Raw genomic sequence first — 144,179 nt, 5'->3', positions numbered from 1 at the left:
TTTAGTTTCGGCCCATGTATAAAAAACGTCTCACGGTGAGACTATTCACACAAAAATTTGTGTTTAACTTATAGCTAAAAATTAAAAGTTGATATTATGATCAAAATATACAATCAGATAAACGCAACATCTCATTACTTAACTATATTTTTTCTTATTTATTAGCTGTAATATATATAAAACAAAATCAAATAATAATTAGTGGCAAGAAATATATATTCTTATTACATTACTCAATTAAAATAGAATATTTAATTATTTAATTTTTTTTTTTCAGGATGTTTGTGGAGTCATGCAAACGACTTCGTATAATGAAAGGAAAGGAGGCTGCTGGACTTGGTTAGTAATTTATCCCCTTCCTCATTTTTTCCATTTTTATTCTTTAATTTTTTAAATAAATCCTATTCATTCTCGATAACCAACAATTAGTTGCTCAATTAAAAATACTAACTTTGTTATAGCTTTTTCGTGCAAAAACTATTAAAAAACATATATTTGTTATCAAAAAAATATAAAAAACATCAAATACATGAAAAAAAAAACCTTTCATATTGTAGACATTGTGATTACAAACATACTCATATCCAATAAATTAAGTTTCGAAAGGTTCAAAGATCGATAAAGTTAAAATGATTGCATTTTTTACAAATTCTTCAAAAATGTGTGGTGAATATTATTAGTCTAATTAGATCATAAATTAAAAAATGATGTTAATTAACTTAATTACAAAGCTATAGGATGAATCCATATTTTTGTAACATTATGATAAATTTTGATTGCAAAACAACAAGTAGATTCCCAATCATTGGGCTTGATAACATAGAAGGGTAGAATTCAAAAAATTTAATAGATTTTTATCTGTCTCAATAAAATTATAAATTTCTCTAAAAATTGAAGGAAAAAGTAATACTCCACTACATCTTATTGAGATGGATGATCTTAATTTTATTGTTGATCAACACCTCATTATATATTTATATCTATAAATTGATTGCGTTTGCCAAATAGTCTTTTGGTTATGGTTAGTCCGTCAATTTTTAAAATAATCATATTTATTAGAACGAGCCCTAGCTTTTTGATTGGATTTGACTCTTGACTTTTGCATTTTATCGGTCATATAGTTAAAAAAGTGTTTAGTTGACTTTTAAGTCAAAATCAGGATCTTTTATATAATTTTTGGATTTTTGACTATTTTTTTAAATAGCCAATAACCAATAATTAATTTTTATTCTTATAAAAAACCAAATTTTATGTAAAAAACCAGTCAAATTTTGTTGAAAAAAAAACGTCATATTTTTTTTAAGTTTAGGAAAAAAAACATGAAAGCTAATTTTCTACACATTTTTTCATTAGTTATTAATAATCACTTTTAATTTCAGCTCCAAGAGCCATGGAAAAGTGCAAGAACAGGAGCTAAGCTAGAAAAATGGTACAGCAGCCTGCTCCTTTGATCTTAAGGACACCATCAAAATTAAAACAAGTTCAAAGACCCAAAAAAAGAGAGTGCCTAACAGATGAATTGAGCAGGGTGAATTTGTAATTTCCCTGTGTTTAATTATCTCTTCCTTTTTAATCTTTTTGCATTTCTTGTACTATGATTTGATATAGATTTATCATGTTATTACTATTAAAGTCTGTGAGTTGTATGGTTCTGAAATTTATAATTAGACATAGAGAAACAGTAACTAAGTTAAGACTATGTTTGGCTGGCCCCACTATGTTTATGTTATGTTTGCCTTGTGTATTAATTGATAATGGTTTGCCTTTTAGAGAAACTTAATAATATAGTTTAATTCATGCTGCTTTTCAACCACTCTATATTTAAAAGTAAAATATTCAACGTCGGATACGAGGAAGACATGTAATACATCTATATTTTTCTCGTATGAGGGGGCGTGTTAGAGTATATATCACATATCTTGGAGTATCAATCATCAACTTAAGCTGATAGTTAAGACTTCAGGATATGCTATATACTCTGACAATAAAATTTCTAGAGGTAGAATGGAATATATATGATTTCTATCAGTGGTGAGAATTAAACCCTAATCACAAGGATAAAAGAAAATCTTTAACTACTGGACTAACTCAATTATGTTCAAAGAGCATGTACAAACCTCAACAACAATTCTTGAAAATCTAAAAATATATATTTAAATTCTATATCTCAAGATGAATTTAAAAATATCTCATATGAATATATTTTAGTTGATATATCTATGAAATATATCATATTTAAAATTCTGTCTTTCTGAAATGAAATTTTTTTAATAGGAAAATTTACAAATAAATAGAATAAGGAGTAATATTTTATTTATGTATGATTATTTAATTTTGTAAAATATTGGCCTTTCATTGGATTCTGTGAACCAAACAATCCCTTATTATAAGGTGTTTAATAAATTAGTTGTCTGATTCAATAAATAAATGTAGCCTGAAGGGACTGAAATGATGTGTATGTTCCTTGAATTGGGTGAGTAAGGGAGCAAGATCATGTGGATGTTGATGGGGAAGGTTGGCATTTATATATTTCTTTGCCTATCTGTTTAGGCCAGACTATATCCTACAATTATGATGGACATTTGTGCTTTCATTCTTAATCTTCATCATAACCATATTTCTACGATGCATAACATATTCTAGGCCTCAACAATCAGTTTAAGTTTTTGTTTGACTTGATAATTTAATATGATATTAGAAGTCAACGTGATAAAGGATAAGAGTTTTGAATCTCAACTACCCCTCCTTTAAAGTGGATATTCGGCACCGATTATGAGAAGGATATATGTTGCATCCACACTTCTAGTCAAAGGGCTCTCGTGTAAAGGATCGTGCTAAAGTATATAACATGTTATTGATTACAGAATGTTAGTTTATTACACTCGTTTAGGATGTTAGTTTAAAGTGTAAATTAAATGTCTTTGAAGCTGAATTGAATGTTCATGAGTATTTTTAAGTCTCAGTATTTAAAATGATAGATAAAAATTAAGTGGTAGAAGGTTTTCATGAAAAAGTCTATCGATGTTCAAGTCCAATGATTTTTTTGATTTGAAAAAGAGTTTCGATGTGGAAAGTCGTTGAGAGCTGTTTTGAGCAATGAATGAGCTTGCTTGAACTTAATAAGTGCATGTAAGACTGCTTATGTGTAACATCTCGGAATAACTCGGGTCGTACGAAAAGAGAAAATGACCTTTTAAAAAACGAGATAAGTATTATCCGAGTCAAATCGGGATGTTAGAAGGCAGTTTAAAACGGTTTTGAAGTTAAGGAAAGCTTGCGGACCGAGTTCTATTAGTGTTATTATAAACTACTAGATATAAGAAATTCTTAGCAGCGGATAAGAACGAAAGTTAAATCAACTTATTACAACTTGAGAACGAAAATCGCCTCATAAAACCAAATGTTCTTTAAACTTAATTTAGAAGTTCTTATCAAGACTTCTATATCCTAACAGTTTATTTCTTCAAGAGTCAATCCTCACTCCCCAGACCTGCAACTTAACTTACTGCTAGTCATTGCCCAAATAGGAAACAACATCATCGCAGGGTCGTTAAGACCAAAAGTACACGTCAGCAAACGTCGCATACCAAATAAATAATAACACAAGAGAAAGTTTTAATTTATTAGTTGACAATTCACAGAACCGTACGCTTCGAACATGCTTACTAAGAATATTTATTTTCATGTAAAAGTTAGTCAGCCATACTGCTGTACTATCCAGCCATACTGCCGGTACACTTCAAACTCCATAAGTCAGACAATACATTAGGGGGAGCTAACCCCTAAGCAAGTCTCTACCATAGACACTCGCCTTACTTCGGTGTCTATGGTCAAGTATGCATACCCCCGCGGTGGCTCATAATGCCCTCATAAACCGCGAGTAATTCTTTTCCACCAATTGACGTCATACTACGTCCACTTTAAGGTTAGTGAGGTCATACTACATCTGCTTATCAAAACAATGTATAAAATTACTGATTTGAAAGATAACATTATTCGTACTATATATCCCTGCTTTACTTTTGTATATCATTATTATATGATACATCGGTCTAAATGCGAACTTCGCTGCGTGTACATACCTTAAGCAAGATAACCAACTCACAAGCGTCTTAATCAATTCCCGGTCACGAATCGACTTCCTACAAGGTTCAATCGTATTCGGGAAATAAGCACACATACACATTTTCCTGAAATCATCTATAACACACATATACAATCACATCCATACCTAGAATACTACACACAACATGAACATCCATCACATACTATAACATGGTAAATACACAAAACAGGGCAGCCTATACAATCTGTCCAGAAACTCAACTTAAAACTGTCAAATTAAAAATCCGACTTCACCGTTGCGTCCGGAAGGCGTCAAAACCCCCGGGTACCAATTTTCATAATTTATAACATAGTATAAGTATTTTTAACTTAATTTCAAAGCCAAAAATGCTCCAAAAACACATTTTTTTCACCATTTTCAAAACCTACGGGATTTCATTTTTTTTATCACAAAAATATAAATTTCAATGCTTTATTTCCTATTAAATCTAAACAATAAAATTTACATAATTTTCATGATCACATACAAAATAAATTTTAATTAATTATATATTTTTTTCTCAAAAATAATTCTTTTTACACAAATGTACACACACAAACACATCACATATATACATGTATATTTCTCTACCAACATTATAAATTTCTTCTTTTAATCAATAAAAAATAAAAATAAATTTCCATCACCACATACATTTTTTTATATGAGTATCCATTTTTTATGTATATATATATATATATATATATATATATATATATATATATATATATATATATATATATATATATATATATATATATATATATTTTTTTTTTTTTCAATCATTCATCAAACAATTCTTCACACACATGTAAACATATCTAAAACCCTAAAAACCATACATTAATTTAGATAGAAAAACATCATACTTCCACACATGAATTTTAAATCATGAACAAATCATAAACTATAAAATAACACACATAAAAATCATAGAAATTTAAATTAAAACTTAAAAATAAAACTAGGTTAAGAATTACTCACAATTGCACAAGGACAAAACAACAAAATTGATGAACCAAAGGGGTGATTAGGCGTGAGGATTAGAGCATTTGGGAGTGTTTTCTTTACTTGCAAATGATTTTGAAATGAAAGGATGTAAGGTAAGGAATTAATTAAGGAATTATGGGATTTAATTGTGATAATTTCCTTAACCATTCAATTGCCAAAATGGAAGTTACAATCTTCCCCAAATCCTTCATGTGGGCGGCCAAACCCATACACATTCCCACTTTTATTTTTTATTTTTTTGAAATTAAAGATAGATTAGGAAAAAGGTTTGGACTTAAAATGGTTTTAATTGCCTTAAAAGTTGAAGTCTCATGATTTAATCTACTAACAAAATAAATAATAAAAAGAAATATATTTTTCTAAAAAGAATAATAATAATAAAAATAATAATATTACTAGCAAATCATTTAATATATTGGGAAAATATCGGGGTGTTACAGACTACCCCCCTTAAAAAGGTTTTGACCCCAAAACCTCAACGTACAAACACAAACACACAACAATCAAACACAAAACACACAACAATCACACACATAAAAACGACAAAACAAGCACACAACAAAAGAAATAGATCAAAATAAACCTCAAAGCGCGCAAAATTCTACCGCTTCCTACCCCCTTAAAAAGTTACGTCCCCGTAACTTACTAACCTGAGGAAAAAGATGCGGATACTTCTCTCGCATCGAAGCTTCTGTTTCCCAAGTTGCCTCTTGTGACCGATGATTTGACCATAGAACCTTAACCATTGCAACATCTTTTCGCCGAGTACTGCGAACCTTTCTATCTAAAATCTGAACAGGTTGCTCTTCATAGGTGAGGCTTTCATCAAGTTCTAACGGTTCCGGGTCTAAGACATGCGAAGAAGCCGCAACATAACGTTTTACCTGGGAGATATGAAAAACGTCATGAACTTTACCCAGCGCATTAGGTAACGCTAACCGGTAAGCTAACTTCCCAATCCGCTCCACAATATCATAGGGGCCAATGAAACGCGGGCTTAACTTCCCACGAGCACCAAAACGAACCACACCTCTCATCGGAGACACACGGAGTAGGACTTTGTCGCCCACTTCGTACTCATCAGGCCGACGTCGGAGATCGGCGTACGATTTTTGTCTATCCTGGGCTGCCTTCATTTTATCGCGAATTAACTTTACTTTCTCAGTCATTTGCACAAGCATATCAGGTCCTAAGGTGACAGATTCAGTAAAATCATCCCAACATACAGGACTACGGCACTTACGACCATAAAGTGCTTCAAACGGAGCCATTTGAATTGTTGCCTGATAACTGTTATTATAAGAGAATTCCACTAAATCCAAATGTTCATCCCATGAACCTTGCCATTCCATGGCTATTGCTCTCAACATGTCTTCTAGTATCTGATTGACACGTTCAGTCTGACCATCCGTCATAGGATGAAAAGACATACTATGAAGAAGAGTGGTTCCCAAAGCCTGTTGTAATGACTTCCAAAAATGTGACAAGTATCGAGTATCACGATCGGAGACAATAGTACGAGGTATTCCGTGATATCGAACAACGTATCTAATATAGGCACGAGCAAGTTGTTCCATATCCCACTTACAGTTCATCGGAATAAACCTTGCAGACTTAGTAAGCCTATCCACAATCACCCAAAGAGTATCATTACCAGCCTTAGTTCGTGGCAACCCTAACACGAAATCCATAGATATGTCATCCCACTTCCAGACCGGGACTTCCAGAGGTTGTAGTAACCCAGCTGGTCTTCGATGTTCACTCTTAACCTTTTGACACGTTAAACACTTGGAAACAAAATCAGCAATATTCTTTTTCATACCAGACCACCAAAACATGCATTTTAAATCTTGATACATCTTATCCCCACCAGGATGAACCGAGTATCTAGAATAATGAGCTTCGTTCAATAATTTTTCCTTCAAGGAGTCACACCCATCCGGCACACACCACCGTCCTTTAAAACGAAGCCTACCGTCCTCATGAATTGTAAAACCTTCAGCTTTCCCTTCACTGATCTGCTCCCGAAGTTTTATGAACTTTGGGTCTTCCAGTTGCTTAGCCATAATTTCTTCGAAAAAGGTAGGTTGAATAGACAAGGCACTCAACCTGGCTTCCAATTCCCCTTCTTGGATTATCTCCAAGTTCATTCTCCCAAACTCCTTACACAACTCCTCAGAGGTTATTAACGCTGAGACGAATGCCTCGATTTCCTACTCAAAGCATCAGCGACTACATTCGCACGGCCTTCGTGATATGAAATCTCTAAATCATAATCACTGATAAGTTCTAACCAACGTCGTTGGCGCAAATTCAACTCGGATTGAGTGAACAAAAATTGCAAACTTTTATGATCCGTAAAGACCTTGCATTTGACACCATAAAGGTAATGTCGCCAGATTTTCAATGCGAAAACCACAGCAGCTAACTCCAAGTCATGTGTTGGATAATTCACCTCTTGAGTCCTTAGTTGACGTGAAGCATACGCCACCACCTTTCTATCTTGCATTAAAACACAACCTAATCCATGTTTGGAAGCGTCACTGTAGACAGAGTATTCCAAGGATGGATCAGGTAAGGTCAACACAGGGGCGGTAGTTAACTTCTCCTTCAATAACTGAAATGCCTTCTCACACTCCTCAGTCCATTCGAACTTCTTTTCCTTCTTCATCAAGGCTGTCAGTGGACGAGCGATGCGAGAAAAGTCCTTCACAAAACGACGATAGTATCCTGCTAATCCCAAGAAACTCCGGATATCTGTAACATTCCGAGGTGTAGACCAATCTCGAACAGCTGCTACTTTTGTTGGATCAACGGAAATTCCTTCCTTAGAAACAATGTGACCCAGAAAAGCCACTTGCTCTAACCAAAATTCACACTTCGAAAACTTAGCATACAACTGATTCTCTCGTAGAATCTGCAAAACTATCCTTAAATGCTCTTGATGTTCTTCTTGGCTCTTGGAATATACCAAAATATCATCAATGAACACCACCACACACTTATCGAGGTACGCGTTAAAAACCCGATTCATCAACCCCATAAATGTTGCAGGTGCGTTGGTCAACCCAAAAGGCATCACGGTAAATTCGAAGTGTCCGTATCTGGTTCTAAAAGCTGATTTACTAATATCCTCCTCCTTGATACGTAACTGATGATATCCGGACCGCAGATCAATCTTGGAAAAGACTCCTGCCCCTTGCAACTCTACCAGATCCAAATGTTCATCCCATGAACCTTGCCATTCCATGGCTATCGCTCTCAACATGTCCTCCAGTATTTGATTGACGCGTTCCGTCTGACCATCGGTCATTGGGTGGAAGGACGTACTCTGAATAAGAGTGGTTCCCAAAGCCTGCTGTAATGATTTCCAAAAATGTGACAAGTATCGAGTATCACGATCGGAGACAATAGTACGAGGTATTCCATGATAGCGAATCACGTACTTAATATAAGCACAAGCAAGTTGTTCCATATCCCACTTACAATTCATTGGAATAAACCTTGCCGACTTAGTAAGCCTATCCACAATAACCCAAAGAGTATCATTACCAGCCTTATTTCGTGGCAAACCTAACACGAAATCCATAGATATGTCATCCCACTTCCATACCGGGACTTCTAGAGGTTGCAGTAACCCAGCTGGTCTTCGATGTTCACTCTTAACCTTTTGACACGTTAAACACTTGGAAACAAAATCTGCAATATTCTTTTTCATACCTGACCACCAAAACATGCATTTTAAATCTTGATACATCTTATCTCCACCAGGATGAACCGAGTATCTAGAATAATGGGCTTCGTTCAATAATTTTTCCTTCAAAGAGTCACACCCATCCGGTACACACCACCGTCCTTTAAAACGAAGACTATCGTCCTCATGAATTGTAAAACCTTCAGCTCTCCCTTCACTCATCTGCTCCCGAAGTTTAATGAACTTGGGGTCTTCTAGTTGCTTAGACATAATCTCTTCGAAAAATGTAAGTTGAATGGACAATGCACTCAACTTGGCTTCAACTCCCCTTCTTGGATTATCTCTAAGCTCATTCTCTCAAACTCCTTACACAATTCCTCAGAGGTTATTAATGCTGAGACTGAGTGCCTCGATTTTCTGCTCAAAGCATCAGCGACCATATTCGCACGGCCATCATGATAAGCAATCTCCAAGTCATAATCACTGATAAGTTGTAACCAACGTCGTTGGCACAAATTCAACTCGGATTGAGTGAACAAAAATTGCAAACTTTTATGGTCCGTGAAGATCTTGCATTTGACACCATAGAGATAATAACGTCAGATTTTTAATGCAAAAACCACAACCACTAATTCCAAGTCATGTGTTAGATAATTCACCTCATGAGTCTTCAGCTGATGCGATGCGAAGCATACGCCACTACTTTCCTATCTTGCATTAAAACACAACCTAATCCATGTTTGGAAACATCACTGTAAACGGAATATTCCAAAGATGGATCAGGTAAGGTCAACACTGGAGCTGTAGTTAATTTCTCCTTCAACAACTGAAATGCCTTCTCACACTCCTCGGTCCATTCAAACTTCTTCTCCTTCTTCATCAAGGATGTTAGCAGACGAGCGACACGAAAAAAAAAATCCTTCACAAAATGACGATAGTACCTTGTCAAACCCAAGAAACTTCGAATATCCGTAACATTTCGGGGTGTAGACCAGTCCCGAACAGCTGCTACTTTTGCTGGATCAACGGAAATTCCTTCCTTAGAAACAATGTGACCTAGAAAAGCCACTTGCTCTAACCAAAATTCACACTTCGAAAACTTAGCATACAACTGATTCTTTCGCAGAATCTGCAAGACTATCCTTAAATGTTCTCGATGTTCTTCTGGGCTCTTAGAATACACCAAGATATCATCAATGAACACCACCACACATTTATCGAGATACGCGTTGAAAACTAGATTCATCAATCCCATAAACGCCGCCGGTGCGTTGGTCAACCCAAAAGGCATCACGGTGAATTCGAAGTGTCCATATCTGGTTCTAAAAGCTGATTTACTAATATCCTCCTCCTTAATACGTAACTGATGATACCCTGACCGCAGATCAATCTTGGAAAAGGCTCCTGCTCCTTGTAACTGATCAAAAAGATCATCGATCCGTGGTAATGGGTACTTATTCTTAACAGTGACCTTATTAAGTTCTCTGTAATCAATGCAGAGACGCATCGTTCCGTCCTTTTTCCTTACAAACAACACTGGGGCTCCTTAGGCGACACACTGGGTCTTATATAACCCTTCTCCAACAACTCCTCCAATTGGACTTTCAATTCTTCCATCTCCGTTTGGGCCATTCGGTAAAGAGCTTTTGAAATTGGCCCTGTCCCAGGGATTAAGTCAATCGAAAAGTCCACGTCCCTTCTTGGCGGCATACCAGGAAGTTCTTCTGAAAAAACATCCTTAAAATCACAGACCACCGGAATGTTCTCAAGTCGCACCTCCCGCTCCTTCACCTTACTTATACTACACAGAAACCACGGTTGCCCTTGCTTGATTAACTTCTTGACCTTCAATGACGATATGATTTTTACCTTGGGTCCATGGGAAGCTTTCTATATTTAACTTTCTCTCCTCGGGGTCCGCTTAGTGTTACAGATTGCCCCTCACAATATATTAATGCCTTATATCTACCCAACCAATCCATCCCAAGGATTACATCTAGACCTTCCATTTCCAAAGAAACAAATCACTCGAGATTTTGTCTTTCCTATATTGACCGACACCCCACGAAATAATATACTACAATGAAAGGTCTCTCCGGAAGGAATAGCGACTGAGAAAGATGTTTTCTCGGGATTTTCCAATCCTAAGTCTTTAATTCTAGACTTAGAAATAAACGAGTACGATGCACCAGAATCAAAAAGAACTTTATCAGACTTTGAATTGATGCAAAAAGTACCTGTGACCACATCGGACACTTGTGTTGCTTCCCTAGCGTTAACTGCTGATAGTCTGCCATTATTTTGAAAGACTGGGGTGCGCCTTCTTGACTACCTCTTGTCCAGGAAGGTTCTCATTCCTAGCATTCCCTTGAGGTTGCTGAATTCCGAAATGATTTCTTTAAAACCTAAGGTTTGAGACACCCCCAGGGTTTCTACCAAAACAAACACCGTTTTGATTTCCATTTCCCGTGTCATTGCCACTCCGACCATTACCGAAGCGTTGTTGTGGAATACCTCTGGGATTCCCCCTTGAGGTTCTTGTTGTCCCAATCGAGCATAACACTCATACATTCTATGACACGATTTACCACAGTATGAACAGTCCACTAATGCTCCCCGACAATCTCTCCCTGGATGATTTTTCTGGCATCTCTTACAGTTATAAATTCTTTCCTTTCCATTGCGGTCATTAAGTTGTAACATCTCGGAATAACTCGGGTCGTACGAAAAGAGAAAATGACCTTTTAAAAAACGAGATATAAACACATAAATCCGATCATGCACACATCAAAGTTATCCAGGACATCATGCTTAAAGACACCAAGCACAACACATCATATCCCCTTAATGTCTACCCCTTTTACTCTCGTAAATTTTTTTTTTTTTTTTTTCTACGTTAGTCTATAAGTACAGATAAATAACACTAAATAAAACTCCCGCTCTGATACCAGTTGTAACATCTCGGAATAACTCGGGTCGTACGAAAAGAGAAAATGACCTTTTAAAAAACGAGATAAGTATTATCCGAGTCAAACCGGGATGTTAGAAGGCAGTTTAAAACGGTTTTGAAGTTAAGGAAAGCTTGCGGACCGAGTTCTATTAGTGTTATTATAAACTACTAGATATAAGAAATTCTTAGCAGCGGATAAGAACGAAAGTTAAATCAACTTATTACAACTTGAGAACGAAAATCGCCTCATAAAACCAAATGTTCTTTAAACTTAATTTAGAAGTTCTTATCAAGACTTCTATATCATAACAGTTTATTTCTTCAAGAGTCAATCCTCACTCCCCAGACCTGCAACTTAACTTACTGCTAGTCATTGCCCAGATAGGAAACAACATCATCGCAGGGTCGTTAAGACCAAAAGTACACGTCAGCAAACGTCGCATACCAAATAAATAATAACACAAGAGAAAGTTTTAATTTATTAACTGACAATTCACAGAACCGTACGCTTCGAACATGCTTACTAAGAATATTTATTTTCATGTAAAAGTTAGTCAGCCATACTGCTGTACTATCCAGCCATACTGCCGGTACACTTCAAACTCCATAAGTCAGACAATACATTAGGGGGAGCTAACCCCTAAGCAAGTCTCTACCATAGACACTCGCCTTACTTCAGTGTCTATGGTTAAGTATGCATACCCCCGCGGTGGCTCATAATGCCCTCATAAACCGCGAGTAATTCTTTTCCACCAATTGACGTCATACTACGTCCACTTTAAGGTTAGTGAGGTCATACTACATCTGCTTATCAAAACAATGTATAAAATTACTGATTTGAAAGATAACATTATTCGTACTATATATCCCTGCTTTACTTTTGTATATCATTATTATATGATACATCGGTCTAAATGCGAACTTCGCTGCGTGTACATACCTTAAGCAAGATAACCAACTCACAAGCGTCTTAATCAATTCCCGGTCACGAATCGACTTCCTACAAGGTTCAATCGTATTCGGGAAATAAGCACACATACACATTTTCCTGAAATCATCTATAACACACATATACAATCACATCCATACCTAGAATACTACACACAACATGAACATCCATCACATACTATAACATGGTAAATACACAAAACAGGGCAGCCTATACAATCTGTCCAGAAACTCAACTTAAAACTGTCAAATTAAAAATCCGACTTCACCGTTGCGTCCGGAAGGCGTCAAAACCCCCGAGTACCAATTTTCATAATTTATAACATAGTATAAGTATTTTTAACTTAATTTCAAAGCCAAAAATGCTCCAAAAACACATTTTTTTCACCATTTTCAAAACCTACGGGATTTCATTTTTTTTTATCACAAAAATATAAATTTCAATGCTTTATTTCCTATTAAATCTAAACAATAAAATTTACATAATTTTCATGATCACATACAAAATAAATTTTAATTAATTATATATTTTTTTCTCAAAAATAATTCTTTTTACACAAATGTACACACACAAACACATCACATATATACATGTATATTTCTCTACCAACATTATAAATTTCTTCTTTTAATCAATAAAAAATAAAAATAAATTTCCATCACCACATACATTTTTTTATATGAGTATCCATTTTTTATGTATATATATATATATATATATATATATATATATATATATATATATATATATATATATATATATATATATATATATATATATATATATATATATATATATTTTCAATCATTCATCAAACAATTCTTCACACACATGTAAACATATCTAAAACCCTAAAAACCATACATTAATTTAGATAGAAAAACATCATACTTCCACACATGAATTTTAAATCATGAACAAATTATAAACTATAAAATAACACACATAAAAATCATAGAAATTTAAATTAAAACTTAAAAATAAAACTAGGTTAAGAATTACTCACAATTGCACAAGGACAAAACACCAAAATTGATGAACCAAAGGGGTGATTAGGCGTGAGGATTAGAGCATTTGGGAGTGTTTTCTTTACTTGCAAATGATTTTGAAATGAAAGGATGTAAGGTAAGGAATTAATTAAGGAATTATGGGATTTAATTGTGATAATTTCCTTAACCATTCAATTGCCAAAATGGAAGTTACAATCTTCCCCAAATCCTTCATGTGGCCGGCCAAACCCATACACATTCCCACTTTTATTTTTATTTTTTTTTTGAAATTAAAGATAGATTAGGAAAAAGGTTTGGACTTAAAATGATTTTAATTGCCTTAAAAGTTGAAGTCTCATGATTTAATCTACTAACAAAATAAATAATAAAAAGAAATATATTTTTCTAAAAAGAATAATAATAATAAAAATAATAATATTACTAGTAAATCATTTAATATATCGGGAAAATATCGGGGTGTTACATTATGATTATTTATCGCCTTGATTAATATCAAATTATTTATTAATATATATTAAAATATTATAAATAAAATTTATACAAGACTTCTACATAAATTGATAAAGGTTATGGGACAAGGCTCAAGATTAATGGTATGCATAATCACCATTAAAAGGGAGCAAATTAGTGATAAAGTGTATGTAGGGTTGATTTAAAGCTTTTGTCTCGGTTCAGGGGACTGTGTTCAGTGAATCACTCGAGAAGTTGTGTTGACCATCTACCTTGGATCACTCATACTACAGCTCACGTTTCCACATTATTATTTATGGAAACAATAAATTGCAAACATGTTTGTTATATAAAAATTAAGGAAAATATTTTTAAAATAATCTAATCTTTCACTTATTCGTTGTGTATAATCTTTCTTATTGATTATTTTTAATAATCTTATCTTTAATATGAATTTGCTCCCAGCATACACTTTTGGCTAGGAAAGGGTGGGATTGTGGTGGTTCAGAAGGTAGAGTCATAATGATTTAGATCACTGGATATGCTCGGAGAAAAAACATAACAAAGATTAAATTATTAGAAAATAATCTAAAACTGAGATTATTCGCAATGGGTGAGTAGAAAATTGATTTATTTTCTATAATTTTCCTAAAATTAAATGGAAATATTCCCCACAAAGATGATATAATGAAGGTTCTTGGAGAGACCCAAGGAATTAAGAGCGAAAACTAAAATTATTAGGACGAACTGAAATTATAAGATTATCCAAAAATCCAATATTTTATTTATTATCCTATTCGACTTTTAAGATATCTGATTTGAAAAATCTAATTCAGATATTAGATAAATTTCAAATATCCGAATTTGCTCAGCCCGAAAGCCATGGATAAAGTTCAAAGAAAATAAATCAAGGAGCTTATTTCAGCATCACTTCCCAGTATTTTCTCTCATCTTTCTATTTATTTTATTAGTATGAAGTCAATGGGATTTATGAGATTTCAATCGACTTGATGATCAAATCTGCATTCTTCTTTGAGTTCATAATCATTTCTGCGTTGGGTCGATCGTTGTACTCGATCTGCAGCACAAATATTGGGTTGAATACAGTAATCAGGGATTAAATGTCAAAAGCAGAAGAATATGTGTAAATAAGTTAACTTCGGTTGATTTTAGGGTATACTCGAGATACATATATAAATGCGTAAACGCAAGGTAATTAGAGAACATGATCATTATTATAGGATGAAGTTTTTGGTTGATTTGTAGGATCACATACTCGGCGAGACATAATAGTGCTCTACTGAGGTGAATCCCGTACAGACAAAAGAGAGAGGGGATCTTTGTGTAGATGGTAAGAACCGAGCTCTTATAACAAGAGGGGAAGAGAAGCTTTCAGCCACTAGGTCAACACATGATTCTCAATAGCGTTCTATATTAGGTCACTATTCTCAATCTCCGAGATGAATATAACACTAATAAGCAAAGAGGTAAAAAAGCAACATGACGATTCATAGGACTTACCCGCCATTTCGCTACATCTGGTGGCTTCCTTGCTGCGGAATACCATAGACCAATTAACAAAATCAGTGTTGATGAACTTCTAATCTAACCTTTAGAGCATTTGTAAAGAAGAATACATACTTGAGATATGCCGCTTCAGAACCCGTTGCATAGATGTATCGAGATCAACATCAATGAACCTTCACATTAATAAAGGTTTCTATCACTTGAAATCGTCAAACTCGGGTAAGATGCGGTTTAGCAAAGAATTTTATACCAAAAAACATCAACCAACATGATTTTCTTCTTATATCATTATATTCTTTAAACAGATGAATGGAACCATGCAAATATGTAACATATCACTTTACTCGACCCTTTTTTTTCATATGGATCCTTTGTGGGTCTAACAAGAACAACACCCTTCAGAAAACGTCCTGATTTTTTAATACGATAGTGTGTACTTATATGATAGTATGTTTCTTGTAGCTCGATAAAGGCAATTGTGGTTTGTGACCTTTCATTATTGCATATATTTTCAGTATATTTAGAATGATCTAATGGGAAATCGGGAACTATGACTAGAAGAAGATGCTATTTTCATCGATTTTTTTCAGTTAAGATAACAACTAAAAGCAAAGCATCATAAAACAAACAGATTTACCATTTTTCGTCAAACATGTTAGATATATCGCTCCAAACCCCTTCATCAAGGAGCAAGTAATTTCCTTCTACAATCACAATTTTGTGCCTGCAGACAAGAAATTTACACAAATCTTATCAACTGCTATACACTTATACCCATCAGCCATCAGAACAAAAACTGAACTCTAACCAAACAAAATTATAGAAGTCGAGATGAAAATGACAAATATTCCTATCAGGTGTAACTAAACAACTGCTCAAAGGCCGATTAGGCAGGATGCGAAGAACAGATGCCAAAAGGCCATCTAAACTTGTAGCCCACATTTTGGTGGCCGAACGGAAAAGGAAATAATGGAAGCCATCCCCTATTTTAATTAGCAAAGCTAGTAAAGTGGGAATGAATATCTAAGATTCCCCCCGGGCGATGGTTCTGAACAGGTACCACCAGTAATAGACAGAAGAATGTCGAGAAACAATATAAAAAAGCGCACACTCACTGAACGGAGACAAATATGTCATCTTCGATAGGATCCCCTACACCATGGTCAAAGGATGGTGCACAAACCGATCCCTGTTACATTGACTGTGAATCAGAAACAGTGCCGACACAATAAAAATGTAATTCAAACAGATTAATGTCCAATAATCTATAATATACATTATTGTCAAATTCCACACATATGAAGAAGTTCATTTGTATTATGACGTTTTTTAAAATCTTAAATCACATACATGTATATTTTGAGTAATATTGTATTGACATCAAAAAATACAATAGTACATTGAGATTACAAGAATATACCCGAGTCCTCAAAGTTTGGAGACAATTAAGTAATCTTTCCGGGTCAAATGTCCATGGAGCTGAGGTGGGAAAGAGGAGAGCCCATCAATATGTCAACATTACAAATACAAAAATTAGCCATATCCGATTAAAGAAACCAACCTCCCCTTCTTGCATGAGCCTCTTCTGGGTCCTAAGGCGGATGATAAAAAATACAATAAACAAATATTTAGAAATTTGAGAAATGAAACAAAAGGTTCGGCAAAACAAAATTAAGAGCTCGGAAAAGACAAACCTCCATTGCATCTAGCTGATTACGATAAAGATGGAATCCATCCATGGGAAGAACAATAGCAACATCGGGTGATCCTACTAGTTCGTCCATACTGGGTGCTTTTTGGGGCCACTTCTTGTTTATGCGTTTGACCACTTCGCTGGCCACTGTACTTTTCCCGGCACCAGGTGGACCAGCCAAGCCAACAATATATCTGCATTGTACATCACCTTTTAGTCATCTTTTTTAGTTTTGAGAAAGTCGCAGCCTGTGTAAAGCTTGGGAAAGCAAACTATCTTTATTTTCTGTGATTCCAGTTCATAATGCAATTTTAGTCATCGTTTTTTTCCTAGATTTTCATCTCACCAAGTCAATTTATAGCAATAACTCAAACTAATAGGACATCTGCCAACACTCTGCCAATGGCACCCGAAGACTTGCACAATGACTAGAATGATAACAAAGTTATACTTCAACTAAAAAAACCATGAGAATGAAGCTTACTTTAAGTTAGGATTTGATGTCACAGCAGCAGTAGGAAGAAGACGGTGCGCCAGAGATTCATAAATCTCATCCATAGACCTTAAAATTTAACATGTCCAACAAGTCAAAAAAAAAAAAAAAGGATCAAAACTTTTATAGCCTTAGCAGGTATTTGGTCATGGCTTTTTGCTTAGCTTTTTTGCTTAGCTTTTTTGTTGGCTTTTTGCTTTTGGTTGTTTGGCTTGTTGGTTGGTCAAACAGCCAAAAAAAATGTTTGGTAAATGGGTTTTAAGCCAAAATAAAAAAGCTACTCCAGTTAGCCTTTTGGTTTGCTTTTAAGTTATTGACCCATTTTTTCTCTAATGTATAGCCATCAGCCAATACCTAAATATACCAAACATCTATATAAACAGCTGGCTTTTTCAGCTAGTTTTAAAGCCAAAAAAACATCTACCATTTTCAACCGGTCAAACAAGCCATCTCAAAAAGCCAACAAGCCAACAATCAATTGTCAAACACCCCCTTAGTAAATGTAGTAAATATGCATCTAAAGAAATTAAACATCGTAGATCCATATCTAGTATTAAATCCAAAGACCCAAAAATTGCTTGAAAGGGCGAGAATAATAAGTTACCATTCATGTTTGGAAACATATTTAAGCGACCAATATAAAGATGCAAATGTTTAACAGCAGTTCAAGTTATTTCACACATTTTTATTTCTTAGATATCAAGAGTTCTTTAGCTAAAAGTCTCACTCTGATTACACTACCTATTGAAGACATACTATTATACACATTGGCTATACCTCACTTCCAATATAGCAGCTTCATCCTTGCGGTTACATGATACCTGAAACAGGTGAGAAGCAGCCTTGAATTAAAAAATTCCCTACTCCATCATTTGTCCTCCTACATATTACTAAAAAGAAGAAAAATGTGACCAATTTAAGGATTGCACCTTTAAAGTCCCTTTATTTTGTAAGTTAGACTTGACAACATGAAGCAAGGAAAGCGTTCTTTTACCCGTCAATGCTTCATACACGGAAGCTTGATGCCATGAATAAATCCCTACTCCCTTATAAATATCTGAAAGGGAAATCAAACATTAAACACAATTTGAAAATACCAACAAAATTAATGTCAATTGAAAATATTAGCAGTAGATTGTCACCAGCTATAGTAAACCACAAGCAAAACCTAACCCCCAAAATACATAAGAGGTATTTAGCTACACATAGATTGGAGAGAGTGGAAGCTTTAAGGACGAATAAGACATTTGACCGATCAGCTCATTAAATTTGTATGTTGAAGAAACATAATTTACCCAACATCGTGTCGATGAGGAGTTTTACCCTTTTAGTCTAGTCAAGATGCCGTAGATAAAAGTTTCAAAAAAAAGATGCCTTGAATGACAGATATTCACCTAGAAACCAGAATGCTATTTGCAACGTATCATGAGAAGCCTTTTGGACGAGTGTTCGAGCAAAATTATCACTTCAAAGTAAACATATCATTTTTGGGAGCTAATAAGTAATTACAAAAATCAAACCACTTAATTTTCGACCTATTAGGCAATTATTAAAATTTAAAAGTGCTAGCTGACTTTTTTTGTAGTTAAAGAACAAAGAACTCCCTATAAGTCACTTAATATAACTTAAGCAACCAAGTTATCAAACTAGTGAAAGCCATGTCCTTGTATGTCAATTACTTGTAAACAATGGAGCACTTGAGCCAAAATAACAAGCTTCAAGTCTTCAACTCTCTCGGTCACATGTCCAGACACACCACTGAATCACGTAACTACCTTTATATGGCATTCTATAAAAGTTGTTTGGATTATACTGCAATGACAGCTTGGTCTTATGATCAATGATAAACAATTTAAAGCTGCCTATAATACTGATGAATAATAAGCATTTAGCCATCCGTCTTAGTTCTCTCACACTAATCTGAGTGGCTAGATAAAGAAATGAGTCATGTATCACCACCTTATTAAGGCAACGAGCATCATTCATTCAGTATCAGCAACACATGAGCTTATTAAGGCAACTCCAAATTCTAACATCGCCAATAACCTCACTATACCTCCCGCACCACCTTTCACATGAAAAAACATTATTTATCTTTCAAGATCATTAAGATAAGCCAACTCATAATCCAGCCTTCAATTACCAGTCTTTGGCGAAAACACCATCAGAAGATCTCAAAAACTCCTACACCATTGACAAAACTACCCTAGTTAAAACTATTCTGATGTCTCAAATAACATCCCCCAAATTAACCCCCCGCGCCAAAAAGGATTAGATTAGAAGCAAAAATCTCACCTTCACCCTGCTTAATCAAACCAACTTTAGACCTAAGCTTTATGTACCAATTACAAATGTTTTATCAATGCAAACTGCCAAGTGTCAAGAAAACCGTTCAAAAAATGACTACTCCAGTATCAAACCATCAGCAAACAGTAACCCACATAAGTATAACATAACTCGCCCGCTAATTCCCTTTTTGAAATCATTGATTCGCTCGAAAAAGGCCCCAGAAGTATCCCAAAACCAACCATGCATAGCTTCTTTTGATTTGTAATTCGTGATTTGCGGGAAATTAGGGAATTATGTTACGGTGACCCACCCTATAAGCCCTAATGTAGACTGATCACAATTCACATCCTAAAACTACAACAACGACAACAATGCTGTACAACTCCAATAAATAAAAGCCCATCAAAATTTACCAAAGTATTCATCTTTTCATTCAATTAACTCCAAATTAAAATACGGAGAAGCTCCAAAATCTTAACAAAATCAAATTTCAAAATCCACCGCCAGTTTTGATCGCAATATAACAAACAACCAAACATACTTGAAAAACCAGAAACTAATGTGGAAGAACGATATATACAATTTACAAGCAGATAAAATTATAAATTAATCGTAAAAAGATTACACAAATAGCGAAAAAATTGAAGCACAAACAAAAATAAAAATCGAAGGAGAGATAGAAACAGAAGATGAAGAAGAAATAGGGAAACCTGGCGAAGAAGGAAAGAGGGTGTGAGTTCTTAAGGTGGTCGGAAAAGATGAGACTGCCATTGATGAATCCCAAGTTAATTGTTGGAGATGTTACCCTTATGCATCAATAGCATCGCAACAGAAATTGTTGGAGATCAGTAACAAATTACAAGTAGTCAAATATATATATCTTCACAAATCCTCCATTTACAAATATTTAGATGCAACTAAATAATCGAATTAAATTAACTAAAATAATCATTTTCGTATTTTGGTAAGTCTTATTTTTTATTATTTAATTTGTAACATAATATTTAGTACGCAAAACCGACACTTTAAATGTTAAAATAGTTATATTTTGAAGTTTTCTGGAAAAATTACTTAGAATCATTTAATTTTTTTGTGATATTTCTATAATAATTTCGCCTATTAATTAATCATGTATAATCGCAACTTTAAAGAGTATTTTTCTAGATTAAACCCGCTAACCAGATGACTTGTTATAACAACTTTTATTTTTTTAAAAAAAGAGAAATTTAAATAAAATGTCGAAGAAAATGTTAAAAAAATGTATGCTTATTTTTATTAATCTGAATTTTTTATGTAAATTTTCAAAATTTGTCTCTAATTTTAAATTAATTTTCAATTTACTATAGCATGTCATCGGGTTACTACTCTAGGCAAATACCCTCTAAAGTTAAGATTATTCATGGTTAATGAATAGGTGGAAATATGGTAGGAAAATCATGAAATGTTATTATTCTAGGTAATGTTTCCTATATTATTCTCTGATTTCGGGCTTGTATTAGTCCATCAGTTATTATTTTCTTTTATCTTTTTTAAATGTGTTAAAAAAATTTGTTATAATTATGCTATATGCATCGTACGAGTATTATTTTAGATTTTATCAAATATTTCCTTAATCAACAACTGACTTAATAATTCATAAAAAATTAATACTAATTGTTAGTCAAATGAGTCAATTAAATTAACTAACAACCAATTATCAACGCCCAAAATTTGTTGTCATTTTACTTGGTAATTGATTGATAGTAGTATATTATGAATTGAACCTACCCGTCTCTTTAAACTTGCAACAATGGAATATAATTGCTATTTTATCTTTGTATAGAAAGTGGTCATCCGATAACAGAAATGCAAGTTTTTCCATGATTTAATGTAAACAAAGACATGCTTTGTAGCAGGGCAAAAACGACCTGTGTCAATGGCTCATGAAGAAATAAGACGAAATTTCAATTTAAGAGTTTGAATTAGAGACTTTATGTAATTAAGTTATGCATCTAACCACTAAATCAAAGTGCTTTTAATAATAACTTTTACCTTATTTAGTAATTATAGAATTATAAATGTATGTAGTATGCTTATCAATCAAAAAGAGGATAACGTAGAGCCTAATTATTAAAATTGATTAGTAAATAGTACTTCTATTTGTTTTGGCATTTACTTTTTCTATGACTAGTTCTTTATTCATTTAAATTTATTTATTTATATTTTATAAGAAAAATTGTCCAGAATAATCCAACGTTTGTGTGATTTCTCTATAATAATCCCAAATATTAATTAACCATGAATAATTTCAATTTTAAGGGGCGTTTGCTAGGAGTGCACCAAAGTGACCAGTTACCCATTAAACAGGTCATTTTTCCTCAACTAAAAAAAGGAGAATTAAAATATTTTTAAAAAGTATTAAAAAATAAAGATAAATTAATAATTTTAAGAAAAATAAAAATAGATCATCATCCCCTTCCACAGCCAATATTCATCAGAACTGATATTAAAACAAAAATCTAATCTTAATCATCAAAAACAAAGGAAAAATTACAACCTCATTGAAATAAACGCCAAAAGTCCAAAAAGTCCAAATTACATTTTGAGGTTCTCAAATAAATTAAAAATTAATGTCTCTTAAAGTGATATTTTGAAGCTTCAAGGTATCGTTTATTTTGTTGATTTTAACAATTTGAAAGATTTTAACGATTTTGAGGTTCCCAAAAGATAAATTAATACTTCAACCAAGCCGCAAACATTTTAACGATTTATATGTAAAACAAACAACACTAGTGATTTTAATGGAGGGTGGCAGGGGTGAAGGATATGGATGTTAATTTTGTTTTTTCTTTTTTCATTTTTATTTTTTGATTTGTTTTTTTAATACTATATTCTTTTTTTATATTGGAGTGGAATAAGAATGGTTTTAATGTAGAAGAAGAAGAAGAGGAAGGAAAGAAAGAATGCGGATTTTTCTGATTTTAATTACTAGTGGAAAAAACGAGGGAAAAAAATTACATTATATGATGGGATTCCTTGAAAACCACAGTATATAACGTAATTTTTGTTTGAAAAAAATAAAAAATACCTTATATGCTGCGGTTTTTTGAGATTTGCAACATATAAGGTGTGTTTTTTTTTTAAAAAAAAACGCGTCTCTATAGTCTTCGTGAATACGCATTAGCTTAGGTGTTGTATTCTCCTAAACCCACGAAAAACCCTATGCTTCTTGTTCTTCTTTATCGTTCTTCATCATTCTTCATCATCTTCTTCGTTCTTCTTTGTTCTTGTTCAACCCACGAAAAATCTCCCATTGTTGTCTTCAAGTTCTCAAACCCACGAAATTTGGGCTTAGTTCTTGTTCTTCTTCAATGCGTAATTTTTTAAAGCTTATTTTTAGTTGTTCAAGCTTCATTGTATTTTAGAGTTAGGTTTTTTATACTAATTTTGATTTTTTTTTCATTGTATAGATTACACAACTAAAAACCCACGAAAATTCAAGGTACAATTTTCATTTTAATTTTGTTTGATATTTTTATGTGTTTATATATTTGATATTATAATTAGCTTGTTAATTATTTTGATATATGTATATTTCGTTTACTTAATATATATGTTAGTTTGTTAATTAATTATGTACCTAGTTTACTTATGTATATGTATGTAGTTTAATTATTTATGTAGTATACTAATGTATGAATAATCACACTAATTTACTTATGTATGTAGTTTAAATAACATAAACATTAAATAGGGTAAATTTGGCCGGATTAATTAGGGTTAAGTGTGTGTGTGCATATATATATATATTATATATATATATATATATATATATGTATATATATATATATATATATATATATATATATATATATATGTATATATATATATATATGTATATATATATATATATATATGTATATATATATATATATGTATATATATATATATGTATATATATATATATATATATATATATATATATATATATATATATATATATATATATATATATATATATATATATATGTATATATATATATATATATGTATATATATATATATATGTATATATATATATATATATGTATATATATATATATATATGTATATATATATATGTATATATATGTATATATATGTATATATATATATATATGTATATATATATATATATATGTATATATATATATATATATGTATGTATATATATATATATATATATATATATATATATATATATATATATATATATATATATATATATATATATATATATATATATATATATATATATATATATATATATATATTATATATATATATATTGATTTATACGTATTTATTTTGTTTTGCATGAAACTTGGCACACAGCACTATTTGGTATATATTATTGTGTTGAAATGGTTAGAATCGAAAACAATAGTCATATACTTGAAATTACGTGCTAAGTTGCTTTTTAAAGGTTTTTTAAGTGTTTTTGGCACTTTCTCGCATAAAATAGTTTAAACTTGGTTTGTTTGGCACGAAACTTGGCACACAACACTATTTGGTGCATATTATTGTGTTGAAATAGTTAGAATCGAAAAAAATAGCCATATGTTTGAAATTACGTGCTAAGTTGCTTTTTTAAGGTTTTTTTAAGCGTTTTTGGCACTTTCTTGCATAAAGTGGTTCAAAGTTGGTTTATTTGGCTTGAAATTTGACACACAACACTATTTTGTATATATTGCTGTATTTAAATGGTTAGAATCGAAAACAATATTCATATGCTTGAAATTACGTGTTAAGTTGCTTTTTAAAGGTTTTTTTAAGCGTTTTTGGCACTTTCTTGCATAAAGTGGTTCAAACTTGGTTTATTTGGCTTGAAATTTGACACACAACACTATTTTGTATATATTTCTGTGTTTAAATGGTTAGAATCGAAAACAATATTCATATGCTTGAAATTACGTGCTAAGTTGCTTTTTTAAGGTTTTTAAGCGTTTTTGGCACTTTCTTGCATAAAATGGTTCAAACTTGGTTTGTTTGGCACAAAATTTGGCATACAACACTATTTGGTATATATTATTGTGGTTGAAATGGTTAGAATCAAAAACAATAGTCATATGCTTGAAATTACATGCTAAGTTGCTTTTTTAAGGTTTTTTAAGCGTTTTTGGCACTTTCTCGCATAAAGTGGTTCAAACTTGGTTTGTTTGGCACAAAACTTGACACACAACAATATTTGGTATATATTGTTGTGTTGAAATGGTTAGAATCGAAAACAACAGTCATATGCTTGAAATTACGTGCTAAGTTGCTTTTTAAAGCGTTTTTGGCACTTTTTCGCATAAAGTGGTTCAAACTTAGTTTGTTTTGCACGAAATTTGGCATACAACATTATTTGGTATATATATTATTGTGTTGAAATGGTTAAAATCGAAAAAAATAATCATATGCTTGATGTTACGCGCTAAGTTGCTTTTTAAAGGTTTTTTAAGCTTTTTTAGCACTTTCTCGCATAAAGTGGTTCAAACTTGGTTTGTTTGGCACGAAACTTGGCACAATACTATTTGGTACATATTATTGTATTGAAATGGTTAGAATTGAAAACAACAGTCATATGGTTGAAATTACGTGTTAAGTTGCTTTTTAAAGATTTTTTAAGTGTTTTTGGCACTTTCTCGCATAAAGTGGTTTAAACTTGGTTTGCTTGGCACGAAACTTGGCACACAACACTATTTGATACATATTAGTCATATGTTTGAAATTACGTACTTAGTTGCTTTTTGAAGGTTTTTTAGGCGTTTTTGGCACTTTCTCGCATAAAGTGGTTCAAACTTGGTTTATTTGGCTTGAAACTTGGCACACAACACTGTTTGGTATATATTATTGTGTTTAAATGGTTAGAATCGAAAAAAATAGTCATATGCTTGAAATTACGTGCTAAGTTGCTTTTTTAAGGTTTTTAAGCGTTTTTGGCACTTTCTCGCATAAAATGGTTCAAACTTAGTTTGTTTGGCACAAAATTTGGCATACAACATTATTTGATATATATTATTGTGTTGAAATGGTTAGAATCGAAAACAATAGTCATATGCTTGATATTACGTGCTATGTTGCTATTTTAAGGTTTTTTAAGCTTTTTTGTCACTTTCTTGCATAAAGTGGTTCAAACTTGGTTGGTTTGGCACGAAACTTGGCACACAACATTATTTGGTACATATTATTGTGTTGAAATGGTTAGTATCGAAAACAATAGTCATATGCTTGAAATTATGTGCTAAGTTACGTTTTTATGGTTCTTAAAGCTTTTTTGGCACTAACATCTATTTTCTCTTAGTGCTTTCGACAAGATAATGGAGTTGATTTTGGCTACTTTACTCTCAAATATATGGACGATCTCTTACAAGCCGTGAAAAACGTTGGAGTCGAAAATATTGATGCAGTATGTATATGTTACGTTCTTAAATTATAATATCATATATTTGATATTGGTAAAATCTAATGTATATGTATTATATAAACTTTTTTAATTATTTCATATAATATTTAGGTTTTATACGACACTCCAAGGGAAACATGTACTTTGACAGAGGGGAAAATGTGGGAATTGAAAGAAACGGTGGCCGTGTATCTTTCTAATTTATGTGTTTGGTAGTGTAATTAGTTTAGATTTTGGACTTTTGTATATGTATATTTATAATTAAATGATTGTTAGATTTTAATATACATATACTTTTGCCATTGTGTATATATATATATATATATATATATATATATATATATATATATATATATATATATATATATATATATATATATATATATATATATATATATATATATATATATATATATATATATATATATATATATATATATATATATATATATATATATATATATATATATATATATATATATATATATATATATATATATATATATATATATATTATTTGTTTATTACAAGGATCGAGTGTATATTAGTGACGAATTTATGGTGATTATTTACTGATTGCAATTGTGTACATTAAAAATGAATATGCATTGGATTATTAATAAAACGAAAAAAAACCAAAAAAAAAAATAATCATTATATGTTGCGGTTCTAGGGGAACCGCAGCATATAATGTATTTTTGTGCTGCGATTTTAAACCGCAGTATTTAAAATAAGACATCTGCTGCTATCACTAATGCTTGGGATCAAAACCGCAGTATATGGTGGCCAAAAAACCGCAGCATTTGAGGTTTTTTCCACTAGTGAATGGAGTAAATATGACGTGAAGAAGAAGATTTAAAAGGGAAGAAGAATGCAACGTAACGTCAACAAATGACCTGATGTACCCGGTTCTTTAACCTGCATGGATGCCACTAGAAACAAGTACAATAGATGGATTATTCATTGTTAATCAATATTTGAGATTATTGTAGGGAAATCAGACAAAGGTTGGATTATTCTCGACAATTTTTCCTATTTTTTAAATTGTTATTTTTTTTGTAATGTAGTACTTTTGTTTTTATTTGATCGATTTTGTATTTGTTGGTTTTGAACATATTAAATTTATAGGTGTTAAATAGTTTTTCTTCATTTTTTTAATGGTAAATATAGTTCTTTTTACAGATTTTTATGTGATTCTTTTTGATTGATTGTCTACGTTTCATCTTTTTTTAAGTGAGACTTAAAAATATCATTGTTTGATAAAATAGCAGTTTAAATAGTGTTTAATTGAACATGTAGCTGGTTTCAAAACGTTTCAACTTGTAGCATGTCAAAATTAAAAGTTGCGATTTAACATTTTAATTTCTATATTTTTCTCAACAAATTATACTTTAACAGTTATCATAATAACTATTTTTACCAAATACTTTTAATTTATACACTTAATTAGACACTTAAACATCTAACAACTATAACTTTTGGCCATACAAACAACCAGTTGCATCGAACAAGCTCAAAGAGGCTTAATTTTTGTGTAGGGGGCGAAAGTCAAAATCTAATTTTAAACTAGAAAAGCTTTTTACCACTAAATCAACTCGTAATTGATACAATATTTAGGCCCTGATAGGTAGTAGACAGTTATCCCTCCAAACTACCCTTGTTCCCTTAAATTACACCCTAATTGTACTATTTTAATTTCTCCACTCTATTAAAAAATTGAAAACAAAATATTATATTTGAGATTTTTTTTTTCATAATATATTCCCAAAATCTCTATTATAATATTGTAGGATCAAGGAAAGAGAGACTAAATAAATGATGGTGGTTTGTCATCTAGCTAGCCAAGTATCCAATCCAACTCATGCAAAATATTTATAATTACAACGTGGCTTGCCTAAAATATTAATCCCTCTTTCCCACAAAGCTACGAACACCAACACCAACACAACATAACAAAACAATAATAGTTGAAACAAATCAACTTAAAAAATTTTTTCTTATTCTTTATTCAATTTAAATTTGAAAGTTATTCTACAATTACTAAAATCTATTCCAGTGATTCTCAACATGTATTCTATTCCTTTAATTCATCTGTACTTTTATTTAGGAATACAAATTGTTGTAAGAGACGATCTCTTCGAGAAATAAATTAGATGGATGAGCTAAATAGTCCAATCAACACAAATTAAAAAGAAAATAAAAATATAAGCTTCTTATTTTGAGGTTGTATTTGAGAGACAGTCTCTCACAAGAGCAACTCATTTAGGAACCCTTCACCTTTCTTATGCAGATAATTTTCAATGTCCGTCCCTTTTATTAACTCTTTAAAGTTTAATACTTATTTATAATTTTATACTATTATATGTTTTTCATCTTTTTTGTATATATTCAAACCAACAAAAATGTTTTTGTCACATTTAATTTTCAAATTATGAATTTATAATAAATTTATCCAAAATATCATTATTATTATTATTATTATTATTATTATTATTATTATTATTATTATTATTATTATTTAATCATTTCAAATTGTAATACATACTTCAATTACAAATCAATAAAAACTTTGTATTGTTTTGTGTGAGGTCCCACATGCATGAATCATGTGCACATCTTTGGTTCTTACGCATTATTATTGTATACACTGTCCATATCAATTATGATCAAAACAAATCGGATTATGCAAATAAAGAAAATATAACTCTAGAAAGTCTATCCCCATACTTCTAATTATTTATTTTTGCAATTCAAACCAAATGAACTTTCTATCATCATCAACCTAATATCTCGCTTAAATTAAAGTCCAAAAAATAAAGATAGAAGACAAATCATACAAGTACTTCCTTCAAAACAAGGTAAAGAGATGTGAGCACTCAGATGATCTCCAAAAAATTAATCCTGTACAAAAATAAATAGTAGCATCTCGTCTGAAAAAACACCTACAACAAAAATGGACCATCACTCACTTAGTTTTTTTTTTATATTTTAAATCTCTTATGTTTTTTTATTGTACTCCCTACATATAATAAGACCACTAATAATATCATCTTACTTGCTCCATACCATACCATTCCTTAGAGATCTCTAAAATGGCTTTTTCTCTCTCAAAAGTTCAACTTCTTCCCTTCACTAAAAATCATAAAAATTCATTTTTGTCTCAAAATTCTTTTCTTAAGGATATTTCTATGCAAAAATATCTGACAGAAAGGTCACAAGTTCGAATTCTAAAAAATAAGCCAACTTCAATACAAGTTTTATCAAGAGAAAATGATGCATTGACTTCTAATACTATTGAGCCTTGGAGAGAAAATGGAATCGAGAAGGAAGGTATTGAGAAAGAGTTAGTGGATCATTGGAGGGAGATTCTTGGAGAGAATGATTGGGTTGGGCTACTTGACCCGATGGATAAACTTCTTCGGGCCGAGTTGATCCGATATGGGGAAATGGCCCAAGCTTGTTATGATGGGTTTGACTTTGATCCTTTTTCAAAGTATTGTGGGAGTTGTAAATACCCCAGGGAAATGTTCTTTAAGGGCTTAGAAATGGAGGGTCATGGCTATGAAGTGACTCGTTATTTGTATGCCACGTCCAATATTAACTTGCCCAACTTTTTTAGGAACTCCAGGTGGCCTAAGGTTTGGTCAAAAAATGCTAATTGGATTGGTTATGTGGCTATATCTAATGATGAGACGTCCAAAAAATTGGGCCGTAGGGACATCATTATTTCATGGAGGGGAACCGTGACCCGACTTGAATGGATCCATGATCTAATGGACTTCCTAAGGTCCGTCTCGGACGAGCAGATCCCATGTCCGGACCGAAATGTTAAAGCTGAAGCCGGGTTTTTAGATCTTTATACCGATAAGGATAAGAATTGTCGGTATTGCAAGTTCTCAGCTCGAGAGCAAATTCTATCAGAGGTCAAACGTCTTTGTGAATTGTACCACAATGAGGAAATTAGTGTAACTGTAACGGGCCATAGCTTGGGTAGTGCCCTAGCAATATTAAGTGCTTACGATATAGCTGAGACAGGCCTTAACATAGGCCCGAACAACCAAGCCAGACCTATATGTGTGTTCTCATTCTCAGGCCCACGAGTTGGGAATGAAAGGTTTAAGGAGAGGTTAGACGAGTTAGGGGTGAAAGTTCTGCGATTAGTAAATGTGCACGATATGGTGCCTAAGGCACCAGGGTTAGTGTTTAATGAACACTCCCCAATGGAGTGGATGAAAATAGCCAAAGGATTACCTTGGAGTTATTATCATGTAGGGGTGGAGCTTGCTTTGGATCACAAAAATTCCCCATTTCTTAAAGACACCAATGACCCAACTTGTTCACACAATTTGGAGGCTCTTTTGCATCTTCTTGATGGGTTAGTACACTTTATTATTTCAAATTTCTTTTCTTTTTCTAATCCCATATACTAATTCATATATCAAACACGTCTCTTAATAAAACCGTCTCATATAAAAATTTGTGATTTTAAAACTACTTACTAATTTGACCATTCTTCTGAGTTATATTCTTTATTATAGCTATAAGAATTAATATGTAAATCGATATAGACTTTTTAATTTTTTATACATAAGTTGATAATTTATAATTAATTGTTCAATATAAAGTATGAAAACGTCGATTTCATCATCTCAATTAGTTTGTCATACATGAATAGACGGTAAGGTGATAAAGTGAATAAAAAAATTTGACATATAAGACATTGGTATAGTCTTCTTACATTAATAAAATTTTATTAGGTGTATATGTATAATCAATAAAATAATTGTGTGATTAGTACATTCATTAGTTGTCAAAAATCATCTTGAATTAATCTTGCTTGATCACTCAACTAGTTAGACATACGACACTAATTCCTTGTTGGTCTAAACCTAAATAAAGAAAAAAAGCACGGTTTTGTTTAATTAAAGTCTAATAAACAAATTAGAATGGTGATATTAGTCTGATCAAATAGTCAAAGATCAAACAACTTCTGAATAGAGATTTGATGTTCACCACATTTAGAGATATCTCGTCTATCTTGTTAAGCAAGTGAATGATGGTTTTTTTCATCGTATCATTGTAATAGAGATTTAATTTTCAGGACCCAAAATATAATAAATGTTTAATTACTACTAATTTTTAAGGCTCTTTTATGATCGATTTTAATTCTAGTTCTTAGTTTTTTTATGAAAACTACAAACCAATAATAGAAAAAAGAAAAAAAAAAAAAAAAAGCTTTCACCTTTTAATTAGTTTTCAAAATTATCAAGTTCTCATAATATTTTTTATTTAATATAGGATATATATCCTATCCTATATGACTTTAAAAATTCAAAAACCAAGAAACATAAAAAATGCACTAATATCAAACAGATCCTTATCTTAAAGTTGTTGAATTTGCTTTTATTTCATAGTATTTTTTGCAAACCTTTATATAAAAACTAAAAATGTTAATTTAATCACACAATTGTGTTTGTATTTATTCTCAGGAGGTGTTTGGTATGTGGTATTATGGGATGGAAATAAAAATTTAATTCCTAAATTTATAAAATTTTATGTTTAATAAATGGGATTGGGATCAAAGTTAGAGATTGGGAATGAGATTTTCTGCCATGTACTCCTAAAGTTTTAATACTTAGGGGAGAGTATTAGAGGATGGGAATCAAATTTTGGTTGGAAAAGACTGTAATATCCTTATTTATAAAAATTTACAAGTTTTTCTATTTCTTATGGAGGCAAAATTGTAAATTTTTATTTCTAATGAGGATTAAAGTTAGAGATTGAGAATGAGAGATTGTAACGCAGACTCAAATCTATTAATTTTTATTTATTGAATTTTACTCAATATATATAATTCAATTTATTGTAAATTTGTAATGTAGGTATCATGGAAAAGGGAAAAGGTTTCACTTAACAATTGGAAGAGACATAGCATTAGTGAATAAAGCATGTGATTTCTTGAAGGATCATTATCAAATCCCTCCTTTTTGGAGACAAGATGCTAATAGAGGAATGGTGAGGAGTAAGGATGGCCGTTGGATCCAAGCGGAGCGAGCAATTCTTGATGATCATCCTGATTGTATTAATCATCATCTTACACAATTGGGACTTAACCATAATCACTAAATTCTCCCTTCTAAATATCATGTACAAAATATTTATAAGCTAATTTGATTGAACGGTCATGGATTTTGAACTCCTTGGTCGAGTATAAGGAGGGATTTAGTACACTGGTGAAAGTTTGGTTTTGGTTTGAATTCCATACAAATTCAAATCAAATTGAATAAAATTTGGTTTTGATGTTTTCAGTCTAAATCCAAATTGAACCGAATTGAAATTTAAAATACCAATCCAAATTGAACCGAATAGATCGAATCGCACCAATTTATATATTTTGCATGTATTGTTTCAAACTTATTCTTTCTAAAGCTTCTAAATAGATATTAATAACTTTAGGGTTTTTAATTTGAATAAGTAAAAAACTTTTAACAAATATCTAAAAATAAGGGACAAAAATTCAAACAAATCAAATTGAAGATATAACATGCCTTTAACATTTCAGTTTTTTCGATTTTTCGGTTTTGTTGGACCCTAAACCGAGTCCAAATCGAACACCGAATTATAATTAAAATTCAATCCAAACCAAACCAAATTTAAAATATAGTCAAACCAAATTACTTATTCGATTTGGTTTGGTTCGGTATTCAATTTTTCACCAAATTACTCACACCCCTAATACTAGCACAGAATGAATCAAAGACCTATCTTTACATGCGTGTTAAATCAACTTGATTATCATTTTTCTATGTTATGCCAAATTTATTTTTTGTCGGCTATAATTGTATCTGCAACATGTCAATTTTATCGGCTATGATTGTATTGAATTTTTTGTCGTGTAGATGTGTAAATAATATTGACAATAAAACTCAAATTTGAAAAAAAAAAACTTTGATCTATGATGTGAACTTTAGTACGTACATAGTTATCTGCTTGTATAGGTATTTTTTGTTATATAAATATATATGCTATTATGAATATTTAGGATTTTCCATTTTACAAAAAAGTTCTCACAAAATTACTATAAATTTTTTCCTAATATTTTCTTTCTATATTGGTATTATTAGTGATTACAAACCTATATCCGCCACTAATGACAACGGAGAGTTAGGTATGAGTTTAGGTCCATACCATAGACGGAGCAAGGGGTGTTGGGCCGGTATGTCACAACTCCGTTTAATTTTTGAAATTTTCTTCTATGATAATAGCTATAAGGAATTTATACGAGCTGTAACTTAGCCCCTCAAACAACTTAATCAGATCTTCTAAGTTTCAACTCCTCTCACTTAAAATTATGACTTCCTACATTTTGTAATTATAAAGTATAAAATTCAGCTACAAGTTTACTAGCAATGACCATCAAATATTACTAACATGGTCATAATTATAGTCATTAATCTAGTATCCCTTCAAGTCGAGATGCAGCGAAGGATAAAAATAGCGAACAGATCATACCCCAACAAATAAATACTCTCCAAAAGAGATGGGCCCGGCTGAGAAGAAAGGTAGTACATACTAACATAATACAACTTATATTAACAAACCAAAAGGTAGTATTTTAACCAAATATGATGGATGACATTCACATCAAATACAATTGATTGAATGAAGATCAAGAGACAGTGATTAATTGGACTTAGAGTGACAATCCAGACTCTTCATCCTCCTCAAGACCGGAAACATAGACAAAGTAAAGAGCCCAAATAAGACCAAAAACACCCAAAAGGATCCAACCAAGAAGATTGTTGCTCAATCCAAAGGGAAGACCAGTTCCTTCTGTGCTCATTCTCTCATCAACAAGAGCCATTGCTGGGCTAGACATGGTGGCGGCCGCTGCGGCAGCTACCAATGAGCCACCCATTATTCCTTTCTTTGTGGTGATCTCTTGCTTTGATGCTTTGCTCTCCATTGAACATCTTACCTTACCCTTTTTTGATATGGATGGCAACCCTGAAATGCTCATGTCCATTTTCCGATAAGCTAAAGATTTATAGTTTATTCATTTTAAATCGTAAAGTAGGTTAAAATAAACCATCCTTCATAGGCATTATTTATTTGTTTACTTATGTAAAGTAGCACACATCTATTAAATTTCAATCGAAAACAACTTATTTGTTATTATAAGTAGGGAAAATCTAGTCTTGATTGGAGCATACTATATTAATATTACTTGCGTAACATATCATACCAAAAACTGGTAACCAAGTTAGTTCAATACATATATAAATAAATGTTCGATCCACCTTATATTGATTAGAAATATAACTATGAGCTACTTAATAGAAATGGAATGATAAAAATGTTTGCTTCAAATGGTTCTCAAAACTACGAATTATTATGATCCGTTTGTGGCATCTACCTGTATTTTCTGTTAGTTGTTTTATCTAGAACACTTAAAAGCCAAGAACGATATTAATTTGTTAGCCCAACAACATTAAATAAATAATAATACATAGTATGTAGTCTAAATAATCATGCACACTACCTTAAATAACTATAGATCTTAGCCCCATATTAATACTATTCGTAAATCGAATTATTAAAATCTAGTAAAACATATTCAAAAGGAATGATAGAATAATATAAATAAATAAATACGATAGAAATTGAGTAAATTACCAATAATAGGTGAAGATGAAAGTGAAACCTTTGGGTTGTGAACAAGACTAGCACGAACAACCAATGAGGCTGAAGAGTTGGCAGTAATGGAAGCCATTTTTTTGTGGATTGTTTAGATCACAAAATGTATGTGAAAAGTTGGAGTAAACAGCTGATTTTAGTAAGTGGAGTTGTATGTAGAGATTAATATTTGATGGACAAAATATGTGGTACATGAACCACTTAACATTCATTGATCAACAGCCTTCAATTGATATCATTATCAAAAATCAACCAATTAGTTAGCTCCACGTGGCTTATCATCCAGTTCTGTGAGTCCTATGTGGCATTATAAGTTTGTATGTTTGTTTAGAGAACTAAATTATGGTGGGTCCCTATGATTGTCTTATTTTTTGGGAGGGGGGTGAAAAGATCAAAGGAAACTTAAGTAGTTGTGTTTAAAGATGTTCTAGAAAAATTTTAAAAATTACTTGTTTTACGATTATAATTTGTAGTTTCGTTATTGATATAAAATAATGAAAAATAATATTCAATTTTTATTTATTAAAAGTTGAATAAGTAGAATTAATCTGTTTGATGGTAATGAAAAATTACAGAGAACACAGGTCTAAAGGTAAGAAAGAACTCCACTACCATAAAAATAGCATAATACTTCACATTTTATAACACGAAAAAAATAACCAAACACCCCACAAATGCAATTTGATTTGATATAACAAATATTACTCATATCTAGTCTTACTAAAAGCTATCATCATTTCATGCATGATCTCCAGCTGAATTTCAGATTACATGAACATCAGACTTGGTTTTATTGAATATATCTGATCTCAGATACACAAATGCTATAAGAGATCCTGAATGAGTTTATATACAAATAAAACAATTGTCGCTACAAAAACTCTGTTGAGAATCGATTCTCGTTATGTCCTCACTTTTTTCTACAATATCAGTCAATTTACATAAATTAATCAGTAGAATGAATGAACTATTCTTGTATCTGTTCATCAGCTAACGACGTGCCAAATTTGGCATAACAATATATAGTGTTCACTGCTGCTGTGTGTAACCGAAATCCCGGTTGCTTGACGTATTTGCAAGGTTTTAAATACCTTGTATTGTATACATGAAATCAAGAGCTTCCTTTATGTGTTCCGAAAAATGTGTGATCCAATTTTCAGTCCGACTAAGACTTATTACCCATGAAGATTACATTGTTGAACGTACGGATGATCATAGTTGACGTATTTGTTCCAATATCCTTTGTACTTTTTCATCCCGATATCTAACCAAGGTTTCATGATTCCGTCATAGTGTATAACTGCTGCCTGTTCAATGTCTTCTGACTTCAACAGTGAATCAAACCCTAGCCCTAAAAGATGCCATTGCTTATCCAAAGGTATTGTTCGATTATAAAAGGTGATCCAACCTAAAGGCAAACTCCCGGCTTTCCAAACATGCCTTCCCCTTCCCTGCAACCAGTTTCAAAGAGATTAAGTCATCAATCAAAGATGACAGTAATTTATTCTCCTTTTACATATACAACTTCGAGATTAACAAAAACGGCTGTCCCTTTCCTAAAAATAGATTGCAATTAAATTTCCTAGTGTACTATGCTTAAAAGCGGCGGAGAGGAGATGTGAAGCAGAAAACTAGTAGAAAAGGTATCTTAGCCAAATCATTAGAATCCTCGCTTAAAGGGTTGGCTCGATGGGACTGTAAATCTGGGAAGAGGGAGATTCTCTAATTACCTCCCAAAACGAACCTAATCTAATTCAGTTGAAGATCATATGAGTGTGACAAACTGACCCAGTATAGGAAAATCTAGGGGAAACAAGGAAAGGGCAAGAATTGAGACAGACACAAAGACCAATAATAAGAAAGCTGAGGAAAACAAAATTGGTCGGATGCACTTTTAGGAAGAAGGTTCCATAAAAGATGAACACAGACGCAAAAATGCGACTTAATGAAGTACATCAAAAAGAAAATGATTTTAGTATTACCTTTAAAAGGAATCTACGGTAGCTTGAGGTCAAATCGTGGAGCCTCCACTGTCTAAGGTCAAACAAATTCATCCCAAATGCCCAAGTACAAGCATTGGCATCAAACTTCCTGCGAACCAGTGGATCTGAAAAATTGATGAACATATCCATTCGTCGAAATGAAGAATCACCTTCTTGGCATGTCTCTACTGCTCCATTAACTTTTCCCTTCATATCCATGTTCCAGAGATCACTTAGATCCTTTTGAACCACTACATCATGATCAAGAAATATAATCTTATCCAACTTTGGGAAAATTTCTGGAAGGTAAAACCGTAGATGATTTAGTAGAGATGAATATCTAGGATCACCGGAAATTTGATTCATCCGTGATGATTCATACACATTCCACCACTGAAAAACTTGCGCATTTATGACTTGGACAGTGGCTTTTCCAGGAGGGTTTAACAAAAACCACATGGAAAATGCAGGAAAGTTTAAAGAATCTGTCACCACATGGAAGGCTATTCTCTCTGGTTTCTGCAAGCAATGAGAAAATGATTTCACATTCAAGCGATCATTTTGGGAACACGTATATACATCCATCTAAAAAGCTAATTGGCACATATTAACCAAGGGAAAATTGACAGACTCAACACAAAGATAGATCACATTTCTTCAATTTCTCTAATAGGTATATCAAGCTCAAACCTACTTATGTGGTGTGTGAGGTTTGAATGGTGTTTGGTTTGGCGGGAAACATTTTCTTAGAAAAAATTTTTTTATTGAAAATTTATTTTCAATGGAAAATGCAAATGAGAATAATTTAGTTTTGGTTGATTTGAATGAAAAATCGTAGGGGAAATGGAGGCGTTAAGGATGAAAGAGTGAAGGAAAATTAGATTTGTTTTTCTTTTATATAGAAAAATGTTTGCGAAATAATTGAAAAGTCTTTTTCACCCAAGTAGTCCATTTTTATTCTATTGTCAAACAAACAAAAGAAAAAGGGGAAGCATTTTTTTTAGGATTTCTCTCCCAACAGACATGGCATAATGCATACTTGCTTAATATCCCCAACCTGCAGATCAACTAGTTTCACCAGCTTAGCCAGTAGCCTTTGATACCAAGAGTGTTGCAACTAGTGACATAAGAAAAAAATTTAAACATATTTTAAGTAGTATAATTAATTGTTATTCTTTCCTTGTACATCTGAGTTCTCTAAAGGCATCCTCGACTTGTGACTACTATTGACCAGAATATGAACATAACTACATAAATTTAAGCCCAGAATTACCTATTTGTTTCTTCTAATAAAAGAACTTGTATTGTTCAATGAAAGAGAAAAAAGAGAAGAAACCTTCTAAAAAGTTGGATCGGGGAGCAATAGTCAAACATTTTCCAGGTGACTACGCACCAGAAACCAAGATACATGCACACAGTTTTTTTTTGCATAATACAGATAAATGACGATCATTATGATATCCTCTTGCAGTAAGAGTTTACTAATAAAAGTAATTAGCCACATTTTGGAAGAACCATCTCCTTCTAACCTAACTACCGCTGGCATTTACATGTAATCTTAACAGAAAAACTATCAAAAGTCTGAATATTACAATTGTCACCAAAAAGAAAAATATTCACCCCCACTAATTTAATCAACTTTACAAAGCCTCTCCAGGATCCATTCGAGAAGTAATCATGCAGCATGCAAGGTCGATAAAAGAAGAAAATAAAAAGATTTAATTGACAATAGAAGTACACTGACATCAAGTTCAAGCAATTTTCCATTGGGGAGAAGTGGAATACACAATTGCATATACATTCTACCCAGAATATAAGGATAAAAGAAAAATACACAGACGATCTGTGAACAATGTGTTTGAAAAGGTGAACAAAAGACACGCAGTGTGTCATACACAATCAACAGGAGTGTTTACACACACAAAAGTGGACAAACGACTAGGGAAATATTAAGTGAGCTGTTCCCACACAGATTTCTCTGAGACCCCCCTTACCCAAAGTGTTTGTTGATTGTGATAATAATTAAATTGGGATATCAGAGCTCAAATTCAATCAAGAATCCGGGTACCCAAAATTCAAAAAATCTGAATGCATTCATCAAAACCAAAGCCTCGAATAAAGTTACATTAAAAACCTTGTGAAGTTACAACGTTCTTAAATTGGATACCCAGTGAAAACAAGAGCTAGTATAGTATATAGAGGGCACAAGTACAGAATGACTAATATAGAAATAGTAAAGATTATCAGCTGCACAAACCAGCTGAGATATAGGGCCCCATCAGCATCAGTTTTCACTGAAGAATTTATATTTACTCTAGAAAATAGCAGTATGCCAAAAAAAAAAAGAAAGAAAAAACATGGAGCAGAGAGAAGCGGTGAAGCAAATGGCTAAAAAAAGGTGCTTATGGTGCTTTATTTTTGGTGCAGAAAGTTAACATTTTCAAACGAACTGAACTGATAAAACACGGAAGCAAAGAATTAGTAAGTTACCATGGCATTGGACACTGTGGAATTTATAAGTACTGCAGCAGCCAAGACATTGTCGGAGAAGGTAACATAATGAAGAAGGCCTGGATTGTAAACATTCTGCTGACTGGGAAGCGTTTGTTGCTCAGACTGCAACATAAAGTACTCTGTAGTGAGCCTCATAGAAAGACAATGGAGGCCTTTAGGAGTTGTTCTTCCAGCAAGCTCAGTAAGAAATGATGTATGTTTCCTCTGAGATAGGACTTGTTCTTCAGCACTGTGTGTCATAGCCCGGAGCTTATTAGCCATGTTTGAGCAATCGGGGTATGCACGACTTGCTTTTGACAAGGTGTTCTCCATATATTTCATTTTCTGCAAAGCACTGCATAACAAAAAAAAGTACTTCAGAATTCAGAATATATTTAAATAACTGTAAGTTGTAAACATGTAATGACCTACATGAGTAAATAAAGCACCATTTCTCTCCAAAAACACAAAAAGATGCTACTACTTGAAGGAATTATAGCACATAAAATTATTAACATTAAAAACTTGCCAACATTTTTCTCTACCTTCATCCCAAATAGACAGGTGACAGAAATGTAGCCCAGCTCATAATAGATGATAAGAACCAAGATATTTCTCAAGGAACATGTCATATCACACAAGGCTTTCACATTCTGATATATTACCTTCTCGACAATTCTGAATCTTTTCTAGCTTCCCCCATTGCTCGTTCAATTTCTTTTATACGTAGCCTCAACTCTTTCACTAGATGGGTGTTGCTATTCATAGCAAAACTCAGGTATGCCTTGGCCCTAATCACCTGATCTTTCATTTGCTTCACCTTCTCATCAGTAGTCTTTCGTGTCTCACTACGTGAATCCTTTACATACGCAGCTTTCGTCACACGTGGGGTTCGAACTCCATGATCATGTGAATCAGCTTTTTTATCAGAGTTGTCCTGTCATAGAAGGATTGGTTCGTGAACATATAAAGTAATATGGCTGCTGTGCATACTTACAGCTATTCAAAAGGAAAGTAGACACTTGAAAACACATGCTGAATGACATGCTAGACCACACTGGACATTTAAATGTACAAAATATCAGTGGAGAAAATGCCCCCTCTCATTCTAAGCTATCTCTCCACAATATAACATGTGACAATGTAAATACTCATTTGTCATACCTGAAGGGGTAATAAGCACCAAAATTACAACAATGGCATCAGACACCAGCTAAAGAAATATTACAAGGCAACCTTGCATCAGGGATGCCACGATCTACTTATTACTACTTGCTCAAACTGTTTTGAAGAACAAAAGTCACGATGAGTCACCAGTAGGTGCTAACCAACAGATATCAAAACAACAATTTTAAAAACGTAGTTTCATCCACATCCCCATCGGATATTGAAAAAACAATTTTTAAAAATCAGTTCCATCCACCTCCATATCTAAATTTATTATTGATAAGAGATAATTACCATTTTTTCAACATAACAAGGCCAGAGAAAAGCAAATCACTGTAGTGTCCTATGATTTTATCATTGAAAACATGTTATAAACCACTATTAAACATTATAAGTTAATGGTGAAAATGTCATATTAACATTTCCAGTCTGGGTTCTAATTATAGGCAAATATATGATGGGAGAAAAAGAGCCTATCTCAAAAGTTGGATCATGAAATTTATTTTATATTCAAAGTAATGGCTCAAATACTTCAACTAGGTACAATACAACATATGAGCCCAGCTTACTAAAAATATTGGTAAAATGGTTCTATGAAAGACAGTTGTAAAGTACTCATCTTTGACTAGCATAAAGAACATAGCTTGTTTGTTCTCTCACAACCAATAACTCCATTTGGCAATCATACAACAAAAATGTTCCATATATGCAAATCTTGTGAACATATATAACAAGTACCTTAATACTTCTTGTTAAAACTTCTGCCTTTGTCTGAATTTGCTTCACTTCTCCAACAAATGTCTCAGTTGCTACAAATGAGCAAAAATGAATAAACGTCCCATCATCATCATATCATATAATTATTAAATCAAATGCAAAATACAATCAAGTATACTGACCCTTTCTATTTGATCTAAACGACGACGACGAAGAATTTTCTCCTTGTTTCTGATTCAAACTATTAACTATGGTGTAATTCTGATCTCTATAAACTTCTGGATTAGGCTCTTTTAGACCTTCCCTTGCTTCCTAATTTAGTAACAGTGTAACACCAACAATTAAATATCACTCAACAGGCTTAACTCCAACTAATTCATAATTACCAAATTCACTTACATTAAATACCTGTCTAACTGCATTTAGTGGTAACACATGCTGCATCTTCACCAAAACAAAAAACAAATCATTAACTATTTTACATAAATAAAAATCAATAAACAAGATAAGAGAGAGATTCGTACGATGTTTGGTAAATCTTCAGCGAACTCATTTCTTCCTGGACATTAATCAATCAAATCAAAGCAATCAGAAACATTAAATCAAAAATTAAATGAGATGATTGAATAATCAATATGAAAATGATTACCATCAGAAGTAAGAGTTTTGAGCCTAATTGACACTAAAACAAGAGGAGCAAATACAGAAACCGAAAGAAAGAAGAGGATAAAGATCCTCTGCCATCTTCGAAATTGCTTCATTAATCAATCGAGATCAAATCAAAATCAATCAAATCAAATCAAATAAGTAATAATCACATTTAACTAACTCGAATCGGATCAAGAAATTTAGGAGCTTAAATAGAAAAGTAAATAGAGATCGAATTTCTAGGTTTTCCAAAAATTTAGGGATTTGAGAAAAAAAATTGAAGTAAATTATAACGTTGATCGGGGCTAGAGAGAGAAAATGAAAGCTTCCATGTTAGCGCTGTAAGGTAAGGAACCTTATAATTAAAGGGATGCATTTAATTTTAAAGTTAATTATTCGAGGTTAATTAATGTGAAAGTAAGCCATCTCAAAAAAGAAAAATGAAGGTGTAAGTCTTTTTATTTATGTGGGACTGACATGTGATGAGCCCGTGATTTTGATTATTATACATGTAATATATATATATATATACTAGTTCTATTTCCTTATGCTTGTTATGATAGTTACATTGTTTCGGTGCAAGTATTTTAAAACACATGATTTTTTATGTGATTGTTTTTTTAAAGAATTATGTACCCACTCAATTAAGGATGGTCACTCAAAATATCGTCTTTTATACGAATTTGTGATTTTGAAATAAATAAAGTTTATTTTCAAAACATAAATTCTCCCCGTGAAATTTGGTTGATTTAACGTACACGACTTACAGCTTAAAGTATTCATAATTTTAAATTGATCATGATCAGTTTTAAAGTAATTCAATATAATCTTAAAATGATTATTTACGGTTTCAACATTTAATGATCATTCTATAGTTTTAAAGTGATCGCTTATGGTTTTAGTGAGCACATATTCCACTTTTATTTTTTTAACATTTGTAATTTATGCCATCTCAATATAGTTCAACTCATCAGACAAGATCTTAACAAAAGATAAATGTACACAAATTCTAATTTGAGAATTTGTGAATGAGAATACATAAAGCCTATCTTTTATCTCAAAAAACAAAATACTAATTTTATGTATAGCAAAGCCTATTTTAATCTTTATTGAGTCTTTGATATGACGAAAAACATAAAAAATTTATATTAACTGGGATACAAACTCGTGCAATGCACGAAATTTATTGGTCTGAAAATATATATTAATATAAATTTAAAAAAAGAGACAATTGCATATTATAATTATCAAATTATGATATTCATAAATAATAACATATATAAGTTTTTATAACAACATAATTATTGCTTGATTCAATAAATAATTATTGCTTAAAATTAACTATTCTCGTGAAATTGATGATTTCGTAAAAATATTTGTACCGAAATTGCATGCTTGCAAAATTATTTTCCACATAATTCAATAATTACTAATATGTATAATGTTGAAAGTATTTAAATTAGATAAAATTGTTTATATTATGAAAGGTATGCATTGCTATATAAAATAGTTAATATAGTTGTCACCAAAATATTACTTGTAAAATAGTTTTTTCCTAAAATCATGCATCACTATGTAAAGTTTTGAAAAATATTTTAATAAGTTATACATATTTGATATTATAAAATATATGCTAAAACTTACTTTTGATACTTAAAATCATAATTAATGTAATAAAATATTTTTGGAAGCCATACAATCACATTTTAACTTATAATAATACTCCATTTGGCAAGACTTTATAAAATTGTCATTTTGAATCTTACAGGTTCTTTATAATATTATATGATTGGCGAAGGAACCATTAGCTTTTAGTGAACCCATACTCGAACCTGGATCTTTAGAATCTGGAAATTTTTAGACCCGGACTCAGACTCAGACCAATCAGGTTTGATGGTCTAGAGTTCTAAATGAATCTTAAAATGGGTTTTGATTTAATTATTCATACTTAAACTTTTCTGGAAAATTCCATGTAATAACTCTAAAATTTTGTTATTTCCATGTGGTAAACAAAAATTTTTTAAAATCCGCATAGTAAATTAGTAATCCTGAGTTTTACCTGTTAAAACGCGTGACCTTCTTAATTAGATCAACCCAAAATATTTTTAACAAATTACTTCTTGTACAAGCGTGAATTCAAATTTGTTTGAATTTTTATCAACCAATCTATTGAGATATGTCTTTCAGACCCAATTTATTAAAATTTATTGCCTACTCTATGTTTTTTTTTTATATTCTTTTATCTAATACACTTATTGTGTGAGACAGATGAGAGGTTTCACTCTCATACAAGACTTGTCGATTACTACTTATTAAAAACGTTTGGGATCCGTTAAAATCCAAATTTCAATTCCTTCTCTCTCAATTGCAGACAGAAAGTACCCCAATTCCCAAAATTCCTTCTAAGCTCTGAGTTTGATGAAATTCTAATCCCCAATTCTCATCCCCAAATCATCAAACATAAGTTTTCAATTGTTTTGCTGCTCAGAATTTTGATTACAAGCAACTCGTAAGTTACAATTTCGAATATAAGGTGAGTAATCTTTCGTTCTTGTTTTTTGTTGGGTTATTCCCTCCCACTTGGAGGAAGGCCCAATTAATATTTTAATTATGGGCTTAATAATAATAGGCTAATAATTATAATATTATTTATTAATTTGAAAAAAAAAAAAAAAAAAAAAAGAGGGCAAAGCTATATAAGGAAAATAGGGCAGCAGTTTTTATAAGTTGAATGGTAATCAAAGACACATTTTCACGCACAAAAACAAAACAGAAACAGGAGAAGAAAAAAAAGGTGCGACACGTGATTTTTCGGCGATCCGATCGAAGGCCATTCGTGCTCCGTTTTTTGTCAAATTTTGAAGCAGTGTTTCTGTCTACCCAACCTACATATTCAACGGTTGGATTGTCGTTTTGTGCATTGTAAGTGGATAATTTGTTTTGCCCTAATTTTACCCTAATTGTTATTTTACCACTTTTGAGTGATGTTTTAGGGTTGTCTGGTGTTTGTGTTACCTCTAGTATTGTCTAGAGAGGATTTTGGTTGTACCCATTAATTTTATTGGTGATTAGTGGAAGAGTGTGGTACCACTTACGGTCCCGTGGTTTTTTCCCGCATTGGGTTTTCCACGTAAATATCGTGTGTGCTTTGCTTTCCGCATTTTTACTTTATTGCGCTTGATTGTGGGATTATTATTATTTGTTTGATTGGATTGGTTATTTTTGCTCATCTAACAACACAAAGGGAGAAAGTGTGTGTATTATATCGCCTCTTTTCTCAACATTTTTGAGTATTACAAAGTTTTCCAATTTGATTATTTGTTGTTTAATTGGTCATAATTGTATTTGAATGTGGCCAGAAATTGATTTAGGGAATCAACTTTGCACTTAGGGTTACTTAGTATTTAGGTTTTTTTTTACAATGTGTGATAGATTTCTGCTAATAAGGTTTCAACATAGAGGGCTACTATATGGAATTTTCCAACTTTTTTTACATTTTTAAACTCTCATTAGTGCTAATGTGTATGGTTTTTATTTAATTCTAAATTAAGTCCACAAAAATATAAAATTAGGTTTAGAACCAACTTAAAATTGATTTTGAATTAGCAGGACTGGGATAGATCTGGCAAGTCTGTGATAGCTAATGTGGGTCAATTGATCACTCTTAAATTGATATCACTTGAGATTTTGTTGTATTTTGTATGAAAATTCACTACTTAGCTACGCAAAAAAGTACCACCCAGTGTTTTGAGAGACGTTACAAGACGTATTTTAAGCCCAGTCCATTAAAAAACAATGCTTGCTTACCGTATTCTCAATGCCTATTTACTTTATAATTAATGCTTATTTACCGTAATTTGTGAAAAATGATCTCTCTTTGAGACCATTTCTCGCAAGAATTTGTGAAAAAGTACAATTACAGTTTGGCCCTGCTATAAAATTTTTCCAAAATTCGCCTTTGTATCTACAAAATTTGTTTTCAAGTCAGTCTCACTTGACACGCTTATCTCTTCGCGAATCTCTTCAATGAATTATGATTTGTTTTAGGCTCTTCTTGGACAAATCGGACAAATTTGAACTAATCGCGAATTCAAAAAGCGAATTAACTAACGAATTATGTTACACTATTCAAGTAATCGACATTAAATTTTACTCTATACCCAACAAATGGGACGAATAGACGATCTTATGTGGTGGGCCGGGAAAGTCTCATATGTAATAAGTTGAAATTGAATGAGTTCTTGAATACAAAAAACCAAAATAATCCATCATGGAACAATATCAGATATCCCAACTACCAGAAGTTTTGAAGCAACAAATGTTATCGTACCTTCCATTAAGAGAAGCCGCAAGAACAAGTGTTTTGTCGAGTTCATGGAAAGACTTATGGCTTACAACTCCATCCTTTCGTTTAAACCAACACTTCTTCAATCAGATTCGACCATACAGCAGTAATATTTCTATCCATAACCCATCAACATTACATCTTCCAAACCTTCAAACGAATTTTTATAAGGCGTTTGATAAAAGATAGAAATCTTTTATTTGAACAACTCCAAATTCATAATGAAGTTTCTTTCCTGATCCCCACTTTTATTCCTACCATACTGAATATATTTCAGGTCAAGAAATTCAATATTTCTTATGGGGATTATAGGGAATTTTACGTTATGGGTTTATATGCATACGATTTTGTTACACAAGAAATCAACATCAATTTTCCTTTTTTATTGATCTGTTTGGATTCTTGGAAATACATTGCTGATTTGGTATTTGAGTGTTGTACGATTAAATGTCGCATCCAAACAAGGTGGTATGCATTGAATAGTTTAGTTTTATCTTATGTTAACTTACATGATCAACAATCACTTGATAGTCTTACTTGTAATTGTACTCAACTACAAATCTTGAAGATATGTCATTGTTTCGGTCAGTTACATATTCTGAACGCGTTACATCTCGAAAGACTTGTCGTGTTATACATCTTTCACGACAATTCATTCAAAAGATCGAGTTGAATTCAGTTTTTCTCCAAGAATTGCGTTATGAAAATATATTGGAATCTCCAAATGAAGCTTATGGTTGTGTTATCCATGGTATATCCATTAGCAAGAGCTTGACTAGTCTAGTAATCCACAATAATAGAGCTATTACATTTGAATGGTTTGATCAAATCAAAATTGCTCTTTCCCATACAACCCATCTTTGTTTAGATGGTTGTCATCCTACTTTGAAGTGTGTTAGGGTTTCAAGCGGATCTTTACGTCGTATTGATATAGGTATTCAAGGATTCGAAGAACTCATTATTGTTGATGCTTCAAAGTTGCAAAAACTTAAATTAACATGTTAATGTTATGATTCTTTCCCTAAAACGCCATCTCTCAAGCTTAATAATGTTATTAACCAAGATTTGATAGTTGTTAAAGTGATCTTTTCTGCTCCGATAACGGGGTATGATGAAGTAATTAGTTATTTGGGCATGTTTCGTTTTACAAGAACATTGGAAATTCAATTCGATCAGGTTCGTTCATTCTTTATCATTATTTTAATTATAAGTGTCTAATCATTCTGGCATAGTTAATCAGAAAAGTCTCGTTTTCTTATTTACATTTAACGAAATTTTACGTGGTAACCTTGTGATTTTGGGTTTTTTCTGTGGTAATCAGGACTTTTAAAAAATTAATGTGATAACATTGGTTTTACCAAATTGTTTTACCATGACCTTTTTTTGCATATAAAACGTTATCAAACGTTAATTTTGAAGCTTTAAGGCTGTTTTACGCCTATTTATGCAATTTCAACTTTTTCCCCCAAAATATAAACCCCAAATTTACAATCTTTCATTCAAATCATACTTTTTCCCTCAAATCCAAAGATAGTAGAGTTAGGGTTTTTGTTTTGGAGGAAAAGGCTAAAACTGATGGCATTTGAAATGATGAGTCGACTAAATAGGCGTACATACAGTAGCATTAAAGCTTCGAAATTAAAATTTGCTAACGTTTTATGTGCAAAAAGGTCCCGGTGGAACAATTTAGTAAACTTTAGAATTACCGTGTGAATTTTTTAAAAGTTTTAATTACCACGTAGAAAACCCAAAATCTCAGGATTACCACGTAGAATTTTCCTTACATTTATTTCAGCATTATAAGATTTTTGTATTAGAATTTTAAAAAAAAAATACTTAGATGGATTAGAGGGAGTAATTATTAATTATTAAATAATGTATATAACACAATTAATATTATTGTATTTTTATATGTAGGGCATGTTTATTCCTACGCATATAAGAAAAGGGCTAATTCCTCCTCACCAAGGTGTGAAGGATCTCATATTTACCGATAATAGTACATATATAATCAGTTCGCTACCAAGCTTACATGACATTTTTGATAATATACTCTGGTTCACTTGGCGTCCACAAACATTCATTATACATTTGAATACATTGATGATGATAATAAAGCTTGAAGTATTTAATTAATCTTTTTTTAATATTCTCTTTAGATATTTCTATTCTGTGGCTAAGTCAGGAGTTAAAATTTATAAAAATACCTTAATAGTTAATATCCAAAAAGGGAAATTTCAAAAGTTAAGGGGGTTGTGACCGATCCTGGTCGGTTGTGGTCAACCTTAGCTCCGCCTATGCTTCTATTATCAGTTATCACACCCTTACCCTTAAGTAGTTCGCGTTTAATTTCGATTAAAGCGCGATGACTAATATTATACACATGATTTAACAAGTAATGTTGCTAATGCACAAGCAATAGTTATAAACATTTGACTTCATCTAATAAAAGAAAAAATTAAATATCTTTATATAGTTCTAGTATGTTGCAAATTGTAACTAATAGTGAAATTTTATTTGAATCATAGATAAAAAAGACGTGGTCTCTAAAAAGTAATACTTAATTATAACGAGTAAATATAAAATGTTATTGACTTATTGTTGCAAAACAATGAGAATTAGCACTCGTTAATTAATTCTAATTTGCTAATGACAATCTTAATGTGATAAAATTGTCAATAACTAATCATACTTTTGCTCGATTCATCGTGAATATTCACATATTGTTTTTTTTAAATAAACCTACTTATTGGGTATAATCAATTAAAGTAAACTAACATATTATTTATTTTAAATTATGTATTTTAACTAACCTTCTTCTAACCTGTTTTGTATTTCAAACAATAAAATAAATAATATTTGAATTAATTTTCAACAATTATATTCAAAATAAAGATCGATTTTTTTAAAAAAAAACAGATGAATTTATTTCTAAACAGACAAGCAAAAGTTTTACAATTTTGCCTATAACTAATACTACATGAGATATTTAATAATAAAATAAATTTATTGTTCAAAATTGATTTTTTTTTGTTATTGAAAACACTCCTACCTTCCCCTTGCTTTTGTTTTCTTATATATATATAAAGATTTAATAAGAAGAATGTTCAAAATAAGAAGGATAAGAAGTATTTTAACATCTTTGATTTCAATAACATAAAAAAAAATATATGGTCACGATTGAGTTAAAAGCACTGAATTGTAAAAATCACTATATATGAAAAAGATATCATGTATAAATCTATATATGAAAAAGACTCGAGAAAGATCAGAATGGGCTTTGCTAAACATAAAACTAATATTGAAAATTTGAAAAATATAAGAGAAAAAAAAAATAACAAAATAAATTAAGTTTTAAATTTATTCTAAAAGTAAGCGTGAAATTCCCAAATCTGAGGTTTGGGGCTGTTCGCAGTTACTAACTGAAAATAGCTGTTCGTACTTACTAACTGTGAACAGCTGATTGACCTGTTTTGACCTGTTCTGCAGCACAAAAACAGGTCAAAAATAGTTGTTCGCAGTTAGTAAGTGCGAACAACTATTTTGTCTTTTTTGACCTGTTCGCAATTAGTAACTGCGAACAGCCCCAAACCTCAAGTTTGAGAATTTCACGCTTACTTTTGGAATAAGTTTAAAACTTAGTTTATTTTGTTAATTGTTTTTATTTTTTCTCTTATGTTTTTCAGATCTTCACTAATATTTGTTTATGGGTTTGGATACGAATTTGATTGGACCCAACCCATGACCATTCATGCCAATATATCTGATATGTTATGATTAATGACATATGTCATAATTATATTATAATTGCAATTTATGTATTTCAATTATTATATTGCAATATATTTATTTCAATTATTACAACTGCAATTTATTTCAATTATTATATTTATAATTTGAATCTTGAGTTTAAATTTGCTAAATTTTCTTTGTCCTTTCATTGATTGCGTGGTAAATCAATTATTTGCTTCATCTTCCCGCTTTCAATTAGTGTTCTTTCATTTTTAAGCTATTGTGTCAAATTACAATGCAAAAGTACACTAACAGTTGAATTGCCTAACGGTCACACTAATGGGGTTTGGAGTGAAACTTATTGTTGATTACTTGAAAATTTAAGGTAGCATACCATATGAAACAAAAGAAAAAGAAAATAAATTTTTTATTGTATACAAAAGGCAGATTTAGAAATATTTTATAACAGGATCAAACTATAATTTTTTTTATTTTTCTTTTCATTGTTAAATAATCAATTTTCATATAAAATATCGTAAAATCTCAAGTAATTAATATCAACTTTAAGTGTGGTCAATTGACACCACATTAGCTTTGTAGCTAATGGATTATATGCCATGTTTAATGTATTGATCACATTTGAGGCCCGATTTATTTTTTTATAAAATTATATATTTAAGGTCCGTTAAAATTGAAAAGAGAGATTTTTTTAACTAAAAAATGTTATCTACTAACAACATACATATTAAATCAAATACAATAGTGATTAGTGATATCATTCATTTACGAATTTCACCAACCAAAAGTGTTTGTAACAGTTCAACATTTTCCTTTGAAATTCAAGCCCAATGCTCTATTTTTTTTAATTAAGGTAGAGGCGAATCTAAAATACTCATATAAAAAGAGGATTGAACACTAACCTTTGCATGTGTACTTAACTAAACCAATTCAAAATCATTATGCGTTACATGTTACATGATTTAATAATAAAAAAAAATTAATTAGTTAATTTGGACCATGACCTGAATAAGTTCGAACCTAAACTCTTTGATGTGATCATTTATACATTTTAATACTCCAATATGTGTTTATATTAAAATGAGTAAATAACATTGATTTTGTGTTGCTTCATGTATTATTACAACTTAACGTCTATTGAAGTTGAGAAATTTTAAAAATAAAGATTTTGCATCCTTAAGTCTTATAGGTTAAAATTTTCAACACTATCAGTTTTAATTTTAGGACTCCAATGTCAAATAATAATGGGATCGAAAATGGGGTGTGTTCTTAATGATATTGGTAAAAAATGTGTTTGTAACACACCCTATCCACCGAGACTACTTTTTATACCATCAGACTACATAAAGCATTTTCATCTTGGAACCAACATCAAGCTGATTTAATGAACAATCAAAGCCATATAACCATCGTGTGAGGAAGCGTGTTAAAATATATAATATATTTTAGAGCCTCAACCATTAGCTAGTGCTTACGAAAAGCGATTTGGCGGGATCCTGTGGTGTGCGTTGTACACCTAGCTACACCTTTTTAGGGGGTTTGGCGGGAAAACAACGGCTACTTTTGGCCGAAAAATGTGACTAGTGAAAACCCACCTAAACTAGAAAGTTTTTAGAGTAGTATTCTACAAGCAAATGGAGTACTAATTAATTCAGGTGATGGAGGACAAAATGGATATCTAAAATATCAGCTGACTTTTTTATGCACAAGCTAACAACCTCTCCTTAAATAACACCACAATTTAACAGACACCACAATTTAACATACATAAGAAGTTTTGATATCATAGATTTGTTTCACAAATAGTTGTTCGTTGAAATAAGCAGCAAGTTTAACCAACTAAAAGTATTAGTCGATTCACTAGCTATTAAGTCGTTTGTTTAAAACAACTATGAAAATATTTAGTAAAGATTATTTATTATTTAATAGTTATTCATTAAAAAAAGAGTAGATTAAAAAGCCAAAATCTTTGAAAAAGCTACTGTGTTTAGTAAAATTTAGTTGTAGAAAGAAAAAATACATCAAAAAGCTAAGAGTCAATAAAAAAAACTTAAAAACCCTATTTGAAGTCATTTCGACGAGCTTAACCAACTTTGAATTTTTGACTTAAAAACTAACATTTAAAACAACTTTTTTTAACTATTTAACCAGCGAAAAACTAATAAACATATCATTTTCAAAACATACGACAAAGAAAAACCATTTAAAACAACCAAACATTATCCTTTCTAAAATCTTCATTTCTTTTTTTTTTTATAAGAAAAATACATTACAAATTACAAAACACGTATGTACTCATCCATATCAAGGTCCCACCATCCACTAACAAAGAGGAAAAAAATTTGACAACCTTCCACTGAACACAACAGGAGTATTACATAAAGTGCTTTAGTCATCCACCACTACTCCCTAGTCCCCACCATATCATTTAAAATTCAGAGTAAAGAAATTTTTTTATAAAAAGAAAAAAAAGGAGACAAAGAGAGTATCAAGTAAAGCTTTGACAAATTCCCTCTTAATTTTGTCTTTACTTGAACTCAACCACCCCTATAGGATTAGATGAGCCGATTGATCTGAATTGAATTGAACTGAACTTCTTTGTAGGATTGCATTTCGACCAAGCAATATAGAGTGAGACCCACTTATCGGATTAGCAAGTTAAGATTACGGAGTGATTATCACGTTCTGATCGAAACACGAGTTTTACGAAGGTGGGTTCGACTCAGGCTTCACGAGTGAGGGAGCGTCTGGCGGTTGTGTGTGGTAGATTGCGGATGCAAGTGAGATCGGCATGATGCAAAGTGCCTTGGACTGTAGGAATTGCATGGCGGCCCCAACATTCTCTTCCATGAGTTTCGCAACTTGTCTTTCAGTTCCATCATTAGACCATTTTTCCCACACAGGTTGACCTCTACCACCTTCCCCACCTTCTTCCTGTTGGGAAAAGAAAGCATAAACGAAAACAACATCAATGGAATTTTCAATTGTATATCGACAAATCCAAGATCAAAAATGTCATTCTGATTAGCTTTTCTTTTTGTTTGTTTTGTTTGTATGATACAGCAAATAATTCGCTAGTCAGTTTACTTTTTGAATCCGCAATTCGCTTAGAATGGGTCAAAAATAGCCTAAAACCAACCATAATTCGCGTTTTTCGATCCACAAGACGATCAACAAATCATGCGACACTAGCTACGATAAGCAATATTACGATATACTATACCAAACTATTTTGTACCTCGACAGATGATATAGGCATGTCCGTAACCAGTGGCACAACAGCACCAGCTCCACCGAGTCTACTCATGCTCAAAACCTATCAATTAATGGTCAATTATCAATTATCAGAAGCCACACCAGCTTTTCGTTAAAGCTACAATGTGAATATAATTAAATGCAAGCTTCTTTATGATGCAACAAGTGAAATGGTCTTAAAATATAAGATCCGTACAGCCTGAATTATGATTACAATTACATTTAAATATGATAGTTTATCATTGTGTTTGGATTATAGGCACTCATTTTGAATTGAGAGCCTAAAAATATGGAGTTATGATGATTGAAGTTCTAATGTAAGATTTAGAAATCTATATCATGAAGTTATGATAGAGCATGATGAAAGATCAAACTAGGGTCATAACCATTATTTGCTTAACAATTAGGGTAATTAGTGTGGGCCCGTGTGTCGGGGGTTTGAGAAAAATCAATGGAGCAACTCATTGGATGCTTCTAATGGAGGAAAAAGAGACCTAATTATAAACTTGATAGTGTCGGAAAAATAACCCATATGTGATCCTACATATTCTATTACCAGTGAGGTACTCTTGTGAAAGACCGTCTCTTAGTGAGACGATCTCAACATAAGAAGCTCATATGCAAATAATTGTATTAGTTGGGCTATTCAACCCATGTATGAAAAACATCTCACGACGAGATTGTCTACACAAGAATTTGTGATTATCAATTTGTTTTAGGATGGAACCTTATCAGGTCTATATGCAATCAACTCTCCTCTCGTGTGGATCTTGTATTTTACTAAAACGGAAAATGGTAACAATTGAGTTAGTTACCACTAGGACATGGTTGCTTCAACTCGAGATAAAGCAATAAGTAAAATAAAGTCTAGCCGAAACATAAGATTACCTTGACTTGCAACCTCAAAAACTTCACATAATCCACGATTTCATCAAGCATTGCAGCTCTATCCGTCTGCAAATGACAAAAAAAACAACTTGTTAAGAGTTAAAGACACAACACGGAAGAACTCTTGTGTATAGTGTAAGTGCAACTTCATATGCAATTGAACACTCTTTCCTCTGATCACTCGCTTGCCACTTGAAATGAATGATGGTGGAACTCCAAGCAACAGAACTATTAGCTAAACACCCTTAACAAGACCAGTGTTCGTCAACCAATTCGCTTTTTGAATTTGTTTTTTGAATTTGCGAGCCAAAAATAGAACAAACCCGACCGATATTTTTTTTTCGATTCGCGAGGAGATTAGCAAATCATAAGTCATTGAATTAGACGCATCATGACTCAGCCAACTGACCGGAAACAAAGGATTTTTTTTTTAAACAATCTTTTTGAGCTGCTAATTAAAAAGAAAGCAAATTGACCTTATTAACACTAGGAACAAGTTCTTGCAATGCCCTGATTCTTTCAGCAATTCGCTCTCTACGCAACTGTTAAAAAACAGAACGAGATGATGTTATACACAAGATAAAATAAAATCCACACGGATAAAAAATATATCTAAAACGAATTTAATCCAGCAGCAAGACGGGTATAAAATTCACAAAGCTCGCTGCATACGAATGATGGGAAATTTTTTTCGAGCAAGAGAACGAAATCTATATGAAACCATATTATTCAGAAACTTTTCCACTGTATAACCCAAATATGAAATTTCGAGAAGCCGCTAGTCTCCTATTGTAATAACCCGACTTACTTATTTGGGTTGTTCAACCTATTTATGATGAACAGAAGAGTTGCATTTAGATTATTCGTCACACGTTACACCAGAACTACTTCTATGTCACCAGGATTCATTAGAAACAAAAATAATAAATCTTGATCATACCCTATTTTCCCTTCAACATCTAATACCAAAAAGGAATCAACTCAAACCAAAAGCTTAACCTGATAGTTGAGTCCCTAGAATATGTTATGTACTTTAACACGCCCTTTCACACGAGAGCCTTTTGGGCATCCCCTCCTCATACCTGACTCTAAATATTGCACGCACTTTAAATGAGAGGTGGTTGAGATTTGAACCCATAACCTCTTATTACGTTGGCTCAACCAAAAGCTTAAGCTGATGGTTGAAGGCCCAAGATATGTTATATACTCTAACAAAAAGTTCTTACCCTCTCAGCAATACTGTGTGGATCGGTAGCCTGACCTCGCCTAGCTCGAACTCTTGGACGAACAGCAGGTTGTTGCGGCGCAACCGGAACCGGATTCGACATTGGATGACCATGGAAAACCTAAAATCAGCGCCACACACAAACAAATTCTCATAATGATAGCAATTTTGAATTAAAAATTGGAAAAGCTTCTTTCCTCACACCCTCATGCTGAACAAACAACAATGATGTATTACACCTTTACCCACATATCAAATTAATTATAATTTTTATCTGCTAATTAATCCCATAATCATATAATTCATTCTTTTCTCTACCAATAATCGGGCTCCAATTTACCTAATCAAAACATTATGATCTAATAAAGGAACATTTGCAAAACTACTTGGTGTATTATGAAGTTCTTAATCAATCCATTTTAATTTTTAAACAAACATTTTGAAATTGCAACAAATAATATATGAAAAATAAAAGTGAGAAATCTACTTTTTCATCTCAAATGAAAGAAATTTTATCCCTAACAACCAAAAAAACATCCTTAAAATCCACAAAAAAAAAAAACAAAACTTTCAATAACATGCAACAATTTAACTACCCCAAATAGATAAACCTTTAATCTAAAAAACTAAAAAATGGATATTTATACTTAAATTTTTAGGTTTAATACTTTCATCACACATTCAAATAATACTTCAAAACATTTCACACATGAGTACATGACACAACCCACCCCCCCAAGTTTCAATCATTTATGACCAATTTTCACACTCAAAAATAATAAACATAAATAATAACACAAAAACATTAAAAAGATGGATAATACTATATTTTACATTTTAATCATTCTTTGTACTAAAAAAAATACCTTAAGACATTTCACACTCTTAACAATTTCCCCCTAAAGTTCCAATCTTAATGACCATTTTTCACACCCAAAAATAACAAAGATTAAGATTAATTAAAAAAACAATTGAAAATGGATTTGTATACTATAATTTTTATTTTAATCATACTTTCTCCACACACTCAAAAAAACTTCAAAACATTTCACACTCTAAAAATTCTACCCCCCCTAAAAGTTCCAATCTTTTATGACCATTTATCACACCAAAATACAACATAATTAAGTTTAAAATTAAAAAAAAATTAACTTTCCCAAATTACTAATTATAACATACATTTTTAGGAGCTGAATTAGCAGAAGCATCAACAAGATGATGTTGAGGATCATCACGAAAACGCTTATTAATACTACTAGAACCTTCATCATGTTTAATAAACCCAGAAGTGGGTTTTCCAGCTCGGTCCAAACTTAACCCCAATGGAAACACAGGCGGCCCATGAAACCCACTTGGACCCGAGTTCAATTGAAGCATCATCGGAGCACCATGACCCAAACCCATATCATTTCCCGCCAAATTCGGTTCACCACCAACCGCCGCCGCAAAATTTTGCATCTCTAAAAGCTGTTCAAGAAAATCTTGATTTGGGTTTTCTGGGTTATTCGCCATTTTAGCAGAAAACAAACAAACAAAGCTAGAGTAAAGAAGAAGAAGAGGGTTTTTTGGGTTGTTTTTGTTAAGTTGTAAAACGCGTAGAAAGAACAGAAATGATGGAAATTTGGGAAGTTTGGTGAATTTTTTTGAAAAGAAAAAATGGGCAGCTGTAAAGAAATGAAATTAGAGAAGAAAAAAATGAAATGATGATTATGATAAAAGGGAGGATTTAAATAACGTGTTGTTTTTGATTTGTTTGGTAAATGGCTAATAGCTGATTATAGTGACTAATTTGATCAGTTAATTTTATTAACTGGTTTGACCTGTTGATTTTAAACCCGCTGCTATTAGTAGCTTATTTAAAAATATCTTATTCGTATCAATTAGTTGTTTCAACCAGCTAATTTACCAAACACTAGCATTGGCTGGTTTGACCACCCAACCCTTAATTTAAAATAAAGGTTTGTTTTTTAGATCAAACAAACCATAGAGGGCTAAAAGTTTTTTTCAATTTTTTTAAGTATAATTATGATAATAATAGAATATTTGTATTATAAGTTAGTTGATGATCTATGAGAATAAATGGAGTATTATTTTGTGGGAGGTGTTAAAAAGTTTCATAGTTTGGTGTGCTTGTTCAATGAACCAAAATTTAAGGATAGGCTTTTTAAAGATGTTAATAATGATCATGTAAAAAGATGGAAAATATTGTTATTTTGAAGACAAATTGTGAATTTTGACATATAAAAGTGGAAACATAAAATGATATGTGAAGTTTAAATAAAAACAATAAGGTTTTAAAACAACATTATGGAAAATCAAAGAGTACAAGCTGAGATAGGAGTAAGATGTTAATGCCATGTTTACACTACAAATAACATGTTTAAATTATGAGAATGTGTTTTTCTTCATTAATTTTATATTACTCTGTTAAAATAGTAACAAATGTAAATAAATTTGACAAAGAAAATAAAATATTTAAACAAGCATGAATTTGATTGAATTTTGTGAATTTCAATAAAAACTAAATTACTAACATATTTTTACTACTTCATATCATTGTCTCGTTAGATATTTATTGTGAAAATCAGACCAATTTTAAGAAAAAGTATGTTATATACAATAATTGTTTATCAAGTATTGGCTAAAACATTAGCTAACGAAAACAATAAGTTTTTTTAATATGTTTACAGTGACTAAATTATAAAGACACAATTTGTTTTAATAATTCTATATGGGTCAATATACATATACGACGTTGCAAAAACAAAGAATAATATATATATATATATATATATATATATATATATATATATATATATATATATATATATATATATATATATGGAACTAAGCTTCCGGGGTATTATACTTGTAGTTTCTTGCATTAGATAATGTAATTGAGAAAAAAAACCTCTTAAAAAATTTGATGACAAAAAACAAAATTCTCAATTTAACTAATTGAAACAATTTGTGATCAAAAACTTGAAATTTATTACTTTTATATGCCTACAACTCTCGAAATATATAAAGACAACTTAATACATAAAGTGTATTTAATCTCCTCGAAGCAAGGGTTAAAGGAAAAAGTCTTATCATAAACCCTCCGTTTGGTTTGTAGTATTAAATGGTGGTAATGAGAATGATTTATAATGTAAAAGTTTATCAAAAGTTTAATATTATTTCCATTATAATAAAACTTTGATCACAAAAAAGTTTTTTTATTTATAAATTTTTATTACCACCTAATACCACATCTCCCAATGGTAATGCATTAGAATCAATTTTATGAAGAAAATGAGATAATTGAAGTTGGATAAGTTATGACCATTAAGGTAATTAAGAGATTTTTTAACCAAAATTACACTAATTTTTCTTTTTTATTACCACCTATCAAACCGACTGAAAGTGTAATAAAGGAAAAAAATTTTGCTTTACATCTACGTTTAGGACTTAAAATCGATTACTTCTATAAAAATACAAGAGTGCCCTTGGTAATAGGTGGGTTATACTGTGGTGCTCTTTGCTTGATGGTTTATCAAGCTTTGTGTATGATGTGAATTAACAGAATTTGCTGGGGGTCTTTGATTTTTTCCTTTTGCAGGGTTTTATGTTGGATGTTTCTTTGGGCTTTCTCTTAATTTTATTAATAAATATCTCTAATTATCTAAAAAAAAAATTCAAAGTCTCGAAACATAGGATTAGTAAAATCATAACATCTAAGCAAGGAAATTAATCTACCTTAATAATACAAATAGGATAAGTAAAACCATAACATCTAAGCAAGGAAATTAACCTACCTTAATAATACAAATAAATTAAGTAATCATTACATCAGGGGAGGTTTTGAGCATGTTCAGCATGTTTGACTACACAGGACCTTAAAAAATTAGGAGCGACAATATTAAATTACATAGTGTATATTTAGTTTAAAAATACAAAGTTGTTAGAAAATATTATAATTTTTAAAATTGTATAGAACCTTTAAAATTTTTTTCAATTTTTACTCCGTCCTTGATAATTTAAATTGACCATAAATGGTAATGAGATTCTTTATGCAATAGAGATAAAATGGTTTTCAAATTCAGCATGATCCAATGAAAATTTCATATATTCAAATTTTAATTTCACAATCAAATGTAGCGTAGTAGTTTAATACAATACATAAACTAACTAATGAGAGTTAGGTTTTAATTTTCAAATAATGAATTAATCCAATTGCTAATATCATATAAAATGAATATAATAAAACCTAACCTACTTTTTTGTCTTATTATAAAATACTAGTAATTAATGGAGAATGGGAAAGTCATAAAACCTTGAGAATGGATTAGTTTATTATGCAACTTATTCCCTCTCACTTTATAATAATTGATTTTAAAGTTTTCGCATATTTAAATTAAATTTTGCAAAATTTAAAGGTAGGAGAAAGAATTACTTTATATGTCTCTCTCAATTTGTTATATTGTCTATTTTATTATCGTACTAAGTTTATTTTTATTAATTCATATTTTTTGTTTAAATCTCATCTAATAAACTGATTTCTCATTTCTTCTCATCTATAAAATTAATTTTTCTTTTAATCTCTCATCCACAAATTTATTTTTTCTATGGAAAAAACAATATAAAATTAAAAAAAAACAGAAAAAAGGGTATTGTTTAAATTTCAATACAACTAGTGGAATGCTCAATACTCAATAGTCATAGCAAAACTACTCATGAAGCAAATGGGGAAAAAAATATTAGTAGCAAGTTGCAAATGCAAAGCAAATACTCATCTATTCTTCTCTATTTGTCTATATTTTTTTAATTTATTTTATTTTATTTTAATAAATTGCTTAAATAAAAAAATAGTATATCATCCAAAGTGGCCTACAAATTTGTTGATTTCGGTTTGCAATTCAATTACTCGAACTACACCATTCCCCCACAAAAATCACGAGAGAAAAAATTATGTACAAATTTCGCTAGCTTCTATTTTCTAGCGTGCTTCATGCCAAATGTGAAACTCATTTATAATAACTTTTACAGTGTTTTTAGTTTGATTGTGATGTTAGATTTTTTCATCTTATTAGAATTAAAATATTTAATATATTTTATCCTGTTTATTTTAAATATACTTTTTATTAGATCTCACACTTAAATCTCATTTTTTCAGTAATAAACTATTAAATTAATGATAAAATAATTCAGATGGGATATATCATGTAGGTCTCCAAATTTATAATATTACACAAGTTTTGAAAAATTCCTTGACTCCTAATTTTCTCATAGAGCAACTCTAAACAAAGTTAACTACTCATTTATTTAAATTTTAAGACATCAAAGTGGACTCATGAAGCTACATGGCACTAAAGGGAACCATACTGACTTAAGACACCAAAGTGGAAATTTTGCAATTTATTTTTGTAATGTTATTGCAATATACTAACTAGCTAATAACTATATTCTCCCAATCTCATTGACATTATATTTGGCATGAATAAGATGATTTAATTAATAATAAGTTGGATAAAAAAAAAAAAGATTAAGTATGGTTTAATTTAATTTTTTCTTGTTTAAACATTTAAAAATAATTTTTTGGTAAATGGCTTAAATAAGCTGACATATAAGCTAAAATAAAAAGACTTATATAGGTAGCTTTTTAAAAAAAAATTTGGCTTTTTACTCACCTTTTTTCCAAATACAACAAATAACCAAAAATTAATCTTTATTGAATAGTACCCTTAAAAAAATCATACGTTACGCATTGGTCAATTGAACAAAACAAAAATACATTTAACATTTAATAATATATCCTTATGATATTACCAATAATTCAGCTATTTAATTAACACTATTTTCTCCTAATTAACAAAAATACACAAATATTTAACGAGCTGTGACCTAAAGCTCTTTTTGACCGCAATCTCCTTATGATATACCAATTTTTATCCCACGTCAAACCCTAATCATAACTTATATGATTCAATACGATGATGACGAAACATACACTCAACATTTAATAATATTTCCAATATTCAATGTACACAAGTTAATCAATTATTAATGATACATACATATAATATACCCTAATTACTTCAATATTACTCATATAGACAATCAATTTTCAAAATATAATAAAACCCTTGTCAAAATTGAATCACTAACTTATTTTATTTTCTTTGACTAGCTGTTTCTTTAGGACCAAAGAACAACACTTAAACCAAACTTATTTTTAGTATTTAAGTCTTGATCCAAATACCAAATATAAAGGAGTAGAATTGAAAAAAAACCTTAGTAAGACTAGGTGGGCTAATTCTATTATCTTCCAATATTTTTCCAATTAGATCAAAATCTCCCATTGAGATGGCTATACCCTTCAATTCTACTTCTTTTCTGCAACAAAAACAATTGAAAACTCAATCATTTCTGGGTTTTAATCCTTCATATTCCTCATTCAAAGTATTGAATAATTCTCTAAAAAAACCCTCTAAATTAATGGCCGCCCTTAAAACTGCCCAACCACTTGCTGGATTGTCTGAGACATTCAATAAATTGAAGGAGCAAAACAAAGTAAGCATCTTTTTCTCTTTTTATTTGTGTTTTTTCATAGAAAGTTGGTAAGTTTGTCTCATTGAATTTTTAATTTTGAATGAGTATTTGAAAGATTGGGTTTTTTTTTGCTATATTTTTGAGAATTTTTTTTTGTTTTTTTTGCTATTTGTGTAAAAATTTGACAATTGGTGAATGTGTGATGGTGAAAGATTTTGATGGGTGATTTCATGTGAGTACAAGTTTGAAAATTATGATTTTGATGGGTCGTAATTGGCTTGCTATGCACTTCAATTTTCTTATAACCCAATTATTTTTCAGTGGAGTTAAGTCAATTTGAAGAAAAGTAAGCATCTTTTATCTCTTTTTCTTTGTGTTGTTTTATAGAAGATGGGTATTATATGTCCTTGAATCTGTAATTGATCAATGTTTTTTGCCCATGTTTTGACCAATTTTGCATTTGACTAATTCTTTTGAAGATTGAAATTTTTTTTTGTAAAATTTGTGAAAAAGGTTAAAACTTGATGAAATGTATGATGGGGAAGATGTTGATGGTTGATAATGGATTTCATGCCATTACGAGTTTAGTATATTTGATGGGTCATAAATAACTCATAATTGGCTTGCTTTGTCTTTTAATTTTCCATAATTATAAGTCCATGCTCAGGTATACATTGTTTTCAGGTTAAATGTATAGAAAGAAAATTATTCCTATATGAGCTTGAATGGTTTATGTATTGTATTCATCTTCTTCTTTGTGGTTGAATCTTGGTGAAAATCTTATGTCATTCGCTAACTTATGTGGACATTCATGCATAAATTATTGTCAAATTTTAAAAAAATTTGTGGACTTGTTGGTATAAATGGCATGACTAATGATGCTTAGATTAATGATTTCTAGGCCTTAGGCTATAAGTAGATGTTGTCGACCTCATGAATCTAAATGGAAATGAACAAACATAAACTTCATTCCGAAGGTTTTATCGTGGCATATCTAGCCACAACTCCTCGTCATCATCATCGTACCCGGTGTATCCCGCCCATCGAAAACTATGACAATAAATAATGGATTTTATATTTATATGAAGTTGTATATGATGTCTGCTAAAAAGGGTCAATCGAAAACGTCTTTGTTATCACTAACTAGGCTACCTACATCTTACCCCCAACCCACCGAGACGAGAGTTATTAATGGCAATCCCTCCCTTTTCCTCCCCTTTCTTTCGCTCTTACGTCCAAACATGGCTTGAGTATTCTTTCAGCTCTCTAATACCTATGAATATGCATGAATTACAAAGGTGGCCCTTATCCCGTACATCACAGCTGGTGATCCTGATTTGTCTACTACAGCGAAAGCATTGAAGGTGCTCGACTCTTGTGGTGCAGATTTAATTGAAGTGGGTGTGCCATACTCTGATCCTTTGGCAGATGGTCCTGTTATTCAGGTAGCTTTAGAGTCTACGGACATTAATTATATTGCCAATCATTTTAAGCCTTTTCGTTGATCAGGCATTTTAAACCTTTACTTATATCTTCACAGGCTGCAGCTACGCGTGCCTTGTTACATGGAGCCAACTATGATGCTATCATCTCCATGCTTAGAAATGTAAGATCCTTATATCTTATTTAGTCGAGTATAATATTTGCTGTAGTGTTTCATTTTGCAAATTCTATAGTTTCCAATATCATGCTTTCCTAAACAGGTTGTTCCAGAACTTTCTTGTCCAATTGCATTGTTTACGTATTACAACCCTATACTGAAGCGTGGTGTGGGGAACTTTATGTCCACCATCAAAGATGTTGGCGTTCGTGGTAAGTGTAAAAACTTTGATGTTCGAACTTCAATTCCCTTAAATTTTTACAAAGGTAAGGTTGCACATCGAATCTGACATTGGAAGACATAAATTTCTATAGCACTAAGATAAATGATGGGGAAAGTATTAGACGGGATTAATAAATGATGAACGTACAACTAGATAAAAGTTGAGAATATAATTCGAATGCCAATCTAAAATTGCACAACTAAATCGTAAAATCATATTTGATCGTATTTCGCTTGTGCGTAAATTTGTATGATATCTGATGTACGTAAATGTTCATATCTATACTTTCAGGTTTAGTAGTCCCCGACGTTCCCTTAGAGGAGACAGAAGTTCTTAGACAGGAAGCTCTTAAGTACGGAATAGAACTGGTAGGCTTTTCCATTTGAGCACTTCATTTTCTTTTCAATCAGTTCGTAGTCTTATATAAACTCCAAGCTAATGAAAAGATTCTCAATTTGATTACTCTTAAAAGAAGTAGAAAGCACTCATCGGCATCATAGTATGACAGGAGTGGTTATAGTTAGTCCATCATCCTTTTCCGCATTATTTTCTTATCTCCGTTTAGTTCATCACAAGAACCACTACTCCGTAGCTTTTCTTTTGATTTAGCTAGTAAGAAGAAAGATAATTGAAGTTACTACGAGAATTTTAACCTTCTGGCGTGACTTATTGTATTATGTGGTGAAGGTATTGTTGACTACACCGACAACCCCCAAGAATAGAATGAAGGCGATTGTTGAAGCTTCTGAAGGATTTACTTACCTTGTAAGTTGTCCTTTTAATTATATAATCATTTGTTTATGTTGTAATTATGTCGATATTTAAGTACCCGGATGCACAACTTGTTGGTTTCCGATGCTCTGAGGATTATATTATGTGCCTCGGTACTCCATTACAGCTGTGCAAGTGATGTAGAATTACTTCTGTATGTTGTGTTATTTTTGGTTTTTGAAAGCGATTGTTACCTCCACAACGCAAAAACAAGGACGCATCGTTAAGGGTTTTCAAATTTGCACGGTATTACCCACATCAAGCTATGAAAAATCGCATTGTAGGTTGCTTCAAGAGATATTTCATCGTTTAGGACGATATTTGGAAAAACGAAACTGCATCACCCTGTTACTGCATCACCGTGTCCGTTGCGACAATCGCAATCATTACCGCTTTTTTGCACTGTGGTTGCCTCACTCTATTTTGTAATGATGTACATTTCAATAATGATGTTCAATTTTGTCACCGAGCCTATTTAAGTGAACCAAAATTTGAACCCAAAAAAACTCTAGGAATAAAATACCGAGTTACGGGTTGAAAGGGGAGCGTAATATAGATACCCCCAATACCAAAATAGTGCGATAAACAATGTGCTCACCGAGGCTGTCCTTGAATCATTTTCTTTCCAGTTCGATATGGGTGGGCTTGTGGTAGAAAATGTGACGCAAGCGTTTTTGGGGATATACCCGACTCAAAAGCATTTTAGACAATTCAAAGTTTAGGCTTCTACCAGATTGACTCGATCGTTTCAAATGGGGTTGACAGAGTTGGCGAAACGGGTTGAATTTTAATAGTCCATGACCAGCTCTAATTCTTTTTTATATTATTTATTGCAATTGGAGTTAGAAGCCAAGAATCGGTTATAAGATTCTCTAGTGCTTGTTTATGTTTTTTACCGAATCATTCTTCGTGAGCAGGTGAGTTCAGTTGGAGTTACTGGTGCTCGATCAGATGTTAGTTCACGAGTCCAACAATTGCTTACTGACATTAAAGAGGTGAGGCTTTTGCTGTCGATGTCAGTTTGATCAGATATCAGTTCGATCAGATGTATAACCGATTTCCCTTTTGCATACAGACTACTAGCAAGCCTGTGGCTGTCGGCTTTGGCATCTCGAAACCTGAGCATGTAAAACAGGTGAAGTACTCATAACATGATTTGTTTTTTCCTATTAAAATCCACTTGGGTTCTAACGCAATTTCGTTGGGATTGTAGATAGCTGGATGGGGGGCTGATGGTGTGATTGTCGGGAGTGCATACGTGCGACTGTTGGGTGAAGCCAGTTCATCTGAAGAAGGATTGAAAAAGGTCGAAGAATTTACGAAATCCTTGAAGGCTGCTCTCCTTTGAGAGAAAATACGATGAAAAGGAATAAATGAGAATTTCTCGATTGAAAAAAAATACATTTTTAGCTTTCTTTTTAATCATATAATAAAAGATCAAATAATTTATGAACCATTATTTTGTGTATTACGGCGTGTTTGGTTAAGAGTAATGAATAAAAATGGAGGATGATAAAGGGGTGAAATTGGCCGACTTCCCTACAGTGAAAGGTTTTCGTTTATACTAAGTTTGAACTTTTGATTTCTCTCCTTTTAACTCGCTTTTGATTAGTTACAGACCTTACGGTAAGATGTCTTTTCGAAAAACAAAAAAAAAAAAATTTGTATTTCTTATTTCTGTTTTTCGGTTGAACAAGAGATTTGAAAGAGAGGTTTAATTCAAAAAAGTTTTCAATTCTTTTGCACAAGTTCGATGAGATTTGGTTTTCCTCGTCTTTTCAATTTTGCACTTCTTCGTTCTCCCTTTCTTAGCTCAATAATTTTTTCCAATGTTTTCACAAGCAAGCATATATTTATTTTGACGCAAAATAAGGATGCCAAAAGTCCATGTTATTAGACAAGGAAGTGGTCTTTTACACAATGAAAAGTTTATAAAAGAAATGACGAACTTATTTATATTTATCAAAAGGGAAAATAATACACTTAAAAACAAGAAAAAACTAATTCTAACATATAAGTATTTTCCAAAAAGATTTTCCGTCAAACCAAACACCCCGAATTCATATTACTCCCTTTTTCCTCATAATACTTATCCAAACATAATCTTATTGTTTGGTGAGAGAATACATTTAACCTCTTTTGTTGAAGATTAAGGACACTTGATTGAATCTTCACTTGATTACACAAAACAAACGACGATTAAATAAATGGTTTATCCCGACTAAAATTTAATTAAGGGACTGCTGATCTCGCATTTTGTACAGAAACAAAATCATACAAAGTTGACAAAGAAATGTGAAATTATTTCACTCCTTATTTTGGAGAATAAACATTGGAATATCAACTCCAAATGCAAACAGTTTTCCGGTTTTATACTCAAAATATCGAATGCTCGGACGGAGATATGCCTAGTATCTGCTTGATGCCACTGATTCAGCAGAGAAAAGGTATTTCACCCGTGAAAGGACAGAGTCGTGAGCAGGATCGTAAGGATGGTCCTTTGACGGAATCTCCAAAATAGCCGGAATGGGTTTGTTGTAGCTATCAACCAGAAATCTTATCATATTTGCAATCTGTAAAAAGGTGATTGAGCTTGTGATGGGCAAACATGCTTGAGAGGGGCGGGGTGTGGGGATTGAAGCAAAAATACTAGAAGGCACCGACTATGTAAACTGCTACTCCCTCGGTCATAACCCTATAAAAAACCCGAAAAAATCATTTGTATATAAATTAAAAAACTGGATATGAACTTACATATTGGCTGATCAATACAATTGCGATGTCCTCCCTTGCTGTGAACTCCTTGAAAGCTTCCTCAATTTGTTTCACCGTTGTTTCTAAGCAAGATAAACAAGGTCAGTGAGACCAGAACAACAAACTTAAAGTTGAGGAAGTAAAGTTTTAAGAAAGGCTAATTCTTGTATTCATATTCATACTCTAATTTTGGTTATCAATAAATTCTGATTGCTAAAAACAAAAAAGAAAAAGAGAACAATGAAATGAGGAAATAAATGCAGAAGATAATCCTAAACGAATTAAGTATAGCATGAAAAAGTATTAAACAACTGAACAATTCTTTCAATTCATATCAATGACTCGTCAATAAGTTGACAGTGGAATTCAATGATTTCCAATTGAGACGTGGAGAAGGTGAATTGGCGCAATCAGGATATGTGATGGGGTGACTGGTGAATGCGTATGACTCACCAATCAGATCAAAATTTTACATGATGAAGTATTGCATTAAAAAACATTACAAGATCAAATTAATCTTCAACCACAGATTATTGCAGCGTTGAGGAGAAGGGGTTAAAATGGGTCCAAGAGTAGGCAACCAGACTGCAAACTGTAAAATTATACTCTTTAAATGATTCAAACACTTACTGTTGTCCACAATAAGGTAGTTTGTTTTCCTTCGGATATCAACATTACCAACTCCAGCAAGCAAAAAGCCAGTAACAGTGTCCTACGTGAAAAGAATTCATAAGATAAGCTTGTGAATAATGAGAAGTAACAGCAATCAGCCGGAATCACAAACCGCTTTAACATAATTAGCAGACACAACAAAAGACCTTTTGGAAATTGGCGACAATCCCAACTATATCCACCTTTAAAACAGTCCCAACTTTCATTTAATTAGAAACATTACTAACTTTAGGTTCACTTGTAGGTTATAAACGCTAGTCATTGTTAATTGACTATTGATATTCTTTTATATGTGAAAAAGTATCATCTGCCTCTCATTCCTCGATCCTCACTCAACCCATTCACATCTCCATTTTTTCCAAGTAAAATGCCTTCCCTCCCCAGGTAACCATCATGACTGGAGTGGTGGAGGAACTAGGCGTGGGGGAGGAAAGAAATAAACTTAAGGAAAATAAAAATTATTATTTCTCCTACTCAACAAGTTCCAAGTGAAAAAAAAAAAACCATGTTAGGACCTTTCTTAGTGAATAAAAAGTTTGGATATTCACAAGGGTGGATATAGTTGGGACCGGCTACTGTTCCCTAGATCCTAAACTCCCATTTCCCACCTCACTAATTCCATCTCCAAGAACATGATAGAGCACAACTTCAAAATAAGTTCATAAAGAGTGCAAAGGAATAGGGATCAGAAGTTCAAAAGTGGAACCAAACTCCCCATTTGCCTCACACAAAGGTAAATTATGGCAAAAAAGTCGGGAATGGAAATATTTAGCAATTCTTGCATGTGAGAATTCTAAAAGTCAATTAGCCAGAGTAATAAGCAACAATGAATCTAAATGATGTTAATTAGCCAAACCAAAATATGGGAATGTCATTCAGAGAATTATCCATATCTTTCACTACTCATTCCCTAGAGCATCGCATCAAAAAAATTCTTAATCTCTATCCCTTTTTGCTTCAAAATCATTCAATTTTCCTCTCCAGAATTCGTTTTTTGCTCTTAATCACCCTAATTACTGACCAGTATCAGCTGTAGGCCTTTTTCTCTAGCAAAGCATTCCTTATTTAGTAATCCCTACCTTTCAACAAAACCGTCTCATTTGCTTTTTGAACACTATTTATCGATCAATCTTAATTTTATATTGTATCTTAACCAATAAGTTAAAACATAGTCAAATTGAATAAATGTAGATCACCAAATTGTATTGATTCAACTTGAAGTAATAAGGATTGAGTTAGTGTATTGGACGATTTTATTGAGAGGGAGAGAGTAATTTGGAAGCAGGATGCAGCTCGATTTAAAGTGATCGAAGAATGAATGTCATCCCATCTATCATCACATCTACAATACATGGATTCAATTGAACTCCCAATTACAAATTTTAACCATCTTCTAAAAACCATAATACTTGACATCTTTCTAAAACCCTAAAGCTCATTCCAATACCTTGTATCACCCAATCAGCAGTGAAATAGTATTATAAAGTATTGGAAATCCTTGTGATTTTCCCTACAACTTGTAATTACATGATCATATATCATTAAAATTGAAGCTAAACAAACAGCATTGAAATGAAATATGACAACATTTGCAAAAAAAAAAAAAATTAACCCTAATTGAAATAAAACATAAAACTTCTACTCAATTAAACCAAATTTCAACATTCTAATATCTCCAACAAAAAATTAAACCTTCAAGAATATTAGAAATAAAAAGAAAAAAAAAAAGCTAAACTCAATACCTCATCAGCAATAACAGCAATGAGTGCAGAATTCTTAGTTGGGATTTGAGGTTTGTTCGCCATACTCAAACAGATATAACAAGAAGATTTCTGAACAAAAATTTCAGAAAATCAATAAGAAACTACAAATATAATCATCAATTACCGAATTAATGATCGCGAATCAAGAATATAACATCGAAGAAAAAAGAGATTATTACATAGATCCATATTCCATGTCAAAACGTGATATTATTGATTAATTAAAAATATAATCCAATTGAGTTGATGAAATTGCAGATACAAACCTGGGACAATAAGGAAAAATTCTGAGCGTTTGAAAAATGAGTAATATAGTCAGATACTCAGAGCACCACAATACAATACCCAGATAGATCTCCAATTATGTACGTAACTGTTTTTCGACTATGGGGTCTTTCAACGAACCCCAATTGAGTTGGGTCGTTTTTTTTTAAAAAAAATGTATAAAAGAATATTACATGTTGGTGTTGCCCAACTACTATGTAAAATAACTAAAATAATAGAATGGAGTATTATTTAATTATTTGTATATTTATTTTATCTTTTTATATTATCTATCTATTGAGATGGTCAAGACTCATAAGCCAGCTTCACAAAGCTATTTATTTTTGTGGATTTGGCCCAAATCTAGTCTCAAATTTATAAGACTTGAAAGTTTTGGAATAAAACCTAGACTCAAAATCAAATTTAGACCGACTTGTTGAGATTGGTTTAGGTCTTTAATAGGTCTTAATCTAATTATTTACTCTATTTTTTTGTTTCTAAGGTTAAATTAGTTTAAAATGAGGCTATATGTTGAACCTAGGTCTAGAATGGGTAAAGATGAATATAGATCTAGAGTGAGTTCATGTCGGTATTAAATTTATAGAAAATCTAGATGACTGAATTCCTTCATCATGACGCTTATCCTTTTCTTGAAGAAAATATTTGATTGTGTTGGCTGAAATCAATGTGAGTGAAGGAAAACATAAACTAAGAGCTATAAATGCATTCACATTGGTTATGGGTTGATCGGTTGAGTATTAAGGACATTGAGTATCTATCTTTGCTCTTATTTTAAAAATTATATCTATAAAATTATAGTTTTGACACGAAATTCTAATGAGGAGGTGGAGCCTCCAAGAGCTTTGGAAGTTCTTAGGGTTAAGGATGATGTATATGAACCGTTAGAATTAACTTCTTCAAGTATACAAATGAGTCAAGGAGGCAAGGGATGCTTACAAAGAAACACATTGAAGAGTGTGGTTGCGTTACTTAGGCTCTCACGATTCCAAGTGGGGTAGATGATGTTGATGATCATGATTCATATAAGGAAGTTATGCCTTCGATGGATACAAGCAAGTGGCATAGAGCCATAAAGCAAGAGATGCAGTCTCTTGATCCAAATAAAATTTGATTCAATGTGAAAGTATTCAAAACAAATGGACTATGGGGGTACAAATTGGTCTTCAAAATAGAAAAAGGATCATCAAATGAAGGTAGCCCAATTTATCTATAAAAAAATAGTAAGAAAAGGTTATTCTTAAATTTAAGGCATTGATTTGCCCATCAATCAAGGGTTTTACCATTGATCTTGGGCTTTCAAGATGAATTGTTGGATTTGAATCTTATCATTCACAATAGAGGATGAGAGCACCTTTTATCAAAATTAACATAAATACATTTTAAATACCACTATTTAATACCATTAAACAAATAGTGACAGATATCTAAGACAACTTGGATAAATGATCAACTTACACCAATAAAATTGTCAATTTATTTATTTCGAGAGAGATATAATTCCATATATTTTATAATTATAGGTTACTCTATTGGTTGAGATGAGAGTATTATTGCTTTCACCCTTGCGAACCAAGATTTAATTACAAAAATAATTGCTTTCATTTTCCTTTGCATTTAGGATTCCTTAATTTATATACCCCGTATTTTTTATAGAATATTTTTCAAAAACATAAAACATGCAGTAATCAATTAGTGAGGAAAAATATCTAAAAATATTAATTCATTATAATTTTTTAGAGATAAAATTAAACGTACATTTAGATTAAGGGCGCTAATAATAAAGTACAATTTTAGATGGATGCAACAATGTTAAGCTCCATTTGCACATTAGCACATTGGCACATTGCACACTATATTTTTTTCAACAAAGTTAGTATGTACACCGACTTTGTAATATTTTTAATCAAGTTTTTTTAGAGGATATTTTTAATCAAGTTACAAAGTTCTTTTTGTAATATTTTTTTTGGTTATAATAATTGTTTCGAAAAATCACCATATAAGTTTTATTTTCAAAAACACCTTATATTTACATTTTTATTTATAATACTAAAATTCTTATGTGAGATGATCTCACCTTGAGACATTTAACATATATGGATTAAATAGTACAACTTGTACAATTGATTTTATTTGGTAATCGGTAATAATAATAAATGATGGAAATGAGAATAATTTTTAGTGTAAATTTTCATGATATATATCATGTCATTCTCATAGTAATAAAAGTTTGCTCACAACAAATTTTTTTGTTCACAAATTTTTATTACCATTTAAAAATCAAGTTTTCTAATGATAATACGTTAGAATAAATTTTGTAAAGAAAATAAAATTGTTGAATAAGAATAAAGCATGATAAAAAAAAACTTGTGAAGTGATATTCCAACCAAAATTATACTAACTTTTTATTATCATTTCCGCCCTTTAATACTAATTACCAATCACTTTTTTGTGTATGTCTCTTTTACTTTACTACAATTTTTTTACTTATTAGTTTATATTATTTTTTATTTATCCTATTATTTCTCGATCTTTAAGCAAAATCTCATTATTGCATTTTATTTAGAACAGAGAGAGTAAAGTATTAAATAATTATAATCATAGAAAACAATTTCGTAAAATAACTTATTTATACTTTTATTTAACATCATTAACCAAAATCAAAAAGAGAAAGTGTTAATAAATAACGGTTAGTAGAATGTGATAAGGTGAGAGTTTTGATATTTTAATTTAACTTTTTGAATTTTATTTATTTTATTATTATTTTTTTTATTTTTTTACGATGATTTACAAATTATGGTGATTGATTATAAATTTTTCAATCAAAAAAAATAATAAAAAAATCAGATTCGTTTTTCAGCAAAATGATTCTGTTATTCCCTAATCCCTCCCTCCACAATTCTGTTATTATCTCTCTCTACAATTCTGTTACACTTCACGCGCTCAGTTACAATATCTTACAACACACGTGCCATTCTGTTAAAACCCTTCTTAAACCCCACGTGCGTATCCCCACGCGCCTTCTTCTTCTTCTTTCTTCCATTTTTCTCACTCTCACTTACACTCTCTTTTTCCTTAGCTTTGTCCAAAAACTTCCCCCCAGTATTCTGAAACTCTCCTTTTTTCTCTCTCTTCTTTCTCTCTCTACATTGTAATGATTTTTTTTCAGCAAACCTACAATCGTGCATTGCGACACTTTCATTAGTTTCCACCATTTTTTTCTTCACTGGAATTTTAGCAGAAAAATGTCATATTTTAGGTAAGATAAATAAGATAATGAGTATCAATTTGTAAGAATTTTTTTTTTTTGATTTTTTTTTTGGAATTGTTTAATTTTTCCTGTAACAGAATTGATTTGGGTTTTTGTTATATAAGCTGTCTTTTTGGTTCTAACTATACAAAACATAGTTTTTCCCTCTTCTTTTTCTCTCTCTTTTCTGGTAAAATTTTCTTTACGTTTTCTTCTTTGAAATTTCTTCCATTTAAGCTGCTTCATCAAGTTCTTAATTCACTTGATAAAAAGAATTTGATTTCTAGTTAAAGATGGTGATTGAAATGGGTTCAATTTACAGAGTTAACCACTCAAATATACCAAAATCTTCTACATTTCCAGCTTCATTCAGCTCAATCAAAGTTGTTCTTGTAATGAAAATATAAGCTTATGAATAACTCTGTTTCTTTATGATCAAATATCAAGAAATTATAAACTGTGTTTTTTGTTTTCTTTGACTTATTAAATGAGTATTGTGTTTATTTTTCAGGTGAATCTCAAAACTGATGAAGAAATAAAAGTTGTTTACCCTAGCAATCAGTCTTTAACAGATTTTTTTGGTAATAAAATGGTGGAAACAAGGTTAATAAGGCAACCAAATTTAGATAAGCATTTGGCAATGACTTTAAATCTGGGTAAAAAATTGTTTACCCAGAAAGTTTCATCGGAGGAATTTACTGCTCAAAGAGGAAATAAAGATTTCTGGGTTTTTGATGATGAGGAAGATGAAGATCATGGGGATATTGATAATGATGAAGATGACGATGATTTTTCAGATGGTGGATTAACGATGGAATGGGGAACGCGAAGAAGAACAGCAGCTTATGGTAAAAAAAGAGTTTATCAGAAAAATACAAGCATTTTTCCTTGTATGGTGAAAGGAGAAGAAGATGCAAAAATGGAAATTCCAGAAAAAACACGAGTTCTTAGGAAGAGAAAATGCCAATTTAATAGCGTTAAATATCAAGAAAAAAAGAAGCAGAGAATTAAAGAAGTTCCAGAAAAGAAGTTTAAAGATTCTCAACATAGATGGACTCTTGAAAGGTACAAATATAATCAAATTATATTACTCCATAAGATACTGTAAAAATTTTTCTGTACTTTAATGTATACCTTATGCTATTGTAGTTGTACTTGAATATTAAATCTGGTTGTAGTTTATGGAAGTTTATTGGTATTCAGATATCAGTTGGCAGAACAGAACATGCTGAAGATTTTGAAGGAAAAAGGAGCAGGACCCGGGAATACCATTTTACGACCCGATTTGAGGGCAGAGGCTCGGAAACTGATTGGTGATACGGGTCTTTTAGACCATTTGCTTAAGCATATGGCAGGGAAGTTGGCTCCTGGAGGGAAGGAGAGGTTTCGACGTCGACATAACCCGGAAGGTGCAATGGAGTATTGGTTGGAGAGTGCTGATTTGATGGAGATCCGGAAGCAAGCGGGTGTTAATGACCCGTATTGGGTTCCGCCCTCTGGATGGAAACCTGGGGATTGCCCAAATCATGACCCGGTATGTGATATGCTTATGAAGGAAGTTAGGGAGGAAGTTGCTGATATGAAGAGGTAAAAATCATAATTTCATGCTATATGATACACTATTTTGTTTTAAATGCATTAAGAAAATATGGATTGAGGAATAAATGGTGTTGTTTTGATGCAGAGAGATTGAAAAACTGAAAGAAAACAAGGAAGCATTAGAACAAAAGGTACTCCTAATGATCAGTAAATAAGAGATTAATCAGTAAGGGTTATTGTGATTAATCAAAATTTACTGATAAACATGCCGTTTTATGAAGGCATTACATGCAGAGGTAATGAAGAGGAGAGCTCAAATTGATAGACAACTGTTGAATCTCTATTCAGAAATTGAGGTAACAAGCTGATAATTCAATTACTTGAGTAGAAATTAGAATCATCACTTTGTGTTTTGCTATATATTGGGATTAGGTCTATATATTGTGGTAGTCTTTCTCGTGTTGAGGGTCTTTTGGCCACAACCTCTGTATCTTCTTTGAGAAAGTGCATGGTCTGCCGTCTTTCTTTCTTGTCCAAATCCTAAAATAGCTTCTATAAGCGAGTTATAATGGGTATGATGATGATATTTATAGTCAACCCCAATTTTTTGATATTGAGATTTTTGCATTGTGTGATGTGATGATGATATGAAGAGCGTGTAACTTGTAACATAGTGTGTTGGTGTGTATACTCTATAAATGATAGAGTATACAATATACTCCTTGTATCCCTCTAAGATAGCACCATTTGATCCAAATATGTCATAGTTTTTTTAAGTTAAATGGTGTTAATTCAGAAGGACAGAGGGAGTATTCTGGACCTTACTCATCATTTTAGACTTTTGGGTAAGCTTTCACAATATACAAACTCTAGGCCAAAATGTTGCTAATACTGTTAATTTGGTCCAACAGTATTCATTTGTATTACATAAACATATTCAAACCCTTAACTTCAACGATATGGGATCAACTACATGAAACAAATGAATTAATATGTGAGATGATCAACTACATAAATCACACTTATTCGACCATCTCTAATACTAATCTTCAACTACAATATTCTATTTTAGTATCATCCATGTTTAGTTTAATAGATTCAATTATGGAGCTGGAAAGTAGTATGTACTCCATTGTCAAACTAAGGCAGAACATTATGTGATAATCAGTGTTTACAGGAGGAGATAGAGAGGCTAAAACAGCCAGTGTCTGGAGAAAAGAAGGGTCAAGATCAGTTATTGGCAAAAGGATCAGTAGCTGCAACAACAAAACCCAAAACAATTTCAATACACAAAGAAAACAGGAAACAAAGTGGATTCAGAATCTGCAAACCTCGGGGCAGTTTTCTTTGGCCTTCTCAAATAGCTTCCTCTTCTCCAATGGTGTTCCGTCTCGAAGATCTTATAGGGTACCCTACACCGCTCTCTGTCTCTTCCTCCTCCTCTTCAAATAGGCTGCCCTCCCCTCCTCTTGTAGGGTGCCCTACACCTCCCTCTGTCTCTTCCTCCTCTGTGATAAGGCCGGTTGCAATGAAGGCTGCTGTGACTCTGAATTTCTCATTTTCAACCATTAGAGGTTCAACAACTGTTGAGAGTATTTGTAGCCCTACGGTTACTGCTGCTATTAAAACTGGGTGCATCAGTAGTGTTAATGCTTATGTTCCTGACCTCAACGAAATCCCCATGTCTTCTTTCACTTGATCATAAGGTAAAGATAGTCTTTATAGATTGGGTTGATACATATATAGAATGATACAGTAGAGGAAAAAAAATACCTTCTGTGAAGAAATCATTGTTAGCACATAAAAAGAGTGGATTTTATTTCTTTGATGTATTTGCTTAATATTAGAAATGAAATGGGTTTTATACTTTTATACAACAATTATTGTGTTGATTGGATCAATTCATGATGCATTCTTTATATACTAGTTTTTTTATGTCAAAAACTGCCTTGAAAAAAACATGTTATATGAATTTTTATTAAAAGTTCATCTTAACTGAATCGACCTACTTGATCAAGATATATTCTATATTCCCTCGTCAATCTCATTATTTTATATTTATTTTCTAAATTGAAACTATAATTCAATCCCTCTCTTCATTTATTAGCATATTTCTACCCTCTCTCAAAAAAGCATCCAGTTTGCAACATGTTGCAGAGTACAGATCGCAGGACTTGAACACATCCCCCTAACTATACTTTTTAAGTCTTTGCTAAGCATGTTCAGGAACATTACAGAACTGCATAGATTTCATTAGGTTTAAATCAACTACTAATCTGCTTACAATGAGTACCAAATTTGCAACAGCTAAATTTTGCAACTACCCAAGATTTTAGATTTCTTCTATTATACTGCTTCACAGTAAAGTTTAAAATGAGAGAATTTAGGAAATTTGTTTAATCAACCCTGAGTTCACTAATGAACTAACAATACACAATGATTATAAGTGGAACTAACAGAAAAATTTAAAAACAGAGTGAAGTTTTTTTATTTATGGGTGTATTATCAGCACTATTGCTGAATTTACAAAAAATATGAACAACCAATTTTTAATAGATGAAAATTGCTTGTTATTGTAAGAAATACCATCGGTGCATTTATCAGTAAAAACTAAAGCACCAACAAGCCAACAATACAATAAACAAGAACCCATTGAAAAATCCCAAATGTAGGAAACAAAATACTCAAACTAGAAGTATGAACTACTGAATCTAAACTCAGTTGGAACTCAAATTATAACTATCATATATATTAACCAATAATTCAACAATTACAATATAGAGATTAAAATCTCCTTTTGAAAACACCAAATAGAACTAAAGCAAGCGGACCCTAAGCTTACAAACTGAAAAACAAATCTAACCACCGAAACCATAAAGAGTTCGACCTTGCCTCTTAAGTGCGTAAACAACATCCATGGCAGTAACAGTCTTTCTTCTAGCATGTTCAGTGTAAGTAACAGCATCACGAATCACATTCTCCAAGAAAATCTTCAAAACACCACGAGTTTCTTCGTAGATCAAACCACTGATTCTCTTAACTCCTCCTCTACGAGCCAAACGACGAATTGCAGGCTTTGTGATTCCTTGAATGTTATCCCTTAACACTTTTCTATGCCTCTTTGCTCCTCCCTTTCCCAATCCCTTTCCTCCCTTTCCTCTTCCCGACATTTTCTAGATCTGGATTTCGGAAATTGATTTTGAGTTGAATTTTTAGGGTTTCTGATTTTGGTTGGATTGAGATTCGGGGGAAAATGAGTTTATATAGGAAGGAGTAAAGCTTTTGAAATTTTGGTTTAGGAGGGATTTGTTTTCGCGTTATGTTGTTAAGCCGTTCGATGTGTTTTAATCGAACGGTACATGAAGTCGATCCGTGCCAAATTCTAGATTTCTTTGAACCCGTCGATGATGTTAATCTGACTGCTGTTATAGGTACATGAATATGTTATGGATTACCTCTCAATTTTGTCTCCTAGTTCTGACATAGTGACATGGCAATTTTTTTGCTGCCGTAAGCAATCTTTTTAAAATTCTACGATTTTTTTTTAAGTTAGCCTCAAATACCTCAATCAAAATAATTTCAACCTAATACCAAAATAAAAATAATTTTCAGCCCATTGTCCATGTTAAAAAAAAATAGAAAATATACTCGATCATAATAAAATATTACTACTTTAAATAACATTACATTTTAAATTTGAAACTATTCAACATGTAAATCCGTTACATAAATCCTGTAATTTTACCCTTACATAAACCAACTAGAAATTTGTATTAAACGAATAGGGCGACAAGTCGCTATCAACTAGATATCCGATTGCTGGATGAAGCACTTGGCACACTACGTGAACATGGACCCAATTGTCTAATTCCATTTATTTATAAGTATAAGTAGGGGTGGGCATATGGGGTCTCGCGTCTTGACGTCGGCTGAGTTATATTTTGGGTTTTGTACTTAAATAGCTCAGTTGATGCTCATTTGATTTATTTTTATAAAAAGGTTACTTTCAAGTAAAGTTACGAAAAAATCAAAGTAGAAATTGGACAATTGTCCCACCTCAACTTGTAATATTATTCATCGTACATTTGATTATTAGTTACAAATAGGGAATACATATTACAGTTGAACATAAGAATATCGAAGCAAAGATCATCGTAACTACGATCCTTGAACCTGTTTTGTAGACTATGGTAATTTATAGGGACGATGAAGCACCCGAAAAATCCATCAATGAGAGAGCTATATGTAGAAGAAACTCGAAAACTCAACTCGACTCAAATCAACAAATCAATAGAATCATAACAACGGTTCATGGTATATACAACATGAGGGTATAGTTAATTTGTACTCGAACGACTTGAACTACTTCTATCGCTATTGTACATAGGTAACAACCATCTATAGCCGTGCTTCTTCCTCTCGTAAAACCGCAAGTAGAGTATGAATAGTCCCTAGATTACACAAAGGGAAATTGCCCATCTGATTCATTGCAATGTAACAAATTAGCACATCAAATCTTACCAACCAAGATGATAAAGTAAATAACAAATAGTGATACAACCTAAACTCGGACTCCTCATTTTACCTCGAGCATCGACGTAGAGTTGTTAATACTCTAACATGGGTATGAAAATTCATTTCATTTTAGGGCCGAAGTCGAGGAAAATTTTTAATATATTAGAGTTGGACACTTGGAAATGTAATCAAGCCTAGGAAATTAGATCCATTCCACCGGTGTTGATGGGCCATTCACAAACATAGTACTATAATGGGTATGGATCAGGTTCTTGGGCCATCCACGAACTTTATTACATCATCTGATCATCATAGATCAACTGAGTCAAATTTCTCACCTGTTGATTCTTTTTTTCTTGTACAACAATTTCATAAATTACAATTTCATAAATCACAATTTCATAATTACTATATAGTACTCACTAAATTGTTAGAACATATCAATTGTAACGAGTTTGCCACATTTTTTAAATGACTTTACCCCACAAGTTTTGTACATTTTTATATTTGTACATTATAAATTTGTATTATTTCTCCTTGTATCATTCAAAAATCCAAAAATTATTTTCAACACGCATGATATAGAAAGAACGAATATATTAATAATTTAAATTGAGTTTATAGTATTCTCAATGCATGAAGGATCCCTATTTACCAAAATTCTCATAACAAACTTATTAGGACAAAAGTGTAGTAATAGTTAAAATTTGATCAAATATTCATAATATCGTCGAATTGTATAGGTTTAATTTTCACCTAATTCTAACTACTTGTCCTTCAGCCTATCCAATTATAAAAAAAAAGAAATTTAAATTTTTAAATGTAGCATAGAATAAATATGGTGATGAAATATAAAAGGTGGTCCAAAAATGCATGCAATGGAAAGTTTAGACTTCAAAATAAAGAATATTAATGTGCATGAACGTTCAAGTGAGTTATGCACAAGGAGCCAAGAAAGGATGATGATATTCTCGTGTTTAGCAGGTTTTTAATTTTCAAAAAGGGATTGTGAAGAATGAATGAAATATCTTCAAATTCATAAACTCACAAGTCATTAAAATGTATAATATAACTCATGTGTTCCTTTTTAGTCGTGTTATAACTTAGGTAATTTGATTAAAAACTTTTAATACTGAATATTTAAAATATAATATGACAATTGAGTTGCTATAATACACATACATAATGAGCATTCGGTCCATAATATACAACTCCAATTCATAGTCCATCTATTTCGAATTGCTGATTACATTTAGAATATTCAATATAAAAGATAGAAAAATCTAAAATAATTTTTTTAATCAGAGAATAAGCTAAGAGGAGCTAGATGAAAATACTTACCACATAGAACTTTAGAAATTTAAAATTCCTAGCACACTTCATTGAAATTTAATTACGCTACCCCTTGATGATGTGAAATTCTCATGATGTTTTTTTAGAGTAATTTACAATTTAGCCACCAATTGTTAAAATGGTTAAAAAAATTATATTAAACAAACGACATTTAAGTTATAATCGAACTTATATTATTGGGATTATTAGACTTTAACATTATTATTATTATTAATTTGAATTGAAAATAAACATAAAAATAAATATACATCAGAAATCACCTTCTAACATGCAACAAGCAATTTAATAAATTTCTTCACAGGGGTGAAGATTTTTTTTTTGATAAATTACCCAATCTGAGAAATAGATGTCAGAAGGTTAGGTCACACATTGCTTTTTTCACATAAAACTGATTTTAAAGCATCTAGCCTCATAGTCATAACCATGAGACTCCTGACTAATGAATACCACTCTAATATTTAATTTTTTAATGAAATTAATATGTTAAAAAACAAGTGAATTCAGTGTATTAGTATAACGTGACTGAATACATAACTAAATCTGTATGTGTGCTATAAAAAATTATAGAAAAAATTACCAAAAATAATCTAATATTTTCATTATTTTTCTACAATAATCTCAGAGGTTGATTAATCATGAATAATTCCAACTTTAGAGGGTATTTGTCTAGTTTAAACTTAGGTAATCCAGTAACCTGTTATAATAGGTAATTCACCAAAAAAGTAAATTGAAAATTAATGAAAAATTTAATGAAAAATTTTGAAAATTTACAAAAAAAAAAATTAAATTATAAAAATATCAGAAATTTTTTAAATATTTTTTAATATTTTTTTTGACATTTTATTTTAAATTATTTTTTTTTAAAAAATAAAACTTGCTATAGCAGGTCAACAGGTTATCTAAGTTTACTCTAACCAAATACCCCTAAAGTTGAGATTATTCATGATTAATCAATAGATGAAATTATTGTAAGAAAATCATAAAAAGCTAAATTATTCTAGATAATTTTTCCAAAATCTTAACTATTATTATACTGTGTTAAACTTCATGTTGTATGATTTGATATTAATATAATTCAAACTATGACTTAAATTAACCCGAACCTTAATTCTCATTTGTGAAAAACTACTTCACTAATTAAGTGTCAATGTTAACACACAACGACACGTAATTTGATAATTATTTAATTCAATTGACAAACGACCATGTTGTTGAACCTAATGCACATGAATCTTTTATTAGTTTTATGTAAAATCAAAATCACAGTTACACTTCCAACGTACAATTATTGCAAATAGCAGTTATATATTCTAGAAATCCCATTAAATTTTTAGTTTATCAAATTTTAAGTATGAATGACTAAACGTGAATTCTGAAACTTGTGTTTAAAATCAACATCAATCAACCCACAATATATTATTTAAATTCAAATTACACTATCACCGTGTATATTAATTTTGTATGATGCGGATATATTTTCTAGAACTTTTATTTTTGTACACTTATATTTCATTTAAATGACGTACGTATTAGCAACACCCGTTGATAATTGATTAATAGTTTCAAGCCATAAACTAAATATGGGTCACAATTTCTGTACATGTCTTAATCTAAAACGTCACAAATTTTATCAATTTACTCGGCAATAGCAAAAGGACAAGCAAATAGCTTTCGAAATTTGGTGAGAAAATTAGTGTTATATACTTACTCCGTTTTGAAGTACTCATATTCGACTGTGACATGTTTTGTGGGAAAATATCGTCATTTATAAAAAATTTTATATTACAATGGAATAAAGATATTATTTATTGATGAATATCGCTCAATGTTTGTTTAAAATTTTTTCTAATGATGATATGTTGTGATGAATAATATCACTATTAGTACAGAGTAGTGGAGTAATATTTTTATATCAAATTTTAAACCAAACTGCAATGATTGTTTAATTGTTTCATTATAAATATACAAATTGTTGTAAAAGACGGTCTTTTTTGAGAGATGCATTAGATATATGGGCTAAATAGCTCAATTAAAGCAAATTTAAGAAAAAAAATGTGAGTTTCTTGTTCTAAGGTCTTCTCTTTAAGAGACGGTCTCTCACAAGAGGAGTTGCTATTATAAATATACCCATCAAGGCTCTTCCATAAGCTTCAATTTCCAAGATATTGGAACTACAAGGTCTTAAAATACATTTCCTCAATAATTCATTTAAAAATTTAGGCTGATAGTTAAGGTTTTAAAAATATGTTATAGTATTATACTATATCATGCCATTTTAAGCTTTTTCACAATAACTCTTTAGACCAGATATATAGATGTAACATAAGTTTCCCTTATATTTAACAATTATCGCTTATAATTTCACTTGAAAGAAGGAGCAAAGTGAATTTGTGATTTGAATTTTAGATACCATATTAATGAGTTGTTTATGCTGTCGATATATGAAACAGTGTCCTTCAAATGCTATAACATTGGATAACTATGTAATTATGTAGCAATACCTTTTCCCATGTGTTGTTTCATTTTCACCAATTTGTTAAGGTTGGTTTCAATTTTAACGAAATTGCTATATTTTCTCTAAAAACATTTTAATATTATAACAAATATGATTAGATTGAAGAGTAAAGAAAAATGATAACTAATAATATATTATATTTTTTTATTTTTATCCACATATTTAATGTAATTTTTCATCTCATCCACATATCTTTTTCACTGATCCCATACATATCACTTTTATCCACTATTTTCTTAATTTGTTCACCAATTTGTGATAAAGCAAATTTAATGAGCGAAAAATTACATACTCTATATTTTTATTTAAAGTTTATAAACATTAGCTTAATAAGTGTGCTAAATGTAATTAATTGTCTTTCATCTAACATTTCTCTTTTTTTCCACTTTTTAACACAAATGGGATGAGATGCTTAATTTGGTGAAATTTCTATTTTGCGTCACTTTATAATTATGATAGAGTGGCAAAGTAAAGATAAAGGACACTCTCAATATCCCGCATAAGACAGGATCGGGATTGAAGATTTTCTTTTTCCTGAAAGATGCAGACAGTGGCAAAGTCCTAAAACTAAATATATAAATAAGACTAGAAAATGAAGTAGCTCATAAACTAGTAGAATGAGCTACAACCAACATATGCGATAAGGTATAGTGGAAAAACGGTCGGAATGTATAGTAATTAGTAATAGCGTGTGTCGTGAATCGTGATGTGCTTGTCACTCTCAAATCGCGCTATTCGTGTCACATGCTGCAATATAGATTTCTTTATATTTTTAAAAAAATTACTCAAAATCAATATAGAATGGCACGCTTGGTGGGACGTGTCAGTGAGTCGTACTTGCAGTTGCAAGCCAAATCTCACATAGTACCAAATGTCAATCTCACAGAATGAAAAATGTGGACGTCCATAATCTGTAAAAATAATTAACATGCAATGTCGTGTCAGATCTTAAATAGATCATACTCGTTAATAAAGCTGTAGAAAATTTTACACATCCTTATAATTATTATAAGCATGACATATAAAGAATATGGATTCTTACCTAATTAACTAAAGTTGAGATCTTTTGGCTCAATAGATAAATTTCCAATCCAATTTTTTCTTACCAAAGATAAAAAGTAAGAAGGAAAACAAGGGAATGTTGCCGTTAAGAAGTAAACACATATAGCATAACTTTAAGTGCTACAACTCGCTATGATAGGTTCACACAAAAGACCAAACCAAAGCTAAAGGTTAAATAAAGTGTGTTGAAAGTGATGCACATGAATTATTATGTGTACATTTTCAAAGAGGATTATTCTTTCACATAAACCAATAGCATAAAACTAAAAATGAACATAGTCAAGTAGAAGTATAACAGAATGTAGAATTATAAGATCTTGACTATTTGAACAAAACTTATTCATTTTCGTTCCTTAAAGTAGTTTTCATTTGCTATTTTAAATCATTTTATCTGTTATTTCATTAAAGAATCTATTTATTATTTTACAAATTTTGGACATAATTAACCTTGTTCATTCATTTTAGAAGTATTTTACTAATGCTTAATTGCTTATGGTTCTTAGATATTTTCTACTAACTTTATTTTAGGCAAAATTATAAGAAACTACCTAATCTATATACCCCTTTTTGTAAAAAACTACCTTATGTAAATTTTTTTGCAAAAAACTACCTTATATAATACATTTCTTTTCAAAACACTACCTTATAACGGTTTTTAGCGTTTGACCGTTTAATTTAACCTTTGACCGTCACGTGACATTCATGTGATTCTTTAAACCCATCTTCTTCTTCTTCATTTCAGTGTGTTTCGATTCATTTCTTGCTGCTTGTTCCATCGATGATTTCAAGTCCAGTAGCAATAGTAAACTCAAGTTGATGAACATTCAATGACACTCTATGCAAATCCCTTTTCTTTGTTTGTTTGAAATTGAATATACTTCATGAAAATTATAGAGAACCCATAAATATAAGTAATTGCAGTGAAACAAAATGAAGTGAATTGACCAGCAGAGAATCCATAAATTTAAGGGAAGAGAGAAGGTGAAAGGTTAGATTTTGGAAGAAGACAACAACATTAAAATGAGTTTGTTTCTGTTTCCCAAATTCCATTAAAGAATCGAAAAACACCGAAATGAAGAAGAAGATGGGTTTAAAGAATCACGTGACTGTCACGTGACGGTCAAGGTTAAATTAAACGGTCAAACATGTAGTTTTTTGTAAAAAATTTTACATAAGGTAGTTTTTTATAAAAATGGGTATAAATTAGGTAATTTCTTATAATTTTGCCTTTATTTTAATATTTTTATATTTCTTATGGTCCTAACATATATATACTAACATTATTGAAGTAATTTTTTTTACTAAGTGTGATCCCTATATTTTTCCACTAACTTTATTTAATATTTTTAAAGGCTTATAATCTTTACTTTTTCTTCATTAGATTTATTATTCAAAAAAATCATCTAAAAGATTCTATTTTTCTTAATTTTCGTGAACATTCCTTCTACAAACAATTCTAAGGAACAGAAAAAACTTGTTTTATCAAAATTTATTTTTGATTTAGTTGGAAAAAAATATCATTATCAATATCAAAAGTAATAAGGAGTACGATTGAGTTGGGATGATTAAGGCCAAGGAAGTAAAAATAGTGATGGTTCAAAATTCAAAGACAACAATGTTTATAGATGAGAAAATTTCGAATGTTAAAAGTAAAAAAGCAAAAAAAAAAAAAAAAAAAAAAAGGAAATGGAACCTACCGACCATTTATTGATCCCTTTGCGTGCACAATGGGTCACATACACAAAGGTGGGTCCTTCTGCTTGTTCCTCCTGAATGATCAAATATACTCCCTTTATCAGCCTAAAGAGTCCTTTAACTTGTAGGACTACTCCCAAAAGATGGATAGTATAACATTTTACCAGGTATCACCCATCACCAAGAGAACACTATTAAGGAAAAGGATGGCCTAACTTAAAGCATGGTCCATGCATTCATAATTCAACATCACCTTAACATAATACTTCAAAAGTAAATAAGATTAAAATATAGGGTAAACATGTCTTTTTTTTCAATTATTTCGGTAGATAAGATCCTTATCATAAGGATGAAAAGGAAAATCGAAATGTTCAGTTATCATTAGGTCAACACGCACTTCTCAAGATAAGTGGGTTTTAGTTTTAAGTTAAAAGACTTTTATCGACAAAAAACGAGACGATAATGATTTTGTGATTTGTTGAATTTGCAAGATTTTCAACACGTTAGAATAGCAGATAATCTCTTAAGTCTCAATGCATGTTATCATACGAAATTAGTCCTTTAGACCAACTATGATTGTGTTGAAATAATGGTGTATTGTGATGTTAGACATGTAATTTATATAAGTAATTAGCTAATTGACTTTCAATTATTATGTTTAGAAAATTCAAGATGAAAATGATGTAGGGATTTCATTGAACTTTTATATTTTCAACATATTAACATATCAGATGCTCATTCAGATGCATGAAATAATACGTAGTTAGTAATTTTGGAATATATTATCTTGGAATGTTGTGAATTAAGGATCATTAATCATGTGAACACAATTAGAAAAAACATCAATTCCCTAGATGTAGAAGAGATCAAGGGATCCTTAAAGAGAGAAGAATTGTCCTGTATATCATCTTTGATTTATCTTTCTTTTTCTCCTTTTAGAAAGTAAAGCGTAGTAACAAGTAAATACCTCTTCAAAACACAAAACTTAACTATTTCCACAAAAAATTATCTCGCTTGTCCTTCTAAATTTGCTACAATAACTATTTAAAGCTCTCATTTCAAATTCTAAATTGTAATAACTGTATAGGTACAAACGAAATACTTCATATTACTCAGATAAAAATGAGAAAAGAAAGTATAGTTAATTTTTTTCTAGGGGTGATTAAATTATACTAAAAAAATAATTTATTACTCCATATTCATTTTTAAAATTTGATAACAAATGTACTTCACAACAAAACCATGGGTCTTATCCAAAAGAAAGATAAAATAATAGTAGAATTAAAATAGAGAAAAATTATTAGTAATTTAAGTTTAATATAATGACAACTTGACTGGTGAGTATGATTTTAGAGATTTTGCTTCACAGACATTTTATTTATAGTGAATATATAAATATAGTCTAGTTGGATAATGGCCATGTATGTGAATGTAATGTCATACCAAATCATACACATTAAAGTGCATTATAGAAGTAAGTAGCTAGGAACTTATTCGTCCCACATTTACCTACTACTCATCTTAATCCATCTATATAATCGACAATCAACATTGCATAGTTAGTATTTTCTATTTTAAAATAATTTTTTTAATATTAAAAATATTTTATATGGTTTGCAAATTTCGATAGTTTGGTTTGAAATACTCTTGGTTCTCTTTTTAATGTTTTTTGTTTTTATACTTTTTATTGATGATGAACATGCAAATATAACATGGATAAGAGACATATACTCTTTTTTGTCTATGAATTTGTTATTAAAAATGATTTTTTTTCTCATTAGATATAACTATCAATCGAATGTTTACAGATACTAAAAGAGTACGTATTATCATGGAAAGTATATACACATTACAATAAATAGAAAAATAATTTTTAATACATCTATATGGTTATTTCATTGAATTTGCTACAAATCTCCGATAAACAAACAAATTCTTATTATTTGACATGGTGGGTAAGTGTTTGGCATGAAAGTTTAGACAAAAATGAGTATTGGAAAAGAAAGTCACACACCCTCTCAATCCAATTGTCATCCTTAAACGAAGTCACCACATTAATCGATATAGCACGAGACCAGGGATCATTCCAGTTTCCTCCTTAGATTCTCCACTTCCCAACTTACCAAGAAAGGAATTATTTAATTTATTAAATAAATTAAAATCACTACCTAAAAATTGACTATAATAGAAAAATTTTAATTACAATTTTACAAGGCGTGTTCTACATCTTATGTGATAACATTGCTTGACAAAGGTATTCTGGCTCTTTGAAGCATTGAGCCCTAGCAAATGTCCACCTTGCCTAGAGTCAAAAACAACACTTTTCGTGTAAAAACCAACTTAGCTTAAAATTTTCATTAGTGCAAATCAAATATTTCAAGCTTCGCATAATTGAAGGATATGAATCTTGAGTTTAGATAGCGATATCAAACCCGCAATGGTAAGGTCTTGGTAAGCTGAAAGACCGTGACAATACAATCATGATATAGTAATGCATCTGAGATCTAATTTACAGATGAAAAAAGATAATTTACATGAATTTTACGTTTGAACAATGAATATGAACAAGTTTCACAGTAATATGTAACAATATTTGTGCTTGCGTATTATTGATATGATTCATATCTCAGTAGGTAATATACCCTTACAACAAAAAACTAGAAGGGGCTAAACTCTAAAGGGAGAGGGAGATTGTGATGTAGTACTAGTAATAGTCATTGAAGTAGTAGTGAACAAAATACCCTCTATAAACTTTTACTTCTTTTGATCTTTTTTAGTAGTAGTTAACCAAAAAGACAAAACTAACTCCCTCAAAGTAAAGAAAAACGGGCCCAAAAAAGTTGATAAAAAAAGGATCAAAATTTCTTCCTCTATGGTTTCTCTTTCTCCTCCATGATTGAAGTTAAGCTAGTAATGAGTTTATCCTCAACTTGGGAGCCTTTCTTAGTTTTATTCTCATTCTCCTTGACCTCCTCCTCACCTGAACTCTCGGACATGTCAAAAATAGACTCTGATGAGGGTGAGGGTGAGCTTGAGCTGAACTTCGACTCGTGAGCTTGGTTGTTCTCAAGGCCTATAGCTTTACCAAGGCTCGACGCATCAGACTTGATGACAGGGCTAGCCGGGGAGAGGGGGCTTGGAGGAGGAGTAGCTGTGGTTGAGGCGAAGGTGATTCGGGTTGGAGGAGAGAGCCATTTAGCTTGAACATAGTCAGCTTTCCTCCAAGGAGGAATGTGCATACCCTTCTTCTTAAGACTTTGTTTGGCTGCCTCAGATAGAATACATATAATCTTGGAAAGGCGGTCGGATTTTCCTACAAAGATGTTAGGAAGTGTTTGAAGGATTGATTTGTATGTCTTGGTTGATCTTGCTACCTCAAATTCGGACCTGAAGTCTATGTCGATTATCAGTCTATCTCCTCCCAATATCACATCTACATACTCATACTCCCCTGTTCCACAAAATCCCAAAACCTCAATCAATCACCAATAATTTTAATACAAATAGTAAAGATCTTAACTTCCATCCCTAAATTTCAGGCAGGATTTGAACAATAGACAAAAAGAGTATTTTTTTACATCACAAATCAATGAAATTCACTTTTTTCTGCAACAAATTCAGAAACCCAGAATCTAAATCATCCAAAATCACAACAATACTCAAAGAATTAATTAAATTTTCAACAATAAAACTTAATAGTGTTCCCTGTTTCGCTAATCTTATAATCTTAGTACTCCGTCAATTTGAATTTTCTACACAACATCTAAAATTTGTCATGTCAATTTATGTAGTAAATTCAAAGGAACGGCAGCATATTAAACACTAATCCCTACAAATTGCCAATCGAAACAAGTAAAAGCTAAGATAGATTTGTTAACGGGCTTGTACACAATAAGACCCGCATCAGAGAAGAGTTGGCTGCACATAAAACTAATGAGGTTCCATCCTAAAACCAATTAATTATAGGAGGAGTAGCCCCATCAAGCTTATGGGCTCGCTTAGATTGAGTATAAATACTTAAGGAGTAAATAAAAGTCAAAGTAGTAAAACAAAGTTAATTAGATAGAAAATAAAGGAATTTGATTGTTAGAGAATTGGTTAGAAGTTAATAAAAAGGATAAAACAACAATTATTTCCCTCATATTGGGGTATAAATTTACCCCCTCCAAATGAGGGAAATAATTATCCTTTTTTATTATCTTTTTTAGTTTACTCTTATTCTACATCTTTCACGAGTATTTCCATTACTCTATTTGCACTTTTGCTTAACTTTATTTCACTAGTTTGGCTAAATATTTATGGTGAATCTAAGTGACCCCTATATATTAGTCAACCTACCTCAAATTGTTCAATATGAGATCAAATAAGGGATTTTTTTTTTCATTTATTGAATGCAAATTAATAGGAGTAACACTGAGCTCTAAAGTAGAAAGAAATTTAGAGTCCCCAAACCCAATAATATAGCAGTAAAAATAGAATTATATGCATTCCCCACAAATCTAGCAATTAAATTCCATAAAAATTTGCATTCAAACAATAAATTTGGTATGTAAGACTAGCAAATTACTCTACTTTCAGCTAAAAAATCCCAGATTTATCTTCTAAGATAGGATTAACAATCAAGAAACTGCTAGAAATTGACAAGAAATATCAAAATTAAAAAATTTACCAGCAGGAAAAGAAGGAGATTTTTCCCATTTTGATTTGCAAATTGCAGAATCATAACCTAAACCCAATAAACCTTCAACAACAATCTTCCGTAATTCATCTTTTCTTTTGCATGTCTTCTTCTCTGCAATAATTTTTGATGTATCTGCTAATACGTTCCTTTCATTCATACTTGCACATACCATCAAACTCTGTTCCCAAATTTAATTCAAAAATTCTTGATCGATAAGGGAGATTATTAATGTTAATTTTTCTATTAATTAATTGTTTAAGTACTTAATTATGATGATTAACAAACCTTAAGAAAATCACAGACGTCGGCAGAAGAAACAGTGGTATCAGAGTCACCATCAGAACCATCACTTCCATTTCCATTAAAGCAGTTACACCGATGTCTCGTACACCTTACCGCAGAGGATTGTGGAGCTTTCTCGTTGTTTTCTTCAATGAAATTCTGCACCATTTTAGCTAAACAAACTGAGCTCGGCTCAAACACGTCGGCTGAGGCACGTACTGGAGGATGAACCGGCTCAGAAACGGAAATCCTGAAAAGCCGTTTAAGCCGTGATTTTACTACCATCGGCTTAACCGGCTCATTCACCAGAATTTCATCGTCTCCGGCTCCATCAATCGGCTGAATCTTCATCGATAACGGCATGATCAAAAACCCCCAAATACCCAAACCCTAATTTCACTAACTCTTACAAATTATTATTCTTCTCAATTCCTCGGAACTCCATTTTTATCGAATTTCAATTTTTCAGCTCAATAATTACGAATTAACACGGAACCCAAGAAGGATTAAGCTTAAATTAGTACCTAAAATGGTTGATTCTTTGTGATTAGCGAGTCAAAGCATGGAATAACTTGTAAACTATGCTAAGTAAACTCTAAATTTAGTATCATTAATTTGGGGAAAAAATCAGTAATCAAATCTGAGAGTGAAATTCACACGATTCTTCTGCCATTATTATATCTAGAAGAAAGGTGAAGCGGTTGGACTGAATTTTCATGGAGGAGAGAAATGGAAATGGCGGATTTTTTTCTTTAATTATTTTTTTATTTATGGGTGATAAAAATGGGAGTTTGGTGGTTTTAGTTCATCTGTTAAAGGAAAGGGGGGGGGGGAGTGATACTATGTGTGAAGAAGGATAAATAAGTGACATTGGACTACTTGTTATTTTTATAGAGTTACCCTGACTGGGATTGGATATTTGCCACGTGTGTGTCCTATGTGGCTTATATTTTTGGTTTGGATCACCCTAAGCTAGTGATTTAGACTAAAATATCGAACTCGAGCCGAATGATTTCAGTTCGTCTTATATGAAATCGTTTTAGCTTGAGACAAGATTATATAATTAGTCTATTTATCTAATTGATCACTTTAAACTTATAAAAACAATTATTTAAACCTAATAAATGTATATAGTTCAGTTCAATAAAGATGATTTTATCGCGAGACTAAGAATTTGTAAGTGATTTATATGACTTTGATTTTGCTACATTTTGGGTTGTATATTAAATTTTATCTCCTCAACACATTTAATTGTTAGTTATTTTGCTGAATTTTTATCATTTAAACATAGACTTACCATTTTTTTAATCGTATAACTAATTTATAATTTTATTCATACAATTTAATCTTTTATTATATTTAATTATACTAATTCAAGGAGTAAAAGTCAAAAATTCACTGCAATTCACTAGTAATGTCCTATTTGCTTTTTGGATACTATTCATCTTTTACTCTTAATTTGTATTTAATTATTAACCTATAAGTTAAAACATAGTCAAGTAGGATCTTGTTTAATTCGACTCAATGCAAGAATTATTTAAAGGAAAGTTCCACATGGTAATATGGAACTTTCATGAAACGTCAGTGGTAGCACTTTTATAAAATTTTTCCACATGGTAACATCCAGTTTATGTCTTATCTAACTGCCATAGCATTTTTCATTAAACTCTTGTCAATTTCCGTTTAATTTACCATTTTGACATTTATACTTTTATTAAGTCTTGGTTTTTGTCTTTATAATTTGTCCTAATTATTTGAGAGTGTTAATGAATTAAAAAGGGAATCAAACGCCAAAACAGTAAATTAAATATTTGAGAGCATAAAATTGGTTTAGGGCAAATTATAAAGACAACAATGACCAACACTTAATAAGGGTATAAACGTTAAACGGTGAATTAAACGGAAATTAACAAAAGTTTAACGAAAAATGCTACGGCAGTTGGATAAGGCATAAACTGCATGCTACCATGTGGTATATCATTTGTTTATATCGACTTTCCATAATTTTTAATTATACACAATTAGAGATATTAAAGATTGAATAAGTGCATTTGATATAGTGCATAAAGCAAATAAAACATTAATGAGTTAGAGGGAGTATGAACTTAGTTCGCATTATTTTATTGTTATTTTTTTTTCTTCACAAACTCATACTTCTATTTAGTGTACAACTAGATAGTGCCTGTGCGATGTACGGTTTTTTAAAATTTTTTGACATATTTGTATAAACTACAAATTAAAGTTGTAAAAAAATAAATTTTACATTATAGTTATATTTCATTTTATTCTGAACAGTTATATACATTACATACATTGTATAAAATTTTGCATTGTGTACCCAGGTGATTGTGAAAATTTAGATTATGAAAAATAAATCACAACAAACAAAAAGTTTATTATGTTTTAATCATCTCAAAATATCCAATACAATATATAATACTCATTTAATAAATAAAATTGAAAAGATTTTATAAATAATTGAAAAATTAAAACAAAATATATGATTCTCTAATACATTAAAAAATATGACCTAGTAAGTAAAAAATAATAATTAGATTGTAGTAAAGTCAAAAGAAATAAAAATAAGTCTTAGTAACAATGACATTATTATTGAATTTTAAAGAGAAAATTTTTATTAGGAAAGTAACACGTAAACAATTTCTTAAAATAATAATGTCAGTATTATTTTGTTTTAGTAATACTTAATAGATTATAGATGGATAGATGTTATCCTATAATTCCTATCCTATTGATTACTCACACAAGAAGGAAATTGATAGTGTAAGGTCAAGAGCCCTCGAAATGCGGGGATTTTCCAAAGTGTCTTTTACACCTGGCGAGTGTAATAGTAAATTTATATGAGGCCTCTTTTTTAACCTTCCCTAAAAATAATTCGTTTTATATCAGATCGTCTCACCAAAAAATAGATCTATACAAAAACCTATTACTATTAGTAAAAAAACAAAAAAAAAAAAAAAACCTGAATTTCCACTTGTATAGGAAGTGGTTATTTTTTAAAATAATTTGAACTGATCCAATTAAAGTCGTCTCACGATGAGACGACCTCCATAAAAAAAGAATTAGTATTTCCAAAAACAATTCTTAAAAAATAAACTTACGCTCATTTCCCACCAAATTTGTCTCCTAGCTAATTGGTAGAAAATTTAAGAATAGTTAGTAAATTGTGTAGGTAAGAATTGATATGAAAACGTGAGCTAAAATCATAATCATAATTCATGGTATCAATCTAGTTTTTCTGCACAAAGTAAGTGAAGAAAACAATCAAAAGATTAAGACAGAAATTCAATATTTTCAACTATTTTTATCCCTCGGTGCATCTAATACAAGTCTATCTTATTTGCTCCTTTGACGTTGTTTTGGGCTTACTTTGACTTCTCTTGTCCTCTAGTATAGGACTTTCCACCATCCTCACGAAATTCTTCGCCCATGGGCGGTTCTTGGGGTATTCCATGTAGCCGATTGCCTAGGGCCCCTTGACATAAGGGGCCTTAAATATTAAATGGTACTATTTAAGCTCGATTTGGAACAATACTTTTTAAGTGATTTGTTTGTAAACCTTTTTTATATTTAAAATAATCTAATGTTACAATACATCTTGTCTTGAATTATTTTTCTTGAAGTAGAAAACATTTATCTTTTTTAACATAATAAAGGGCCCATTTAAAAAAATCACAAAATAAATAGGACCTCTAAAATCTTTGCTCCATCCCTGTCTTCGACAATATCTCTCTTTACGTATTTTTTTATTTTCTCAACTTTTAATTTTTTCTACACAACTTACTTATCCCCACTATTTTTTAATAATAATATGCGTGTAAAGGTGGGTTATTGCATTCTCCAAGGATAAAGAAAAATCTTTTTGCACATTATTGTATGAAATGGTATCATTGTGAGACACAACTCAAATACAAGTTAATTATCACGTTTAGTACATTTAATACATAGGTTAAATAGGACAAATAATACAAAGTATGAGTGTGTGGACTCTATTTTGCCATTTCACCAAGATACATCATTAGCCGCTTATTTAAACTTTTTACTATTTCTTCATTTAGGTCATCTTATAATGAGACGACTTTAATAGTCCAAACTATTTATAAAAACACTGCTTTATATACAAGTTCAAATTCAAATTTTTATTATATTTTTTATTAATAAGTCTTTTATGTAGATCCAACTCACAGTAAAACGGTCTTGTAGAAAACTCGTTATACTATTTTGTCATGATAACTGATAAGGAAAAATCTCGGGCCCATAGACTCATTGATATGTCTCTCATGATGGACTATATATTATAATTTATAAGATGTGAAAATTTATGGGCCCGTTATAATTACCTCTCTTTATTCTTAATCCTGTCACAAGTCACCACCTTATTGGATAAACCATAATTCAATAATTTGTGGTTGAGGGTCCATAACACTATCTGGTTCTAATGTTAACCTAAGATTATCCATCCATCCATGTATTGTGTGAAATTATTATGATATAAAAATCTTCAAAAAAATTGTTACTCTATTATACAAACACAGATAGTATATAGGCATATAGTCAGTGCTATCCGTCTTAAGTATTTTATTTATTTACTAACATTAGTATGTAGAATAATACGGAAAAATGTAATTATAAATAGATATTTCATTAAATTGGATTAATTTGTAATCCTTTAGGTAGTCCAACACAAATAAAGTTTTGCATGTAGATTATATATATGCCTATTGTTAATTAAAATATATTTTGACAAAGGTTGAATTAGGTTGATCTATTATGGATAAAAGTTTAAATTTTCTCCGTAAAAAATATTTTTCATTATCAAAATATATCAATTTAAAAAACCAAGATATAGATATATAATATAATATTATAAAATGGGTGATCAAGATATATCTAATTTTACATTATTTTTTTATCAAGATATTAAATTATATATAAAATACTTTATATGTTTTTCTAAAAAAATTATAAGGTTAGTGGTGGATGAAATGTCTAATTATTGTGGGACCTAAACATCATTGGCAACTCCATCAATGGGTGATCAACTACCCTATTATTTCACTATGTGCCCAATGATTTGTTACTATCCTTACCAATATCTATCTTTCTTAGTTGAAGATTATTGCCCTTAGGCCTCAAGTCATTAGCAAGGAGAAATTTAAATTTTATTTATAAAGTATATATTGAAGATACTTCTAATATATTTAAAATCTTGTTAGATTTGTTTTGATGTTTAGTTTTTTAATATAAAATTTTTATAATTTTTTTATAATGCATATTTAGAAATATTAAGACTCAAAAATTTACTTTAAAAAGTGTACAAAAAATATAATGGACGAACAATTAGAAAAAGAGGAAGTACTTTATATTTTTTTTTCTAATAATTACACTCAAATAGCAATCACTATTCATCAATTAATTCTATTTTATTATATTTTTCTAATATGTAAAGAAAAATACAATCAAGCATAATTTTATTTGATACATTTCAATGTATATTTTGTCACTATAACGATTTTTTATAATTTTTATCATGCATGTTTCAATATATTTAATTTTAAAATAATGCATTGGATCATTGAATGTAATAATGCAATGTTGCCCTCATAGTATTTATACAAACTACACCCCATGATATAACTCGTGTTTTTTTTTTATCTAAAAAGGTTTTGTAACTATAACATATAAAATATGCGTACGCGAAATAATTATTTTTCAAACATTAGCAAATTCACTCAATAAAATTAGATAAGACTGTATAAATAAAATCTCATTTACGATGTATATGATTCTCTTGCATCAAAATAAAAATTCAAATATACTCACCCTATAAAAAACATATTCCTATCTAATTAAAATAATAGACTTATTCATTCTTCATAACATTGTAATTGGATTCAAACAAAATAATTTGAATTGGTATTGTTTCGTTTTGCAAGTTGTGAAGTACTAGTAATAATGTAAATGATGTATTGCAAATCACTATGCTACCTTATGATCAATGAGCTAATGATATTTGTCTACTTTTTCCCAACAATTCACTCAAAAGTAGGAAGCAAGAACATGGAAAAAGATTTTATTGCATAAAAGAGAGAAAAAGGAGATACTTCCAAAATAAGGAAAAGTTTTAAAAGAAATTTTTTTTTTATAAGATTTCACATTTCATATATGGATTAAATAATACAATCAATACAAATCATTAGAATATTAGAAATCGGTCTCTCATGCTGCATTAACACAAAATCTAGTGTGAGACGGTCTTTTCATAAGATGCTCTTCATATATGGGCTAAATAGCCAATTAATACAACTATCAATGTATAAATTCCTTATTTTAAGCTCGTCTCACCGAGAAACGGTGTTTCACTAAGAGTTGTTCTCTTATTAAAGTAGCCGAAAAAAGAAAACTGGTGCCATTATAGTTTATGGGCCTACTTTGACCCTCTATTGGCCCATTCAGTCATTATATTTCCTTGTTGCTTAGGCCCACTTGTGATTTTTTTCTCTTTTTTAACATTTTATGAATTTTTGTAAAGCAAATTTTCTTTTTTTTGTTTGATTGGACAAGCAACATCAACAAGAATTTTCGTGACAATATTACTTTTTCTTTCTCGTTTAATTTGAAATAATCGAAACTTACAGGTTAGCTTTATAATTTGAACTTTTTTGCGATTAATTCGTATTGATGTCTTTTCTTTTTACCTTGTATGAATTCTTTTATTCACCCTCAAATTTTAATAAATAATTATTCTCCCATACTTAATAATAATAATAATAGGTTGACATTGTGGTCCAAAAAATGTTCTTTCTACTCTTATGATAAGTATTACTAATTTTTAATTCTCAAAATTCAATGACGATCAATTTTTCCTCCTTTTGTATATAAAATATAAAATTTAAGAAATGAGAAAAAAAGCAACACACCTTTAAAAAACTTACAAGAGGTTCATTATAGAAACCAATTTGTTTAATAAAGTTATTGCTCAAGTTTATAAAGTACTCACATAATATATGCTTGAATATGTTGAACATGATTGGGGCAACAATTGACATTTAAACTTTGTGCCTATAAACACTTAACATAAACTATGTAATTTAATAATGATACCCCTAATTAATTAGGATTATGTACGATCAAACATGTTAAACGAACATGTTAAATATGCTCATAATCTCTCACGATATTAAAACTTTAAATATGTGAGAGATTATTGAATCCTTTAATACAAACTCAAAAAAGACAGAGAAAATATAATCAAAAGTAAAAGCGGTAAAAAACCTAGCACATCAATGGTAAAAAGTAAAACAATCGATAGTTTGTAGGACTTCAGTCTTATGATGAGTGCAAAATAAAACAAGTTGACAAAGAAAAATTATAAGATAATGACTAATGTATGAAAATGATATATGTGGACCCCTCTTAGTTAATTAGCTTCTCAATCAAGATTGCTAAAATGCTCGGAATAAATATTTTTTTATTATTATATAGACTCGAAAAAATAAGAGAATTAACTAAAAATTTAACGTATAATCTTATTGAAGAATGTTATTTGTTACACAAGTTAGATGCAAATATATATTGCATATAAAATATAACTGAGAAGTTTACGTTTGAGTATGGTTAGGACTTTATATGGCTCTATTTATTTGTCAAAATTACGCTTTGTATTTAAGTTGGGAATCATTTTTATTATATAATTATATTCCTTTTCTTTCGTTTTCATGGAAATATTCCTTATGGACCATTTTAATCCCCAAAGTCTAAATCTAGCTTTCTTAATAAGTAATATTTTTGATTTAAAATAATATCCCTTTGTCCGATTTTCATTTCAAAAAAAATATATGTATTCTTAATGTAATACATTGCATGTATTTTTATTGAAGTATATAGAATTTTTCAGCAAGGGATTTTATTATAATATGATTTTTTTTATTGAAGTTATTTCGAAGGAAGTAAATAAATTGTAAAAATATTTATGGGTTGTACTTGTAAACTTGTACGTACGTAGTCTTAAATGATAAGTGTAAAGATGTAAGTATTAATTGCATCATCAAAAATATTACCAAGTTATAAAATTATCATCAAATCACTCATGAACAATATATTTAGTAATCATCATATTATTATATAATATAATAAAAGAGTTACAAAATAACAAATGATAATATATTGAATATTTATGACTTTTTATATTAGAGTTTAAGGTCATAATTTTAATTTTATGTTAAAAAGTTGATATAATAGGTTGATGATGATTTTTGTTGTGTTAAGAAAAAATTCATTCTCGCATAAATCGCATATATATACACACATTCAACTAGAGGGAGCTTCGAGAATACATACATGTCTTTCAGCCTATTGTATAATAAAAAGTAAAATACAACAAAAATTAAATTGAGCTTGTTTTAAAATACTATCCCTAAAACAATGAAACATTAAAATTGTAAACATTTACATGCTGTTTTTAAATACATGGCTTGTTAAAGGAGAAATTCTAAATACTCAATCATTAAATTAGTTATTAACAAAAGTAATGATCGATCAGAATTGAATCTTGTCTCCCTTAAAAACAAATATAAAATTTCAGAAAAGTTGTTAGATTTAATTTTCGCCTTATTCTTTCTTTCTATTGTTCAACCATGATGCTTGATGCGTTCAATGTAAACTTTAGACTTTTCATTATAGAGTAAAAAGTTAGTAACTTAATATTTGCTTTACGATATTATAAAATACGAATACATCTAAGTAAAAATGATTTTGAGAAATGGTTAGAAGTGTGACAAATAAAAGTTCATGACAAAGACGGGTAACAAAAAGTGTGAAAAATGTTTAGCCTTGAAAACGATCGCCAAATACTTACGATGTTAAGAACAAACAACAATGAGCAAAATTAAGTTCGACAAAGTAACAAACAAGGACACAAAGATTTAAGGAGGTTCACCCAATGATGGCTACGTCCTCCGTAGTGTGTAGTTTATGTTTATATTATATCAAATGAATACAAACAACACTTCAATATGAAGAATTACAATTGAGATAGAGATAACAACAATAGGCTATGTGTTTGGCTTAAGGGTTGTGTTTGATGTGTTTTGCATACTTGAAGTGTGGGTATGAGAGCCCTATTTATAGTGCTAGGTACTTGAAGATGAATGGCTCACATAAATATATAGTTAATTTAGGGTAATGAATACTATGAAATAACTCTAAGAACTTGAAAAAGCATTATCTCAAGAGTCACACACATGAGACTCTTCACCTTAATCTTCATTAACACCAATAATTCCCATGAATACTCTTCACCTTATTACACCCTTTTGGATTCCACAACTCAAGAGTCACACACATGAATTCAACCCTTTAATGTGCACTCAAGTCACACATTAGTATAGTATCATTTATAATCACATTAGTATACTACCATTCATAACAAGCCTATTAAAAGACAAATTGTCAAATAAGAAGGTCATGCATTTTTTTTATTTTTAATATGTGTCGAAATTGAAGATAATATATTCATTTTTTTTTCTAAGTCATGATTGAAGAAAGACAATGTATCCATGTCTGGGCTGGGCTTGCGTATGGAGCAAAGCGATAAGTGGTTTGGGCCCTTTTCTACTGCTGATGTAGGATAGCCCGTAACTTTGCATTAGTTTCTTCAGCCCGTCTTATATGAGACTGTCTCACTATGAAATGAGCGCATACAAGTAAGCCCATTTTTCTAAGTGATCACTTTAAAATTATAAGTGATCACTTTAAGATTATACATGATACTTTAAGACTATACAAAGTCATCACTTTAAAAATAAATGTACAATGGGCCAACCCAATTGAAATGGTCTTAGCGTGAGACCGTTAAATATGAAAATTTTAGTAGTTTCTTTATTTAAACTACAAATATACTAAATACGTTCTCAACAGAACACATGTCACTCTCACGTTCATTATTTTCCCTCTAAAATAACAAACGGGTATTTTTAGAAAATTTCTTCATTTGGCTAAATTGGTAATTAGAAATTCTTTATTCTTTATGTGTTATAAAAACAATATAACCACATTGACGATGTGAATGGAATGAAGAATTAGAACCTCCGTATTGGTATGTCTTTTTCCCACCCTGTCCAGACTTCGGTGGGACTCATTATAATGATATTTATTTTGACGCTGATATTATATTTCTTTAATTTTCATTCACTCACTTTATTATTCTTTCACTTCATCAACTCACTATATTAATTCACCCACTTTTTTAGTTTTCCTCATCAAATACATATGGGGCAAATTTTATTTCACTTATTTTATATCATTTGTTATTTTGGTTCGTCTCTCTTAATTTGCGTCATTCTATTTTTAGACAATGGTCTACCAATTTTAATAATCTTATTTTTACATTATAACTCTTTTTTAATTTTATCCATACAATTTATTCATTTTCTTTATTTTCTCAAAAATAATCTCATTTTCTCTTTGATTCAATTTTAATAAAAACAGAGGGAGTAAATTCCAATGTTACAAGTGATTATTTTGGACTAATAGAAAGTTAACTTAAAAGTCACTATACCCAACCCACCACTTATGGATATGTTTTTTTTTTATTTTGTGTAGGTTAGAGAAATCCCTACAATAAGGGAAAAACGGATTTATTTTTTTACGTGATAAAATCAAATCTATTTATGTCAAAAAGGATAAAACTAAATTTCAATGTTACAACAAATTTCAAATAATTATGGATGAAATAATATATATACGATCAAATTTTACCCGCTAACAATGGAAGTCAAAATTATTTCTACATTTTTATATCCTATTGTGATAATTTATAAATTTAATTTACGTTTTATTATTTTTTTATATGTTATAATACAAGAAATAAATTCAATTTATATACAAATTTATTATTTTTTTATGTTTTTAATTACTGTGCTTGACACGGGTTTCAAACTAGAGTTTCAGATAAATGCTTTATTAAGACTTTTTAATCGTGACATGACTTAATATGAATTGACCAATAATCAATTTTTTAAAAAATAAAAGAAACAATTATCAAGTATGTCATGTACTCATATTCAGTTACAATTCAATTTACTTGATTAATGTATTTTTGTAAAATTATTAAATGGGCTGCTCTTATGGGCCGGTCTCACGGTGATATGACCTCATACAAGACTTGCTGTTTACATATTCTTAAATGGGATGGTTTCATAATGACACTATCTCTATCGGGTTGGCTCGAGTACATTTAGTATATAAAAGTAATCTTTTATAATTTTTGAGTGATCAATTGGAAAAACATTTAACTATATAGATTTATTTTATACTAAAACGGTCTCGTATAAGATGAGCTGATAGTTCCTAAGGCAAGTGGAATTTCCATTATGTTGGGCTTGACTTTGAGCTAGATCTAATGGGCTTGTTCAACAATAAACATTTTATAAAGTCCAAAATTAAAGGAAAGTTACTTCTTCAACGGCTAGCCTCTTGAAAGACTATTTTTTTTAGATTTATCTTAAGTTCAATCCATTAAAAATTAATGCTTATTTATGGTATTTTTAATGTCTATTTACATTATCCTTAATGCCTACTTTCAATATTTTAAATGTATACTTACATAATTTTTAATGTCTACTTATAATATTTTAAAAAATATATAATAGATCGACTCAATTAGAAATAATCTCTCAAAAAACTGTCTTTTATAAGAATTTGTGTTTTTTCAATATATAAGAAGAACCGCCAAAAAAAGCTTGATTAAATCCCAATTCCCAAACTACACCAAAATTTTAGGGATTTTGGCGCTTTTCAACTCCAATTCAGTGTTCAAATTAATTCGCAATCAATTTCAAACCCCTAAATTTGTTTGAATTCCCTCCTAAATTCCATCGACTTATCTACCAGTATTTATTTCTTTCATTTATCCTTCTAATACTCAATCTCACTCTTACCCAGATACTTTCCAGATCTCAAAGGTTTACCTTCCATTTTATCTCATTTTCTGTTTTATTAGAATCTTAATTTAACATCTCTTGTTTTTCTTGAAAGTAAATCGTTTTTCTTGTTGAATCTTGACATATGGGTATTAAAATTCTTTGTACTTCAAATTTTTGAAAAAAAAAAAAAAAAAAGAATTGGGATAAAATTTTGAATAAGGGTTATCAATATAGCACAATTTAGGGTTTATTTTTCTGGGGTTTGACTTGAAAACATCCTCTAATTATATGTGTATTTACGCAGTTTAATTGAGACTTGAAAGAGTTGAAGACATTGAAATGGCAGGGAAAGGAGGAAAGGGGCTTTTAGCAGGAAAAACAACAGCTGCTAGCAAGGAAAAGGAGAAGAAGAAGCCTGTTTCTCGCTCTTCCAAAGCTGGTCTTCAGGTACTATTTCATCCATTTCATGCTTTGTAGATCTCTATTCATGTTTATTACTTTCAGTTCCATTTAAAAACTCTTTTTCTTAAAAATAAGAATAGGTTTAATTTTATAATTAAAGGAAGTGCGCATCATCATTCATAGTCAGAGGAGGCATCTTGAAATTTATTGGGATAATTTGGTTTGTAATATTTGTTCATTGAAATTTATTCTGTGTTTGTAAAATTGATATACTTTATTTTAAGATGCTCTTTCAACTTTGTATTATTTCTATTTTAGATAGTACTTCAGTATTTATTGGTCTATATTAATTTATTTTAAAACAGATTCAACATTTACCCGATCTTATAACTGAACATGAATTTAAAATCATATATAAATCAAAGTATACACATAATTCAATTTTGAACAGACTTAAAATAATATATAACACAGCTAGAGCTGATGATATTTCTAGGTTTGTCCTGATACTTGCCCAACTTTTGGTTGATGTTCATTAACTCTAATGCATTTCTGTTATTAATATTTTGTTTTTGGATGTGTTGTTATTGTTAGAGTATAAAACATATGTTGACAATCAACTATTAGCTTAAGCTTTTGATATTATGTTAAAAAATAAACTAAATTAAAAGCTTAAGCTAATTGTTGAGGCTCAAAATATGTTATATGCTTTAACAATAACAACCCATCCAAAAACAAAGCATTATTAACGGAAATGCATCTAGAGTTGTTTTTGGATTTGAACCTGTGATTTCTTGTGATGTTGGCTTCTGATAACATATTAAGTAATCAGCTTAACCAAAAGCGTAAATTAATAGTTGAGGCTTAGAATATATTGTATACTCTAATAGTTATAAGCCATTATTTACATGAAATTTCCTGCCATAAAAGGCTTAATTGTTACTCTTTTGGGGGATGTTTGTGAGGTACCTTCAGTTCCCAGTAGGAAGAATCCACAGGCATCTAAAATCTCGAGTCTCAGCGAACGGACGAGTGGGTGCAAATGCAGCAGTCTACTCAGCTGCAATACTGGAATACTTAACAGCAGAAGTTCTTGAATTAGCAGGCAATGCAAGCAAAGATCTGAAAGTGAAGAGAATCACACCCAGGCATCTGCAGCTCGCTATTCGAGGAGATGAGGAACTCGATACACTCATTAAGGGAACCATTGCTGGTGGTGGTGTCATTCCTCATATCCACAAGTCACTCATCAACAAATCAGCCAAAGATTAAGCATTCTCTCCCATCAATTAGTAAGTAGAACTAAGTACATGGGAATTGGGATGTTCTTTAATCATTCTGTAAAAGGAGTAGTATTTTCATCTGGATTTAAGTAAGAATTTAGTAGTTATTTAGGTGTCAATTTAGTTTGTTTCAGCTTCTCTGTGCAGTTTTAACTGGATTTGTCCCTGTAATATGCTATGCTATGCACATGTGGTAATATGACTTTTTTTAAGTTTCAGTTTGTTTTTAATTTACAAGGCAATATATAATTTTCAGCTGAAGTTAAGGTTCATATGGTTAATGCTTAGACTTGTCAAAATGGTTGGTGAGTGAAAATATTCGTGTCAATTTAATATTCTTTTTTATTTATTATTATTGTTCCATTTGGTTTTAGTACAATTGTCAATGTACTATTTTAATCTTAAATATCGTTAATTGTAAAAATATAAAAAAGTTGATATTAATAAAATTTATACTAAGACGAATCAAATAAAATTCTATTCTACTACTATGTTTGAATTTATAAATTAAAAATTTAAAACATATTAAAAATGATTGATAAGTAATGTTTAAAAACCAAATAGCAACAACAAGAGTTATATATAGGCATATAGTTAGTGTCAACTTTTATAATCTTTAGAAGTTTGATACCAGAATTGACACAGATATAACTCATAAGTAGCATATTGATGCCCATTTTTAACATTTAGAAAATAAAACAAAAGACGTATGGAAGAAAATTACTAAAAATTACGTGTATCTTTGTGAAATTGCATAATGTTATGCTACATTGCAACTTAATAATATTGGAATTTATCTCATTTTACTAAGATAATGTTGCTTACATTTAAGCTTTTTATATCACATAGGTTAGAGTTTGGAGGTTATATGAAATTTCTACACTTTTTATTTTAAGTAGCGGTATTCAAATTATAAACCTTTTTAAATGTATGTTATTCTCTCTTTTCAATATGAAATTATTATATTTTTAATTTTAGTCTATTCATTTATTATTACAATATTTTTATTTTGAGTAGCTGACTAATATTCCAACCATTTTTTAAAAATATTATCCATACATTTTCATTTCTCTTTGATCGCATCCTCTTTAATGGGTGAGATGGTCTCTTTGAGAGACTATCTTTAATTGAGTAGGTCATAAGAAAAATATAAAGTAAGAATGAGTATTAAGCTTTAATGAATAGACCTTGAGAGACGGATTTTTCAAGAGACTGATTGATTTCATAATCTTGTCCCAATTATTAGAGGGAATACTATGTTAGTCCTATAGTTACATGTATAAAGTATACTACAGTCTAAAAAGTTATTTCTAGCTCTATATATCCTTCGATATACCCAAAACCGAACATTGATGAAAGCTAACATACTAAACATGAAGATTTCATGTTTAAACTTCCCTCAGTCTCACTACAAACAAATGCACAAATTCTGGTCATTTTCTCCATTTATGTCTCATAAAGTTGTTAATGTAGCAAATATATCACCAAACACAACTACCTACTACGATGGATGGTTCGATCGTATCGCAATAAATCATCTTTCTCACAATCTACAAGCTGTCGCAGGTTTTTAATTACATAACTAAATATATTAATTTTTCATGTATATAATTATATTGTTTTATTTTTAATTTTAAGATGTTAGTATACAACAAACCAAATTAAACATATTAAGGAATTTCACTTCTAACGAAAAGCTTAAGCTAATTGTTGAGCCTCTAGCCTATGTTATATATTCTAACAAGCCCCCACTCGCGAGAGTCCTTTGAGTTAAAATTGTTGGTGCTGAATATTCTACTTTGAATGATAGGTGATTGAAATTCGAGTCCGTGAGTTCTTGTCACGCTGACTTCTGATACCATGTTAAGAAACTAATTCAACTAAAAGCTTAAGCTATGATTGAGGCTGCAGAATATGCTATATACTCTACTAGAATATTCATCTTCATATGTATGCTAAATCGACTTGTTTGTCAATCACTTGTGTTATATATTATACAATTAAATATTTAAAGGGTTTTTGATTTTTGTGATCCGAACCATAACCTAAGCAGGCTCGGTTTGCCAAATTAATAATATTGATCAAAAATGAATTTGATACAGGTGTTAAAATAGAGAAGGAAGGTTATGATGGTTTGTTGAAGACCTGCAAAGTAGTGAGCTTGAAGTTTAATACAGTGCAACAATGTCAACTCTGCATACAAGCTCTTGAAAGATCCATTCCTGCACAATTTTTTCTTTTGGTAAGTCATCTTTGCCTATTCTATCCTACTATAACTTGAAAGAATCAATTCAACAAAAAATTTAAACTGATGGTTGGAGCTCTAAAATATTTTATATTTTAATGTCCGCTCATACGAGTGCCCTTTAGGTTAGAAGTGTGAATGCAACTCATGCTCTTTTCAAACATAGTATCAAATATTCCACTTAAAAATAAGGGGTGAATGAGATTGAAACTCGTGACATCTATTTACTATGGCTCTGATATCATGTCAAAAAACAATTTAACGCCCATGATATATTTTATATTCTATCAACCTCTACTCATTAAAACCAAAGAAAATATATATCAATGAACATTTAACATTCTAATACTCCAATACCATTAAATATCTTTAATTTAAGATGGAGTATGAAAAGATGATACGATGTACACACCTTATTCTTAATGATAAAAGAAATAAAAAGGTTGTTTTTAATTAACCATTCTAGCAAAATGTATATTGATGTACAAATTATCCAATAGAAAATTGGTCCCTCAATCTAAGTTTAAAAGAGAATTTCTCTATTTCAATTGACTATTTAATTTTGTTGTGCATTTTCATGGACAGTTAAAGACATTGGTACCTCAATCTAAGTTTACAAGAGAATTTCTAGCCCTATTCACTGGTTTGTTTTTTGCTTGGTTAGTAGGCCCTTCTCAGGTAAATATTCCAATTTATATTGACATTGGTAATAACTATTAAGATTATAGGGTGCTGAGGAAACGGTCGCAAAGAGTTATGTGAGATTAAATTTAAAATTTTTTTAAAAAAGTGATTTTTGCTCTGTAATTGAGATAAGATTCAATTTTTCAGTACTTGTTAATAACTTGGCTAGTGAATATAATATCGTTCTTCGGTCATATAAAAATTTCTTTGCATGTTACGTGATCAATAAACATTTAGACATATTTAGGACTTACTTAATAGCTTATTAACAAGTTTATTATGTGTGTATGATGAAGTTAAAGGAATCAGAATTCAATGGAAGGCAGGAGAAGAATGTGGTGCACATACAGAAATGCAGGTGCATAAGATCATACATCTATATATACTACACTAATTATTATAAATGCAATATCAATTGGTGAAACTATTGAGTCAAGTAAGAAGGAAACAATTGAATCAAAAACTTAAGTTAATGGTCGTACTTTATATTATAAATTTATAATATACTTTTATATTTTATCCAGTCTTTTCATAAGAGAGCTTTTTAGGCGAAAAATGTGATTGCAACAAAAGTCCTCATAATACCCGACGCTAAATATTCTTTTCAAAATGAAGGGTGTTAAAATTCAAGGTCTTTGAAGATCAGCTTAAACGTTTGGTTGATTTAATTCCTTGACAAGTAGAGAATCAAAGAGTATAAAATATATTTTGGAGTTAACAATAAGTTTTCGATTAAGTTGATTTCTTAACATGATATCATTGTAACTAATATGACAAAAGGTCACGTGTTCGTCAAATTTCATGTCCCATGCAATATTTAGTATCAGTGTGAACAGAAAATGTGCTGAATCCATAATTTTAAATCAACTGATGTGTGATGATGAATTCTTAAGCAGGTTTTTAGAAAGCTCAAATTGTGTGGGAATGTGCACTAATCTCTGCAAATTTCCAACTCAAAAATTCATCAAGAATTATCTGGGAATGCCAGTGACTATGGTCCCTAGTACGTTATTTCAAACCTATATAATATTTTTGCACTAAAAACATTGTGGGTCCATAATATTACCATTAAGGGTGCATGGAAGCATTATAATTTTCATGCTCTCAAATCAAATTTTTGATTTTTCATTAAATTATAATTCCTCCTATTCACCATAAGTGTTCCATTTGTCTTTTGAACACTATTTATCTCTTGCTTTTAATTTGTATTTTATTGTTAATTTATAAGTTAAAACATAGTCAAGTGAAATTTTATTTAATTCGTCTCAATGCAAGATTTATTCATATCAACTTTTCATAATTTTTTATTATGCATAATTAGAAATATTTAGGATTAAATAAGTGTATTGAATAAAGTGTATAAAGTAAACGAGACACTGGTGATGAATAGGAGGGAGTAATTTATATATTTACTGCTCACTAATCATTATTATGTAGGCAAATTAAGAGCATAAGTTTGCTCAATATATAATTTTTCATTTTACGCTGTCACAAATTAATTAGTTAAACAACCTATTTTAATTTGTGCAGACTTTGAAGATATGAGTTGTGATATGGTGTTTGGTGTGGAACCACCTCCTCCGGACGAAGATCCAGCTACTCTTCAACCTTGCTTTAAACTTTGTAATTCTACCATTTAATTTCCATTTATTTTTTTAAAGATATATTAAGGTGTTAGATTATATAACTCTAACAACGTCGAATTTATTAGGTCGTGACAATTCGTCACATAATTTTATTGTGGCCCACTCGCGGGATACGGGATATCCGTAGGCTCGGGCCCACAAATCTACGAGTCAAGAGCATTGACTTGCACATACACTTGGTGAGGTTTATTGTTTCCCAAATCAAATGGAAGTAAAAGGATTAGCTCACCTAATATATATGCAAGTTTACAACCTACTATATTATCGATGTGAAATTTTATCTCACATCACATATAAAGTATTTCTAATAAAATTATTACAATAGTATGTCTTAGAATCACAATAAAAAATTTAAACTGATAATTATTACAATAACATATTTTAGAGTCTCATGACTTTAGCGGTGGACCGTCCATCGCAAGTAAAGGGTATGTATATCAACCTCGTTGAAATTTTGGATTATAATATATAAAACAAAAATATTGTCTAATATGTACATTAAAAAGAAGTAATTTTGTAAAAAGTTTCTACTTGACCTCCAAAATCTAGCTATTTATTTGGATAATAAACTTAAGACTATTTTAAAGAGCATATGAAAAACTTTATGTTCTCTCCATTTTTAAAAATTTTGTCTATAATTTAGACAGTATTCAAAGTGCATTTTAATCCCATACAATTCTTGTATGAGATCGTCTCATGGAGAGATGAAAGACGAGCCCATACAAGCAACCCATTAGTCTAAAAAATATAAAAAAAAATAAAATTTGAATTTTACAGAGAAATAATTTTTTTTAAAGAGTTTGAGCTGACACAATTAAAGTCGTCTCACCATAAAACTGTCTCAATAAAGATTTAGTGTCCAATAAAATCTCATGCTCCATGAATATATTTTTAACTCGTATATAACTAAGAAAATTATGTTAAAATTTCTCTTTCTTAAATGTAATATTTCGAATTTACATATGGACAAATCACGAAGAGTATATCATTAGATATAAAGAAAAAACTTTCAAAATAAAATTAAAAGCCATTTTTTCAAAGTTTACTGATTAAAATGTTTTTTAACTCAGGCAAAAATGGTAAAAGACACAGCCTTCGGAAGTGCTCTTGATCCATCCATGACTTCATGCCAATTATGCGACACGCAAGAAGGCGCACGCAAATTGCAAAGGGCGTATTCGAGAATGTAAACTAAAAATATCTCCAACCAAAAAACGTGCATTTGTACATTAGACAACATAGATCATATATTCATATTTAGATTTTTCCCAAAAAAAATACTAAAAATTAAATGATGTATTCTAATTTTATACAGACATGAAAAATAACTCTTTACATACTCTTCATGTAGAAAAGTAAAAAAAAACCCTTAAAAAATATATTATTATGTCAAATAGCAATATAGTAAAAATTACCTCTATTTGTGATATAATGACATGTCAAAAGAGGCAATTGTCAAGTCATACAGATAAACTTGTCTTACGTAGATAATATAAGACAATTATTTTTCCTGTCAGCGTTAAATTGATTTTATTTTATTTTTTACAATTTTATGCGAACATGTTCCTTAAAATAATCTTATACAATGTGTGATATGAAATTCGAAATATCTTATATAGTTATTAAATATTCTTTCTTGAAACATAAAGTATTAAGACAAAGTTAAATGAGATTTAAATTCATGAGCCATGATTTTTTGTAATTAAACTAAAAATTTAAATAAAGGTTCAAGTCATAACATACATTGTATAATTACTTAATAGAAGATATTCTCCCAATCGTCTAAGCACTATTGTCGTCTTCATTTTTTATGTATTTATTTTTTTTTTGCAAATAACTTTCCAAATTACTTCCTCAATTGTTTTGTTCCTTCCAAGTACAATTGAACACAATTTTAAATTTTTAAAATTTTAGAAATATTTAATTAGTTTGTTCATTTTACAAATTAAATTTTTGATACAATTGATCTCAAGATATTTTATCTTGCTATCATGCACTTATTGAATTACTAGCAAAATGAAGTTTTTATTCCACATAGTACAAGATTATTGCTAGCTATTACAAAGGTTAGAAGACAATAATAGGATTAATGATGATATTATTGGAAATGAATAACTACTTAGTGGTGACATTATGATTCACATTAGTGGGTTCTTATAGTTGTGATGGATGAATATATTGCCAATTAGTGTAAGTAATTACCATCTTAAACCACATTGATTCTGTGGGCAATTTTAGTTTTAAGTTCAAATTCAACATTAAAAAGTGATTTCATACACATGTTAATAAGAGACTATACTCAACATAAGAGATTTTAAATTAATAAATAAATAATCATGTTTTTTTAATATCAACATTAAAAAATCAATTAAATTAAATTTACATATTGAGATAGCAGATAATCGAAATAAATAGAGTGACTATCATGACTGATTTATGATTTTTGTGGCTAATTTGAAATTTTTAGGACTAAGTCTTTAGTATTATTAGTGCTTGAGGAATTTAAGCTCATACCTACTTAGATCATAACCGAAGTCATTTGATTAAAAATTTAGCATATAACATGTAAATTTTAAGACTTTTACTTTTAACTTTTAATGACTAGACTTCAATTCTCACCGGCTACCTACAAAAATAATTGATTTTCCCTTCTTTGCTTGTTAGAGTTTCTCCAATGGCAGATCTATGGCCGTAAGTTAGAGAGGTCCAATATTGCCATCCTAAAGAAAACTTGACGGGGTCAAGATTCAATTTCCAACCTCTTATATTGTTTAAAATTTAAGTCTTCACTGCTAAACCATATATTTTTATTGTATAATTTAGATAATTTTTATTTTATATATGACTCTAAATTTTTATGGGGATTGAGATTCTTTACATCTAACAAACATCTGTCTTTAAGATTTTCTAATCTTACCCCTAAAATAAATTAATACTATATAAAACTGGAATTTAACAACCAAATAAATTCTATCTGTATTTATATAGAAATGAGTGTTCGACCAACCATATAATTCTGCTCTAGTTGGTGTTGTTATATTACTAGCAAAAGTGGACCAAATATGCTTGCCACCTAAGACACAAATGAAATAAACAGACAAAACCAAGGTTTGGGTGGGTGTCATTTCTGTTATTAAAAGAGCAAGACCCAAAAAGGTGCTAAATAGTCGTCTCTTTGACCCATTAAGGGAAGTTTCATGAACTGTAAGTGGAAATCACCATTATGGTATTTTGAAGCTCTTTTAGCTGTTCTTATATTATGGGTTTGCACTTTGCACTTTGTTGGGTAAGTGGAGGAACAATTTAGGGGTTTGAGGGGCCACATTAGTAACATACAAATATACAATTAATCACATTAGTAACATTACTAACAACAAACAAACTTGTTTTACTTTTTTTTTTCCTCTTACAACGCTATAACATTATATTTCTTTTGTTCATTGTTATTAACAAAGAATTTTGACTTTTTTGACCGATTTCTTTGTTCGCTGCGAACATAGCTGACTTCAGGCTCGGACACAAAGACATTAATTTTGAGAATTAAAAATTTTCTAAACCTTATTTTGGGATTTATTTTGATAATTAGCTTATTTTTTTTTCAATCTTTCGTATAACCCTTATATAGGAGGGGTAATTGGACGATTGGACCAAGCTGAGGCCCTAGAGAAACTACGTAGAATGAAGTGTTATGATATTGGGATATTGGACCAGGTCTAGGCCCAAGAGGTGTAACTGGTAACTAGGGGTGTTTAATGGGTTGGGCCTCCATTTTGAGCCCTTATCCGGTCCGTTTTAAGAAGGGCTGGTCAAAAATAGGCCGGGCCAAAAACGGGCTATACTATAATTAAAATGAACCGGACTATAAAAGGGCTCAATAAGAGCCGAAAACGAGTCTTTGTAAATAGTATAATTAATGCATAATTTAAATATTATAAATGACAATGTCAATGAAATTATTAATATTTTTCAATCTACTTATTATAAATGATAATTTAATTGTTATAAATTGATAAATGGGGATTACTATAATTTTTAGTAATAAAAATAGGTCAGGTTGGGCCAGACGGGGCTTTGAAAGCCCGGCCTTTTTAAAACCCATATTATTTTTAAAGGGCCCTTTTCCAGCCCGACCAATATTTACTTAAGCCCGGCCCGACCCTTATCCGGCCCATTGAACACCCTTACTGGTAACTAATGAGCTAAATGTGATACAAATTCAAGTCTACCACAGTGAATAAAATGGTATGTTTCATAAATATTTAACACTATAATCATTTACATTACTACAATTTAGTATCAACAACCGAACGGATCGAATGTAATTGGCTATGAAAAAATTATTTATTTTGTTTAAATTTTCACTTGGGATTGTATCTAATTCAAATGCGTTGCACCTTTTTAGATTTTTTTAAATTGTTAATTCTCAAATGATTTCAACTAATTAATAAGGTGAAACATTCGGATTATGAGTGAAATAAGACAAAAAAAGCTAAATTATAAGTTAATTCATTTGATTCTGAATTCGTTGCATATAATGATATTTATTCTTATAATATGTCGGTATGGATAGCAAATTCATAATGTTTTTATGATTTCCTCATCCCATCAATGGGTAAATTTAACATATTTGGGTGGATCATGTGCTATTTTTCTCAAATGCCCATATGAACATTCCTAATTTAGTTTTAGGCTAACTTTTCTTCTAACAACTTTCCCACTTATGCAATTAAGATTGTACTAAGTTTAGCACAAACTAGATTAGAAATCCATGATTAATGATCACTTTATTCTACATTAAGAAATGGACCATCCAAGCATTCAATTGAGTCAACATTGTGAGCCCATAGACTACTCCTATAAGTTGGGTTAGCATAAAAAAGTGAGAAAAAAGGACATAAAACTTTGAGAAAGTGCCAAGAAAGAGTATGACAACTAGCTATGATAAAGATAAGACATGTATTTAATCAATGAAAATGGTCCTTTTAAGACAAACATGGTCACTATATAATGAAACTTTTAAAGAACATTGTTTGTACACCTCTTGATTTAAAGGACCATAATGGATGGACAAGGTTTAGATTGTATTTCAAATTTCACAAAATTTTTTTACAATTATTTACTCATTTTATGAGAGTGAAAATTATATTTTATATAATCGTGTGAATATAGAAGGTATGGTCATAGACTCATGGTGTGTAGCAATTTGAAGTTGAGATTTCTTGTAAAATAAAAATCGCTGAAATTATTTATTTATTTAGTTAATTAGCTAAAGAAATTGATAGTGCTAAAGATCAATTCTGCATATGGATAAAAATTGATTTTTCGTAATTAATCTTTTATCAATAACAAGTTTTATTTTTAAAATAAAGTATCATGTATTCATTAAAATACCCAAAATAAAATAGCAAATTCACGAAATAATCATAATATTTTTTTTTGGAATACTTGTGGCATCATCTTCATCCAACATCCCAAAATGCTAGCTTTTTAGATAAGGCTTTTTTGGGATGACCCAATAATTTTATTTTTAAAGCTATTATATTTATGTTCAACATTTATTTGTATGCTCATGTATATAAAAGTATTATGGAAGGGAGCAATGATATTTAATAAAATTGTACGAGTTAGACATGAAAGCATATGGTGGGGTACCTATAATTGTCAACATTGAACAATATTGCATAGAATTGAGACATAGTGAAGTTGTCGAAAATGGGCCATTTAGCCAATTAAAGAACTTGCAAGTTTCTTATAGAAGCCCATGTTCTTGGATGCGAATTTTGAATTTTTATATAGGGAATTAATAATTTTCTATTAAGGAAAAAAAGATTGGATTAGAAATAATTGGGAGGTTTTATGCTCTCTGTCCCATAACTTTTGCTTTAAATATAATTTATGGCAAAATGAGAGAAATCATTAACGTGAGGATCACAAGATATGCAAAAAAAAAAAAAGAAGCTAAATGTGTAGATAAGAATTAAAGAAAGATTGTTGGTCATTGCCAGAAAAAGGAAATGTAGCAAAATTCTAAAACGGTCTAAAAAAATGTAATAAAACCCGTGAGACAAATTAAGTCTATTTCACATCTTAACCATTCATTTTTATCATCCACTACTTTTTCAATTTTATTCTCCGATTTAATTTTAATTTCCAGTTAATTTTACCAAAAATGCGATCGGTGCATGTTGATATAGGAATAGAGTGAGTAATGGGCTTGTATTGTTTCATTTATTTGAATGCAATAAACATAAAAATGCTGTTTACCCAACATGTAAGAAGAGTAACAATTACTAGTACTCTACAAAAAGATTGAATTGTGTGTGTTAGATACTTGATAGTGCAATGTGCATGAACAGTAAAGTTTTGCACTTAGCAAGATGGCAAATTGGCAATTTTATGTAAAATGTCAAGCCAATGATGGCAAAGAAACAGTACATTTTTGTAAGTTCAGAATTTTCAGAGTGAAAAAAATGGGGATGGAGCCAGTTTTGTTAAGAAAATCCAATCAAATTACTGTTTTGAGTGTAGTAGTGCAACATAGAATAGTTACTAGGTAGGAGTACCTATGTGGCTATGTGTGGCATTATACAAAGGTGTAAGTTCTGACCTTTTTGGGTAAGAACAATTATTCAGAACAGATTGTATGTGAGACTTGCAACTCATTGTAGAATATGTGTAATAAAGAAAATAAAATACTTTTATATTCTACATACTTCCTCCGTTCCATAATACTTGCTACATATTCCATTTTTGGAAATTTCATAATACTTGCTACATTTCCATTTTTGGTAATAAAACAATCATTTAAAATTCTACCTACCCCTACTTTTATCCTACTCTATACCTCTCTAACTTTTTTACCTACAATTATTTAATCTTTATTTATTTCCAATTAAAATTAATTTTCCCTCCATATTTATTATTCTCATTAAAAACTCAACTAATCTCCCATAACCCACCATCCCAATTAATTATTTCCTCTATTTAAATACACTATCTCAATTAATTATTTCTCCCATTTAAACAAACCTTTCCAACTACTTATATTAATGGTGGGATGAATGTGAACCGTTGGATTTGGTTTGCCCAGATCTGACCGTTGATTGCTCTTTATATAAGTAACCCGGTTCCTTTCCTAACCCTAATCCCATTTCTCTTCCTTTGCCATTTTCCCCTCTCCATCTCTCTCATTCTCTCTGGAAAGTTCTAACCCTAAAGATCTTTGGTTTTCTTTCATTTCTTTGCCGTCTCTGATTTCATTATTTGGGTTTTCTTTCACTATTGACTACGAAAGGATGGATTATATCTGGTTTTATTTCTGATCTTTGGTTTTGTATTTGATTAAAGGTTTACATTTGGGTTTTCCGAAATTTCTCTATTTCTTCTGGTATATTCTTTATACACTTTGCTTTAATCGTCATCTGGTATGCTTTGATCCTAAAATCTTGATTCTTATTGCATATTCTTCGTATTTTGATTTTTTTAAAACTTTGATCTGCTTTTTTTTTTTTTTTAATTTCATGTGTATGTTTATACGTTTATGATTTTGTTTTTGTTATTCTCTTGATTATTTCTTTCAGCTGTATTTAATCCCAAATTCATGATCTTGTTTTAGTCCTTCATCAGATCTGGTTTCTTTAATGATTCTCTTGCATGTTCTGTCTATTTTGATATTTTTAAACTAAGATCTGCTCTGTTTTTTTTTATTTCATGTTTATTTTTATACGTTTATGATTTTGTTTTTGTTATTCTCTTGATTATTTCTTTCAGCTGTATTTAATCCCAAATTCATGATCTTGTTTTAGTCCTTCATCAGATCTGGTTTCTTTAATGATTCTCTTGCATGTTCTGTCTATTTTGATATTTTTAAACTAAGATCTGCTCTGTTTTTTTTTATTTCATGTTTATTTTTATACGTTTATGATTTTGTTTTTGTTATTCTCTTGATTATTTCTTTAAGCTGTATTTAATCCCAGATTCATGATCTTATTTTAGTCCTTCATCAGATCTGGTTTCTTTAATGATTCTCTTGCATGTTCTTTTTACTCTTTGCTTTCATCTGGTATGATTTGATCCGAAAATCATGATCTAGTTTTAGTACTTTATCAGATCTGGTTTGATTTATGATATTGTTGCATGTTGTTCTTATTTCGATTTATTTAATGTTGGATCTGATCTCTTTTTTTGTTTTCTCATGTTTATTTTAATTTGATTATGATTTTGATTCTGTTTTTTTTTTTTGATTATGGTTTTGGTTTGTTTTAAATTACGAAAACGATGATGTGGTTGTAGCAGTCGATGAGATCTGTTTTGATTAATGATTCTCTTGCATGTTCATTTTTTGATATTTTTAAACTTTGATCTGCTCTTATTTTTTTTATTTAATGTTTATTTGTAATACGTTTATGATATTGATTTTGTTATTTTTTTGATTATGTTTTTGAGCTGTTTTTAATCCCAAAATCAAGATCTGGTTTTAGTCCTTCACCAGATCTGGTTTGAAATATGATGTTGTATGATCTTGTTTTTTTAAACTTTGATTTAAACTTTGATCTATTACTAATGATAAGATTTTTATTATGTGTACTTCCTCTGTTATGTTTTTGTTGCTACTTAAGATTATTAAGAAGATGGACACAAAGGAAAAAGCGTGCGACTCATTAGAATCCCAAAGAGAATGTAAAAAATACGATAATATCTTTGGTTCGTGGTACGATCATTATTATTTGAAATGTTGGGAATTAAATTGTGTTGAAGATCCTGATCAAGAACCCCCACCTTGGTACTACGGTTTACCAGATGAGGAGGATTATGCATTAATCGATAAGGTGCAACCTAAGCAAAAGAGGCCACGCAAGACGACAATTTGTGGTCTTAACTCATGAGCATTCTAACTTATTTTTGATATTATTCATGATGTTTATATTTATTGAAAATGTTTTTTTTGTTAATGTCTCAATGATGATTGTTATTTGCTTGATGAAATGTGTAGATAGTAGTGTGTTTCATTGCCACCTTAGAGTTAAATCATGAGCAGTAGATATTAACACATGGTTAATGTGTTTTGTCTTATTGCCGGTTCAAGCACTAAGATGAGGCTGAGATACCTACATTTGCACAATTTCAAATGATGATTAATCGTTAAATCTGAGAGTTAAATAAACGTACACAAGTGAAAATTGGAATGATGAATGATGTTTAACTTGCTTAGTTTTTTTTTGTGACATAACTACCTCAATGACTAAATGGAGAGGTATGCATAATTGTATACTTACAAAATGTTGTCATACATACTGTTTTCTTTACAAAATGTCTACATATTGATAATTAATTTCAATCATCTTGCGGAAGATCATTGAGATTAATTATACCATGAGATAAAAATTGTCGTGCTGCATCAATTAGTTCTTGTGGAATTTCTAATTGCCTGGGCAGCATACCCAGCCTGTCCAGTCTTTGTTTTCCAATGTGTGGATTCTTATAGTTATTACCGCCTTTAGCTTTTAGTACCTCTATCATGCACAGTTGATACTGTATCCAAGTGTAGTTTAAAAGCTTTGGTTCAAAAGTGTCATATGCATCATTGACTGCCTTTATCAGATCATTGAGGTCTTTGGGGAATGACTTGAATTGAATTGATTGCAAAGCACTAAACAATCCCAAGTCCAAGATGTTCATATCTGGACTAGAGGCTGGTTGACAAACAAGTCTTATGTTAAATCCGTCTTTCTTTGCTTCTTCATTGAATGCATGATCATTTATTAAAATATGTGGCTTGGCGTTATCTTGTTGAATCCATATATCTTTCACCCCATTTGCTGGCCATTTTGATCTTATAGCTGGTAGCACTTCAGTGATTAGTTTGTCTCGTAGAATGTCGCGTGTAACTCTTGTTATTGCTCGTAATGTTGCTGTACCCGCTGGTCTGTTTTCTGACCTCCTCACTGCATAATGAGTTTCTGTAAACGGAAAAATTCCTATTTTCCCATCCCACAACACTTCACCTGTAGCATTAATGTGAGGTCTTGCAATAGCTGCTATAAACATCACTTTGCCTATGAAATTTTTATTTTGCACACATCTATATGGTTCCTCCTCTTCCCAAGGAAATAAGTAATACCTTTGTGTTGCCCTACTCATGTAGAACCATTTTTCATCTATGTGCACAACATTATACATAAGTGAGAATTTTGGTATGTTGTCTACAGTGGGTGGTATTACTTGGGATAAAATGAAGTTGACTCTTCTCATTTTGTGGTCATGAGAAAGTTTTGGTTTAATAGAATTCGTATGTGCTCTAATAATATCGGATTTCATCATTCTATAAACTTGTGAATGACCAATGCCTAATGCAGAGGCCATTGCTCTAATTGTGGTTCTCTTTTCAATCGGAACAGCATTCAGCAAATTCATGTCAAAAACTTTTGGTTTCCTACCAACTCTTCCCCTTTTTCTACTATTAACATCAATTAAAATGCCATTTTGCATTGATGTTTTGGCTGATTCCCACAGCCTTGATATTGTCCACCTAGATGTGTTATGTTGCATTGCAATTGTTTTAATTGTACCCCGTGGCAAACGTCTATCTGATTCTGTGGACAAACTAGTTAACTGTTGTACAATTAACTTTCTGGTCTCAACTGGTAGTTCCCTCTTACTACCTACTGGTTGCTGTCTTAATGTTTCTGTTTCTGTTTCTTCATGTGTTAATGTTTGACCATGGCTTATGGGTTCCTCCAAACTCAAACTGACATCGATGTTTCCATAATTCTCACTTGTGTACTCATTATAAATGTCATATTCACAATCTATATTAAGGTTTTCAAAAAAAGAAATAAATACCTCAATATCAGGATTAATGAATTCCTCTTCTTGAATTTGAACCTCAGCCATTTGTTGTTTTGATTGCTTGTTGTTGGTTTTGTAGAGTTGATGAAAGAAATAGGTTTGGATCCAAATTCTTATGAACTTTTTAAAAGGGGAGGACAACAGATGAAGAAATTGAAATGAAGAAGTGTTGAAAATTTTAATGCTGACTATAGAAGAATTTGATCTATTTATAGAAGATGAAATGTGTTAATGCTGACTTTTGTGTAAAAATTTTAACTTTTGCTGATAATTTGTAATATTGGAGGGAATTATTTGGGTGGGAAAATATTTTTTGGGGGGAAATGAAACTGACATGTAAATTAATCTGCAAAATATTTACCTAATCTTAACTATTTTTCCTTTTTCTTTTAAAATTAACAACAACAAAAACATCAAATCTTATAAACTCAACAGTAGCCTATGAAGTAGGTGTTCAGCATTCTTAATATTTGTGCCAAACCTAATGTAGCATTTAAATCAGAACGGAGGAAGTATTTTGCATCCCATATATGAAAAATTCTTAATTCAAAATAATGCTAAATGATTAATACGAGATATGAGGAGTCATAGCCTATTTGTTCTTTAACATATCATGATTCATGAAACTTCAGCTGTTGAATTGGTTCTTTAAGATCATTTAGATCTTTCTCCTAATCTGATCGACATTTTGCAATTAAAGTGATAAATGTTGCATGTTTTTTCATTTTACATAAAAATCAGCTTTTCAAATGGTTTGGAATCACTTACAAAATACTCCTTTAAATTCAGTTTAGTTGTCTCATTTTCTTATTTGGGTAATTCATCTATATTGTCCTATTTCTATTTTAAGATCTACATTTATAAGTGGTCCCTTTATTTTCTTAATATTAAAAATACCCAATATTGCACATGAGCTTACTATTTAAGGTGGTCTCCTTCAATTCTTAATATTAAAAACACCTAATATTGCACATAAGTCTACTATTTTTAGGTGGTCCCCTCTTTTTCTTAATATTTATGCCCAAACTAAATGGAACAAATAAATTGAATTGAAGAGAGTAAGATTTAAAAATAAATTCAAACTTAGTTATATTACTTAGATACCATTTTAATTAATTATCGTTCAAAGTTATTTAATGAACTCACTTTTTTAATAAAATTTTGTTGAAATCTTTCATTATGATAATTATATTATATTTATATATTTATAAATTAAAATGCATGATATTACTTGTGAATTAAAAATGTAATTCATTCGTTTCATTTAATTAATGTACCAAGTACGTGTTACAAGAAAATAATTAAATAAAACTCTCTTTCTAAAAAAAACAAAGAAAAAAGAGAAATAAACAGTTAACTGTTAATTAGTAGCATTTCTACATAATCAAGTTGCAATATCACTTTCAAGTTTCTCATTTCTCCTTATTCATTCATTCTTTCATCAACACGTGAAATGTGATGTTATAAATTATAATATAATAATTTCAATGGACAATTATTCAACAAATAATGGGCATACAATTTCTAATTGCATTTATATTTTTCAAAGTTTGATGATTTATCACACAAAATTAAAAAATGTGTAATATGTTTCAACTATTCAATAATTCAATCAACTGTTTTTTAATTAAAGTGCTAATTGTTCGTTCTTGAAGGAGTTAACATTTAATATCATTTACTTTTCACTTAAAAGGGATTTTAGGAAAATGATGAATTAAATACATGCACTTCTTACATATTCTTACATATCTTAAGTTGTTAGCGACATTAGTCATAAAAATCAATCAAAAACAATTCCTTTATTAATATAAAACAATTTCTTGATCATTGGATCGAATCTAGCTAAACCTAAAATTATATGGTCTGAAAAATAAAATTTTAGTTCAAATTTATCGGTCTGATACATCTAGGTTCAATTATAAGTGTTAAAAAAACCCATGCTTACTCACAATTCATTGAGTCTCGGAAAAAAAACCGCAATCATTTAATGCAAGTCTTATTTATGACGGTTACACTATGACAATTGACACGGTCTTGAATTGGGCTATATAGTCCATTTTAATTAATTAAAACACCACTATGAATATTGTGAGTTAACTCTTGAGAAATACCATTTCTAAGTGAGAAAATTTTAAAACAAGGAGTTTATTTTATCCACGTTCATCTTAGTTGGTCTACCTACTTCCTAATCCATGTATTGGACTCTCAGAATGACACCACCTCATACAACAAATTATGTTAAAACATCCATTTTTAATTGTATGGACTTATCTCACAATAAGACAGTCTCATATAAAATTTATTCATCTTTTAAATTAGAGACGATCCTAATCAAATTTTTAACTTAGGACCCATCCCACATATAATAGAGTACTCCATAAAAACTCAAAATGTCGTATGATGCGTTTGTTGTAAGACGAGCAGTTTATATTAAAAAAATAATTCAACTAATACAAATGATAAGAATATAAACTCTTTATAATATTGTCTCATCGAGAAACTCAAAATATTAACAAAAATTTTTGTGAGAGACGGTCTCTTTAAGACACTATCACTAATTTTATCAACTTATTATTATCTTTTATTTTAATTAAGTTTTAATAGATTAGGTATGAGAAACGTCCCTTATAAAAACGGTTTCACAGGATACTGGCCCAAATATTAACTACCACAAAAATGTTTGATACTCCTATAATGGATGATTCAAGCTTGGGCGCACGAGTGATTGCAGGCCAAAATTAGGAGGGCCCATGCCTTCTAATTAAATAAATCCACAGCTGGTGGCGTGACTATGAGCATGGTATGTAACTTATAAGCTTGACCCCCCTAAGACCCATTCCATTATTCTTTTCACAATCAAATAGTAGTACACTCATAAATAACATTTTTCATGATAATAATACTATAAAACAATTTAAATTGGAATAATTTAAAAATATTACAACCAATCAAAATTATCCATGGAGAAATTAAATTAGAACATTATATTATATGGCCTATTTTTGCTATTGAAATAGTCGATTATACTTCCTTTGTTCCACTTTACTTGCAACATATGAGATTATTACACTATTCATTTATTACTCTTAATTCACGTTTTAATTAATAAGTTAAAATATAGTCAAGTGAGATCTTGTTTGATTCGTCTCAAAACAAAGATTATTAATATATAATTTTTATAATTTTTTATTATACGTAATTTGGGATATTAAGAATTGACTTAGTACATTAAACGACGTAAAAAAGCAAATGTTACAACTAATTTAGAACGGAAGAATTATTAAATTCCATAACATATTATGTATGAGAGTTTTATTTTAATTAAATTGTGTTTTTCATTAATTAAAGTTTATTTAGTTTATCTTATTTTAGCTGAATTGATTTAGTTAATAACCAAGAATCTTACATTTTTTTGGATTTAATAGTTTAATTGGTAGATGTGTTTGTGTTTAAATGTTTTTTCTATTTTCACGAGTAATGACGGATTAATTTTCTATTTCTTCTTACTTGTAGCGGTAGAGATTCTCAACCTTTTATATATTAAAAAATATAGTAATTTCTTTGGCTTATACCATTGATTTAGGAGATCTAGTTACGTCAAATGTATAATTTGTTAAAGTCATCATGATTAAAAAGCTTCTATTTAAAGACAAAAAACATATGGAATTTCAATTTATACATCAAACTTTTTGTATTTTTTATTTTTGGTTCTCAAAATAAAAAAAGAAAAAAAAAAGCTTATCACTCACTCACTAATCCACAAGGTCCCACAAGTTTTGCTCCTTTTTTTTGGGCCAGCTTTTGCTTAAATAATTTTTTTTTTGCTTGCAGCTTGCACATCTGTTTTATTATTTGCATACAACCCATGACAGCAGCTTCTGCCTTTTTCAGCCCCCCACATGCACTTCACATGATCATCCTTAACTTGCTTTACTTTAACACAATTATTAAAATCTCCTAAGCCACTATCTTGGATTATATAAGATGTCTTGGGGTTTTAACTGTAACTTAAATTTTTGGTTTAGTTGGTTTCTTAACATGGTATCAGAAGCCAGTGTGATAAGAGGTCACAGGCTCGAATCTCAATCACCCCTCATTTAAAGTGAAAAATTTAGCACCAAATATAAGGAAGACCTGTGTTGCATCTACATTTCTAACCGAAAGGAATCTCGTGTGAAGAGGCGTGTTAGAATATGTAACATATCTGAGTCCTCAACCATCAACTTAAGCTTTTCGTTGAGTTGGTTTCTTGACACGCTAGCACTACTAAATTTTTCATTTTTTCGGAGCAACAAAAATTTAGAATAAAAATCTTTAAATACTCCATTATTTTAGTGATATTATGAGCAAAAAATGAATAAAAAACACCCGCAAAACATTCGTTAAAGATTAAATTATAAAATAAAAAAAATACTTTTTTATTTTTCTTGGATATTCCAAATTTTCTAATTTAAAATATTTATTTTAAAGAGAGAAACTTATATATGTAATTCTTAAAGCATATCTACAAATTAAAATATATCTATATATATGTGAGATTTTTCTTGATATATAGAATTTTGTTATATTTTATATTTTTCATAAAATGCATATATAAAAGTAAACCTTGAATACATGCTATAAAAATTATAAAAAATAATTGAGAAAATCAAAAGGGAACAATGGAAGCAATACTTAACTATAACAATAACAATACCAATAATAATATAATTGAACGCATGTTTAATTTCAAATTTAATGTTTTATGTTAAATGATATAATTAATTCTACTTTTAATTTAAAACTTAAACTAATATTTTATTGTATATTTAAAATTAGGGCGTTTGTTAGTAAATTTTTTTTTTTTATCATTATTAGAGAAAAATTTATCATGATCATAGAAATCTTATTATAAGAGAAAAAACAATAATCGTTAAATTTCTCGTAAATCTAAATCCAACAATTCTTTAAATAAGTTAAAAACACACGGCCAACAAAAAACTTAAATTTTAAATTAAAAAAGAAAACCAAAATTTACTATTAATAATCACAAACTCTAGTGCTCTACTTAAGTATAAAATAATAGTAAACACACATTAAGTGGGGTTTAAGGGCCATTTTATGCTGGTGAGAAAGATAAACAAACAGAATAAGCGCGCCAAAAACTGTTCTTTCCCTATTATTTTCTAATCTTCTTATACTTTTTTTATTTCCCGCACTTTTTTAAAAAACTAACTTCCTACGATGTGCTTGAACACCCATACTTTTCCCAGCAAAATTCGACAGATCTCGGATTGTTTCTCCGATTAGATCCTTAAATATCAGTCTTTCGATATCAAGAACAGCCTCTGACATCTCGATCGGGAATTCACTCCACTCATTCATCGAATCCCCGGCCAAATCCTTCTTCAACACCCTGCATATAACCTCCATGAGGTCCACACTCGGTCCATGCTCCCGGATTTTTTGATATTCCGACCAAATTTGATCCAACGACGGCCTTCCAGAAGCCGAATTTGATATTAATACTGATTTCCATGGCGGAAGTAGTCGATTTCGATTGAGGATTTCGGTGATGGTGTCAAAGATGAGCTTCCTTTCAAGAATAGAAGTTTTGGACTTGTTTTTATTGCCTCTAATTGAACTTTGTTTCTCTAACAATAAAAACAAATTATTTTCATCTGGAAGGTAATTTGATGCTCTGAATACCTCTGATACATAGCTGAATTCTGAGTCATCTGATGAATCGAAATCTTGATCGAGTTTTGATGATTGGAATATTGATGATGGGCTCCACAACAGTTCATCTTCCAATTCCATAACTACTTGATCTAATATAATGATAAAAAAGGAAGAGATGATTAATGTTAGTTTGAAATTTAGTTTTATTAGTACCCACAAAAATTCATTTAATTAAACACAAACAAGAAAGGACTAGATATAGTTTTACTACTTAAACATAGTATTGACATACACCTTAAATATTGAATGTGACTGTTATTATATCAACAATAACAACATTCCACTAGCGTGATCTAGAGGGGGTTTTCATTATAGTGATCTAGATGGGATTTTTCAGACTCAATTAAAAATGAGTTTGAATTTAAATCTAATAAAAAATAAGACTGAATTTGAATTTAACTGAATTCGACTCAAACTCGACCCATGCCATTTTTTACTCTCAACTACTTGACAATGAACATTGATCTTAAATTGTCTCATTTATTACCAATTAAATAGAGGCCTAGTGTCTAAACTCTGAACTACAAGAACTGCAAATATGAGAATTACACATGCTTATTAGTTTAAGCGACTAACAATTAATAAGTAACTTCATCAAACATACTTAATAACTTGTATGTACAACTATAACTCCGAACAAAAATAAATAATATTATCATCTGATCAAACAAAATTTATTAAATCAACTACCTCTAGTAGACAACTAATAATAAATTGAGAAAATTTTTGATTCAAATAGAGTACTAATTTCTCTATTCCTTTCAATTTGTATATTTAATTAATTTCTATCTAAAGTTATTCCAATTACTTTGTAACTTATTGTATTTTGATAACATAATTTTTTTTTAATTTCAACTACATGTTTATTTCTCTTATAAGATAATACTAGAAGTACTAGTAGAAGGCTTAAAATAGAAGTGTTCAATACAAACCCGATAAATCGACATTCATCCGATCTTGTAACTGAACTCGACTTGACCCAACTTGAAATGAATTCAAAAATATGTAAAAAATAATGTGTAATCTAAATCTAATTTTAAACCGATTCAAAATATTTAAATTGAATGAACACCTTTAGACTTAATGGGAGACTACAAATACACTTCATATCTAAAGTTATAATAAGCTGTCGTCATCAAGGATCCAAATGGATAGAAAGGGAGGAGAGAGAAAGAGAGCAACCCAGTGATGGCATCAGCTGATCATGTGCAGGTTTAAGGCTCCCCCTGCTACTTTAATTTTCCTCAGAAAACAACACCTCTTACTGGCCACTTATCTGAGAGCTAACATGATATCACCCCTGATTGGTATATTTTTGCTTAGACTGAATTGGCTCACTTAATTGCCACTCTGTTTTTATGTATTTTGACCAATTGAACTCCCACCTTATCCCTCAACGTCAGCACCCCTCATACTTAATCACCTCTTAATTATGCAATTAACCTTAATTACAATCATTGACCAACACAAACTAGTTGACTGAATGACAATTGCAATAAATTCTTGATCAGGTTCATTGAAACATTGAATTATTATACTATCTGTTTACTATATAATTGTAATTATGATTCTAGTATATACTACATGTCATTTGATGAGAAAAAATTATTTAACCAATCGCTTTGATAAAAATAAAATTCATTTATTGGATCACTAATAATCCTTAAGTTGACTCTATTAATATAAATGACCAAACCCAACCAACCAAACTTAACCACCCCTACCTGAAGAGATATAGCTGCATCATATATCTACCATCACAAGTACTATATTATCTAATGAGTGTTTGGTAGGAGGGATCTGGGGAAAAAGAATTTAAATTTAGATAAAAAAAATAATAACATTTGTATTTATTTTTAAAAATTATTTAAATTTAATGACAGCTTCTTAGAAAAAAAATTTAAAAGACAAGTATTTAAGATGAACATTTGGCCTTAAATTCTTAATTGAAAGTCAAACATAAAAATCAAAGGATGAGACGTTTATTAGCCCATAAATTTCATTTTATGTATCAATTACTTGTGAGAAACACCCTTCAAAGAATTTATCTAAAACTTGCAAAATAAAATTTAATACTCTTATTTGTTTATTTTTGTTATCAATTTGCAAAATTAGTACAATAGTATCTGTTATTAGGTTTTATACTTGCAAAGACATTGATGATCAAAATCACAACTTGTTCATTCCTTTTCTCAACAGAATATTTTGTCTCATATAGATATTATATTAATAATATACAACTACATTAAATTTTATATAATTGAATATAATCAATATATCATAAACTAACTTTTATATTTTGTTAGCATCAGTACTAAGTACCATATGTTAAGTTTCATAACATGTTGATCACATATCCAGTACACTCATAAGAGTGGTTGCTGTTACAGGTAATAGTAAGTAAAAGTACTACCAACATGAAATGAATTGGTTAGATAAGTTTATTATTAAAACCCAAATCTTACGAAAAGAAATCATGAGTGGAGTAGTTGTTTTAAGAGGACAAGTTTAGTGAACATGTAAAACAGCTATTGAAACGTCATCATCTCATGTCAAAAAAATGAAATTAACAACCAATTTATTTAGGTAAATTACGGTTATTTTTTAAGTAAGTAAATAACTTTTATGCGGTACAATTTGATAAGGGAGAAATTTATGAATTTTATTTTAACTTTTTACATTTTATTTATTTTTTTTGTCCTTTGTATGGTAATTTATAAATACCTTATTGATTAGGAATTTGTAAGTCTTTAAATATTAAGTCATAGTGTGTAGTGTGTACCTTTAAAATCAATGGTACGTTTATTAACTGGAGAAGGTGACGATTCATCTTCCTTGTAGAAGGACGAGTCTAACACCGATACTGGACTCGGTTGCTGTAACTCGGTGGAGTTTGAGTTCGAGTTTGAGCCCGAGTTGTTGGCCGTTATTTCTGCTATACTGTGTAATAACCTATCACATCTTTCTAATAAGTTTCTCCCATCTCTGTTATCGTCTCCCTTCCATCTCTGCATAAATAAATCAATTCATTAATGGTTCATTTTCAATTGTTCATTACTTAGAAGAGAAAATATAGTTGATAGAATCTCATCTTGATTCTTCCTAAAATATTTGCACTGTTCATACTATAACTTTTCATAATTAATTAACTAAACCCAAGTACAAAGAACAGTCTTATGCTATAGAATGAAAAATAAAACTTAAAACTATTAAAAACCAAAAAAGTTATTCCTTTTTTTTTTTAAACTTCTTTCATTATATATCTGATAATATAACAAAAAATATAATAATACATATTATAAAAATATACTATTTTTGTTCTTTAAATCTTGTACCATTTGACTTTTTATATTTTCAATGTAATACTTTAATTGTTTTTAATTGTTAATATGACTATATGCACTTGATCAATTAAAAAAAAGAAGTATATTTTATATACTAATCCATATCACTAGTAAGCATAATTCTCAATTTGTAGCACTAAAACAGAAAATTTAATATACTAGTAAATTTTACTGGACTTATTATTAATACATGTATATAATTGAGGAAATACAATGAATATAATTGAGGAAACACGAGATGTATAGTCTCTTGAGAGACCGTCAGTCCGTCACTATGAGAGAGACATTTCTCAAACCTACTCCATTAAAGTTTAATTAAACTAAAAGATAATAATATGTTGACTAAATCAGGGATGTTCTCTTACAGAGACCGTATCTCACAAAAATTTATGAAGAGATTGTCCATTCTAACACCATATGACAATGAGAGGAAGAACTTCAATGACTTATAAAATATGAATATGTGAACAACATCGATCTTTAAATTAAAATTGTTAAGGGGAAGGCGATTAAGAAATTAGACATGATTAATTGTATTAGGGGAATTACCTCATTGTCGGTATGTGATGAAGTACTGAAACTGCTTTCAGAAATGGTAGTGGATGCTTCATCCTCAACAAATGCAGGACCACTGAGAATCCTTTCACCCTGACAACTCTCAACCGTTGATCGCCGATTACGAGGTGAACGATTCACCGTATGATCGCCCCACTTAGTCGTCATCATTTTTGGAGATTGTACAGGCGAATGTGATACTCTGCCACTCTTTTCATTGCTTCTCCTCTGTGTTTCAACGCTTAATGGACCACCTTTTCGTCGAACACCTGGACTACTTGAACGTCGATTTTCGTTCCTTCCGGGTGACCTTATCGGACTTCGGGTTGACCTTTCTCTTCTCGGACTCTCGCCGGAGGAAATATTGTTCAAATTTTTCCGGCGAGCATTATTTGGATGAGACCTTGTAGGTTTCATTAGTACAACAGGAGATTCTTCTTCGTATGAGAATCTCCCGTTGTACTGAGAATTTGAAGAATGTAGAAGACCTTTTAGTTGGAGAGCTTCAAGAATATTTTTCAATGTTTCTAGATCTTTCGAAGGTTCATCGATTCCTCTCATCCTTAACCTTCTCTCGATTTCTCCGTAAATAGTTACTGTTTGATTTTGTTGCTTTACAGGAAGTTCTGGTGGAAAGAAATCTGTTGCATTGTAGTAGCTTTTTCTTTCCACCATTAATCTTCGCCGAGTATTGTTATTCGTTTTCTGAATGTTATTTTTTACTCCATGATTGTTCTGGTTTCTGATAATGGTGGATATTTGATCCGATTTTCTCTCTCCTACTCCAATATTTTCAGTTTTAAGAGGAGAGAGTAAACTCGGAGTATCGAAAAACCTGTAATCTCTCGATCTTGACTCAGACGCTGATCTACGAAGCTCAACCTTCTTCTCAGGCTCAGTAGAAGAGCTCGGAAGAGGTTCAAGCCCCATTAATCGAGCAACAACACTTGGAGACCGCCGTTGATTTTCTCTGTCATCATCAATGGCGGTTCCAGAAGTTGATACAGTATTGATTCGGATTTCTCGCGGTCGTAAACCGCCATTTGCATCAGTAATGGCTCGACTATCAAGCGATAGCCTCGGCGTTTCACGGTGAAATTTCCATGGCGATTTAGCCGGGGTAATAGGAGTAACCGGTACATTTTCAGGCAACGGTGATTGAATCTTCGGCTCCGTGAGTTCCATTGATACTGCAGGAGATCCAACAATGGAGACTGATTCTGACGCCGAATCACCAACCTAATGCAAATTTCCAAAGAGAAAAAACTATTAATATCATTATTTCTCAACAATTCATTTCCAAATTCAATAATTACAAACATCCAATTACATTTTCTATCAATCTACTAACCGTATGAAGAAAAGGTGAAGGAAGACGTTTCGTGTGTAGCCTTTTCCCAGAAAGAAGATGAGAACGATCAAAGAGATTGAAAAACCCAGCCATACAACCTCCCATATGTTTCTCAATTTGCTTCTCTAAGTTTTGGTCATGGATAGTTAACCCCGTCGTTGTCGTCATTTCTCTTTCTCTGTCAAAAACCCACTAAGTCTATCTCCTCCACAAATAAACCCCTTTTCACCTCCAATTTCACAAAAAGCTTCTAACCGCCATTGAAAATTTTCGATTTTGCTTCACATTCTCTCTCTGAAACTAAAACTCACCTTTTCCTTTCACTGTGTTCAGTTTTCAGAATTTCACGGCTTTATCGTTAACTCCCGCTTTTCGGGTCTTTTAAAGGGTGTTACGAGGTGATCCATACTGCAAATTACTAAGCTATCCCTGTGAATGTGTATAACAAAAGTAGGGTAACCGTTAATTTTTGGAATAGCTTACGGAACCATAGTACAAAAATAAGACTAATAGATAATCGGATTTTACTTAATCTTTCCCTCTAGTTAACTTGATTAAAAAATTATAATAAGACTACTTTGTAGAAAATTATAATTTAGACGCAAATTTATATTTTTGTAAACCGTCTTCTTAATAATTATAATTTTAGGTATGTATCGCAATTTTAAATGAGAGATGATAATTATATAAGTTGCTTTTATGGTCAAATGTTTATAACATTCTAATAATGTAAATTTTTTTAACTTACAAGAATATTAATTTTCTAAACCTTATTTTTCTTTTGAGGGTTTTACTTACCTTGAAATTAGACCTGTCAATTTTTAATACAATTTTATATTAACTGTATCCAAACCTTAACTAAAAATTAATGAGTTATTATGTAAAATTTTTACCCAAAAATAAAAATAATATCTTAATAAGCTAAAAAAGATAATACTCAATCATAAATATAATTATATTATAATATTAACTCAAAAATAATCCGACTCAAAATTAAACAAATCAAACAAAAATGTCAGTCGAGGATACTCAATCCAAAATCTGCCCATGGGACCATTTTGAGAGGTCTTCCCAAAATCAAACAAAAAGTAAAACGAAAGGATAATTGAGAAATTGGGATTTTTTTTATTATGTGGGTTTCTTGAACGTGTCAAAGTCGAACTCCCTTGAAGTGTGAAAAGTTTGACCCAAACTTACCTTCTTTTATTATTATTTTAACCCTAAATTATTATCTTTATACCATTAAATTTGTTTTACTGACATATATTTCGTAGTGAAACAAAAATCACAAATAAATATTATAGGGGATATCGTAAGAAATGGATGAATAAAATAAAAAAGTAAAATTTGTGAATGAGAGTTTTTAAATGAGATGCTTTCACAGTGAGACCATTTCTATTAGGTTGGCCCAATATATATTTTTAGTCTTAAAATGCTCAATTATAATGTTAACTTATAATTTTAAAATAATTACTTTTAATTTTAAAGTGATTATTTATAACCTTAAAAATATCACTTATAATTTTAAAGTAATTAATTAAAGTAATAAACTAATTATATAGACTCATCTTATGATAAGACGGTCTCATACAAGACGAATTAAAATAATAAAAATAAATTTAGAATAAATTTGGTGAAAAGAAAAGTGATATATTTATTGGGACAAGTGTAGTAATATATAGTTACAGTTGTTTTTAGTTACCTCGGTTATTTATGATTAATTTGCCACATAAAACGGGGCAAAAAGTGAAAGAAAATGAAGGCTTTGTTCTTACTGTCAACTTCACAATTCACAAGTGTCGTTTTTACTAGTGTTATTGTGGCTTCTTCAGGATTAACGGTTATGCATGGACCATTTTTTAACTCGCTACAAATACAATTATATAAAGTAAGTATTTTGTAAGCTGCAAATAGTTAATAGTTGATATGAATAGCGGATTATTTTCTCATAATCACTAATCTAATTAGTTTATTTCATTAACTGGTTTGACCAGTTGATATTAAATATGTTTAGAAGTTTAAAAAATAACTTATTTATAGTAATAAGTTGTTTTAAATAACTAAATTATCAGACACTAACGTTAAATGATTTAACCACTCTATAATCTATTTGTTTCAAAATAAACTAAATTTTTCAATAAGTTATTTTACCAAACACATTCAAAGAAAATGTTTGAAAACTAACTAAACTAATAGTTGATGAAAGTGACTAATTTGACTAGTAGATTTTATTAATTACTTTGGCTAACTAATTTTGAACATGTTGCCAAGAGCAACTTGTTCAAAAATTTTATCAAAATACTTTAAAATAATTTAGCATCAAATAGTTTGCCACTCAACCCTCTAATTATATTAAAATATTTGAAAATTGTCTAATAAATTTTTGTAACAAACACAAAAAAAATTTGGTTAGAAAGTAATAAGTTGAGTCCTAAGTTTTTACTTGTAAGTGAGGGAAAGCAAACATGAGAGAAGGAAATATCATGTAAAGTTGGTATATAATGTTTTGATATCTCAACATGACTACATTAACATTAGTTATTATTCAATGAAGAGTCGATTTACACCTTGTTGATGATGATTTTGAGCACCTTGTAGCTCATGTTATGTCTTGCACATTTGAGAGTGATGTGAGGTGTGCCATGGGATATGGAGTGTTAAGGTTTGGTCACTTAATAAAGTAATTAATAATGATGATTTGGGGTGTCTTAGTGAAGGCAAAGTATGAAGTTTGGAAGGATTTGAAGGCTGCTCGACCCATCGAGCATGAGTGGCTCGATTGAGCCAAGCAGCAGGAAACAAGCACTAGCTTTTGGTCACTCGCTCGACCAGGCAAGCAGAGGGGGCTCAACCGAGCGGGCTACAGCGGGGAAACAGACGCGATTCTGTTTTTGCTATGGTTTTGTTTGGGCTTTTAAGCCTTTTGTCTTAGGTTTTCTAATATGTCTTTGGGCTATATAAGGAGTCTTAAAACATCATTAGGGCACAGAGAGAGACATATACAAGATTGAAAGCTAGGGTTCACACTATAAGAGTTTTCGTCCTTGTTTATGCATGTTTGTGTGAGATTGAGTTAAAGGTTCAATCTTTGCTTTGAGAGGCTGTTCTTAAAGCTTAGAAAGGTGAGTCATTAATGTATTGTTAATTATATTAATGTTAAGATACTCATTTTGAAGGGGAGGTATGCATAGATACCTCATATATCTTGTTGTTTTGATTGTCCATTATTGTGCTCTGTTTTTGTCTTTGTTCTTTGGATTAGTTTGTTAATTGTTTCTTCACCATTGCCATAGCCTATTCACAATAGGTATTATACCATGAAGTTTATACCTATATTTTGTTGCTAACCTAGTATTAGTATATGTAATTATATGTATGAATAAAAGAGTTTTTTTTTTAATTTTTTTACTTAACTTGTTAAAATAGTTATTTGGGCGGATTTAAAAAGAGATTATTTTTATTGGTTTACTCCAGTTTGGCCACATTTTATTGGATGACGTTTGTTCGATGATCCAATTAACTAGGCAAAGGCCGAGTTTTTTTTTTGCAATTAGCCGGAGACAACCCCTAAACTATTTTTAAAACATAAAAGTTTGTATTCAGTCTCCTAATTTGTTATGATTATTTGACTTTTTTTATTATATTGGTTACCCCATGAAAAATACTCAAAATCCGCCATTGAAATGAAGGTACTAGAAGTAAGACTTGAACGAAAAACATAAAAATTTAGAAATTCAAATTGATTTTCAATAAATGAGATAAACTTAGTAGTACTTCCATTGCATGAACCAACCACTTGGTGGAAATTAAAGAGGAATAGTTACTAAAAGTATTTGATACAATACACCTTCTTCCAAATCTCCAATAACTAACACCCCAAAATAAAAAAAAGTTGCTTTTAAATTTTAACTAACTTGTATTATCCCTATTAGTATTAAATTGTGTAACATACAGTTTATAATAATAATAGTCGAGTTAGTTCAACACACATATTAAACAAAAATTTAACCTATTTTAAATTAAGAATAATAATGGAATTAATTTAAAACACATATAAAACTGAAAGTTCAGGCCTTCTTACGATTAAATAATATATATAATACTATTACCTTGATTATACCCAGTTATTATGGGTTCACTTTAAGACCTAATGCAAAGATAAAAGCTAGCTAGGTAAATGACAATAGACATGAACACACCACTATGAAAATGTTGAAGAAGTCGATACCATGAAAGTGAGGAAGGAAAGGGAGAAGTCATAATGCCAATCACGTGGAAGATAATTATCAAACAATGAAGAAATATGTTGGATTAGGCAGCCCGTGAGCATGTTAAGTTTTTGGCATAATATTAGTAAATGGTAACCGATCCGAATAACATTTTTTACTACTACCTTTGTCCCGGTAAAAATGAAATATTTAAGTTTTTAATTTGTGAGCTTTTTAAAAGTTATGTTTTTTCAATGGTATAGGAGCGGTAAAAATGTTAATTGACCCACTAAAGGATATTTCATTACTTTTTTTTTTTTACTTTAAGTTTTTTCATTTTATAAGAGAAAAATTTAAATTTGATTTTTGAAGTATAAATTCAAGACAAAATATATTCATGTGGACTATGAGATATTAAGGCTCAAAATTTAACTTTTTATTAGATTCGTCTTGATGCAAAGAATTTTAATATATAATGTTTATAATTTTTATTATGTGTACTATGAGATATTGAGACTCAAAATTTGCTTTTAAATACGTGAAAAAGTAAACTGAACAAACAAAAAGGGGCGGAGGAAGTAATAAAGTGTTTGGCAAATCACTGTTAGTAATTGATAGTTGTTGGTTTTTTAGTTGACTTTTTTAACTAGCTGAACTTGTTAAGATGTTTTTGTTAGCTTTTAGTTTGATAAAATTAGATATTTGACAGTTTATTTACGAAAAAGTTGATCAACAAGCAAAAAATAAAAAATACGCAAATTTAGTCTTTTTTTTGTTTAAAAGCCAGTTTTTTAACTAATTAAAAAATCACTTAGTAAATATATATTTATTTGGCTTTTTGTCTGAGTTAAAAAATTAGAAACTAAAGTCAAAAAGCTAACTAAAAGCAATATGAAGTTTGTCATTGATTTGCTTAATCAACATGTTACTTCAAATTGATTTTTATGTAAGATTTGATAGCTTTATACAATATATTTTTTCCTAACAATTTTTATCTTATTAATAGAATAAATAATTTATCAAACATGTGCTCAAAATGGAAACTTTATAAAGCAGAGCTAATCTAATTCACGGTTCAATAACTGAAATTGAACGCAATTTAATCAAGCAACATGGCCAACTTGCCGTATCAATGCCACAATCCACTACCTAATTAAGGGGTTACCTAAACAAGATCTTCTTGGGCTACTCGTTCTAACCATTCCTTGTTTTGTGATATGTACTTTATCAATTATATTTTTGTTTTCCAAAGCATTAATAGTAATATCATCAATTACTTTAATTAGTAAATAATTTTAATTTACTTTCTTATAGAAGCATTCTATATTAAGTTGCTTGTAAGTTCGAGAACTAGATTTAATCTTAATTTGAGTAAATATTACTTTCTGAGTATGAGTTATCGTCTTTTTTTCCTCCTTTAATCTTGATCATAGATTCTATAGCGGAATATACTGAGAACAATGATGATAATAATTACTTTCACTTTTTCTAACTAAGATTTTAATTTCAATTCTCATATAGTCTTTTCTTTCTCTCGTCCGCCTTTTTTATAAAAAGAAGTTAGCTTATAGGTTCAACATATGCTTACCATATGGATGCACATCTACATGTGAAAGTCAATATTACTATATCTTGAATTTCACGGTTTAGAAATTTTATTACACTGTTAGTTAGAGCAATTAATGGACAATTAGGGTTAATTAGAGCAATATAAAATGAACAACTCTTACCTTAAAGGCCAAATTGAAAAACAAGTGGACGCATAATTTGGAAGTAGAAAAATTTATGGGCAAATACTCAAGAGTTTAAAATCCAATTAAACTAGAAAGTTATGTATATATCAATATTTGATAATTTTTACAAGTCATGCATTATAATTAACAACATCTCACTAATTCCACACATAAAAGAAATGTATTAATTCATAAGTTTTATGGATCTCAAGTAAGTTTCTTTATATAGTTAGTCTTACAAGAGATCATCTTTTCATGAGATAAATTCATATAATTAGTTTATTTTTCTAATTAATCACTTTAAGTTTATAGATGATCACTTTAAGGTAAAAGTGTTTATTTTAAGACCGTAACCATACATTTGGTCAACCAATTAAATATAATTTTGAATACGTGCTAAGTGTATGACCGTAGCAGTCCCAATATACTATTTTTAATAGACAATAGTTACTTAACATTTTTTAAAACCATAACATGATCGAGTCTTAGAGGAATTTATATGTTCTTAGACTTATATTCATCCCTACACGCATAGTCACATACTAATATATTTGCTACCTAAAGCTAACATCTACTTGGACATTTAACAACTAAAATTGTAGAGTTTTAAACAGTTAATAATAACCCTCACAATTATTAATTTTAGTCGGAAAATTTTCTAATTAATTAAACAATAATTTATCATGTAACCAAAAAGTAAAAGGATCTCTGTCACGAAATGTAGACTCACTCAATTTTCTGCAATGAGAAGCAAAGATTGATGAAATTGTTGGAAAGGAAGGAAGCAAGTTTTGATGGGTGCAGCCATGACAGAGATGATGACATTTAATTGGAGCTAACTCCACCAATTACTTTATATACTCCTTCCATTTGACAAGACCTCTAATAGTTTGCAGCTGTAACTCTATAATATGAGTTTTTTTTTCTTTTTATTATACCCGCTATATTTAATATTTTACTATTTTGATTATTTATATATATTAAATTATGCACATTTAAAAATTATAAAAATTAGAATATTTTGCGAATTATAGCTTGAAAGTTTAAGTCTTTTGCAAATTAAAGTCGTTAAAATATCAAAGACTACTAGTTTAAGTGGTTCAGAATCTTGTAATTTGGCTTGAATTGTACCCTTTGATACTTTGATGGCTATAATTCGCAGAAAATAAACATTTATATTGTAATTCGCAAAAATCCTAAATTTAAGGTTCTAATTCACAAATTATCCAAAAAATCAATAGTATGAAAGTATGCAATTGGGCTATCCTATTAATATCCCGCTTGACTGTATTTTTCTTACATATTAGCCGCAATATATAAAATAAGCTTGAACGATAAATAGTGTTAAAAGACGTAGTGTAGCAAATCTTTCAGAAAAGAAAAAAAATATTATAAATACATTCTTCTCCTATTAAATTTACAACATTAATCTTTTTTATTTTAAAAATTTGTTGCAAACTGAATAAAAGCCGAGGAGTAGCCATTTTATGCTAGTCTTTTTCTTTTCGTTTTCCTTTTCCCAATTCTTAATGACTGCTTAGGGGAGAAGGTACCAATTCACATGGATTTTTCTCTTTTTGTTATGAAATGATGGTCAATTCTAAATCTTGTAGAATCACACTTTTCTTTTGTTATCCTTATCAAACAAGAGTAAATTCAAGAGATTAGTATCAAATGGTTGAAAATACTCGGCTTAAATTGGTAGCATAGCCAATATAGCTTCCATTTTCTATGTTTTTTTTAACATTTTGGTAATTGATTTTTGTTTTAATTTTTGGCTTATTGTTTGGTAAAAATTAAAATATGTAATATTTGTTAACCGACATTTACAAGCTAAAAAAATGATTTATAAGTAATAAGTCAAATATAAAACGTGTTTTTGTTGAATTTTTTTTTATTACTTTTGATTTGTTGACTTATATTTTTCTAACAAACAACTAATAATCAATACTTAAATTTATCAAATATCTTTTTTCAACAATTGACTTATCAAATTTTAAAAGTTAAGAAAAACAATTTCAACGAAAATAATAATCATATATCAAACACCGTTATATTAATTATTAAACATTTTAATATTAATATGATCTTAAACAAATAATCGGAAACATGACTCAGGTCAATACAAGCCTAGATTCTCCCTGGTTACCAACTACTAGCAATAGTAAGAAACCCAGAAGAAAAAGGGGTTAATTGATGTCATTGATAGCAGAGATGACAGTAAATAGTATTTTGAAAGTGCCAAATTTTATGTCACAGAAAACAATGCCACTCCTTAGCCCTAGAAAATAACAAAACTAAGCATGTACTACTACTTCGTATTGTTTGGACATTGAATGCTCCATAAATACTCCTCCTTCCCTTTCTTCTTTAACAAATTATTACACCTTTTTTTTTTGAGTCATTTAATTCATGTGGATGATATTAAAAAAATGTACAAATAATGTCTAGATGAAAATATAAGAAAATGGTAAACACATTTCTATAAAAGGAAATTATAGCAATATAATTGAGACAAACAAGAGAAAATCGTGTATGGATTTGGTCTACATTAATTTACAGTGCAAAAATCTTGAAAGGTACTTACAAGTACAAAATAGTCGGTTTTTACACTTGACAAGTACAATAATTGAGAAATATTTACTATTTTTAGATTGGTGTACACTAAAATAGAGTGAACCAAATTCATATAAAACTTGTGCGATAAACTAAATAGAAAAATGTGATAATCTCGTAGGGACAGAAAAAGTAAAGATTCACTAAGTTTACATTCAGTTTTAGTAAGAAAAAAGGACCCGAGCTTTCATTTGTATTGAATGGACTATTCGATTAAAGATAGTAAACGTTAGTTGAATGAGAGTTTTTGTTGTTTATGTTAATCAATTATTGTCTGTTATTACTGAGTAGTTGAAGTACTTTGGTAAATGGCATTCATTTGACTGTTTGAATAATTTCTTACGTTGTTTATGTATTTGTACGTTAGGTAGCCGTTAATACTATTTCTAGTTCAAATTAATTGTTATTAGGTATACCTATATACGTATTTATTTATGTTTAATTGTTACATATGCGTATTTATGTTTAATAACAAATTAAATAGATCAATATGTTTTATTTTTAATTAGCATGTTTGATGAGAAAAATGTGCAATAGAAATCTTCATGAATTAGTTTCGTGCATATTTATTGTAGGAAAAATTCATATTAATAATATAATTTTTCACCCATTTAATATGAATAATTTCACCTTTGACTATTTTTAAAAATTAAACAATTGCCCTGAGTTTGCTATTAACATACCCTATTTGTATGCTTACAACAAACTAAGGATAAAAGTTGGTTTATTAAAAAATAATTCGTTGGGAATATTCACAGCGAATGGATGAAAGGTTGATTTATTTTTTTTTGGCAATTAATGAGTATATATTAACTCCAAAAAACATTTTTATAACCTAAGCTATAAAAAAAAAACACTTTCCAAACACGAAGAAAAGTCACACTCAAGCAACAAGAAATAAACAACCAATAAACAACAGCAAGACACCTAAACAATGATCCACTACAAGAGTCCTCTAATCTAGCAGCAATATAGAACAAAATACTATGAGAACACCATTTGACATGATTATAATTTTTAATATCAATTTTTTTTTATATATTAATTTAATATTTTATAATTTTTAATTGTAAGCAACATACTAAAGGTATTACAATGCCTATCTCGCTTTATAGAGGTACTATTATTATAACTAACTAGAAAATTAAGATAAATTTTTTATATTAAAAAATGATTTTAGAAATAGAAAATTGACACGATTTGATTATATTAATATATTTGCTCTCAATTACTATACTTATAGAGAACACGTAAGCTAATTTAACCTTTATAAAACTTATATTGAAACACGTTGGTATTACTATATGCAAAACGTTATTTGAGGGTATTATTGTCTCCTCCTTTGATATTTTCATAGCAAAGCTTCCAAACTTAACAATCGATTATAAAAATTGACTATAATAGTAGGTGAATTGAATCTTCTTAAGTCATTGAAAAGCCAATTTGAACTCCGATTTGTAACGAGAGGAATTTAGGCCAGGGTGAAACCAAAATATATATATGTGTTCAGGTGGCTGGGAATATCAACTTTCTACTATTCTTTGAACAATACTACAAGTATACAATTTAAAATTATGCAAGACCCAAACCACAAAATAAGTCGCAAAAATGATTGTATTGCTTAGCCACTAAATCAGGTCATTTCATTATAATTCCTATTAATATTAAATTGTGTTAAGCTGTAACATATATAACGAAAAAACAATAATAGTTGTGTTGGTTTTGTTGGAAAATAACCCATATGTGAAACTACATCGAAAAATTTGAGAGATGTTAACTAACATATATACTTAATAGGCTACTCCTCCTAATACCAATTGGCTTAGGATAGAACCTCATCGGGTTTATATGCAGTCAAATCTTCTCTTATACGGGTCTTGTAGTATACAAGCCTAATAACAAATTTCTCAGGTTTAATATATATAAAAACGTATATATTTAGCACATACGGATATATCATACTAATATCTTGAATTTGCTGGTCTATCTAACTTTAGGTTTTGTTGTTTTGTTTGGAGGACAAATTAAGGACACCCCATTCCTATCCTCTTTTGCTTTCCTGCATGTGCATGTGGTAGGTTATGTTATGAATATGGCGTTACACTTACATATTCTCCTAAGTGAAAGTATAACTAAACTCCACATATATATTCATCATTTATACTCCTACTATATAGTTAGTTATAACATCTTTTTCAAATGTCTTGTCTACGATAAGATTTACACTTTTATATGCAAATGTATAATGCATGCATATCCTTTTATCCTTTTACTCTATTCAACCCACATGCTATTTCAGTTGTACATATAGCTCTATCCTTTTTTAAGTTCTTTCTAATCATGATTCATGATCATTGTCTAAATCTACAAATAGTTGAATAGTAGAAAGAATGTATAAATATGATTTTTCTATTTCATTTTCTTTTATTTGTTATAAAATAATATATATCAAAACGAATTTAACAAAATCATCATCGTCCTTATCATCAGCCTAATATTCTGCTCGAAAACAGGGTTTGGGTGAGGAAAGGCGACGGACAATCCATACTTGTACTCCCTTGAGAGGGAGTACTAGAGGAAAGCGGTATTAGGAGGAACTATGTGTGTTGTAAGTTGCAAGTGTTTTCCTAGGCGAATTATGTGTCACTCATCTTTATCTTAGTAGGACCATATCTATTTGGTGATATATCGAGTGCGCATGCACTTTCCTCTTTGCCCTCTCCTTGAAGGGGTACGTGTATGGTCTGTCTGCTACCTTCCTTCTTCCGGACCTCGACTTATTCGAGATACTAGGTTGGTTGACTGTGACAATGACTATCGGAGATACATCATGTACAAGTTTTTCTCTCCTTAAATAAAGTATTTCTTGTGAAAACATCTATAGGGAACTGAGGTGATATAAGATATCTTGGACTTTAATCATCAATTAAAATTTTTAGTTGAATTCCTTTGACATAGTATAGTAATCTAGGTCGAGGTTCGAAAGTTTTGCCCCTTCAAATTTCAACATTGACATTTAAGCACATTAAATCATTGCAAAAGTTCTTTAAAAAATTATAAAATTTACCCTTATTCAAATGTAAGCTTTGCAAGTTATAGCAAATGGTTATCACTAAGTTCTCAAAAATTTAAAACGTTTTCAATAAGTTCATTCATCACACCCTAAAATAATACACACCTTAAAATAATACATTACTCTCTGTGTAAATTAAATAAATAGACAATCATTTAGCAATTGGGGGTGCATTGCATCCCATTACACCTAATGTGAAAAATCATGTTAATTTTTTTTTTTTATAAATATTTTAAACATAACTAACTTAATAAAACCGATACTCCTACAATAATAGATTTTACATCAAATAATTCATACCATAACTTATTTATTAACGGTTCATATAGACTATCTAGTCTCAAGTTCCCATGCCCTAGTGACATTAACACATAAATATGAATTGGTTAAAAAATAGCTTTAAGTGTCCATAAACCGGTTTTTTTTGCTTATTTTTATTTTATTTATTTTATTTGTAAGTTGCAAGTTTCTCTTTTAAAGATCTTTTTTGAGTTGAGGGACTTTTTGACCGCACTCTCCTCTATAAGTATGAGCTGCTGTCTTTTTTCCCTACCCAAACCCTGACCATAGTTTTCTATGAGCGGGATACATTGGACGTGATGATGAAATTGGTTTTATTTGCTTTTATATTACAAAGATTAAAATAGTTTAATAAAGTTTACAGAAATCTAAAAGTAAATGAGAATATAGAAAACAAAAATAGTAAAGCATATCCATATATTAAATATTTTAAAATTTATTGGGGTGAATTAAATAAAATAAGATAAATTAATTAAAACGAGACGGTAAATGATGGACACAGTATCCAAGTTCCATAGCCATGTTCTTTTTCACCGACCCTTTTCTCCTGCACACTTTCCTTTATCATACTGCATCTATAGTACTTCCTCTGATTCTCTCCTTTATTTTTGTTGGTAGGTTGCAACAATTATTACCACTGCAATATTTAATTTTAACTTTTTTAAAAAAAATAAAGAAAACAAGTAGATGAAAAAACTATCATAAGTTGAAAAGAGATGTTAAATTTGTAAATTAGATTCTTGAAAAAAAAATTTGTAAATTAGATTCTTCTTTAATAAAAATTTTGTGGATTAAATTTGAAGTAAAAATATCACAAATTTAATAGAAGAAATATGCTGTTTGGATTATGCGTTTAGTCTTGCTATTTGCTTTGACGTGCCTTGTCTAATTTATGTATTTGTCTTGCTTATGGTGTATTTTAGATTTTTATTTTCTTTTACAGGTCAATATATGACAGAATATTTTATTTATCGTCATATTCTTATCTCTATTGTA

At 30.5% G+C, this 144,179-nt stretch overlaps 14 protein-coding genes and 1 long non-coding RNA gene across 18 annotated transcripts in view; 7 read left to right on the top strand and 8 right to left on the bottom strand.

Moving 5' to 3' along the window:
• The window catches only part of LOC130800266 (auxin-responsive protein IAA14-like), a 4,823-nt gene extending 3,124 nt beyond the window's left edge, over positions 1-1,699 (top strand). The window contains exons 4-5 of the mRNA XM_057663723.1: positions 278-339; positions 1,380-1,699. Of these exons, the coding sequence (XP_057519706.1) occupies positions 278-339; positions 1,380-1,417 (100 nt within the window). The 3' untranslated portion in view covers positions 1,418-1,699. The remainder of the gene's footprint in view (positions 1-277; positions 340-1,379) is intronic.
• A 13,185-nt stretch (positions 1,700-14,884) lies between these two features.
• LOC130800264 (putative uridine kinase C227.14) lies at positions 14,885-21,093 on the bottom strand. The gene is made up of 12 exons (XM_057663722.1): positions 20,882-21,093; positions 18,812-18,939; positions 18,660-18,703; positions 17,874-17,951; positions 17,391-17,583; positions 17,258-17,288; positions 17,117-17,175; positions 16,812-16,885; positions 16,334-16,420; positions 15,811-15,869; positions 15,691-15,722; positions 14,885-15,247 (listed from the first exon to the last, which is right to left on the bottom strand). Exons 1-12 carry the CDS (start codon positions 20,940-20,942, stop codon positions 15,158-15,160), a joined length of 936 nt encoding a protein of 311 aa, XP_057519705.1. The 5' UTR covers positions 20,943-21,093; the 3' UTR covers positions 14,885-15,157.
• Positions 21,094-29,607: 8,514 nt separating this feature from the next.
• On the top strand, positions 29,608-32,975 carry LOC130800262 (phospholipase A1-Igamma2, chloroplastic-like). Its single transcript, XM_057663720.1, has 2 exons — positions 29,608-30,952; positions 32,460-32,975. The coding sequence occupies exons 1-2, from the start codon at positions 29,670-29,672 to the stop codon at positions 32,701-32,703; spliced, it is 1,527 nt and encodes a 508-aa protein (XP_057519703.1). The 5' UTR covers positions 29,608-29,669; the 3' UTR covers positions 32,704-32,975.
• A 1,153-nt stretch (positions 32,976-34,128) lies between these two features.
• LOC130800263 (photosystem II reaction center W protein, chloroplastic-like) lies at positions 34,129-35,479 on the bottom strand. The gene is made up of 2 exons (XM_057663721.1): positions 35,254-35,479; positions 34,129-34,584 (listed from the first exon to the last, which is right to left on the bottom strand). The coding sequence occupies exons 1-2, from the start codon at positions 35,348-35,350 to the stop codon at positions 34,271-34,273; spliced, it is 411 nt and encodes a 136-aa protein (XP_057519704.1). The 5' UTR covers positions 35,351-35,479; the 3' UTR covers positions 34,129-34,270.
• Positions 35,480-35,994: 515 nt separating this feature from the next.
• Positions 35,995-42,765, bottom strand: LOC130800261 (probable galacturonosyltransferase 6). 4 transcript variants are annotated; one of them, XM_057663718.1, is made up of 9 exons: positions 42,283-42,765; positions 42,158-42,192; positions 42,042-42,077; positions 41,816-41,945; positions 41,655-41,725; positions 40,415-40,686; positions 39,747-40,104; positions 37,257-37,775; positions 35,995-36,725 (listed from the first exon to the last, which is right to left on the bottom strand). In XM_057663718.1, the coding sequence occupies exons 1-9, from the start codon at positions 42,392-42,394 to the stop codon at positions 36,450-36,452; spliced, it is 1,809 nt and encodes a 602-aa protein (XP_057519701.1). In that variant the 5' UTR covers positions 42,395-42,765; the 3' UTR covers positions 35,995-36,449. The 4 variants fall into 4 exon arrangements, with proteins under 4 accessions (XP_057519701.1, XP_057519700.1, XP_057519699.1 ...); XM_057663717.1 differs by having other exon boundaries at positions 42,033-42,071; positions 42,283-42,716; XM_057663716.1 differs by having other exon boundaries at positions 42,033-42,077; positions 42,283-42,715.
• A 9,830-nt stretch (positions 42,766-52,595) lies between these two features.
• Positions 52,596-57,494, bottom strand: LOC130800260 (transcription factor UNE12). The gene is made up of 6 exons (XM_057663715.1): positions 56,924-57,494; positions 55,746-55,865; positions 54,996-55,061; positions 54,520-54,585; positions 53,615-53,692; positions 52,596-53,310 (listed from the first exon to the last, which is right to left on the bottom strand). The coding sequence occupies exons 1-6, from the start codon at positions 57,254-57,256 to the stop codon at positions 53,080-53,082; spliced, it is 894 nt and encodes a 297-aa protein (XP_057519698.1). The 5' UTR covers positions 57,257-57,494; the 3' UTR covers positions 52,596-53,079.
• Positions 57,495-61,862: 4,368 nt separating this feature from the next.
• On the top strand, positions 61,863-66,895 carry LOC130800258 (tryptophan synthase alpha chain-like). Its single transcript, XM_057663712.1, has 9 exons — positions 61,863-62,296; positions 63,574-63,720; positions 63,816-63,881; positions 63,979-64,087; positions 64,390-64,466; positions 64,786-64,863; positions 65,787-65,864; positions 65,945-66,004; positions 66,083-66,895. Exons 1-9 carry the CDS (start codon positions 62,090-62,092, stop codon positions 66,215-66,217), a joined length of 957 nt encoding a protein of 318 aa, XP_057519695.1. The 5' UTR covers positions 61,863-62,089; the 3' UTR covers positions 66,218-66,895.
• A 275-nt stretch (positions 66,896-67,170) lies between these two features.
• On the bottom strand, positions 67,171-70,529 carry LOC130800259 (V-type proton ATPase subunit F). The gene is made up of 5 exons (XM_057663713.1): positions 70,325-70,529; positions 70,038-70,127; positions 68,254-68,335; positions 67,624-67,706; positions 67,171-67,442 (listed from the first exon to the last, which is right to left on the bottom strand). The coding sequence occupies exons 2-5, from the start codon at positions 70,098-70,100 to the stop codon at positions 67,278-67,280; spliced, it is 393 nt and encodes a 130-aa protein (XP_057519696.1). The 5' UTR covers positions 70,101-70,127; positions 70,325-70,529; the 3' UTR covers positions 67,171-67,277.
• A 3,354-nt stretch (positions 70,530-73,883) lies between these two features.
• LOC130800257 (protein DYAD-like) lies at positions 73,884-76,828 on the top strand. The gene is made up of 6 exons (XM_057663711.1): positions 73,884-73,982; positions 74,102-74,655; positions 74,794-75,177; positions 75,275-75,320; positions 75,411-75,485; positions 76,298-76,828. The coding sequence occupies exons 1-6, from the start codon at positions 73,884-73,886 to the stop codon at positions 76,826-76,828; spliced, it is 1,689 nt and encodes a 562-aa protein (XP_057519694.1).
• Positions 76,829-77,850: 1,022 nt separating this feature from the next.
• On the bottom strand, positions 77,851-78,381 carry LOC130800255 (histone H4). Its single transcript, XM_057663710.1, has one exon. It carries the CDS (start codon positions 78,297-78,299, stop codon positions 77,988-77,990), a length of 312 nt encoding a protein of 103 aa, XP_057519693.1. The 5' UTR covers positions 78,300-78,381; the 3' UTR covers positions 77,851-77,987.
• A 10,470-nt stretch (positions 78,382-88,851) lies between these two features.
• On the bottom strand, positions 88,852-92,090 carry LOC130800254 (uncharacterized). The gene is made up of 3 exons (XM_057663709.1): positions 91,236-92,090; positions 90,939-91,128; positions 88,852-89,720 (listed from the first exon to the last, which is right to left on the bottom strand). The coding sequence occupies exons 1-3, from the start codon at positions 91,593-91,595 to the stop codon at positions 89,140-89,142; spliced, it is 1,131 nt and encodes a 376-aa protein (XP_057519692.1). The 5' UTR covers positions 91,596-92,090; the 3' UTR covers positions 88,852-89,139.
• A 10,904-nt stretch (positions 92,091-102,994) lies between these two features.
• LOC130800253 (probable histone H2A variant 3) lies at positions 102,995-105,131 on the top strand. The gene is made up of 3 exons (XM_057663708.1): positions 102,995-103,213; positions 103,479-103,621; positions 104,552-105,131. The coding sequence occupies exons 2-3, from the start codon at positions 103,514-103,516 to the stop codon at positions 104,846-104,848; spliced, it is 405 nt and encodes a 134-aa protein (XP_057519691.1). The 5' UTR covers positions 102,995-103,213; positions 103,479-103,513; the 3' UTR covers positions 104,849-105,131.
• Positions 105,132-106,201: 1,070 nt separating this feature from the next.
• LOC130800252 (beta-carotene isomerase D27, chloroplastic) lies at positions 106,202-110,745 on the top strand. The gene is made up of 7 exons (XM_057663707.1): positions 106,202-106,425; positions 106,962-107,101; positions 107,690-107,782; positions 108,085-108,146; positions 108,685-108,791; positions 109,319-109,411; positions 110,505-110,745. Exons 1-7 carry the CDS (start codon positions 106,212-106,214, stop codon positions 110,543-110,545), a joined length of 750 nt encoding a protein of 249 aa, XP_057519690.1. The 5' UTR covers positions 106,202-106,211; the 3' UTR covers positions 110,546-110,745.
• Positions 110,746-116,137: 5,392 nt separating this feature from the next.
• LOC130800251 (uncharacterized) lies at positions 116,138-120,656 on the top strand. Its single transcript, XR_009039391.1, has 2 exons — positions 116,138-118,305; positions 120,362-120,656. It is a non-coding gene; the product is annotated as an uncharacterized LOC130800251 (long non-coding RNA).
• Positions 120,657-125,173: 4,517 nt separating this feature from the next.
• Positions 125,174-131,716, bottom strand: LOC130800250 (protein LONGIFOLIA 2-like). Its single transcript, XM_057663706.1, has 4 exons — positions 131,254-131,716; positions 129,897-131,141; positions 128,786-129,011; positions 125,174-126,092 (listed from the first exon to the last, which is right to left on the bottom strand). The coding sequence occupies exons 1-4, from the start codon at positions 131,419-131,421 to the stop codon at positions 125,485-125,487; spliced, it is 2,247 nt and encodes a 748-aa protein (XP_057519689.1). The 5' UTR covers positions 131,422-131,716; the 3' UTR covers positions 125,174-125,484.
• Positions 131,717-144,179: the final 12,463 nt, after the last annotated feature.

The sequence above is a fragment of the Amaranthus tricolor genome, chromosome 14 (genome assembly GCF_026212465.1).
Source record: "Amaranthus tricolor cultivar Red isolate AtriRed21 chromosome 14, ASM2621246v1, whole genome shotgun sequence".
Classification (NCBI taxonomy): Eukaryota; Viridiplantae; Streptophyta; class Magnoliopsida; order Caryophyllales; family Amaranthaceae; genus Amaranthus; species Amaranthus tricolor.
This window is presented reverse-complemented; position numbering and strand designations above follow the sequence as displayed.

Excerpts from the sequence above, each read along its gene's own strand:
- LOC130800264 (XM_057663722.1), bottom strand. The coding sequence starts at position 20,942 with ATGGCAGTCTCATCTTTTCCGACCACCTTAAGAACTCACACCCTCTTT. Across the intron at positions 17,289-17,390 it reads ATCAGCTAGATGCAATGGAG|GACCCAGAAGAGGCTCATGC; the intron begins GTTTGTCTTTTC and ends CATCCGCCTTAG. Across the intron at positions 17,176-17,257 it reads GGCTCATGCAAGAAGGGGAG|CTCCATGGACATTTGACCCG; the intron begins GTTGGTTTCTTT and ends TTCCCACCTCAG.
- LOC130800258 (XM_057663712.1), top strand. The coding sequence starts at position 62,090 with ATGGCTATACCCTTCAATTCTACTTCTTTTCTGCAACAAAAACAATTG. Across the intron at positions 64,864-65,786 it reads CTGAAGGATTTACTTACCTT|GTGAGTTCAGTTGGAGTTAC; the intron begins GTAAGTTGTCCT and ends CTTCGTGAGCAG. Across the intron at positions 66,005-66,082 it reads AACCTGAGCATGTAAAACAG|ATAGCTGGATGGGGGGCTGA; the intron begins GTGAAGTACTCA and ends TTGGGATTGTAG.
- LOC130800259 (XM_057663713.1), bottom strand. The coding sequence starts at position 70,100 with ATGGCGAACAAACCTCAAATCCCAACTAAGAATTCTGCACTCATTGCT. Across the intron at positions 67,707-68,253 it reads CTACCTTATTGTGGACAACA|AAACAACGGTGAAACAAATT; the intron begins GTAAGTGTTTGA and ends TATCTTGCTTAG. Across the intron at positions 67,443-67,623 it reads TTGTATTGATCAGCCAATAT|ATTGCAAATATGATAAGATT; the intron begins GTAAGTTCATAT and ends ACCTTTTTACAG.
- LOC130800250 (XM_057663706.1), bottom strand. The coding sequence starts at position 131,421 with ATGACGACAACGACGGGGTTAACTATCCATGACCAAAACTTAGAGAAG. Across the intron at positions 131,142-131,253 it reads CTTCACCTTTTCTTCATACG|GTTGGTGATTCGGCGTCAGA; the intron begins GTTAGTAGATTG and ends AATTTGCATTAG. Across the intron at positions 129,012-129,896 it reads CATCACATACCGACAATGAG|AGATGGAAGGGAGACGATAA; the intron begins GTAATTCCCCTA and ends TTATTTATGCAG.
- LOC130800260 (XM_057663715.1), bottom strand. The coding sequence starts at position 57,256 with ATGGCGAATAACCCAGAAAACCCAAATCAAGATTTTCTTGAACAGCTT. Across the intron at positions 55,866-56,923 it reads CTAATTCAGCTCCTAAAAAT|GTTTTCCATGGTCATCCAAT; the intron begins GTATGTTATAAT and ends CGCTGATTTTAG. Across the intron at positions 53,693-54,519 it reads TTTTGAGGTTGCAAGTCAAG|GTTTTGAGCATGAGTAGACT; the intron begins GTAATCTTATGT and ends ATTAATTGATAG.
- LOC130800263 (XM_057663721.1), bottom strand. The coding sequence starts at position 35,350 with ATGGCTTCCATTACTGCCAACTCTTCAGCCTCATTGGTTGTTCGTGCT. Across the intron at positions 34,585-35,253 it reads TTCATCTTCACCTATTATTG|GGTTGCCATCCATATCAAAA; the intron begins GTAATTTACTCA and ends TGAGCATTTCAG.
- LOC130800257 (XM_057663711.1), top strand. The coding sequence starts at position 73,884 with ATGGTGATTGAAATGGGTTCAATTTACAGAGTTAACCACTCAAATATA. Across the intron at positions 75,178-75,274 it reads GAAGTTGCTGATATGAAGAG|AGAGATTGAAAAACTGAAAG; the intron begins GTAAAAATCATA and ends GTTTTGATGCAG. Across the intron at positions 75,486-76,297 it reads ATCTCTATTCAGAAATTGAG|TGTTTACAGGAGGAGATAGA; the intron begins GTAACAAGCTGA and ends TGTGATAATCAG.
- LOC130800262 (XM_057663720.1), top strand. The coding sequence starts at position 29,670 with ATGGCTTTTTCTCTCTCAAAAGTTCAACTTCTTCCCTTCACTAAAAAT. Across the intron at positions 30,953-32,459 it reads CTTTTGCATCTTCTTGATGG|GTATCATGGAAAAGGGAAAA; the intron begins GTTAGTACACTT and ends TTTGTAATGTAG.
- LOC130800253 (XM_057663708.1), top strand. The coding sequence starts at position 103,514 with ATGGCAGGGAAAGGAGGAAAGGGGCTTTTAGCAGGAAAAACAACAGCT. Across the intron at positions 103,622-104,551 it reads CTTCCAAAGCTGGTCTTCAG|TTCCCAGTAGGAAGAATCCA; the intron begins GTACTATTTCAT and ends AGGTACCTTCAG.
- LOC130800255 (XM_057663710.1), bottom strand. The coding sequence starts at position 78,299 with ATGTCGGGAAGAGGAAAGGGAGGAAAGGGATTGGGAAAGGGAGGAGCA.
- LOC130800261 (XM_057663716.1), bottom strand. The coding sequence starts at position 42,394 with ATGAAGCAATTTCGAAGATGGCAGAGGATCTTTATCCTCTTCTTTCTT. Across the intron at positions 42,078-42,157 it reads CTGAAGATTTACCAAACATC|ATGCAGCATGTGTTACCACT; the intron begins GTACGAATCTCT and ends GTTTTGGTGAAG. Across the intron at positions 37,776-39,746 it reads CCACAGTGTCCAATGCCATG|AAACCAGAGAGAATAGCCTT; the intron begins GTAACTTACTAA and ends CATTGCTTGCAG.
- LOC130800252 (XM_057663707.1), top strand. The coding sequence starts at position 106,212 with ATGAAAGCTAACATACTAAACATGAAGATTTCATGTTTAAACTTCCCT. Across the intron at positions 107,783-108,084 it reads GGTTAGTAGGCCCTTCTCAG|TTAAAGGAATCAGAATTCAA; the intron begins GTAAATATTCCA and ends TGTATGATGAAG. Across the intron at positions 108,792-109,318 it reads GCCAGTGACTATGGTCCCTA|ACTTTGAAGATATGAGTTGT; the intron begins GTACGTTATTTC and ends TAATTTGTGCAG.
- LOC130800254 (XM_057663709.1), bottom strand. The coding sequence starts at position 91,595 with ATGCCGTTATCGATGAAGATTCAGCCGATTGATGGAGCCGGAGACGAT. Across the intron at positions 91,129-91,235 it reads ACGTCTGTGATTTTCTTAAG|AGTTTGATGGTATGTGCAAG; the intron begins GTTTGTTAATCA and ends ATTTGGGAACAG. Across the intron at positions 89,721-90,938 it reads ATCTCCTTCTTTTCCTGCTG|GGGAGTATGAGTATGTAGAT; the intron begins GTAAATTTTTTA and ends TTTGTGGAACAG.